The sequence below is a fragment of the Hemitrygon akajei genome, chromosome 4 (assembly GCF_048418815.1).
Source record: "Hemitrygon akajei chromosome 4, sHemAka1.3, whole genome shotgun sequence".
NCBI lineage: Eukaryota > Metazoa > Chordata > Chondrichthyes > Myliobatiformes > Dasyatidae > Hemitrygon > Hemitrygon akajei.
Genome location: NC_133127.1, coordinates 59,909,995 through 60,054,173, shown reverse-complemented (window position 1 = coordinate 60,054,173; position 144,179 = coordinate 59,909,995). Strand labels below are relative to the sequence as shown.

Below are 144,179 nucleotides of genomic sequence, written 5' to 3'. Positions count from 1 at the left end.
ACAGCCCAGCGCATCTGTAGATGTGAATTTCCCACCATTCAGGACATTTACAAAGACAGGTATGTAAATAGGACCTAAAGGATCATTGGAAACTCGAATCACCCAACCACAAACTGTTCCAGCCGCTACCATCTAAGAAACAATACTACAGCAGAAGACTCTGGGACAGCTTCTTCCACCAGCCCATCCGACTGCTCAATTGATGCTGATGCAACTGTATTTCTATGCTATATTGACTATCCTGTTGTACATAATATTTATTATAAATTACTATAGTTGCTCATTTCACATTTAGACAAAGATGTAAAGATTTTTACTCCTCATGTATATGAAGGATGTAAGTAATAAAGTCAATTTGTGTTGCTCCCTATTGTGCTCAATGCCCATGTGGATTTTGTCCATAACTGTCATTTTTTCACAGCGAAAAGGATGTCAAATCTTATCCAGCAGACTCTTGTGAGCAGACAGCAGAGATAATCATCACCTCAGTCAATGTTATTCCAGAGCCAAAAACAGTTGGATGTAGGGAAAGATCTTGACTCTAAATATTTTATTCATCCAAACTAGTTAAAGAAATAAGTTATTTCATTGCTACTATAATCATCCACAAATAAGTAAAACTTGTCCACAAAAACAAAGACATTCATTTTCTTCCAGACTAAACTAAAATGTAGTTTAATATAATTAAAAATAGTAAAAAATAGTTGCAGATATGGGCTGAGTGTTGTAGATATTGGCAGAGAATTGGCATATGGAGCTCAGCACCTTTGAAAGTGAGGTGTTGCACCTCAGAAGGGCAAATGCATGGTGAATGTTTACTGTTAAGGCAAGGTCTTGGGATTCAAATTCCTAGCTCCTTAAAAGTGGCTGCACAGGTCAATGGAGTGGTTAAAAATGCCTATGGAATGTTCTCTTTTGTTAGTCAAGGCATTGAGTTCAAATGTCAGGAGGTTATGTTGCAACTTCATAAAACTGGTTCGGCCTCATCTGGAGTGGTGTGTATAGTTCTGGTCATCCCACGATAGGAAGGATATTGAGGCTTTGTAGAGGGTGCAGAAGAGGCTCACTAGGATGCTGTCTGATTTAGAGGGCATGTGATATCACAAGAGGCTGCATACACTTGGGTTGATTTCTCTGGAGCGTCAGAAGCTGAGGAGAGATTTGATAGAGGTTTATAAGATTATGAGAGGCTGATAGTATCTGCTTCCCAGGATTGTAATGTCTAATACCAGCAGGCATGCATTGAAGGTGAGAAGAGGTATGTTCAAGGGGGATGTGAGAGGTAAGTTTTTTACTCAGAGTCATGGATGCCTGGAATGCACTGCCAATCATAGTGGTAGAGGCAAATACATTAGAGGCTTTTTAAGACATGCATTGATAGGGAGGATGAAGAGATATCAACATGGTGATGGTAGGAGGGATTAGTATTTGGTGAGTTTTGGTTTGCCTTTTAGCTGGTTCGGCACAAAATTGTGGGCCAAATGGCCTACTCCTGTGCTGTATTCTTCTGTGTTCTGTGTTCTATGTTCTATGTAATAAATCTGAAAGATTCAAGGTACAATTTTATGGTCTATTTCAGAGAGCAATATATTAACTTCTGACCAAAAAACTCACGTATTTAAGCAAGCTAAATGAAGAGGTTAACACTACTTTCTGGATAATACTTTGTTTGGGTTCCATGTTGTTTTGATTAGACAACTTACACAGAATAAAATACTAGTTAGGTTTCATTAAAAAAAGCACTGATTTAGACAGGCTTCTTTCAGAAATTATGAATAATAGATTGGTCGGGATGTATTCAAATTGATAATAATGTTGATGTCAAGATGTATGAAAATACACTGAATGCTATTATTAGTCAGATTTGAATCACAAATCCTGACTATTGATTTTTCCAGACCATTTAAATATCCTATATTGTGCTAATATTTAGTGATTATGAACAATTACCACATTAATGTGCATTCTGGAGGGATTTCACCTTCACCAATCTCCTTGATGTAAAAAAAAAGGTCAGCAATGCTCATTAAGCATTTCATTACAGCAAATAAAAGGAAATTGCATTAAAAGGTTGTTTTTAATGTAAATTCCCTGATCCCGAATAAAAGGTTAAGTACAATGTTGAAGATAAAGTACAGTGCTCAATGAATTAATTGCTCTGTACAATCACAAGGATACACGATTGAACTTAAAATTCTTTACAGCTAGATTAACTAACTAATAGAGTCACAATCTCAACTTCCAGAAGATTTGTGAATGTCTAGAATATAAAGACGGGTGGAAACTAACTGTTATGAAAAAAAAAACAATTGTTGAGTATCTGTAAGATCATCGGGGAGTGATGTGTCATTGCCATGTATGATTATTTGAATTTGCGTAGTAGGAGGAGATGGTGAGTAAGCTTGCCATTGCTGTTGAGAATCTGTTTCTGTTCCCACCTTTGTCCAGAATTGCCTCATTGCTCTCAAAATAGCTGACCAGGTATTTGACTTGGCCTATTATAATTCTCCAGATCTCTGCAGATCTATTCCTCAGAAGGTTACAAATCTCCTGGTTCATCTCGGGCTGCGTTTGGGGGCACACACGCTTCCACACAGGTCTTGAGGAAGTTAGTTTAGCTCTGTTGATGAATCCCCAAATATGGTTCAGTCCAGCGCTTCAAATCAATCCTATGAAGAGCCTTCCATTTCCCCTGACCATACCTCTGTAGCTCTCTCCACCTGGTGCCTTACTCTTCAGTCTCTACTCATATGCAGAAAGTAGAAGCATAGCTAGGTGATCACTTTTCATAAAGTGCATGCATGGTGGATGCATGGCTTTATAGATGCATTTGATAGTGACATAATAGTGGTCAAATATGTTGGTTCGGTTCTTCTTCTGGAGGTAGTTTAGTGGAGGCTTTGTCCAGCTAGCCTGACTGAAACCCCCTGTAATAATGGGGAATGCATGAGGTGGGTAGTTTCTTGCCTGTTAACCATGGTGCTCAATTCTCCCAGTGCCAGCTTGATATCTCCCTGAGGTGATGTGTATTCTGCAATCAGGATAAAGATGGAGAATTCCCTAGGCAGATACGATGGACTGCAGACAGTGCAGAATTTCACAAACCTCATGGCCTCCCAGGCAACACTGATTCCTTCTTTCTTGTATGATTCTGAGATCTGAACCTCTGAGAAAAATCTGCTGGAAGATTAAGCAAGCTATCATCAACACCATCCCCTTTGGTAGTAAAAATAAATGTGCAGACTATTTTCTGAATGGGGAGAAAACCCAAAAATCTGAGATACAAAGGGACTTGGGAGTCATTCTGCAGAACACGCTAAAGTTTAACTTGTAGGTTGAGTCAGTGGTGTGGAAGGCAAATGCCATGTTAGCATTCATTTCAAGAGGTCTAGAATACAAGAGCAAGAATGTGATGCTGAGGCTTTATAAGCCATTGGTGAAACCTCACCTTGAGTATTCTGAACAGTTTTGGGCCCCTCATCTTAGTTTTTTAGCCTGGGGAAAAGTACACACTCAGGACAACAAACACTTTTTTGGGTTTTAATTCCTTTATCTGTTTTAGTGCTGGAAGAGTGTCTTAAAACAAACAAATGAATTTACAACCAGTTTCTTCCATTACAATCTCAGTTTAACCTTCGATCCATACCCTTGTGTATCAATGAATTGCATCTAGCTCTAGATACCCAAGGTAGGGAATATCAAGACCGTTTACAGCTGTTAGCCTAAGCCAGCCAGCAGTTTAACCTTTGATCCACACCCTTCTGTATCGATGAATTGCATATGCAGTATAAAAATACATAAAGCAAACCGTACAAAACTAATACGATACTAATACGGTAGTAGCAATTCTGAAGGAACACAATACAAACAACATTAGAATCCCACGAACTCTGGATCTTACACATAGCAGTGACAATGTAAGCGAATACATCTCATCTAAGACGTCTACTCCCACATGTCCTTAACTTCCAAACAGAGACTAAACATCCACGTTATGCTGTCACATTCACAATCAGTCATGATACAGTAAAGTTAGACAAAAGGTACACTTTGGCACAACTTTTACACAATATTGCCCGGTAGTTAAATTACAGGAAGACTGACCTACTTGGCCAGTAAGGAACTTTGCACACAGCACGCTATCCAGTGCTGATGCTTCACTCGTGAAAATCTAAAGCATCCACATGTAAAACATGTCAAATTAGCGATATTTTCAATTTGCCAACAAGCATAAATGAATTCACATACATATTGTCAATTAATACTCACTTTTCTTCACCATGCCCAGTATCTCTGGGAGGAAATTAATCCCAAAGCCCCACCAGCTTCTTCTGCAGAAAACAAAATGGTTTCCCCACTATCCCGCATGTGCGTAATGACATCACCATCTCCACGTAAAGGCACAGACAACTATTCTAGCATTACCCAGATGGATGCCTAAGTACACTTTTAACAATAATGAGTAAGATTCAATGGTCACCTGGTTACATTAGAAAGTTGTGCTGGCATTGGAGAGGGTCCAGAGGAGGTATACAAGGATGATTCCAGGAATGAAAACGTTATCATAAGAGGAACGTTTGATGGCTTTGAGCCTGTACTCGCTGGAATTCAGAAGAATGGAGCGGGGAAATCTCATTGAAACCTTTCACATGTTGAAAGGCCCTGACAGTGTAGACGTGGAAAGGATGTTTCCCATGGTGGGAGAGTCTAGGACAAGAGGGTACAGTCTCATGTTAGAGGGGCACCCTTTCAAAGCAGAGATGCAGAGAAATTTCTTTAGCCAGATGGTGGTGAATTTGTGGAATTTGTTGCCACATACAGTTCTGGAGGCCATGTCGTTGGGTGTATTTAAGACGGAGATTGATAGATTCTTGATTGGATATGGCATCAAAGTTACGGGGAGAAGGTCAGGAACTGGGGTTGATGAGGATTAAAAAAAAGGATCAGCCATGATTGGATGGCAGAGCAGATTCAATGGGCCAAATGGCCTAATTCTGCTCCTATGCCTTATGGTCTTATGGTCTAACATTGCCAGTGAGATCCAAATTACATTATGTCCACATCCACACTGGCTACTTGGAATCCCTGGCACAGAAACACTCCGTGTGGAAAATGAGCATTTTGGACAGAATTGAGAGTCACAAGGCCAAGCTTTATGAACACCAGAAGGTCAGCGCACAGCAAGAAGAATGCACACTTCACAATCTGTTCACCATTCAGTCAATTAGGCACTCTATTTTTGGAGGGTTGTTCAAAACTTTTCAATCACCTACACAGCCCACAAAAGTTGAGTGGAAGTAAATCAACTTTAATCCCAAGACAAAGGAAAGAGAGAACTGTCTAATCAGGTAAAGGAATGGGCATTTTTTCCAATTTATTGTCTGAAAGAGGCACCTTGCAATTGTATGAACTGATATGAAAAACTAATGCAAGACCATTAGGAAATCTGACTGTAAAAAATAATGAATTAAATTGGTTGTGTATTGAATATGTGATAATAGCACGTAATTGGCAAAGAGCTTCACCAACATAATTCAATTGAGAGATGATGATAAAGTCATAAAACTTAGGAGAGGGACTCACAAGCTGTACAAATACCAGTAAAACCCTGATTGAATTATGACTGTGAACTCACTTACACCAGTTTGTTGCTTTATTTGATGTAATCTGAATATGGTTTCTTTTTTATCTTGCAAACCCCTCTAATGTGCAATTATTTTTCATACATAGCCTTTCATTTCAATCTCTGCCAGTGTATCAAGTGATTAGATGTTTAACTATCAAACGATCACACGTTATAAAGTCATACAGCATAGAAAAAGGCCCTTTGGCCCAACTCGTATTTAGAAATCTAGCAAGAGCCTTCTCAACGAATGGTAATCCAGTGAAGACCAAATGATTTCAAAAAGATGCATAGTTATTGAAATAACATTTTATACCTCAGGAGAGTGCCACACTGATAAGGAATTTATAGATCCAGTGGCTTCCCATTTGATTTACAGAGGTTAATCAAGAGATGGCAGTCAATTTGTGGGGATTTCACTTTATAAGCTCAATTCACCAATGTTTTCTTACATTGCCTTCAAAGGGTATTCAATGCCTTTGCTCTCTCAAAGAAACCAGACTCATTGCAAAATGATTGGATGAGTGTTCATCCGTTCCCTCATTTCTAACAAACAAAGACATTTACAAAAAAAACTACAGTATTTCTCAAAGCTCCTTGAATACTTCTTCAATTTGCCTGCAGCATGTCATTAGTTTAGAAAGTTACCGAATAGAGCCTTGAAGATTGACAAACTCATTGCTTACAGAGCATATAGATCTATCAAATCCCTAGAAGCTGCTGAGATGGTAGGCATTTTACACAACTGGGTGACAAATTTCTCTTACATTACCAGCAGATTTGGACAGCAGTCTGATGGAAAGACTTAACAGTAATTTGGGAGATGAACACGAAAGTCCTGAACAAAACTGGAACATTTTGCTGGGTCCTTGCAAATCCAGTGATCCCGAGAAGGTAGGATCTAGTAAGGATTCCACATGCTGGTAGTGTTGCCCTTTCAGTCCATCTGGGACCACTCATAAGTCTGAAATCAGTAAGTTGTTCACTAACACTCCTAATTGCTGTTGGGATTCATTAAGATTTCTAGTTTTGTCACTTTCAGACTGTGGTTTGGTCAACAAAAGTGCAGCCAGATTCACAATGAACACCTCAGTGACAGAGTGGGCAGCAGGCAATGCTGGTCTCCTATAGCACCAGATCCTCTTGAGTACAGTTGTTGTCCGTGATCAGGCTGACTTAGCCTGAATTTCCACTATGACCATAAAGGTTTAAGATAGATGCTCGACTTTCCTCCCACATCCCAAAGATGTGATGGTTGGTAGGTTAATGTATCTTGTCCCTGGTGTAGGTGATGTAGGTCCAAAGCATAAAACTAATTGAACAAAAACATGGGCCGGATATGTGTGCCTTAATATTGTTTTCAGTTTAGCAAGGTGTGCACATATGACGTGGCGGCATAATGATGCATGTTATTCATGTACTTTTATTCATAATACATATTGATTACTTAAACAGCAAAGAATGCTTAATCGGATAGTATATTTAGAATATTACTTAAACATTTTTGAAATATTGAATGCGCAACAGTTGGTTAGGGACTTGATGGGCATTTGAGAGGGAAAGGTTATAGGGAAGTAAGTAGGGAAGTGATCTAGCATAAACTTTGAGGCAAGTGGCCAATGTGATAAGAGGCATATGAAAATAACCATAAATTCAATTTTTTAACATTTAATGTGCTTAACTTTTTTAAGTTTGCTGTGTGTCTTTCTGCTGTTACTGTCATAGCAGCTAGGACACCTCCAAAACATACTAAAATTGCATCTCAATCTGTTTTTGATGTCTAAGTTCTCATGCTGTACTTGAGAAAAGGCAATATGCGAGCTATTATCTGGACAAATTTCAAACCTTTAAACACATTTCTTGTCACCATCTGGAACCTTGGTGTTTTATATTTGTTTACTCATCTCTCAACTGGAACATTAGCAACTGCTTTTCAAAATCTACTTCAATAATATAAATTTAGCTAACAGCTCAATTGACCCATCACATTTTCAAGGAAATCAAGAAAACTGGTCAGAATCTTCCTCATTTAATCCCACAATGATTGCTGTTTCCTGGGCCATTACACATATAATGTTCTTAATTGATTCCATTATTTAACACAGAGTTACCATTAAGATTAGTTAACTTACGATTGTGCCTTCTGTGTCACCCCCTTTAAATATGAGTACACCAAAAAGCTTTATGTCAACCTATTGTTTTCTTTCCAATGTCCGTTGCTTTATCAGTAAATATTAATGTTCAATGCATTAAAAAGCAACCGTACTACTGAACCTCCTCAATGACAAACTAATTTTAAAAATAGACTTTTATTTGCTGGCAAAATTCTTATTAAAAATGCAGCCACTGTGTGATTACATACTTTTTCATTACGTGTTATAAATTAGAACTATCGCTTAAATAATTAATATTGCCAATTATACTCACAAAGCAGTCTAATTAAAAAGTACTCCACTACCACAGGAGAAGAAAGTATAAATTACACTTAACTGGTTTTTGTGTATTTGCTTTATAGCTCCCCTCTAGTGACCTTTGATAGAACTGTAAGAGATCTACAATGGGGAAGCTATTATAGAAGGTTAATATCGCACATTTATACTATTTTGATGAACTTTAATAGTGCAGCAAAAGGGTTGTTGCTAAGTGAGTCACTGTGAATTTGAATGACTCATATTTAGGTATGACAGATTCCTTTTGGATAAAAATGCTTTATGTGGAAGAAAATCGAGCAAAGAAGCAAAGCCACATTTTTTATATGTAAATTAGAAATTTTGGAATTCAGATTTATGCACAATAAAAATGTGAACGGGACAAAGGTAAATTGAATGAAGTGAATCATCAACTGTATGTCAAATTTTAAATGTAAAATTAAATCATATTAAATTGTGGATGTATGTAATATCTTTAATCATGGAATCTTGAAAGGAAGACAAAGGCTTTGAGGCTCAGCATGTTGAAAAATGCTATCAGCTTAGTCTCACAATTTCAGCATGTTGCCCTTTTCCTTCAGTTATAAGAAGAATGAATGTCATAACATTACTACATACATATCAAATTCTGCTCTTACTCAATCTACAGGTTTGCAGATGATACCACCTCAGATAATATGAGTCAGAGTACAGGAAGGAGGTAGAAAGTGTAGTAACATGGCAACATGCACAAAATGCTGGGGGAACGAACAATCATTATGATCTGATGAAGGGTCTTGGCCTGAAACATTGATCATTTACTCTTTTCCAAAGATGCTGCCTGACTTTGGAGTTCTTCCAGCATTTTGTGCATATAGCTTGGATTTCCAGCATCTGCAAATTTTCTCTTCTTAGAAACATGGTGTGTTGACAACAGACTTTCCCTCAATATCTGCAAAACTTCAAGGGAGCTGGGGGGGTAGTACACATGCTGTCTTCATCACCGTGAGGAGGCTGAAAAGATTGAAAGCTTCATGTTCCTGGGAGTGAAGAACACCAATAGTCTGCCCACGTCCTACCATGTATATGCTCTTACCCCATCCTCCCACCACCCTACCAGGGATAGGGCTCCTCTTGTCCTCACCTACTTGTGAGCACATAATTCTCCAAACACTCGCCACCTTTAAAAGGATCCCATCACCAAGCATATCCCCGCCACCCTCCCTCACTTTCTGCTTTCCGCAAGCATCACTCCCTATGTGACTCCCTTGTCCATTTGTCCCTCCCCACTGATCTCACTCCTGGCACATCCTTGCAAGCTGAACAAGGCTACACCCACCTCTACACAGGTGAGTCTGACGCACCTGTGAGTCTGTTGGTGTAATCTATTGTGTTCGGTGTTCCTGGTGTGGCCTCCTGTATATGGATGAGACCCAACATAGATTGGGAGACCGCTTTGCTGAGTACCTACGTTCCATTCACCAGAAAAAGCAGGATCTCCCAGTGGTCACCCTTTTTTAATTCCACTTTCCATTCCCATTCCAGTATGTCCATCCAGGGCCTCCTCCACTGTCGTGAAGAGGCCACACTTAGGTTGGAGAAACAATACCTTATATTCTGTTTGGGTAGCCTCCAACCCGATGGCATGAACATCGATTTCTCAAACTTCTGGTAAAGCTTCCCCCCCCCCCCCCCCCATTCACTATTTCTCTCACCATTTCCCATCTCCTTTTCCCTCTCTCACCTTATCTCCTTGCCCACTCATGGTCTCCCTCTGGTGCTCCTCCCTCCTTCTCTTTCTTCCATAGTCTTCTGTCTCTTTCACCAATCAACTTCCCAGCTCTTTACTTCATCCCTTCCCCTTCAGGTTTCACTCTTCCCTCCCCCTACCTTTTAAATTTACTCCTCAGCCTTGTTTCTGCAGTCCTGCCAAAGGGTTTTGGCCCAAAACATTGACTGTACTCTTTTCCATAGATGCTGCCTGGCCTGCTGAGTTCCTTCAGCGTTTTGTGTGTGTTGCTCAGATTTCCAGCACCTGCAGATTATATCTTGCTCGTTCTCTTCCTTGATCTTATGCAATGGATTTGAGGTCGGGTGCGATGAGAGTCAATGGAATAAGGTTTAGAGAATGGCTTAAATCAAAAGAACATACAAATATTTGTTAGCCGTTTCCACTCAAGCTTACTTTTCTATGCAATTAGATTCTAGCAAATCCATGTCCTAATACTACTTACTCACCTTCTAACAAATAATGAATTAATGCAACACACACAAAGTTCCGGAGGAACTCAGCAAGCCAGGCAGCATCTAGGAAAAGAGTACAGTCGATGTTTCAGGCCGAAATGTTGACTGTACTCTTTTTCTAGATACTGCCCGGCCTGCTGAATTCCACCAGCATTTTGTGTGTGTTGCTTGGATTTCCAGAATCTGCAGATTTTTGCTACTCATTTAACTAATTCATCTTTTTATCAGTGACAGTATCAGCATTGTAACATTTGTCAAAACTCTTGTCTTTACATGAAAATAAGTAACAGCAAGCATCTATCCTGTTGTTGTAAGACAGTTGAGGAGTCTCCTAGTACGATGTTGGACTCATGATCTCACAATCTGCCTCATTATGACCTTGCATTTTATTGTTTGCCTTGTACTAACTCAATACATTGTTGTAATGATCTGTATGAACAGCATGCAAAACAAAGATTTTCACTGTACCTCAGTACACATGACATAATGAACAAATTTATCCATGAAAATAAAATTCAAACTCAAGATTTTAATTCTAGGTAGGTATATCAATTGAGTGAGCATGACACCTTTGGGATGCATCATTGATCTAACTAAATCCCTCTTCATTGACTCAAAACTTATAAATGATCCCATTGTACTACTCTGAATACAAGGAGATTTATTTCTGCTCCATGCTTATACTATACATCTCTGAATCTTTCCTTACCTCTCTAGATCAGTAACTCTTCATCTCAGAAGATAGGCATTGCCCAAATGCATATAGAATTTCTTGAATATATGATCTCCCACATTACTTTCTTTAAGATCTTTACTCTCTTCTTCCAGTTTGGCTCTCTCTAGCCATTTGCTCCAATGATGAGCCATTCTACACAGGTGCATCTTCCCTCCTTCTTCCTGAGACGCACAGGTCTGCTCCCTCACCACTTCGCATCTTCTGGCAGTTCTTCATGCAGCTGGAGACACAGCACCGTCCATGCACTCCATACCTCTCCGGAGATCTAAATGGTCATTCCAGGTGCATTTTCTTTTTGTAATCTTACGTACTGCATTCAGTGTTCACAATTTGGTCTCCTCTGAGTTGGATAAATTATAATCAGATTGGATAATCTTTCTTTTTGGAGCACTGTGTTCAATTTGCAGGAATAACCTGAAGATTCTGGTTCCCTGCAATTTTAATTTTTATCCCAATGAAAGATAAAGATTAGCTTTATTTGTCGCATGTACATCAAAACATTGAAACATCCTGTACAGTAAAATACGCCAGCTGCATCAAATCAAATATTATGATGCTTCCTGTGCCAACATGGCATGTCAATAACTCACTAACCCAAACCTGTATTTCTTTGGAATGTAGGAGGCAATGTGAACACCTGCAGGAAACCCATGTGAATATACAAATTATCATCATCAGTGGCTGGAATCTAACCCAAATCAGTGATTAGTGGCATTATACAGCGATTGCAGTAACCACTAAACTGCTATGCTGCAGACTCTGATCTTTCTGTATGTTGACTTCAGCACCATTCCAGTAAGGCCCTCTACAAGCTTAAACAACAACAATCCATCTTCATTCTACTGAACTTCAGCCTACTGAACAAAAAGTAGAATTCTTTAACTTTAAGTCAGGTCAGGCAGACAAAGGGTGTCAGTCCAAATTGGTGCCTGTGCACTTTCTTCTGTAGACACTGAATGACCATATGTGCTCCTCCGATGCATTGTGTGTTGCTCACATTATTTTGTCTCAGTTTTCCTTTCTGTGTTAATACAATCTGGTTCTGGGCATTTCTTGCTATTAATAATGTCTTGCACAGACTAAGCAACATTATCTGATCCAAGCAGGTGTGTTACTCATATCCTTTCAAAGATATTTCCTTTGTTTTACCAATCTACCTGCCCCACCACTTAATCTTCTCCATTACTGAAATCCAACTTTTTTTTCCTCTTTCCCAGTTGGTAGAACATTGGTTTTGTCACAAGGGGACATGGAGACTGGACCCAAATGCAGGACACAGGCACTGAAGTACTAGAGGCAGGACAGGAACAACTAAAGGATAGAACAAGATGGGGAGACCATGGCATGCAAAGATGATCCTGGGGTTCAGAGAGTTCATGGCAAAGGCAGGACCCTGGCTAGGCTAAAGGATGGGTCCATGGGACAAGGAATGCTGGGAAGATAGCCCCCTGGGCAGGCCACATAACTTCTGGGCAGGACCCAGCCTCCCAGGCAGGAACACAGGGGCCTGGGCAGGTCACAGGGCACAACCCATCAGAAGAGAGGGGTAGTAAAGGGTCAGAGTGCCCCTGCCAGGCAACAGAAGTCCAGCCTGCTTACCCAACAGAGGCAAGGGATCAGAAGGGAGCTCAGTCCGGGGTGACTACAAGAACAGACTTACAGAACTAGATGATTAACAGTGGGTACTCCAAGCCAGGGTCAAAACAGGATATTCAGACAAACAAGACAAACACCCAACTAGACTCAATCCCAGAGCCCCTATATATACACCTGCCAGCCGATAGGCATCAGGCGCACCTCCTTAAGCCAAGCTGATCCTAATTGGGCTTAAGAGTGAAAGGAGGGACGGCTACAAGACCCGGAGTCCAGAGTCCGCGGACCAGATCAAGACCCGGAATGCGAGCTCCGGACCGGACCATAACAGGTTTACGTTTCAGATCTTATTGTGACTGCCTCTCTTTCTACAGATTCTACCTGATCAGCTTTGTATTTCAGAATCAGTATCAGATTTAATATCACCGGCATATGTTGTGTAATTCATTAACTTTTAGAAAAATATATGATCAATAAATATAGAAAAAACTGAATTACAGTAAGTATGTGTGTCATTAAACAGTGAAGTTAAAATAAGTAGTGCAAAAAAAGGAAATAAAAGAATAGTGAGATAGTGTTCATGGGTTCAAAGTCCATTCAGAAATCAGATAACAGAGGGGAAGGAGCTGTTCCTGAATCACTGAATGTGTGCCTTTAGGCTTCAGTGCCTCCTTCCCAATGGTAACAATGAGAAAAGGGAATGTCCTGAGTGCTAGGGGTCCTAAGGCACCACTCCTTAAAGATGTCTTGGGTTCTATGGAGGCTAGTATCCAAGATGGAGCTAACTAATTTTTCAAGTTTCTGCAACTTACTTTGATCTTGTGCAGTAGCACCCCACCCCCATACCAGACAGTGGTGCAGCCACTCAGAATGCTCTCCATGATACATTTGTAGAAGTTCTCAGGTGCTTTAGTAAACAAACTAAATCTCCTCAAACTCTGAATAAAACATAACCACTTCTTTATAATTACATCAATATATTGGGTCTAGGTTAGGTCCTCAGAGATGATGAGGAATGAATTTGCTCACTCTCTTCACTTCTGATGCCTCTATGAGGATTGGTTTGCGTTGCCTCATCCTACCCTTTCATCTTAATATTTCTAGCATTTTCTGTTTTTATTTCCAATTTCCAGCATCGGTTACATATTTAAACCTCAGTGTGCATTTGAAAATCAATTTATTTCATCATGATCACAATGCTGCTTGTAGGGGCTGGCAGGGTGCAGAATGAGTTATGTGATTCCTGTATTATTACAGTGACTACACCTCAAAGATGAAGTGGCATTTACTTCAGGATAAGTGAAAAATGTCAAGTGAATACAGGACACTTAAGTTGTAGCCTCCTATCCCATCCATACCATTTATTGTGACATTTATTGTCCAAGCCACAGCACAACTCTATATGACTAAATAAAATCAGAATAAAGTTTAAAGTCACTGGCATATGTTGTGAAGTTTATTGTTTTGTGGGCAACAGTACATTACCATACACAATAGTAAAAACTATAAATTATCATAAGAATTATATATAAAAAAGGAAACTAAATATGTAATGAAATAAGAGAGGGAAAATAATTAGGTAGTGTTTGTGGGTTCATTGTCCATTCAGAAATCAGCAGAGGGAAAAAAGCTATTCCTGAAATATTGAATGTGTGTATTCAGGCACCAGTACCTCCTCCTTGATGGAAGCAATGAAAAGACAGCATGTCCTGGATGATGGGGGTCCTTAATGATGGATGCCAACTTTTTGAGGCATCACCATTTGTAAATGTCCTGGATGGTGGAGAGGCTAGTGACCATGATGGAGCTGCCAGACTTCACAGCTTTCTGCAGCTCTAAGTTCAAAGTAAATCTATTATCAAAATACATAACATATATGCCACTATATACCACCCTGAGATTCATTTTCATGTGACCATTCACAGTAAACACACATAAATAAATAAAAACAATGAAAAATTGCACACAACAAAGGTGGATTAACAACCAATGTGGAAAGACAACAAACTATGCAAATACAAAAAAGCAAAATAACAGTGATAAATCATTGTGGAATAAATATTGAGAACATGAGTGGTAAAGTCCTTGAAAATAAGTCCATAGGTTGCAGAATCAGTTCAAAGTTGGGAATGAGTGAAGTTATTCCCTCTAGTTCAAGAATGTGATGGTTGAGGGGTAATTGTTCCTGAACCTGGTGGTGTGGGACCTAAGGCTCCTGTACCTCCTTTCTGATCTAAGTCTTCCAGTAGTCTTGACGTTTATATACTTTACTATAAATGTTATTTCCCATTTTTAAAGTTTTGTAAAAAATACTTTATTTTTGTTTAATACAAAAAGAATACAACCTGGTAGACATGAAGGCATCAAGCAAAGCAATATTTCCCTCACCTCAATCAAATTTAAAAGGCTATTTATGACTATCTAAGAACTGCTGACAAAATTTGAGGAGTTATCTTTGTAAAGTGACATGGGATGTTGGTGTTCTCTTTATGTTTTATATTCAAATTCAATGAATAGAACTGTCTACAATTATTTAAGGTAACAATTAACAGAAATAGAAAGATAATGGTTAATGTTTTAATAGGTTGAACAAGCTAAGGCTTTTCTCGATGTCCTGGTATTGTTAGAGTCAGATTCATAAAGCACTAGAGCACAGAAACAGACCCTGTGGCCCATCTAGTCCATTCCAAACTGTTATTCTGCCTAGTTCCATCGACTATAGCCCTCCATGCCTCTCCCACCTACGTTCTTATCAGAATGTCTCTTAAATGTTGAAATCAAACCTGCATCCACCACTTCTACTCACAGCTTCTTGGACAATTGCACCGCCCTCTGAATGGCAAAGTTCCTCCTCAGGTTAAACATAGAAACATAGAAAACCTACAGCACAATACAGGCCCTTCGGCCCACAAAGTTGTGCCGAACTTGTCCCTACCTTAGAAATTACTAGGCTTAATTATAGCCCTCTATTCTACTAAGCTCCACGTATCTATCTAAAAGTCTCTTAAAAGACCCTATCGTGTCTGCCTCCACCACAATTGCCAGCAGCCCATTCCATGCACTCACCACTCTATGCATAACAAACTTACCCCTGACATCTCCTCTGTACCTACCTCCAAACACCTTAAAACTGTGTCCTCTTGTGGCAACCATTTCAGCCCTGGGAATAAGCCTCTGACTATCCACACAATCAATGCCTCTCATCATGTTATACACCTCTATCAGGTCACCTCTCATCCTCTGTCGCTCCAAAGAGAAAAGGCCGAGTTCACTTAAGCTATTCTCATAAGGCATGCTCCCCAATCCAGGCAACATCCTTGTAAATTTCCTCTGCACCCTTTCTATGGCTTCCACATCCTTCCTGTAGTGAGGTGACCAGAACTGAGCACAGTACTCCAAGTGGGGTCTGACCTGGGTCCTATATAGCTGCAACATTACTTCTCAGCTCCTAAATTCAATTCCATGATTGATGAAGGCCAATACACCATACACCTTCTTAACCACAGAGTCAACCTACGCAGCAGGTTTCCCTTAAATATTTCAACATTCATATTTAACCTATGGTCTTTATTTCTAGATACACTCAACCTGAGTAGAAAAAAGCCTGCTTGCATTTACTCTGTCTGTATCCCTCATAATTTTGTACACCTCTTCCAAATTTTCTATTCTACAATGCTCCATGGAATAGTCCCAACCTGTTCTACCTCCCTCTATAACTCAAATCCTCAAATCCCGGCAACATCGCTGTAAGTTCTGTTTGTACTCTTTCAATCATATTAATAACTTTGCTGCACCAAGGACATACAACTTCAACATAATATCCCAACTCCTGTACTCAGTGCACTGATTTATGAAGGCCAGTGCACCAAAAGCTTTCTTTACAACCCCATCTACCCATGATGTAACTTTCAAGGAACTATAGATCTCTATTCACAAAGCCCTGTTCTACCACCGTTCACAGTGCCCAACCATTCACTGCATATGTCCTACCCTAGTTTGTCCTCCTAAAGTGCAACACCTCACACTTGTCTATATTAAATTTGATCTTTTACTTCAGCTAAATTGTCCAGCTGGTCTGGATCCTACTGCAAGTGTTGATAAACTTCCTGTTGTCTACTACAACCTTGTGCTGGTATTATCCACCAATTTGCTGATTCATTTTACCATATTATCATCCAGATCAGTGATGTACATGAGAAACAGCAAATGAGCCAGCACTGATGTCTGAGGCACTCCATTAGTCACAAGCCTCTAGTCAGAGAAGCAACCATCCACTACCACTCTCTAGCTTTTTCCACAAAGCCAAAGTCAAAACTAATATATTTCCTTGTTTTCAATACCAAGCAACTGAACTTCCTTGACCATCCTCCCATGCAGGATTTTGTTAAAGTCCTTGCTGAAGAGTATGTGCACAACAGTCTTTCCTTCGGCAACTTTCCTGGTAAACTCCTCAAAAAACTGCATAAAATTGGTTAAGCAACTAATTTTTAGTACCAGAAGAGGCTATGCAGAGGCCTGACTGAAGCATACATAAATATGAGAAATATGAGAGAGACGTTGGGTGGCACATTAGTGTAGTAGGTTCTCGTAACAGTCAGAGTGCCAGTATTAGGATCGAGGTTCAATTCTCACAGCTGGGCTGGATTGAGTTTCTACATTCTCTCCATGACGATGTGTTTTTCTTGTAGGTTCTCATGCTTCCTCCCACATTCCAAAAGATGCATGGGTTAGGGTTCATAAATTGTGGGGACTATATGGCATCTTTCGGCTGTGTTGGTCATTGACACAAATAATGCATTTCATTCCATATTTTGATATGTTTGCAACAAATAAATCTAATCTTTAGTATTTGCCTTTCAATTTATTCATTTAGTGATGCACCATCAATAACTCACTCTGAGACGTAAGAAGCGAGATATCGGCTTTTATTGACTGGAAGAATGAACAACACTACATCCTGGAGAATGAGGCCGGGCTCAGGCCTCAATCGCCTTTATACAGGGGTCTGTGGGAGGAGCCACAGGAGCAGTCCAGACAGGTATATGTAGTTCACCACATTTAGTAAAGCTATTCATAACCAGTGAACATAAACTTAAGGGAAAGAGTAGATTTAGTAGGGATTTAAAGAAGTATGTGGTTGAAATTTGTAACACATTGCCTGTGAAAATGGTGGAGACGGGAACTCACATTTAGATGAGCACTTATAAGATAGGCTGGCCATCAAGATCCTATTTCTGTGTTAAATGATTCTATGATTCTGTAAGGGGAGTGGAAGCAAACTACCCTTATCTTGAGTTCCATTGAAGTAGAAGTTTATTCATCTTGGTTCTTAGTGGTTAAAGCCATATTATTTTCACACTATGTATATATTAAACACCCATAGTGCTGTAAATCACCTTGGATGTACAGTATAGCAATAATCCCTCTGCAATTGTCATTTAAACATACTATTTCCTACAATCAATTAAGAAACCAATTACATGGAGCAGATACTTTAAAGTATAATTCTCTAACAAATGGCTAAAATGCAATTATTTGGGATCTTTAGGCAGCTTGGTAATCTGATGTCATGGTCAGTAACACATGCACCATAGGGGCTACTTGGGGCAAAACCATGTGGTAGGTAGCAACCTGTCTCAACAAAGTTGTCAACTTGAATGAGGCTAAATTCTCTTGAGTTCAGTGGAGTTTGGTGTATTCAAGCATCTAACAAATGCTGGATTCAGCATTATTATTTAGCTTCAAACATTATTCAGTTTTAATCTTCACTGAGTTCTAAATTAATCTTCTTTCCCAGATTACAACAGGAAAACTGAATGATTGTTTGCCCAATTTTAAAATGACAAATATGTTGCCTTCCTTGTTGGATTGAATTGCTCAACATTCAGAGAGTACTTTAGAAGCAAAATTAAATCCCTGATAATGTAATTCAAGGGGCCAGCTTTGGGTTCTATTGCAACATTGGTTTGAAACTAACCAAAATAATGTCTACTAAAAGGAACTTTGGAAGCCTCCAATAAATCAAATTAAAGCTTCTTGACTGAAAGATAAAAACAAAATGATAGCTGAGTCTTATATTTATCATGTTTATGTCATGATTTCTGAATAAACCTCAATCAGTTTATCAAAGACCTAAATCTGTTTGTAAATTCATTGAAACATCATATCAGTAAATTATGCATTACCTGTCTCAGGATCTTAAAACACTGACATTTATTAAAAGTGCCTTGATACTTTGGTAAATATGTGGAAAGAGAATTTATTAATGTGAAATGAAGCTTTATGCATATCCTGACTCTCTCCTCTCTTTGCTGTTTGAAATGTTTAGAACTTATGGAGCTTACTCAGTACCAGGGTTTACAAATTCTCTGCACTATCACTACCCTCATGCCACAGAAAAGCCCCCATAGAGAAATGTGTGGATCTTCACAACCTTGCCCACCATCCAGTTTTGTTGCTGGTGGTCTTACCTACCTACATCCACCTTAGCCAGGAGAGGAAAGGCAACCTCCTGGGCTTCCGCTCTCCTGAGCTCCTAAGACTTCGTGTAACGTAATGCCAAGGCCCCATATACAGAAGTGCCTTTGGGAAGCTTTAACCAAAGACAAAGTGGGGTGAAGGAGTTGTCATAGCCATGAGGATCTCTTTGCACTCTTTTGATGTCTCTGATATGCAATACAAAATATGTTCTGTATTAGTATCTACAATGATTCATAGCAATGTGCCCCTTATACTGCTGGTTATCCATGTAATGTCTGTCTGTTGCAGAATTTTAAGGGGAAACATACAATAGTTGCTGAAGGGATGTCAGGTAAAAATAATTTATAATAATATCATTATTGCAGTTTTTGTATATCTAAAGCAAATAAGCTATAATTGTTGATATTTGTAAAAGCATAAAAAGAAGCAGTCTCTTAGATATAGCGATCTGGAACTGCAGGTCAAGCAGTCCTGTCAATGTTTTGATCTGAGGCAAAATGAGGTGAAATGCTACCAGCTCTCTGCAAAACTGTAGCAAGTCTTTCCTATTTTCAGACTCCACATTACTTCTAACAAAGGTCAATATGCAGTTAGCTATTCTAATTATTCTGTGGACCTACACAGTAACTTACTACATTTCACACACTTGGAGCTCCCAGGTTCTTCTGTCCTGTTGCATTTTGTTCCATCTAACTAACATTTCCCATCCTTCTTTAATGTAGGTGATTTCACATTTTGCATATTGTTCTCCACTATAAAGTTCTCCCTAACCTATTTAACCTATTCATTCCCTTTTTGAGTTCTCTATGATTTCCTCATACATTGTTCAACCACCAAACTCTGTAAATCAACAAACTTGACTCAAACCAATTATCCATTCAGTTAATCATCAGTATGGACTATAAAGAGTTCAGGAGCCAACACTAATCCTTGTGGCACCCTAAACTGAGGACCAATCTTAAAATAACCCATTAATTCTAACTCTTGTTCTTATTTATTAGCCACCCTTCTATCCATGCCAACATTGTACGTGCAACCCTATGTGCAATAACCTTTCACATACACTTTATTAAATGCATTCTGAAAATCCAAATATTCTACATCTTCTGGGTGCTTTTTAACCACTCTGCTTGTTACTTCCTCCAGAAAATCCAGAAAATTTATCTAGTGCAATTTCACTTTCATAAAAACATGATTAATCTCCTTGATTTTCTTTGAATTTTTGATTATTCATTTAAAAAAATTCTTTAATAATAGATACCACCTTTTCCAATAACAAATATTCTGCCTAATGGTTTAAAATTCATTATTTTGTCACCTTGTCACAGATCCTGTTCCTATGGGTTTAAAACTAAAGACGTAGATATTAAGGCATAGATACTTTAAGTCCGTGATTTTACCAGTGCAATTAAATTGTATTATCAGCAGCCCTTGTGAACATGATCAGAGAAAATAGACCAGACAATGTGGTTGTTTGCTATTTATATTCAATAAATCAGCAGTAACGACATTACAGAGATTTGTGATGCTTCCTGGGAGAAAACTGTTCTGAAGTGGTAGATTTGCCACAGGAATTAATCCAACTAACTCAATTGCCACAACCAAAAGACAAGATTAGAGAAGTTTAAAAGGAAAATGATAGCTATAAATTTGAAGAAAAAAGGTTAGAAAGTTTTGAAAATGCTCTAAGCATCTTTCAGCTTTTGTGATGAGAAAAACAGAGATAATATTTCATGTCAGACATCAGGATTCCTACAAGACAGAAATCCCTTGGTCTAACATCTTCAGATGCTACCTCAATGGCCTCCTTTCTGTTATAATATCAGAAGAGAGAAAGTTCAATTCCATTAATAAAAATAAGCTGAAATTTTAACTACCTTATTCATGGCATGCAATGACAATATTGTCACCACGTCTTCCACTATCAACATCCAGGTGACAGGAAGTGGCTAAGAGTGCCACACAGACCAGAACATTAGCAAGACCAGGAGCACAGGTACTTTGACCACCAGATCAGTTTCATTGCTGGTTATCCTTTGGCTTGTACAGGAGAGTGAGGAGGTAATCAAAGTTACAGGGAAATAGTCACCTCTAAGTTGCAGGAGGCAAGTAGCTGGGTGACTGTCAGGGGAGATGGAAATATGAATAGACAGTTAGGGCAGAACAACCCTGTGGACATTCTCCTCAAGATTAAGTTTACCATTTTGGATACTGTTGTGGGGGACGATCTCCCAGGGGAATGCCATGGAAACCAGGTTACTGGTACTAAGCATGGGCACATGGTGCAGAAGGGAAGAGGGAGAATAGGCAAGTGGTAGTGATAGAAGACTCAATAGTTAAAGAAAGAGACAGGAGATTCTGTGGCCATGAACGAGACACCCAGATGGTGTTAGGGTCAGGGGCGTCTTGGATCATGTACGCCGCATTTTAGAGGGTGGGAGTAGAGCCCAATGTCTTGATACATTTTGGTACCAATGATATAGGAAGGAAAAGCAAAGTGGTCCTGAAGAGAGAATTTAGAGTGCTAGGTAGAAAACTGAGAAGCAGAACCTCCAGGATAGTAATTTTTGGATTGCTACTTGTGTTACATGCTAGAGAGGATAGAAACAGGACGATTTGGCAGATTAATGCGTGGCTGAGAAGCTGGTGCAGGGAGCAGGGCTTCAGGTTCTTGGATCATTAGGATCTCCTCTGGGGGACGTACAACCTGAACTCAAGGGGGACTAATATTCTTGTGAGCGGGTTTGTTAGAACTGTTGGGAGGGTTTAAACTAATCTGGCAGGAGGGTGGGAACAGGAGTGAAGGGATAGATAGTAAAAAAAAAGCAAATATAGCATGCAGTCAGATTGTCAGGAAGGGTAGGCAGAAGATAGGACAAAATTGCAGCCAGCAGTGTGAGTATCAGTGTATTGGGGATGCAGAATCAAAGAGGGTAGCAAATGCAGTACACAAAGTATTATATCTCAATGCACGGAGTGTAAGAAATAAGGTGGATGATCTTGTTGCACTATTACAGATTGTCAAGCATGATGTTGTGACCATCTCTGAATCATAGCTGAAGGATGGTTGTAGTTGGGAGTTGAATATCCAAGGTTACAGGTTGTATCAAAGGGATATGAAGGTATCAGAGGGGATGGTGTGGCTCTACTGGTAAAGAATGGCATCAAATCAGTAGAAAGATGTGACTTAGGATCGGAAGATGTTGAATCCTTGTGGGTTGAGTTAAGAAACTGCAAGAGTAAAAGGACATTGATGGCAGTTATATCCAGGCCTCCCAACAGTAGCTGGGAGCTGGACCACAGATTACAACAGGAATAGAAAAGGTGTGTCAATAGGGCAATGTTATGATAATCATGGGAGATTTTAACATGCAGGTTGATTTGGAAAATTAGGTTGATAATGGATCTCAAGTGAGTGAGTTCGTCTGATGCCTATAAAATGGCTTTTTAGAGCAGTTTGTCGGCCTAGTAGGGGATCAGCTATATGGATTGGGTTTTATGTAATGAATCGGCGGTGATTAGGGAACAAAGGTTAAAGGATCCTTAGGAGAGAATGATCCCAATATGATTGAGTACAACTTGGAATGTAATAGGGAGAAAGTAAAGTCTGACATAGCAGAATTTCAGTGTAACAAAGGAAATTACAGTGGTACGAGAAAGGAGTAGGACAAAGTAAATTGGAAGGAGCTGCTGGCAGGGATGACAGCAGAGCAGCAGTGGTATGAGTTTCTGGGAAAAATGAGGAATATACAGGATGCTTGTTTTCCAAAAAGGAAGAGATACTCAGCTGGCAACATAGTGCAACCGTGGTTGACAAGAGAAATCAAAATGAATGTACAAGCAAAAGAGAGGGCATACAACAAAGCAAAAATTAACAGGAAGACAGAAGATTGGGAAGCTTTTAAAAACCTACAGAGTGCAACTGAAAGAATCATTAGGAGGCAAAGGGTTAAAATATGAAAGCAAGCAAACAATATCAAAGTGGATAGTAAAAGCTATTTCAAGTATGTATAAAATAGAAGAGTGTATATAGGACCACTAGAAAATGAGGCCAGAGAAACAATAGTGGGAGACAAAAGGATGGGAGTTGATCTAAATGTGTATTTCGTATCAGTCTTCACTGTGGAAAACACGAACAGTGTGCCAGCTGTTGAAGGGTGTGAGGCAAGATAAGTGAGTGTAGTTCCTATTATAAGGGAGAAGATGTTCAAAAAGCTACAAGTCCTAAGGGTACATAAGTCACCTGAACCAGATGAACTGCACCCTATGGTTCTGAAAGAGGTAGCAATAAAGATTGTGGAGGCATTAGTAATGATCTTTAAAAATTCATTGGACTCTGGCATGGAGCCAGAGGACTAGAAAATTACAAATGTCACCCCACTCTCTAAGAAAGAAGGAAAGGCAGCAGAAAGGAAATTGTAGACCACTTAGCCTGACCTCAGTGGTTGGAAAGATGTTGGAGCCAATTGTTATGGATGAGGTGATGGAGTACTTGGTGACACAGGTCAAGATACTGTAGTACAAAGTCAGCATGGTTTCCTTAAGGAAAGGTCCTGCCTGACGAGTCTGTTGGAATCCTTTGAGGAGATTACAAATAGGATAGATTAAGGGGATGCAATGCATATTTTATATTTTGACTTTCAGAAGGCTTTTGACAAGGTGCCACACATGAAGCTGCTTCCAAAGTTAACGGTCCATGTTATTATAGGAATATTACTGTTTCGGTTAAAAGAGCTGGCTGATTGGTAGGAGGCAGTGATTTGGGACAAAATAACCGTTTTCTGGTTGGCTGCCAGCGACTAGTGGTTTTCCACAGGGGTCAGCGTTGAGACTGCTTCTTTTTATGCTGTATATAATGATTTAGATGATGAAATAGATGGTTTTGTTGCCAAGTTTGAAGATGATATGATTGGTGGAGAGGCAGGTAGTTTTGAGGAAACAGGTAGGCAGCAGAAGGACTTAGACAGATTAGGAGAATGGGCAAGAAAGTGGCAAATGAAATACAATGTTGGAAAATGCATGGTCGTGCCCTTTGGTAGAAGAATTAAATGTGCAGACTATTTTCTAAATGGGGAGAAAATCAAAAAATCTGAGATGCAAAGGGACTTGGGAGTCCCTGTGCAGAACACCCTAAAGATTAACTTGCAGATAGATTCAGTGGTGAGGAAGCAAATGCAATGTTCACATTCATTACAAGAGGTCCAGAACTTTAGAGCAGGGATGTGATGCTGAGGCTTTGTAAGGCATTGGTGAGGCCTCACCTTGCGTGTCCTGAACAGTTTTGGGCTCTTCATCTAAGAAAAGATGTACTGGCATTGGAGAGGGTTTAGAGAAGACTCACAAGTTTGATTCTGGGAATGTAAGGGTTAGTATACAAAAACCATTTGATGGTTTTGGGTCCATGCTCACTGGCATTTAGAAAGTTGAGGAGGGATCTCATTGAAAGCATTCGAATTTTGAAAGACCTACACAGAGTAGATGTGGAAAGGATGTTTCCTGTGGGGGGTCTCTAGAACAAGAGGACACAGCTTCAGGATAGAAGGGATCCATTTAAAATAGAAATTTATTCAGCCAGAGGTTGGTGAATCTATGGAATTTGTTTCAACAGGCGACTGTAGAGGCCAGGTCATTGGGTGCATTTAAGGCAGAGATTGATAGGCTCTTGACTGGACATAGCACCAAAGGTTATGGGAAGTAAGGTGGGGAGTGGGGCTGAGAAAGGGAATAAAGGACCAGCCATGATTGAATGGTGGAGCGGACTCGATAGGCCAAATAGCCTGATTCTGCTCCTGTGTCTTATGGTCATATGGAATGGCTAACTTCTTATGTCCTCAAAGTCATTTTGCTATTTCTAATGCGCTAATCAAATAATATACATTAATGCTCACTTAGTGCAGTTCTACAAATACCCAAGCAGCTAAATATTGTCCAGGAGAAAACCATTGGATTGATTGGAATCTCATCTGTTGATCTCTCCAACATAGCTGAACAGACTCTGTTCCAATCAGATGGTGGGAAGTGAGCAAGTAAAATGTTAATGCTCTATCTTTTGCTGCCTTTGGAAGGGGTATTCATAGTGGTGGAAATGGAAGAGGGGATCAGATCGTTCTCCAGCTAAAAACTCCTTCAGAGTGCTGAAAGGGGTGGCAGGAGAAGATGGGTCTCATAGTGGCACCAAATTGAGAGTGTTGGAAATTAGAAATAATAATCTTTAGAACATAAGACCCAATGAAATGAAAGGAGACTGGGAAGAAGATAACTCAGAGAGCAGGACATGCATGGTCGAGTGCCCTGTGGATGATCGTGAATGGGAAGATTTCTAAACGGAATAGTAGCAAACATTCTATATATTTCACAGGGAGAAAAGCATAACTTGAACATGCATGGGTCTTGTAGCAGTTTTATTTGATGCAAATGAATGAAAATTCAAGAACTTCATGTGTATAGCATGATTAAAATATGAATGCTATTGAAGATATTTAGTTTATCCAGTATTTTACAGAACAAAGACTGTGTTGTGAAATGTGTAAAATGTGTCTGTGCCACATTTCAACTTCCCATTATTCAAGCATGATTAGAAGAATTCATGATAGTGATTTTCATCAGGATTCAAAATGAGATTTTTGAAGTTTTATAATCATTTTAGTGATTTACTTTTGTAATTTTTACTCTGTTAAAGGAAATATGCATTTCTAACCACAGTAGGGTACTGCAACTTGCTATGTTAAAGTTCGATGTTTGCATGCAGAACTCTTAGATACTGAAAGAGGATCATTTCATTTTCTTTACATTCACTAATTTAATGTTTTTCAGTGGCAGGCTTTAAAATACATGCTTTTATCTCTTTGTAGTTTAGAAACTTTATGGATTTAGATTATGTGTAAATAGACCAATTAATCTTAATGGACATAGAGAACGTAAGATCCTACAGCATCAGGCTTGTTAGCTCTGTACCTTGGTAGGCAAAAGGTTTGGAAATACCACAAGGCTGAACTATGATGAAAACTATTTTCACAAATCTGAGCAAGAACTTAGCAAGTAAATGGTGTCCCATGTAGTAAGTGTTGAAAAGAATGCTTAAAGGAATGCGCAAACATTTTGAAATAATATATTTCAAAGACATATGTATCAATTGGTTAATTGACCACATAGCTGTAATTGGGCGATAGAAGCTCATTGGGTTGGAAGGGCGGATTATCATGCTGTATTTCTAAATAAATAAACAAACAATATAGTTAAGTATATTCAAGCTATAGGTCCATTTTTTTTCTAGAAATGGAAGGAATTAGAGTATATGGTGGAAGAAAGTATTGCTGAAATAAGTTCAAGTTGAAGATCAACTGTCATTCAACCATTCTCAGGAATCCAACTAAACAAAATAGCATTTCTCTGGGGCTGAATTACAAAACACAATATTAACAGTCACTCACAGCACACAGTGCATATAAATATGATAGCAGAAAAACATACAGTTACAAAATATAAAAGAATAATAAAACTAAAGCTTATTATTACGATGGGATAAGCGTCCTTTACTTAAGATTAAACAGGATTGGGAAAAAGAACTCAATTTGACTTTTATATGGGAGGATTGGACGCGGATTCTGAAGTTGGTTAACTCTTCTTCGGTCTGTGCTAGTCATTCACTGATTCAATTTAAAATTGTACATCGTTACCATTGGACAAAAGAGAGACTTTCTAAAATATTTCCCACCGTTGACAAGTATTGTGATAGATGTAAAACTGAGATAGCCACACTGACACATATGTTCTGGTTATGTTGTATATTAAAACTGTTCTGGAAGTCAGTCTTTTCGACAATTTCTAAAGCACTTAGAATCAATTTACAACCTAATAAATTGACTGTGCTTTTTGGAATAATTCCTCAAAATATTCATGGTATTTCTCTGTCTGACCAACATTTTATTGCGTTTGTTATATTGATAGCTAGAAGGGCCATTTTGTTGAAATGGAAGTATATATCTGCTCCTACTTTGTCACAATGGTTCTCTCAAGTGATGCTGTGTCTCAGTTTGGAGAAAATTAGAAGTCAAACCTTTGAACCTTTATTTGATTTTGAGAAGAGATGGGGCTCATTTGCTCATTACCATCATTTGAGTTAACTGATAGATTTCCTCCACAATCTAAGTGTAAATTTTGTTTTGATATCTTTTTTTCTTGTTGGCGGTTTGATGTTTATTTTTAGAAGCTTTCTACATGACAGATGGCTCCGGGGTTGTGCCCTCAATCCGTCCTTTTTTTTTCTCACTTTTCTTGCTTAGTAGGGTTTTTTTATCCACAAAAATTTTCAATCTTTAAGATAATTTTAAAAATGTTTTTTGAGGCATTGTAAGTGTTGTTACTTTGATGTACCTGTGTATTTTTGAATAATAATAATAAAAGATTTGAAAAGAAAGAAAACTAAAGCTCAGGTTCCTGGGTGACATGGCCTGTAGATTGCCGGTGAATTGATATTGTTCTGGAGCCATAGCTGTTCCTCATCTCATGCAAGTGCAACCGTTCACTAACATAGTGCGGCTTGTTTTCGCAGAAGCGAAATCTGGATGGCACCACTGATGGGAAAGTTCAGCCCTCAACCCAGTACAGAATCCAGTGACACACAGCCATTTCCAGTGGCCACAACAAGTGACCCTGAGGCATATTGATCTTGTTCCCACAACAACCGAGGCAACGCAGCTCCTTGGCAGCTGGTCTCGTCAGTGAATCGGACTCGCTGTATACCACATTACGAACGTTCAACAGGGGCTTGTGATCACAAGTAAAACATCCAAACCTGTCATTTCCACCATTTGTTGGATCATGCACTGCTTTTGATGCCTTTTTCCCTAGGGGTCTGAAGCCATTAGCAACATGGTGTGCAACAAAACCAGCCCCATCATTATCCAACAACTCTCTAGTGGGGTAGACCTGCAGTGTACTTGATGTTCTTAGTATCCAGCCATGTCTTGCAAATGCAAAAAAGTCATAAAGGATTAACAATTGCACCTTTGTTTGGACCCAGAGAGGCTACTGCATCTGAGCATGCTTCCCATAGGATCAGCCATAAACTTATTTAATGGTAGATCAGCCATGACTAGTGGAATGGCCTCCACAGTTTTTTTGTTTCTTATGATTTTTCTTCTTATGGATATCTCTGCAGAAATTGTAGTGTTCAGTACATGTGATAGCCTAAGTCAGAAGTGACATCTACTGCTCAGTGCCCAAAGTACTTATGGTGCTTCAGTTGGCTTGTCATAGATTGTCAGCATGTTGTTAGGGCTGGGGATTTATAATTAGATAGATAGATAGATAGATAGATAGATAGATAGATAGATAGATAGATAGATAGATAGATAGATACTTTATTCATCCCCATGGGGAAATTCAACTTTTTTCCAATGTCCCATACACTTGTTGTAGCAAAACTAATTACATACAATACTTAACTCAGTAAAAAATATGATATGCATCTAAATCACTATCTCAAAAAGCATTAATAATAGCTTTTAAAAAGTTCTTAAGTCCTGGCGGTAGAATTGTAAAGCCTAATGGCATTGGGGAGTATTGACCTCTTCATCCTGTCTGAGGAGCATTGTATCGATAGTAATCTGTCGCTGAAACTGCTTCTCTGTCTCTGGATGGTGCTATGTAGAGGATGTTCAGAGTTATCCATAATTGACCGTAGCCTACTCAGCACCCTTCGCTCAGCTACCGATGTTAAACTCTCCAGTACTTTGCCCATGACAGAGCCCGCCTTCCTTACCAGCTTATTAAGACATGAGGCGTCCCTCTTCTTAATGCTTCCTCCCCAACATGCCACCACAAAGAAGAGGGCGCTCTCCACAACTGACCTATAGAACATCTTCAGCATCTCACTACAGACATTGAATGATGCCAACCTTCTAAGGAAGTACAGTCGACTCTGTCCCTTCCTGCACAAGGCATCTGTGTTGGCAGTCCAGTCTAGCTTCTCGTCTAACTGTACTCCCAGATACTTGTAGGTCTTAAACTGTGAATTATGAGATTCACTAGCCTGCATTTGTTTTCTTTAGGACAAAGGAGACTGAGGGGTAATTTAGTTCTGATTGCCCAGAAAACACCTGCAAAAGGGCATATTTCCATTAGGGAAAAGGTTACCTAATGGATAAAGTAAATCTATTAATTATTACATGATTAGATGAGAATGGGGTACTTTTTTTTACTCAAAATGTAATGGTGATCTAGAATTTAGTACCTGAAAGGTGAGTGAAGACAGAACTATTTATCACACTGAATAAATATCTGGAGGTATAACTGAACAGCCATAATTAAACTAAGAGCTGGAAAATGGCTAAATATCTTTTAATATTTGCCATCATAGATTTTTATGATTTCTGTGAAACAGTTATAAAATTAAAAGCCAGAAAACTAGGCTACATTTTTACTGTTATTCTCACTGTTACCAGTGTCAATTTGCTTCCAGTTTCCTATATGATCTCAGAGAGCAGAGCTTGTGTATGATTCACAGCAGAAAGAAAATTAGGTATTGTAGTCGTCATGCATTGGAAGCTCAGACCGGATGTATGCAGAATAGCCAATTAGTGATGTCAATCTTCATTCAATGCTGCCTGTAGCTATAAAGGCCTCCAACTGCCACTTTACTTCATAGCAATATCCCCCAGTGTGCAACCCGTCACAAAGAAGTTTCTCTCCGCTCAAGAATAGGTGAATTTATCCCCCTTCTGATGGGTGAAGAGCGGCAAGGAGCTTCAGGGTTTTTATTGTGCATATTACAAATTTCTTTTGGTATGAGTAAAAACAATTTTACTTAAAGAGTCGAATGTGCAAAACAGAACTCTCCTGGAAGTGCAAGGGTCAAGCTCACTAAACGTGCACGTTTTCTCCATCCGACTGTTGTCTGATCACTATTGTGAGTCTGAGACATTTGAGAGCATGATGATGCAATCAACTTGCAGCAGCCATGTTTTTAGAAAATGTCAGACCACCATGTCAGAGTCCTCTGTGCCTGGAGGGTGACATGTATATCTCTTGAACAAAGGGCTCCAAATTCCACAAACAAGAACATCATCATCACTGCTATGCACATACCTGGAATATGACCTGTTATGGCAATTCCAAGACAAGGGAATGCAAGAGGCTACAGAGAGTAGTAAACAAAACTTGGCTCATAAAGAACACAGCCCTATCAACCATTGAAAGCATCAACATGAGCTCTGCCTGAAAAAAGATGGCATCCATCAACATAGTTAACCACGAAGGTCATGCCCTCTTTGTCCAGCTATGATCAGGCAGGAGGTACACACCACCAGGTTCAGGAACTGATATTTTCCTGTAATAATCAGGTTCTTGAACTGACCTGCACAACTCTAACTCTACTTCAGAAGCAGAACACTGCGGACCACCTCCTGAACTATCATCTCATGTTTCTGTCGGTGTTTTGTTTCCCTTTGCACTGATGTCTTACATTTCATACTTTTTTTTGTCTTCACTGCCATATATAAAATTAAGAATAACTTATTTTCTGTGTGATGTCTGAACATACAGGCTCGTGATGCTGCTGCTACAAGTTTTTCAATGTACCTGCACCTCGCTGTTCTTGATCATGTGGTGATAAATTTGAGTTGACGTGAACTTGAATTGACAACTTGACTTGCCCATCATTGTATCAGCACTTGACCAGATTTTCATTTTCAAATCAGTCTGGAAACAAGCATGAGCACAAGCCATTGGAGATCCCATGCTTTCTGCATGCTTGCTGTTTTAACAATGTGAATGCAACCCTTTGCAAAATGTGTGCAGCAAAATGAAGAGGAAGAAAAGAAGAAGAACGACTGGTTTTCAGCATGGATATGGCAGAGTCAGAGTCTGTTTCTATTGCTATGTATATATGTGTAAAATATGAGAGGGAGCAGTTTTAGTGGAGACCTGAGGGATCAATGTTTTACATGAAGATTATCAGTATCTGGAATGAGCTGACAGAGGAGGTGGAAGAGGCAGGAGCAACATTTAAAACTCATCAAGGCAATTACTTTATTGAGAAAGGCATAGGGGGATATGGATTAGTGTGACTAGTATAGATAAGCATGATATTTGGCATAGATACTTTGGGCTAAGGGGCTTGTTTCTATTCTGTACATTTCTGTGAATTTCTAACCTATAACTTTTCTTCATTTCCCAAGCATGAATCCAAGCATCCAGTCACCTTACAGGGTAAGGTTAGTAAGTTGTGGGCATGCTATGTTGGCTGCAGAAGCACGGTTTTACTTGTGGGCTGCCCCAATGCATCCCTGGACTGTATTGATTGTTGGCGCAAACAACTCATTTCATTGTATGTTTGGATATTTTGATATACATGTGACAAATAAAACTAATGTCTCTTGCACTGTCAGAGATATACAGCCTTCTGAATGAAATATTGAATTGAGATCCAATTCGCCACATGAAAGAATTCAACTCACTTTGAATTGTTTATTTCATGGATTGGGAGGTTTGATTGGCAGCTGATTACAATTATTATGTTGGTGAAAAGGTACTCAAGCTATTTATTACAGACAAACATTTCTGTTCTGAGCTAAATGGGCAAATAACAATTACAGCAACATCATGAAACACACAGAGGTTAAAGGTGAGGTGCTATTTTTGCCAGCAACTTATGACAACACCGCAAAATGCCAGATTGCTATGTGCATCCTTCATAATTTACTTTTTTTCCCCAAAGCATTTCCATCCATAAATAATTAACAATAATAATAATGAGGAAAAGCAACTGAAATAAAGGAAGGAAATTATTAAAGGTGTACTATAAGACATTCAAATTAAATAAGGAAACCAGTATTATATTACCAGTGGGAGGGAGAAACAGGAAGTCTCCTGTTACTCCTTAAAGGAGAATTGTATTCCCTACATACTTAGACCTTTGAAATTGGATTTACACATCAGGTAATAATATCAAAATTCAATCCAAGAAATGGTAGTTTATAAATAAATCACACTTCCCTTCCCTAGTGGCCTTGAAAATAACATAAATAGAAAAAAATAACTGGGTGTAGGCATTAAATATTCAACAATCACCTCATTCTATTCTTGTGTACTTGTATCTGACATTACTGCACTCTTCACTGATAATGCTTCCCAGCTGTAATTTAATTTGTGTGTCTTTGTACACTGATGGGCTGCTCAATTCCAGCACATTTAAACAGCTTTCTTTTTCCTATCTGGGTCACTTTAGCCACAGTGCAATTGATTTGGTTTGCACAAAGGATTTTGTCAGAAATCTCAGTTGAAATTAATAGTCAGATTTACTTAACACAGTGACATAGAAACATATCTTTTACAGGCTGAAAGCACACAATCTGACATTCATGATAGATCAATTTAGTGGTTTCAACATTTTCCATAAACAGAGATAAGAAGACTATTTTCATCCTCCTCTTTACTCTCCCCCATATTAATCTTTACTTTGTACAAAATGTAGTGGTGAGGGGGAAGTTAATAGTTCACTGTATTGCTTCTTATCATCTCTAACCTGATTTTGTGTAGTCTGTTTTGATGTTAGGTGATATAACAAATGCTTAAATATGTATTTTGCCAGTACGATTTTTGGTTTCTGACATATTGTATCTGCAAAATGTATTGAATTGAAATTTAAAGTAAAATGGCTGTTTTGTACCTGCACACATCGTGCTTTCTGAGAGGGGTTTTCCACTTGTATTGAACTGCTTTATGCATATATGCAATAAAATTATCAACTGAAATATTGAATTGTCTAACCTTGTTGATGGAGTTGGATTCACTGCAATTGGTTGCTGTATATCTTATTTCTGAACATGTAGATTGCAGAATTTCTGCAGATTTGTACCATGTTGAAAAATGATGTTGATGTTGAAAAATCCATGAACTTCTTGTTTCAACTATCACCTACTCTTCACTTGCAATGTGACCCATATGTGAATGTTCCCTCCTGGATACTTATCAAGCTATTTCTTATAGTACGATTAACTATGTGCTATGAACCATAATTTATTAGAGATCTTAAGGTAAAAGAACCCTCAGGAGTAAAGGGATTATAATATGATTGAATTCACCCTGAAATTTGAGACGGAGAAGCTAAACTCAGTTGTACAAATATTACAGTGAAGTAAATGGAATTACCAAGTTAGGAGAGAGGAGCTAGCCAGAATTCATTGGAAAACAACATCGGCTGGGATGATGACAGATCAGCAATGGCTGGAAATTTTGGAAGCAATTTGGAAAGCACATAATATATATATCCCAAAGAGGAAGAAGTATTCTAGTAGAAATATGTCGCAACTGTGGCTAACAAGAGAAGTCAAAGCCAACTGAAAAGCCAAAGAGAGGGTATGTAATGGAGCAAAAATCAGTGGGAATTTAGAGGATTGGAAAGACTTTAAAAACCCAACTCAAAGAAACCAAAAAAGTCATTAGGAAGGTGATGAGACATGAAAGTAAGCTAGCCAATAATATTAAAGAGAATACCAAAAGTTTCTTCAGACATATAAACTGGAAAAGAGAGGCAAGGGTGGATATTAGACCACTGGAGAACAATGCCGGAGAGGTAGTAATAGGCGACAACAAAATAGCGGACAAGCTAAAAAAGTAGTTTGCATCAGTCTTCACTATGGAAGACACTAGTAGTGTTCATGGAAGTTCAGGGATCATGAAGTGCATGAAGTTACCATAACTAGAGAAAAAACGTTCTTGAGAAACTGAAAGTCTGAAGGTAGATAAGTCACCAGGCCAAATGTTATAAACCACAGGATTCTGAAAGAGGTGGCAGAAGAGATTGTGGGGGTATTAATAATGATCTTTCAAGTATTACTAGGTTCTTCAATTGGCTCTGGAAGAATGGAAAATTGCAAATGTCACTCCACTCTTCAAGAAGGGAGAAAGGCAGAAGAAAGGAATCTATAGGCTCATTAGTTTGACCTCAGTGGATGAGATGATGTTGGAGTAAGGTTTCAGGGTACTTGTAGGCTCATGATGAAATAGGCTGTAGTCAGCATGGGTTCCGCAAGGGAAAATCTTATCTGACGAAGCTGTTGGAATTTTTTTAAGAAATAATAAGAAGGATAGACAAAGGAGAATCAGATGATGTTGTGTAGTTGGATTTTCAGAAGGCCTTTGACAAGGTGCCACTCATGAGGCTGTTTAAAAAGCTATGAGTCCATGGTATTAAGGAAATGTTCTAGCACGGATAAACCATGGCTGATTGGCAAGAGGCAAAGTGTGGGAATAAAGGGAGCCTTTTCTGGTAGTCTATTGGTGACTAGTAGTGCTCCACAGGGATCTGTGTTGGGACTGATTCTTTTGACGTTATCGGTCAATGATTTGGATGATGGAATTCATGGCTTTGTCGCAAAGTTTGCAGATGATGTGAAGAAAAATGGAGAGGTAGGTAGTTTTGAAGAAGTAGAGACACTAAAAAAGGCTTAAACAGACTAGGAGAATGGGCAAAAACATGGCATATGGAATAAAGTGTCGGGAAGTGTATGATCATTCACTTTTGTAGAAAATATGAAAGAGTTGACTATTTTCTAAATGAAGAATAAATACAAAAACCCAAGGCACAAAGAGACCTGGGAGTCCTTGTGCATTACTCCCTAAAGATTAATTTGCAGGTTGAGTTTGCATTGAGGAAGGCAAATGTGATGTTAGTATTCATTTCAAGAAGACTAGAATATAAAAGGAAGGATGTAATATTGAGACTTTTAAAGCACTGGTGAGGCCTTGCTTGGAGTGCTGTGAGCAGATTTGGGCCCCTTATCTTAGAAAGGATGTGCTAAAACTCGAAAATGTTCAAAGGAGGTTCATGAAAATGATTCCATGATTGAGTGGGCTCTCATTGGAAGAGTGTTTGATGGCTCTGGGCCTGTATTCATTAGAATTCAAAAGAATGAGGGGTGACCTCATTGAAACCTATCTAATGGTGAGAGGCATTTATAGATTGGATGTAGAGAGGATGTTTCCTATGGTGGGAGAGTCTAAGACAAGTGAACACAGCCTGAGAATACAGAGGTGTCCTTTTAGAAAGGAAATGAGGAATGAATTTCTTTAGCCAGAGAGTTGTGATCTGTGGAATTCTTTGTCACAGGCATCAGTGAAGTACAAGTCGTTTTGTATACTTAAGGCAGAGGTTGATAGATTCTTTATTGGTCAGGGCATGAAGGCATACGAGGAAAATGTAGGAGACTGGGGCTAAGTGGACAATTGAATCAGCCATGATGAAATGGTGGAGCAGACTCTATGGGCCAGGTGGGCTAATTCTGCTCCATATCTTACTGTCTTCTGGTGTATTACTATTGCAATTTTATAATAAATAAATTATCAAAAGAACGTTTCTTCCTATCTTAATTCCTGTAAAAATTGTGCCCCTTTCTAACTTCAACATCTTTTCATTCCTTTAACCTTAATTATAAGACTTGCAATTTTGTTTTTTTTTATCTCACACAAAGATTATCCATTCTACTACTGAATAGAATTGTATTTGTCAGAGTTCCTCCATTGTTCTAATGTCCTCCTGTCATTTAATACAGAATTCTCCTTTTCCTCATTTCACGTCAGAAAGTTTTCCATCAATGTCGAGGATAATGGAGAAAGGATGCTATTTTAGATTTCAGCGGTGGTGGACACTATCTGAAAACAGCATGAGGGGTTTGGGTGTTCATCTGTTACTTTCATTATTGAAAATTGATGAACCAGCAATCATTGATACCAGCTTATTGAAATGTGTAAACTCTTGCAGTTCCCAATTAGAAATCCAGCTTTTCCATGTTTTCCTTCTTTCCATCTCTTTCTCATATTTTTTGGCCATATCATTCACATCTTTTGCTCCAAACCCCATTTTCCCTTTACTTTTCATTGCTGTGAACATTTTAATTTATTCTGGAGATGAGTGTCAAATACTCAAAAAGAAGTCGTTTGCTTTTCAAAATGGAATATTTTTACTACTGACAGTCATTGTTATTAGTATAATGTTCCCTTCTCTCTCATAATTGATGCTGGTGGTGTGTTAACAGTTTAAGGAATTGAGAATGATTTGGCATCAAAACAAGTTCTTTAGCATTCTGACCAACTATGATGAAAAATCACAAGCCAGAGGCAGAAAATTAATCTTGGTACGTCACATCCAATGAACCTAAATTTTTCATAGAAACCAGTCTTTTAAAATAATAACCTAAGAAACTTTGGCAGCAATTACCACAGGGTTACTGTCATGCAGGGGCTGGGGAAACTGGGTGGCAGGAATTCTTACACATCATGCAATGTTTTTGTGCAGGACTTGAAGGAATGTAATCTAAAACATGAATCCAGGTGAAACAAACTCCTCACTTTCATAAAACTATCAGGAACCATGAGTGACACCAAACAGCATTCAATGCATGTTTTGATATCAGCTGCAGAAAATTAATTTGTGCTTGAATGCTTATTAAAGGCATCCAGCCACTCATACAAGAAGAAGTTTTACATGGCTGATTAAGTCTTGTTTATGTATTAGGTATAGAAGACCACACTTACCTCCTGTGCAGGTAGGAAAGCAGGCTTCAATCCTCTGACAGTAGGCCCTTTGAAGCTTGTGCTCAGTTGTTTAGACACCTGGTTTCATCTCCTAGTTCCAGCAGCCCCTGTTTGTCCAAACTAACTATCGGTTTCCTCCATCTCCAATACTTACTATCCCTGTTAGACTCCAAATATCCCTTTTCTTTGTCCATAGAACATAAAATATAGAATTGTTCAGCACAGGAACAGGCATTTCAGAGCATGATGCTGTGCTGAACTAATTAAACTGGTAATTAAATGCATAACTGAACTATTCCCTTCTGCCTTCACAATATCCATATCTCCACTCTCTCCACATCCATGTGGCTCTTTATTTGATGTGATCTCTCTCAAAGTCCTTTCCTCAAATGCTAATTGTCCAAAGTCTTTTTTATCATAATCCTTTCATTTGATACCATACCTTCTTCACCTATGCTTCTGGTTAAGATGACACTACAGAACGTGTGCGACATCTCACTGGCAGTTAAAAAGTTAAGAAATCTGACTAAAGTCATCACTAACAATATGTTATCCGAGGTAAATTATGTTAAACTATCGGTGCAAACAGTGAAGGGGAAAGCAATGGTGAGGCGAGTTCGGGGAATGAGCCGAAATGGTAAATTGCAGAAACGTTACAGATGGAGTTCTGTTGCTCGTACAGATGGTCCGCGAGTGGAGTTGGATCGCTCTGGGAACCAAGAAGAGAAGTTGAGGCCCGGGCAGAGGAGATTCAATGCCTGTACATCTGGCCTGGTAGGATCACTCTGGGTGCTGAGTTTATTTCAAGAGCGTTGGGTTTTCTAGTGAAAACTGGGCCCGGACTGAATCAGTGGGTAGTGTGGCTTCGGCTAAGAGCCATTCACGGTAGCGAGCTATGATCTGCTGTTTAAGTACCGGCCCAGACTGGAGATGAGAGATGTTTAACCCTGTCTCTTGGGTGCTGGACCCTTTCACTGTTCTGTTATTTGGTAAATTTGAACATTGGCCAAGATACGTTGAAAAGACAGTGTGTCAGGATCTGAGGCAAGAGACGATTTTGCTTATTCTCCGCAATGGTCACTCCTCTCTCCGTGACACTGACGCTATAAAGATTGTTCTGGCTGCTGTGCACTGTGCCCACTAATATGATGAACTTTGGGTCTACTCCCAGCTGACCCGGGGTTCAGACAGGAGGACTCAATTTGGATCAGAACGTTGTTGTTGATTTCAATTATTTGCATGATTTGTGTTTTTTTACCTTTCTCTTGTGCATTGGGTATTGGTTGTTTGTGTTTTTTTTCTTTAATTGGGTTCTTTCGGGTTTCTTTCTTTGTGGCTACTTGTAAGCAAACAAATCTCAAGGTTGATTAATTTATACATTCTTTGATAATAAATGTATTTTGTCTGTCCATGCTATCTCTTCCCTTAACATTCCTTCTCTCCTTGTGCTCCTTTGGCCCATGCAACCTCTTTCCCTTGTTGCCCCTGATGTCAGACCTTCCGAATCTCCAGTCTCCTCTTTGCCCACCTTCTGCAATCTGCCCTATATAATGCCTCTAGCAGTTATCATATGCAGACAAATGGAGGAGACAGAAACTTTAAGGAATATGCCTCATCTGGCACCAGCTACACTTGTCAGTGTGTAGACAATGTTGGTACCTCATGAACAGTCATGTCACAGCCCAACATGAAACAGAGGTGTGGTCCTTACTAAAAGCCCGGAATGCCGCTTTCAAGTCTCGAGACAGAACAGCTGACAGAGCAGACAGGAGAACCTCATTTTAGGCATCAAGAGGGCAAAGACAGCCTACATGCAAATATTCAGAAACATCTGTCCTATAATGATTCCTGGCATATGTAGCTGGGCATCAAGAACATTACTGACTACTCAACCAATGCCAGCATTGACCGTATCAACAATGCCTCTCTCCCTGATGCTCTAGATAATTTTTATGCATGCTTCAAGGCAAGCAACACACCAACGGCAAAAGCTGCTCCCCGCCCAGGTAAACAGCCACTGCCTGTAACACGGCAGACAAGAGACGGATGTAAGTTTGCCAGGCTAGACAACATCCCAGGCTAAGTGCTCAGGGATTGTACATACCAGCTCATAAATATCTTCACAGACATCTTCAACACTTCACTCACTCAAGTTCCTAATTCCACATGCTTCAAATGAGCCACCATCATCCCTGTACAAAAGAACTTGACACCTTCAGAATTAAACAACTACTACCCAATGACAATGATGCCAATCATCATGAAGTGCTTAGAATGTCTGTTAGTGGTGCATACTAAAAACTCCATTCCTGTCACATTGGACACTCAGCAATGTTTACCGACAAAACTGTTCCACGACAGATACGATAGCGACTGTCATGCACCTGGTCCTGACACATCTAGAAAACAAGGGCACATGTCAGAATACTATTCCTGGATTCATTTCACCATTCAAAACTATTGTCCAAAAGAACTTGCTAAACAAACTCATACTCTGCCAGCTAGATACATCTGTGTGCAACTGGGTGTTGGACTTCCAAAACAACAGACTTCGGATAGTCAGGATGCCCAACCGCTCCTCCGTCACCATCATCCTAAACATGGATGCCCCCCCCCCCCCCGGGGTGTGTGCTGAGCCCTTTGCTGTACACTCAGCTCACACATGGCTGCATGGCCCAACATCCGAGTAATGACATTGTCAAGGTCACCGATGACACAATGATGGTGGGGTTCATCATCAACATCAATGAGACGGCCTACAGAGAGGAGGTGGTAGAGTTCAAGGTCTGTTGCCAAGCCAATAATCTCTTCCTCAATGTTACCATCTTCAGGAGAACTTGCACCTCATGTATACCTCTTTACATCAGCAACACAGTACTAGAAACCGCAAGCAATATCAAGCTCCTGGGAGTGCACATCTTGAACCATCTCCCACGATTCCAGAACGCAGTCCACATAATCAGGAAAGCTCACAAATGCCTCTAATTTCTGAGCAGTCTGAAGAGAGCTGGACTATGCACTGCTATACTCACGACCTTCTACAGGTATAAAGTAGAGAGCATCCTAACATGTTGCATCTCAGCATGGTACAGAAAATGCACTGCGGAAGACAAGAAGGCTCTACGATGAGTAGTCAAAATTGCCCAGGGCATCACTGGCACCAGTCTATGGACTATCAAGGACATATATACAGAAAGATGCCAGTAAAGGGCTGTAACATCATAAAGCGTCCCACCCACCCTGCTCATGGTCTGTTTGTCCCACTTCCCTTAGGGAGAAGACTACATAGCATTCACACCAGGACCACCAGACTCATAAACAGTTGCTTTGTAGAAAGGTTTGTAGGATGGTTAAATGATTTTATAACAAAGCATAATAGACTCTATGAACAGCAATATGGTTTCAGAAAAAAGCAGAACCAATACAATAGCATTAATAGATTTTGTAGAAGAAATACCAAACGCTATAGAAAGAAATGAATACACGGTGAGAATATTCCTTGATCTAAAAAAAGCATTTGACACCATTGACCATAAGCTATTATTAACAAAATTAGAAAGCTATGGTATTAGAAGAGTGGCACATGACTGGTTAAGTAGTTATTTGGAAGACAGGTATCAGTAGTACATATTGTTACGTACCCCGTAACTGGGTCACTTACCAGCAAAGATAGAGAGGTCCGTTGAAGTCTGATGGTACTATTTTTAAAAGTCTTTATTTATAAAGGGGCACAAAAATAAGGTTAATACAAACATTCAGATAATATACGTCGTCAATACTCAATCTAAAAGCGCGGGTATAGTAATAATCATCAATAAGAAATAGCTCTGTCGTTTGTCTAGGGGATAATATATTGTCCGATGGAAATATAAAAGTCACTCAGTTCCTGCAGGCTTTAGCCTTTGGGGACCGTTGGGTTTTCACTTGTTGGAGAGAGAGAGATTTGTGAGAAAAGAAACTTGCCTGGGTCTTTTGATGAGGCCAATCCGTTGAGTCGGGGGAGTTGGTTCCCCGTTGTTAGTTCAAGGAAATCGTTTCTGTGGTACCCGCCACTGGCCCCCAGGCAAGGGAACCGAACGCACGTGGCTTCCTTCAAATGGCTGCCCACTATTACGGGATCGCTAGCGTGTCTTCTGGTGCGTCTGAGGGGCCGTCTCTACAGCCCCTCTTTTATCTTGACTCGCAGGGTAGTAGATGTCAATCAGGTTGGGGGTGATGCAATCTCTCTCTCAACCAGCCCACTTTGCCCGAGGGCTTGCACGTATCCTAGTCCCCAATCCACAAATGTGTCTCCAATGCCCAATGTCGCGTTATTTTGCATCGCCGGGGAACGAGGCATCCGGCACGTCTCTCTCCCATTTCCTGGGTCCACTGACCCACCCCCCCCCCCCCCAGTGCTCTTGCGATTCTCACAAAGGAAGGGGCTGCGGGCATAACAATATAAACAGCTTGAATTCAAAACTTCTGAAGGTAACTTGTGGTGTTCCACAAGGTTCAGTGCTTGGTCTATTGCAGTTCATTTTGTATATAAACGATATATGGATGGTCTCTCAGACATTAAAATGTATATTATTTGCTGATGATACAACTATATTTTGTAGTGGGGAACATCTGAAACAACTTTTGGATACAGTGGAGAAAGAACTAAAAATTATAAAGAAATGGTTTGATACTAACAAATTATCACTGAATGTAAGTAAAACTAAATTTATAATATTTGAAAACCGTGTACCAAACTCATATAGTAAACTTAGAATAAATGATATTGAAATTGATAGGGTATCTGAAACAAAATTTTTAGGGGTGGTAATAGATAGTAAATTAAGCTGGAAACCATGAATAAATTATGTCAAAGCAAAAATGTCAATATCTATTGCAATATTGTACAAAGCGCAAGATTTCTTAAATCAGGTATCTTTGTATACATTATACTTATAGTCCCATACATGACTTACTGTGTAGAGGTATGGGGAAATACATACAAAACAAATACAAATTCAATGTTGCTATTCCAAAAGAAAGTTATACAAATTGTAAATGAGACAAGTTATTATGAGCCAACCAATCCACTATTTATTTAACTAAATACTTTAAAATTCAGAGATTTTGTAGATTTTAAAATAATACAACTTATGTATAAAGTAAAAAATGGACAGCTACAACAAAGTATCCAAAGGTTGTTTAAAATGAGAGAAAGTCAGCATGATTTGAGAGGAACATGTATATTCCAAAAACAAAGGATAAGAACAAATATAAAAAATCATTGTATTTTAGTCAGAGGGGTGAATCTATGGAACAGTTGTAGTAAGAATTTAAAAACATGCACTACACTTAACAAGTTTAAGAAAGTATTTAATAATTATTTAATGAACAAATATAAAATACATGATTTAAAATAAATGAGAGTAATGTAAATCAATGATATTTGGAATTAGATTTTGTTAAAAGACTATGAATTTTTTTTGTTTTTGATTTGATGATTAACACCAAATATGTTGTGTATAAGTAAGAGGGGTAGGCGTAATAAGCTGTAGCTTCAGCCTACACTCTTTCTGTCTGTTTTAAAGAATATCCATGTTTTTAGTTGTAATTTTGTCCTATGAAATCATCGTTGTATATGATGCTTTTTGTTATGTTTGTGCTGACTGAAATAAATTAATTTCATTCATTCATTCATTCTTTCCCCATGCAGTAAGTCTAATCAACACCTTCACCCATTAACCCACCTATCTGCAACTCCCACCCCACTACTTTATTATTTCCTGTCAGTCAACCTTTGTACAGACACTCGTATATGTCTTTTTATGGACATACAATCAATCTATATATATATAAGCTATCTTTTGTATTCATATTGATTGCATTCTTTTGCTTTCAGTGTTCTTTACTTTATACTGTTTCATTTGTGCTGCATCAGATCTGGAGTAAAAATAATTTTGTTCTCCTTTACACTTGTGAGCCTCAAATGACATTGAACAACCTTGAATCAAAAGTATTATCATCTGATAACTGGAGCCATTAAATTTTAAAGGTGGTCTCCAAGAAACCTTTCAGTTGCAGGCAGCAGAAAATTAACATCTTTTCATATGCTGAAAAGTTATAAGGCTTTACTACATTAAATATGTCTGTTACCAGAGTTAAATACCAAATCACTTATATTCTTTAATTGGTTCTATGGTATAGAATTATATGGAACCTTGCAGGAAAAGAGGACATTCTGCTAGTCATACTTGTGCCAATTCTTTGAAATGGAACCAGCCAATTAATGTCTGTCCCTGTCCTTTCGCCATGGCCCTGCATTTTTTTGTCCTTTAACTTTATATACAATTCCCTTTCTGATTGAATCTACTTCACATGCAGGCAATGGTTTCAATAGCATAACAATTTATTATAAATGAAAGAGAATTCATGAATCCCTTAAATTGTAGTTCATAATACACAAGCATAACTCTGCAGACTTTATGAAATATTACCAGAAGTATACCACTCATCACCACTAGCCCATACTATTTCTAAGACAAGGGTTTGGCAAAGAAGCTGAAGCCGTGCCACTGGTAATAGCAATAGCACCATCCACAGGTGGCAAATATTTCACATAGAATGATGACTTCAGCAGGCTACTCTCCCCCCCACCTTTATAGGGCCCCTGCCCCCTCCCTCTTCAGTCCTGACGAAGGGTCTCGGCCCAAGACGTTGACTGCTCATTTCCACGGATGCTGCCTGACCGGCTGTGTTCCTCCAGTGTGTTGAGCATATGAACTGTCCCCTTTTCCAGGAACTTTGATATATACACAGTGGCCTCTTTATTAGATACCTCCTGTACCTAATAAAGTAGTGACTGAGTGTACAGTATGTTTGTGGATTTCTGCTACTGTAGCCCATCTACTACAAGTTTCAATGTGTTGTGTGTTCAGAGATTCTCTTCTGAACACGTGTGGTTATTTGAGTTACTATCAGCCTCTTGTCAGCTTCAACCAGTCTGCCTATTCTACTCTGGCCTCTCTCATTAACAAGGTGTTTTCACCAACAGAACTGTTGTTCACTGGATGTTTTTTCTTTCTCCTTCTACTCTTTCTTTCTACTATTCTATTCTTTCAGTCCAGAGACTGTTGGGTGTAACAATCCTAGGAGATCAGCAGTTTCTAAGGTACTCAAACCACCCTGTCTTCCATAGTCAAAATCACTTAGAACACATTTTTTCTACATTCTAATGTTTCATCATAACAACATGTCTGCATACTCTAACGCTTTAAGTTACTGCCACATAATGTATGATTAGATATTTGCATTATCAGGCAGGCATACTTAAAGTGGTTACTGACTGGAAAAAGCTTTCAAAATGTTTCTGTTTATTTCTATTCATTGTATTTTTAACTAAAGTCAACAGTAATTAAATTTTGTATTTCTATGATATTGTCTGGTGGCATTTGCAAATTCGCTGATCCAGTTTACATTATCATAAAGATCATTGATACAGATGAATGACAACCAACAACAGACCCAGCACCAATACCTGCAGTAAACTATGAGTCACAGGACTCCAGTCAGAAAGGCAACCATCTATTACCACTCTCTGGCTTCTCCCACAAATCCAATGTATAATCCAATTTATTACCTCATCTTGAATCCAAGTGACTGAACCTTCTTGACCAAACTTCCATGAGGGACCCTGTAAATGAACTTGCTAACATCCATGTAGACAACATCCACAGCTTTTCCTTCATAAACTTTCCTGGTAACTTCCTTGAAAAAGCTCAATCAGATTGGTTAGATAAGGCTCTTTTTACGTTATATGTCAATGATTTGGCACAAGTTTTCAGAGCCCCAGCAGGTACACCATTAGACCTAGATGCCTTTCCAGGATTTGCCCTCTTGAAAGATGTTCTGAAGTTGGCCTCCAAGACAGAGATCTCAGGATCACCAGACCCTGTGGGGATTTTCACAGGTGTAGTTTTATTCTCCCTTTCAAAATGTGTAGCAAAGACATTGAGCTCATCATCATGTTAAGTTTCACTTTGTAGGAAATAATGCCCTGCCAACCCTGCCAGAGAGGCAGTGCATCCGATTCCGTCTCTAACCTCAACTGAAATTGTTTTATTGTCCTTAAAATAGCCTTCCATTGGTCGTACCTGGATTTGTATATTTTTGGATTACTGGTCTTGAATGCCACATATCTAACCCGCAGCAGACTACAAATCTCCTGGTTCATCCACGGCTTTTGGTTTGGGTATTTTTGGTATGTTCTCAAACGTACATACTTATCCACGCAGTTCTTCATGACGTTATTAACAACTGTGGTGCATTCACTTGGACTCAAAGATGAATCCCTGAATATTGTTCAGTCCACTGACTCAAAGCAGTCCAGTAGGAGCTCCTCCATCTCCATTGATCATAACTTGTTGGTGCTCACCACCTATGCTGTGGTCTTTAGTCTCTGTCTATATGCTGGGAGTATACACTGGAAGTACAGCCAGATTATTGAACTTTCCAACACGTGAGTGTGAAAAAGCACAATAAATGTTCTTGTTGGCGGTACAACAGTGGTCAAATGTGTTGGCTCCACTGGTTCCACAGGTGGTATGTTTGTGGTGGCTCAGTGACTTTTTCAAGCTGGCCTGATTGAAATCTCCCACAATGATAGGGAAGGCATCGGAGTGCACAGTTCAAGCCTGCTGAATATGTTGCTCAGTTCCTTCAGTGCCTGGCTGACATTGGCTTGAGGGAAAAAGTACACTGCTACCAGGATGATGGCAGTAAACTCCTTCTGCAGATAAAATGGGCCACATTTCACCACTCAATGTTCTCGGTCAGGTGAGCAAAAGTGTTTGTGTACCACAATGATTTAATCATAAACCATTCTCCATCTCCTCTGTCTCTGTCTCCACTGTCCAAGACTTTGTGGAGAATCATGAAGCCATCAAGCTGCAGTGCTGCTTCCGAAATGGTAGCGACTATTTGTGTTCCCATGAAGAAAAGTACACAGCAGTCCCTGATATCCCCCGGCACAGTAATTTTGTTCAGAAATCTTCAATTTTATATTCCAGAAACTGTACTTTCACCAGCACTATAGTCATAAGTGGGAGAGTAAAGCCTCTGCATTCTAATTGTACATGCAGACCAGCACACCATTCCCACATCCGTTTTCTTAAAGAGCAACTGCACTCACAGACTCAAGGCTGCCTTGTCTATTTTGAGCTTTGATAGATTTTTTAAACATCTCAGAACAATGCTGCTTACTTATACACCCATGGCTGTGACTGTGGATTTCAGCTGTAGTAGTCCTAATCAGGAAAAATTGATGATTTCCGTTGGAACTCCATGCAAACTGTTGCCCCTTAGTAGTGCCATTTTAACCATCTTATTCTTAATATTATTGAAATGGATTCATAGCGACATAATTTACAAACATTTGGAGAAGTATAGTCGGATTAGAGATAGTCAGCATGGCTTTGTGATAGGCAGATCATACCTCATGAGGTACAAAAAAGCTGGATGAACTCAGCAGGTTGGGCCGCATTCATCGAAAGGAGCAGTCAACGTTTCAGCCCGAGACCTTTCGTCTGGACTTACGAAGGGTCTCGGCCCGAAACGTTGACTGCTCCTTTCAACGGATGCTGCCCGACCTGCTGAGTTCATCCAGCTTTTTTGTACGTCTTGATTTGACCACAGCATCTGCAGTGTACTTTGTGTCATACCTCATGAACCTGAATTTGTTGAGGAAATGACAAAACAAATTGATGAAGGTAGAGCAGTGATGTATTTTATTAGTTTTCTTAAGGCATTCCACAAGGATCATAGGCTCATTCAGAACGTCAGGAGGCAGGGGATCCAGGGAAACATGATTTGCCCACAAAAAGCAAGGGGTGGTAGTCGATGGAACATATTCGAGGTTAGTGATCATGGTGCTCCACAAGTGTCTGTCTGGGACACCTACTCTTTGTATTTTTACAAATTACTTGGATAAGGGAGTGGAAGGGTGAGTTAGTAAATTTGCAGTTAACACAGAGGTCAGTGGAATGGTGGATATTGATGCACCATCAATAACTCTTGGAGACGTGAGGCGAGATATGGGCTTTTATTGGCTGGAAGAAAGAACAAGCAGCAATTGACCACCACACTGCATCCTGGAGACTGAGGCCGGAGCGGTGACTCCAATCGCCTTTATACCGGGGTCCGTGGGAGGAGCCACAGGAGCAGTCAGCGGGGGTGGAGGGGGGGCATGTCCAGACAGGTATATGTAGTTCACCACAGATATTGATATTGTACTAGGTTGCAATGAGACATTGATAGGATGAAGATATGCACTGAAAAGTTGGAAATGGAGCTTAATACAGAAATACGTGAAGTGATACACTTTAGATTGTAAAACCTGAAGGCAGAGTACAAGATTAACAGTAGGATTCTTAGAAGGTGGAGGAGCAGCATCATCTTGGGGTCTAGATCTACAGATCTTTTTTCAGTTGCTGGGTTGGCTAAGAAGGAGTATGCTGTGTTGGCTTTTATTAGTCAGTGGATTTCTTTCAACAGCCATGGTGTAATGTTGTATCTTTATAAGACTCTGGTTAGACCACACTTGGAAAATTGTGTTCCGTTCAGGCTTCTTCATTATAGAAAGAATGAGAAAAATTTAGAGAAGCGCAAAGGAGATTTAGCAGGATGCTGTCTGAGTTAGAAAGCATGTCTGATGGTGAAAGGTTGAGGGAGCTAGGGGTTTCTCTTTGGAGCAAAGGAGGATAACTTGGTAGAGGTGACAAGAGTCATAGGAAGAGTGGACAGTTAGTGCCTTTTTCCCAGTATGGCAATGTCTAATATAAGAGTGTATTATTCTAAGGTGATTGGCGGAATGTATAGAGGGGATGTCAGAAGTAGTTTTTTTTTACACAGAAAGTGCTAAGTGCATGGAATCCACTGCTGAGTGCTGGAAGAGTCCAATACATTAGGGAGATTTAAGAAACTCTTAAATAGGCACATGAATGAGAGAAAAACCCAGGGCTAAATGTGGGAGGTTAGCATTAGATTGATCTTGGAAGAGGTTAAAGGGCAGCATATCATAAGCCAAAGAGCCTGTACTGTTCTCTACTCTTTTATGTTGTTACGAATGAGGAGCAACTCTGATGGGCAGAAGGGTGCAAAGTCGCCCCCCCCCCCTTTTTGAGAATCGCAAAATCGCTATTATTTCGGGTCTGATACCCAGGAAATGAGAGAGATAAACAGCTCATGTCAGTAATGAGAGAGAGACAACGCAGGGATACACAAAGGTGGAATGTCTCCTATTGACAAAGAGAGAGATTACTGCTATTGTCTCTTGAAGAAGGAATTGTGTATTGAGTACTGTTCTATTCATTGAAACCCCTCAGGGGGCAACCAGAGTGGTCTAGTTGAGGGATTGCATCATCCCAACCTGATTGACACCTGAGACCCCGTGAGTGGGGATAAAAGTAGGGTCTGGGGAACATCCCTCAGACGCACCAGGAGAGACACTACGAGACCGGTGGGGGCTTGTGTGTGTGTCCATCCTTGCCTGGGTGACGAGTCCTCCATGGAACGGTCTAGCTAAAGGACGGAGAGGTCATATGTGAATGGCCACAATAACAACGCATCGACGGATCAAGATCGTAAAAGGAAAGTCGGCAAGTTACTCTCTCTCTCTCTCCAACAATTGCAACACAGTGATCAACAACTACCGCAGCCTGCATGAACTGAACTGAACTGAACTTTATATTTCCATCGGACAATTCATTATCCCCTAGACAACGATAGAGCTTATTTCATATTGATTATTATTATACCCGCACTTTTAGGTTTAGTATTGATGACGTATGTTATCTGTATATTTACATTGATATTATTTTTGTGTATTTTTACTAATAAATACTGTTAAAAATAGTATCATCAGACTTCAACGGATACTCCTATCTTTGCTGGTAAGATACCCAGTTACGGGGTTCATAACAACATTCAGTAACATAACTTGAACAGAAATGTACACAGCCCATTTTCTCAAAGGGTGATATTTCATTCTGAAATAATCTTTGCATATATTAACACAATTTATGCATGTTTTCCACACAAAAGTACAAGCACCTTGCAATACAATTTTGAGGTTCAGATCTTTTCAGGATCATTTATTAGATATATGCACCACATAACCTATAGATAAATGACCAATGAAAAGAAAAATGGTTTGTCACTTTGCCTTAATAGTGTCCTGCAAAATTAATCTATTTCCAATTCTTATCAGCCTCAAGTTTCAAACAGATCTTCTCTTTTAATTTTGTTCTTTTCCAAAGCTCAAATGAGAAAAAGGTAAGCATCTGAAATTGCCTTGAACAAATACGTTCTCCAATTTAAGGAAAGGTATGTGGAAAGATCCTGGTGTGGTTGAATAGAAGGGAGATGGATGATTAAAATGAGGTACAGTAAGTGCTGCAGGGATTTATGATGTATATTTAGCTCCACAGACACTGCAGTAAATCAATGACACAGCATGTTTGAAAGATGCATTAGTTGTCTCTTACATCTTGCAAAATCCTACACAATGTACTTCACAGGGGACAGTTTGCAGAATGCTTGTAATCTCATGTTTGAATAATATACCCAGAGTTTACAAAAACAGAGTGAACCATGATAGATTATTGGTTTAACAAAAATCATCAAGGTAGTTTTAGTTCATTTTGTAGCATTCCCCCAGTCTTTGAAGCCACTTCTTTTAACTTCATTTGGTCTTCTGGGCTGAGGATCTAACTACTGAAGAGACTTTGAGGATCTGTAAATCATATGCAATTAGCTGAAATAACTGAACACAACTGTGTGCCTAATAAATGATCATAATGAATTGGAGGGTATTATAACTGCTTTCATATGAATTTGTGTTTGCTGAATAAATTGTCCAAACTAAGGCAAAAAATTTAAATAGTCAACTTCAAACACAAACCCGCCTGTTTAATGTTATTGGCAGAATAGGCTTAAGGCACTGTCAGCTGTCTGGCGCAGAAGATAAAGCGGAGCAGCTGATGTTACTTGAAGATACAGAGTACAATTTACCCAAATCAGAATCTTTGCTTAGAGTGTTTTGAATCTATATAGATGTGTTCTATTAATTTCTGTCAACAGATGGTACATGCCAATGGGTCACTTGTCCATGATTGCATTTGCCAATGCTTTTTTTGTGTATGATCTGATGAATCATGAATCTTGACTGAAAAACTTTGATGTTTTTAATGTATTTGTCAGACAGGCAGCACCTACCACCCTCCACCACAACTACATACACATCACTTGGCATCACTTTTAATATAATCAGTCTATGTATATAATAGTTACTGATACATTGGGTTTTATAGGATTATCTTATATTTATATCTATTGGGTTTTTATTGTGTTCTTTGTGCTTGCTTTATGTTTTTATGCTGCATCGGATCTAGATTAGCTCTCCTTCCTATTTGTGTACTGAAAAATGAGAATAAATAATCGTGAGTAAAATTGACTAATGACTCTGCCTCATTTCTACAATTTTGTGTTCTAATTACAAATTCCAGTCAATATTAGTTCAAAATTTGTGGCTAATGGCTGACTATGAACAAAATGTACATTAAAAAATGATTCCTCGACAAGAATGTACTGTATATCACTCACCACAACACAAAGCTGTCTGGTGATGAGGCATTTTTCAACAATAAAATAATTATGAGGTGGTGATAGGGGTGGTAGGGTGAAATGATCAACTCAATTTCAGGACATCTTCACTGAAAAGTTATTGCTGTGGTGAAATCTATTTTGCATTATTAACAGGGAAAAATCCAGGTACACATATCTTTTTTTTTTAACTCAATAATATGTTTCTTAATAGTCTGAATCTTTTAAAATACATTGTGTCTGTACATGTTTCTGAATATCAGAAAGATTTAGAAACACTGAAAGCATCATTATTACCATGTTTTACTATGTACTCTATGAGTTTCATGCATGAAAGGAGTTTCGTTTCACCTAGGGTGGGTGTATCTTACAATCAGCTAATCCAAGCTTTGATTTTTAAACTATTTAAAAATATAAATGCATAAAATACTTAAAGATTTAAAAAACCTGAGCAATTTAAATACAACTAATAATAGTAATATTTAGACTTTCACCTGTTTCTTTCCATTGAAATTAATTGAAAAGATGTCTCGCAGAGCTAGAACCATTCTCTGCAGTTGTTTAACTAGGTTTCCTTCTCTAAGTGATGGAGAATTTCAGTGAGTTTGTATTTCCTGAACTTCATAATTTTAGCACAGTTCAGATAATAGCTGAAAAATAATGGACCACAACTTTAAGATTTTATTTGCATAGATCCAATCTTTGCAGATCATTAATAAGCTTCTTTAGTTTCCTTCCCAGCTCTGGTAAAAGATCTTTGACCTGAACTGTTAACTCTTTCTCTTCCTTCCAACCTGTTGAATATTTTCTGCTTTGTTTTCCAGTTCTTGTTTTAAAGATTTCTAGCATCTGCAATTTCCTATTTTAATTTCATCAATATACAGCATTGGCCTCATCTCAAAGTCAAGTTATTCAGAAGCAACTTTGAAAAAGGAACAATGAAAATGTTTGAAGAGCAAATAAATCCTGTGAACTGGCAGATGGAGTTTAATCTAAGCAAGTGTGAGGTATTGTACTCTAGGAAGTCAAATGAAAGTAGAAAGTATACAGTTAAGGTGGACCTCTTAACAACATTGGGGTACAGGGGGATCTTTTGCATCTTGCCTGGGACATAGTGCATATGAGGGGAAGACTGATGGTAATTAAAAAACAACAAGATCTGACACAGCACGAGGTGTAGCATAGATCTGAGAGAAGGAACTAAGTCCCGGGATAGTATTTGTAGTTTAAACAATATATAATTTAAAAATCAGATCTGCTCCAGCAAACTGGGTGCAATCCTGACCCTCAGTATTATCTGTGTGGAGTTCACACATTCTACCTGGGACAGTGTGGGTTTGATATGGATGCTACAGTTTCCTCCCACCTCGAATGAAAACCGAATAAAAACAGGATTAATGTAGGATTTGTGTACATATATGTTTAATGTTCACTTTGGACCTGACAAGTTAAAGAGACATTTTAATTGCTGAAAGACTGAAGTTATCCTTGAAGTAATGTGGAGATGTGCTTAATGGCCACTTTATTAGGTACCTCCTATGTGTTCATATTCTTCTGCTACTGTAGCCCATTCACTTCATTCAGTGAAACTCTCTTGCACGCCACAGTTGTAATGTGAGGTTATTTGAGTTATAGTCACCTTCCTGACAGCTAAACCAGTCTGACCATTCTCCTATGACCTCCCTCATTAACAAGGTGTTTTTGCCCACAGAACTTCCATTCACTGGATGTTTTTGTTTTTCTTTTTTGCACCATTCTTTGTAAACTCAAGAGACTGTTGTGCATGAAAATGCCAGATCACCAGTTTTTGAGATGTTCAAGTCAGTCCATCTGCCACCAACAGTCATATCATGGTCAAAGTCACTTAGAGCACATTTCTTCTCCATTTTCATGTTTGGTCTTAACAACAACCGAACCTCTTGACCATGTCTGCATGCTTTCATGCATTGAGTTGCTGCCACATGATTGGCTTTTTAAATAATTGCATTAGTGAGATGTACAGGTGCACCTAATAAAGTGTAAGTTTCATGCAATGCATTCTGGGTAGCTTTCTAGATAGGATTATGGGACCATCTTGGAAACTGGATGAATTGAATTTCAGAAGCAAAGTAAAATGCACTATTTAACACTTATCATATTATCAGCCAAGAATAAATTTTCATGAAGTCTAGATTCGAGCTAAGGAAATTCATTAATATGCTTGTTTTCAAATAATTGATTAGATTTTTGAATGGTCCCATATATGGGTGATAATCTTTTAAGAATGAAAATGAAGGCTTTTGATTGCTGTGTTCATGAAAATGTGGAAAGCTAAACATGTAGACAGAGTAACTGTTATCTGTAAAGTATAATTGGGAAGAACCAGCTTGGAGTTATGAAAGGGTAAGCAGGTTATAGACATAAACTATTCTTTTGAACCTGTAATAGACTGGTTAAGAATGTATCAATGTATCTATATTCAGATTTTCAAAGAGTATTCAGTTACATGACACACAGAAGATAGTTCCTCAATTAGAATTAATGGATTTGGTGGCAATACAGTAGCATGGAATGAGGATTAGTTAGCAGAAGGAAGACAGTGAATCGGATTAACATGTCATTTTCAGATTAATGCAATGCTGCAAGGAACACTATTTAGGACTCAGTTACCTGCAATCTCTATCACTGGATTAAAGGGCAGAGAAAACTATCTAAGCCAGATGATGATATGAAGTCAGGTAGGAAAGTAAACTGGGAGAAGGATATGAGCAGTTTGCAAACATTCATGGACAGGTCAAGTGAGGAGCCTTGAATGTAATAGATGGAATATAATGTGGAGAAATAAGGAAACAACCATATGTTCACCAAAATCTGTACATTTTCTAAAAGATTAAGAAATGTGGTGTTCAAATAAGTCTTGATATTCTTCTAAATAAAGCATAAAATATCAACGATCAATAAGAAAATACTATTTGCTTGTTGCAAAGGGATTGTTTTATAAAGGGGATTTACAGCAGGTAACTAGGATATTAGTGAGATGCAACCCAGAATACTACATACTTTAGTTTGATTAACTAAAGGATTAACTAGTTCAGTGTGTTGCAGAAATTCAGGAGAATGACCAAAGGGGTGAGAGCATTATTCTACATAGATCTATATTCACAAAAGATTAAAAATTAAGTCATTTCACAGAAACATAATTACATTTCTCAATAGGCAACAGGATAAATAATTAAGAAAATATTTTAAGGAAATCAAGAACTAGTGACTAGAGTGTAACATGGGTTTTATTCCAAATGAGGGAAAAAAGGCGATGGTAGATGAAAGTGAGGTAGCCAAGATCTTATTGAATGTCAGAACAGACTCATAATGTCAAATTCTATCCTCATGTTATACTTTAGAATTACAAAGATTTGTAACCCTTGTTCAAATTGAATTGCTTTTCTCTAAAGTAATAAATGTTCATTCTTTTACTGAGACTACTTTATAGTTCTAGACTCTTCTAGCACAGAAACAAACATGTTACATTCACCCTGTAGAGCTACTTTAGTCTGTTATAAGTTTCAGTGAGCTCACCTTGATTCTTCTTAGCTCGATTCCACACAAACATGCCTCAGTGGATATTACTCCCATCTTCAATGCACTGCATCCAAGGCATAACATTTGAGTAGCTTCTCTTGCCATTAAGGCTCTGATGAGCACACACTTTGGTCTTTATGGTTAAACACTGGTAACTATCTTGGATTGTTCTAATATCTAATCTGAGATTCTGAACAGTACAATGGAATCTTTCAAGTTATGGTAAACCACAAACTTAATACATATTTATGTAACTCCTGCTTTGGCTATCGACTTAATATAAGGGGCCAAACTTAAGAAATCTCTTTTGTGTGGATGTTGTACAATGTCTCTCCTGTTACAAATCAGTACCACGAAATAACAAACAGGACACAATATGTGATTAAACAATTGAGCTTTATAATTCTTAATTTGACTATATGGTTAGTAAAGGAAACCAAAAAAAAAGAAAAGGGGCCCATTCTCATGAAACAGCCTAATGCGCATTGTTCAGGCTCACTGATAAGCTGGTCATCCACCACTCCAAGTTCACTCCATCCGACGGTCTACCAACTCTTTCCATTTGCGTCTTCTCTGCTCATCTCTCCCCGGCAAAAGACTGCAACAATCTCTCTTCCAGACTTACAAGAAAGAACATTTCTCTCATTGGATAGCTCCCTCATTCCAAAATCACGTTATCTCTAGTCATAACCCAAACATTGCTGCTGTAGAGAAACCATTACATTAGCAATGAAACATTACAGAGAGGCCATTATATTAGCAGTGAAACCCTACAGCATGTTACATTTACATGGTCAGTAATGCGCCAATGACAGCCATTCAATCCCAAGTGATGTAAAGCAGGAATTTATGCTCAGCCAAAGATTCCTCCCTTCTACCAGATCAGGTTTATCTTTCTGTCTCTGTTATGTATATTTCAGCACTCTTCTTAATTATAACATTTGCATTTGTTTCACCCACATCATTTAACCATATTAAAGGACAACTGAGAAATATATTTTCTGAGAGTAACTGTTTCATTTTTTTTTGTAATTTATCTTTTATTGAAGTTCATTATTAGACAAACATTTCCATAAGATGTATTTCAGATGTTGTACATATATATCATATAATCATATATATCACAAATCTCCACAAAGTATTTATCTGTGGTATACACTTATAGAAAAGAGTGGAAAGAAAAAACAAGCAAAAGGAAGAAACTATGTACAAGTAGGGAGTGATCTTTTTTTTACAACATATTCATTGATTTGTGAGAATAAAATGTTTTTAAAAAGAAACTACATGCCTGAAAGAAAGTAGACTTGGATTTAGCCATCAGAAAGCAAGGGGTAACATTCCTGAGGTATGTATGGATGCACAATTAAATGGCAAGTGAGCATGACATTTAAAATTGGGTCCAAATGAACTCACTGCAGCAAATTTATTGCTTTATGGTATTTTTCCACACTATAGAAAGGGCAAGTGATAAATTGTTTCAAGCACACCTAAAAGATTGGTGTTGAATAGTAAAACAAATGTCTGACCTATGAATGGCCAATGAACTGATCTCAACTGAGCAGAAAAATTGGCTGTTTTTCTCTGAGTGATTGAAGTCAGTTTTAAATGTCCTCACTTAGTGCAAATAAGCACATTAACTAGCTTGCACTTTGAATTTCTTCAGTCAGATATAGCTGAAATCATATTGGATCAACCGTAAATTTTTATTGCAGCCTCATACTTCACAACTGCTTAATGCTTTATGGAATCGGATTAAGCACACAAACCATCCTTTATTTACCTTTGAAATGCATTCCCCAAACACTCCCCCTTGTTATTGCTGAAGTCAGAGTTGTAACATGCAGCAATCAATTAGAATTTGCTAAGTGAATATACAATTTATGCAAGTGACAAAGTAATGAATGGCCAAAACATATACTCTTCCACTGAAGAGTGAACATCTGAGCAATGGGGTGAAGAGCTCAGGGTTATCGAACTTTTATTCCTTCATTTCCAACCTGAAGAGGTGTTTTGTTTCACCTCTTCCAACCTGTTAACAAGGAAACATTAGGAATAAATATTATTCTCCAATTGCAAATGAGAGAAAATCTGCAGGTGCTGGAAATTCAAACAACACACAAATAATGCTGGAGGAAATAAGGCAGGTCAGGTAGCATCGGTGGAAAAAAAGTACAGTCAACGTTATGGGCCGAGTCCCTTCATCAGGACTGGAGTGAAAAAGATAAGATGTCAGATTAAGAAGGTGGGGGAGGGGAGGAATAAACACAAGGTGATGGTGAAATCCAGAGAAGTGAATTAAAGAACTGGGAAGTCGAATGGTGCAAGAGATAAAGGGGGAAGAAGGGGTAATCTGATAGGAGCGGACAGAAAGCCATGGAAGAACGAAAGCGGGAGGAGCATGTGAGAGGTAACGTGAGAGAGGGAAAATGGGATGGGGAATGGTGAGTTGGAGGGGATTGGAAGTTTGTGAAATCAATGTTCATGCCATCAGGTTGGAGGTGATCCAGATGGAATATGAGGTGTTTCTCCTCGGGCCTCAGTGTGGCCTTATTGGAACAGTAGAGGAGGCCATGGACTGACATGTCGAAATAGGAATGGGAAGTGGGATTAAAATGGGTGGCCATTAGGAGATCCTGCATTTTCTGGCAGTATGGTGGTTCAGTCCGAAGTCCGTGGTCCAGTCCGGGTTTTCTGGCGGTCCCTTGCTGCGGTTGGACTTAACTAGAAACACCTGAGACTCATATTGGAACTGGGAATATAAGTAGCTCTGGTATTGAGTGTGGTTGGGGGTCTTTTTTGTCAGGATACTTATGGTATAGAAGGCTAGAATGGATGCTTGCTGTGTTGGAGAAGCATAGTTTCTGGCAGCCTTGCTGGTAGTAGTTGGAGTGATCATTGTGGTATGGATTTAGCTGTTTCCTGGGTCAGCTGGGTGGCTGTCAGCCACTCTGAGCTAGCTGGGATCTGGTTGCTTCTGTAGCCAGCCAAGGCTGCTGGCTGTAATGGCTACTTGAAGCTACCCTGATGCAGAGGTAGAACTGTCTGTTGTTCCTTGGTGTTTGTCTCTTCCTGTCCTTGCCCCTGTGGGGTAAGTCCAGCTGTTCTGCCATTGCCCTTTGGGGGATCTGTCTTGCCTTGTCATTGCCTCTGTGGGGTAAGTCAGGCTGTTCTGCTGTTACTTGATGGATGGTCCTGCCCCACCTTGGTGTGGAGTTATAGATAGGTCTTGGCTTGTTGGTGGATAAGTCCTGGCTCTATGTTGATGTACAGCTCCTAGTCTGTCTCTAGCTCCAGCCTCTGAGTTCCCCAAGCCTCAACCTAAGCCTACAGCCTCCAGAGTCAAGCCTCAAGACCCCAAGTCCCTAGCCAAACCTTGTCATGTCCTCACCTGGGTTTGGGGGTCTGAGTCTGAGGCAAGACCAAGGTTCTGGGTCCTTGTCTAGTCTTGGGCTTGGAGTCCACCCCAGGCTCCTTGTTCCCAGTCCCTCATCCTGGTCCTGCTTCCCCTGCCTAGACTGCATCCTGTTCTGTCCTTGGGTTCTGTCTTGTCCTGTTTCTGGGACTCCAGTGTCTGTGTCCTGCAGTTGGGTCCTGATTCAACACATGACCTATGACACGCAGATGGATTATAGGGACTCAGCAAAGTGGTCTCCCAATCTATGTTGGGTCTCACCAATGTACAAGAGGGCACACTGGAAGCACCAGTTGCAGTATATCACCCCAACAGACTCACTGATGAAGTGTTGCCTCACCTGGAGGGACTGTTCAGAGCCCTGAATGGTAGTGAGGGAGGAGGTGTAGGGGCAGGTGTAGCACTTGTTCTGCATACAAGGAAAAGTGCCAGGAGGTAGATTAGTGGGGAAGGATGAATGGACAAGAGAGTCACTTGGGGAGCGATCCCTGCAGAAGTTATGTGCTGGATGCAAAGGCTGCTGGGGTAATAGGTGAGGACAAGAGGAACCCTACCCCTGGTGGGGTGGTAGGAGGATGGGGTGAGGACAGGTGTGCATGCAATGGAAGAGATGGGGTTGAGGACAGTATTGATGGTGGAGAAAAGGAGACTTTGAAGAATTAGAATGTTTTATTCTGGATTGAAAAGCCTCATCTTCAGAGCAGATGTGGTGGAGATGGAGGAATTGAGCCATCCTTCTGCCACCCCACTGGGGATAGGTTTCCTCTTGTTGTCACCTAACCACACCACCAGCCTGCATCCAGCACACAACTGTCTGCTCCTTCTGCCATCCCTCCACCTCGCACATCTTTCTCTCCCCTCCCCTTGCTGCTTTCCACAGGGATCGCTCCCTTCTCTATTTGTCCCTCCACACTAATCTCCCTCCTGGCACTTATCCTTGTAAATAGAATAAATGCTACATCTGCCCCTACATCTCCTCCCTCACTACCAGACAAGGCCCCGAATAGTCCTTTCAGGAGAGGCAAGACTTCATCTTTGTGTCTGTAAGGGTTGTCTACTGTATTGGTGCTCCCTGTGTGGCCTCCTGTTAATCAGTGAGACCGAATGTAGATTGGGAGACTGTTTCTCTGAGCACCTACGCTCCGTCTGCCAGAAAAAGTGGGATCTCCTAGTGGCCACCCATTTAATTCTACTTATCATTCCTATTCCGACATTTCAGTCTGTGGCCCCCTCTACTGACACCGAGACCACGCTCAGGTTTGAGGAGCAACACCTTGTATTCCAGTTGGATAGCCTCCAACCTGAACATCGATTTCTTGAATTTCTGGTAATGACATCTCCCTTTCCTTCACCATTCCCCATTCCCATTTCCCTCTCATGCTCTCTCCTTCTAGTGCTTCTCCCCATTTTTCTTTCATCCATGGCTTTCTCTCCTGTCAGATGCCTCCTTCTCCATACCTTTATCTCTTTCACTAATTGACTTCCCAGGTCTTTATGTCACCCCTCCTCCCACTCTTGGTTTCACCTATCACCTTGTATTTCTCCCTCCCCCACCTTCTAAATCTGACTCCTCATTGTTCTTTCTTCAGCCGTGAGGAAGGGTCTCAGCCTGAAATATTGACTACACTATTTTCCATAGATGCTGCCTGCCCGACTGAGTTGCTCCAGCATTGTGTGTTTGCTCTCCCACTGTTTCAGCACAGAAAAAAATTCAGTGCATTCGATTTAAAAATGGTTCTGATACCTGTGATGAAATGGAAGTTTGTTATTGTGTTAAACATGTGAAAATAGGTGCTAAGTGGTTGCTGTGGTAATAATCATACCTTTAAAGTATTGCAGACATTTTTGGACCTAATTGCTCATTATTATCATTGGAACTGCTAAAGCAGTATTGCAGGCATAGTTCAGGTGCTGAGTAGCGATGATTTTTGAGTCAAGTGCCTGGGACTTTGCAACTTCTTCCACCAAGGATTCAGTGGTTACTGCCTGATGCACAATAACATTTTGCAAAAAGATCTGGGAACTATGAGGAGGCTAGAAAGGATCTAAGGTATGAATAAATTTAGCTGAAGTGATGGTGAAGTCTGGATGAACAAAACATATGCCACACTGATTCAAAAGTCATGTTTAAGACACCAATGTTGCCTGGTCTAACCATGTGATTTTAGTAATATCTACTTTTTTAAATTCTGAAATTTGGTTCCATTACCTTTAAAGGAAGGGAGGCTCCAAATACTTATGAAGGAGATCCAGCAGAGAAGGGAATATTTGCACTTTTGCAGTAGTGACAGTCTATCTGACTCTCCTTCTCTATCCTGTGGTCAATCAGTAGTTAATGTTGCTCTGCTGCGCTTATGTTTTTCTTTCTTCTGCAGGAGAATAGGCAACCTAGTAAACTGATCATGAACAAAATCTATCTATCCATTGCTATTTTGATGAAATATCCAACCAAATGGACCCACACAAAGTATTCCACTTTCAAGTGGGAAAAAAATGCAACATTTATGGAATAAATTTAGCTGAAGTGATGAAGTCTGGATGAACAACTGAACAGTAAAAGGGTATTGCAGAGAGTTTTTTTTGTTGTTGCTTGGTCTTTGATGCACCATCAATAACTCTCTGAGACGTGAGGCGAGATATCGGCTTTTATTGACTGGAAGAAAGAACAAGCAGCAATTGACCACCATGCTCCATCCTGGAGACTGAGAGGCAGGGCTCAGGCCCCAATCAACTTTATACTGGGGTCTGTGGGAGGAGCCACAGGAGCAGTCAGCGGGGGGGGGGGGGGGGGGGTGTCCAGACAGGTATATGTAGTTCACCACAGTCTTACCATGTGACTTTAGTAATGTCTACTTTCTTAAATTCTAAAATTTGGTTCCATTACCTTCAAAGGAAGGCAGGCTCCAAATACAGCCTTTTTTCAGGCTTGGGGTTTTTAAACCTAGAACCTCTGTAGAAATAGGTCAAAGGACAATGACTAACAGGTGCTGATTGTAGTTCCAATGGGTCAGTTGGGCTCCCTCTGTGTCCTAAGTTTCAGTGAATTAATTATACTCTTCCTGATAGTTGTGTTTTCAGAGAATGACTTCAAGAAAAGAATCATAGAAGCATATAAATTTATGCCGCAGTGAGAGATCATGTGGCCAATTGTGTTCATGTCACAAAAGGAAGCATTTAGGTTAAACACATTTCCTAGCTCTTGGTCTGTACTCTCCAGGTCGCAGAGCTTGAAGAGCTCACCCCTCAGTTTTCCTATTTGCATTACTCATTTGTATAATAAGTTCCAGAATCCTGCACTAACTATTCCCCGCTCCATCATTTACTCACCAGAAAAAAAAATCACCTGAACCTTCCTCCAATTATTTTACTAATTACCTTATGCTATGTCCTCATGATAATGTGCTTTCTGTGAAGGAAAATATGTTGTTCTTTTTCATTGAGGCAAATCAAAATATTATACATACCAATTAAATCTCTCCATTGTCTTCATTGCTCCAAGAAGAAAAACCGTTAGCCACATTTTAAGCATTTTAATTTGGCATGACAAAAGATTTATCAGCAACATTTTGCATCATAAATCATCTCTTGCTCCCTTCACTTCATGGGATAGAAAGCAATGAGTTCTGGAGCTAGAGAAACCATGGCATTCATTTTTATCAAGATACACAAAATGCTGCATGAAGTCAGGAAGTATCTGACTGCTGCGAACAGTACAACAAAGGTTCTTTGGCCTAAATGTTGTGCCAATTCAATTAAATTACTAATCAAATTGCTACCTAAACTAGTCCATTCTGTCTACCCAGCTTCCATATCCTTTAATTTTCTTCACGTTATTGTCCATATCTAAATGACTCCTAGAAGTCCCAAATGTATCAGTCCCTACGACCACCCCAGACAGAGCTTTCCAGACATGCACCATTATCTGGGTAAAAAAAGTTGACCCACATATGTCCTCAGAAAATATCCCTTCTCACCTTGAATGGATGTCCTATAGTCTTGGACATTTCAACCTTGGGAAAAGAACCTGTTTGTCTATTCTGTCTGTGCATCTCATAATCTTATAAACCACTATCAGATGTCCCTTCAGCCTCCAACACTCCAGAGAAAACAACCCGAGTTTGTCTGATCTCACATTGTGCCTGATAATCCAGTCAGGAATCTGGTAAACCTTCCCAAAGACTTAATATCCTTCATATAATGGTGTAACCAGAACTGTATGCAATACTCCAGATATAGCCTAACTGGAGTTTCATAAAGCTACACCATAACTTCCTGACTTTTGAACTCGATATCCTGACTAATAGAGACAAGCATGCCATATGTTTTCTTAACCATCCTATAAACATATTTAACCACTTTCTGGGAGCTATGAATATGGACCCAAGAGCTAACAGTATGCTATCTCTTTTCATTTGACCTCCCAAGGTGCAACACTTCACATTTAGCTAGCTCAAGCTCCATCTAACAATTGTTCAGCACATCTGCAACTGAACTCTATCCCACTGTACTGTTTGCCAGTGTTTTACGTTATCAATCAATTTTACCACCTATCTTCCTATCTTCTGCAAACTTACTAACAAACACATCTACATTTTCATCCAGATCATTTATATACATCACAAACAACAAATCCCTGTGGAACACTATTAATTACAGATCTCCAGCTTCAATATGTCCCTTTGACCCTGTCTTCCACAGCCAAGCTAGTATTAAATCCAAATGGTCAATTCACCATGAATCCATGCATCTTATGAGCCTACAATGAAGAACCTTGTCAAACACCTTAGACAACATCCACAGCTCTACCTTCATGAATCACCCTTGTTCTGTCTTTAAAAATTCAGTCAAGTTAGAAAAACACAATTTACCCCACACAAAGCCATGCTGGGCCTCCCAAATTATGCCATGTTTTTACGAATGCTCATAAATTCTCCTGTAACTTCCCTGGCGTTGATATGAGACTTAATGGTTTATAGTTTCCATGATTACGCCTGGTTTCCTTCTTGAATATTTAAACAATATTAGTTACTTGCTAGTCCTCTGGGACCTCAAGTGTGGCTAGAGAGGTCATGAAGGTATTGGTCAGGAAGCCCACAATATCTTCCCTTATCTCACTCAATAATATGGGGTATATCCCATCAGTCCCTGGGGATTTATCCACCTTAATGCTCTTTAGAAACCCAGCACGACGTCCTCCTTTTCCTCAAAATTCCCTAGCAAATCAATGCTGTCAGCACTAAACTCCCTATACTTCATATCCTTCTCCTTGTTAAATACTGATGTAAAGTATTCATCAAATATCTCACCCACATCCATTGCATCAAAGCAAATGTTTCTATCACCCCCCCCCCAATTCTTGAGTGGTCTCACCTTCTTCCTAGTTATCCTATTGCTCTTGATGTATGTACAGAATGCCTTGGGATTCTCTTTAATCCTTCTTCCAAAGAACTTGTCATTGCCCCTCCTGGCTTTCCTAATTTCCTTCATGGATTTTTTCCTGGCTTCTTTATAATCCTCAAGGGCTTTGTTTGATTCCTGCTTCCTAAGCTTCACATAATTTCTCTTTTGATTCTTGGTTAAATTCATCACCTCTGTTGACCTCCAAGGTTCTCTTACCTTCTTATTGAAACATACTTGTCCTGTACTCTCTGCAATTGGTTTTTAAACACCCTCCACCTGCCAGATGTGGACTTGACCAAAAGCAGAGGTTCCCAATTACCTCTGTCTAGTTTGTGCCTAATGCTCTATTAATTTGCTCTGCTGTAATTTAATAATTTTCTGCAAGGTCCAAACTTACCCCTATCTACAGCTAACTTAAATGTTAGGGAGTTGTAGTCTCTAACTATTCATCTACTGAAACGTTGGTCACCTAGTCAGACTCATTACCCAACACCATGTCCAGTACAGTTGGACTATCTACAGATTTATTTAAGAAACCCTTCCAGGTGCACCTAACAAATTCTGGCCCATCTGTCTTAAGTTCACATTTGGAACTTTGAAGTCCCCCATGTCAACTACCCTATTGTTTTTCTACATTTCTGTAATCTGCCTGCATATCTGTCCTGGTGGCTATTGGCGGGTGAAGGGTTCTGTAGTACAATTCCATCAGATTTTACTACAGGCAACCGCACCCCCCCCCCACCCCTGTCCATCCACCAATAGCCACCAGGACACTTAGGAACATATATATATGCAGATTACAGAAATTGTGATTGTATCCTTCCTATTTTTGTGTTCTCTCCATGTAGACTCAGAGGACGAGTTCACCATTATGTCCTCTTTGAGTGCCTTGTGATATTGTCCTTGATTAGTAATGCAATTCTCATGTCCCTTCATACCTCACCAGCTGATACAAATAGCAGTATTAAAATTGGAGATCAGTGTGCTGCTCAAGATTTTCAGAATCTGTGCTATCTCTTAGATTTACACTCATTTTTAGGTTCTGATGAATAATAATGCTTCCTTTAGCCATTCAATAGGAGATTTTCAGACTCCCGAGGCTGTTTTGCCCACTCTGTCAGCATCTGTTCTGCTTTTGCTCTGAAAAGACAAATTACTTGGCCCATAATCAAAAAAACATAGAGGTCTTGCTGAAGGTAATTAGGATGTGTGCACCAGCATTCTGCTAGAATCCCTTCATACTTTATCTACTGACACAACTGAGAGTATTCAGATTGAAGATCAGAAAGAAATTAGCAAAGACCAAACTTACTGCATATCTAGTGCTCAGCTGCTCTACTGCTATGGAGTAGATGATAAATTATCAGTTGGAAGCTCTATTGTGCATTTAATAGATATGTGAAGACCAGTGGAAGTCACAAACCCAAAATAAATAAATAAATTCCACTGAAAGTAAGTGTTAATACTGCTTTTGTTTCTGCAGAGATGCCTCACAGATGCTCTGTGACATGCTGGATAGTTCCAGCTATTTTGCTTATGTAGGATGATGAATATGGTTATTTAGTGCCTATTGCTGCCAGAAGCAAACCTCTTCTTCCCCTGCTTTCACTTCCACCTGATCTGCTCCAAGAGATTTCCATGAAGAAATCCCAGTTCACAGTGTCTGGCCAACCAGAGAGATTTGGTCTCTTCAGTGACTCGTCACTTAATGGGTGTCAACCCATTATTCCAATGGTATACCTCTACCTGACTGGTGTGTTCGAGTAGTGTGGAGAGGGGTTGGGGGTGTGGTTCTGCATGATATAAAAGACAAGATATTCCTCAAGTGTTTCCAACAAAGAGTCAACAGGAAGACAATAAGTGAAATTGCTGATGAGAATAATAAAGTGACAATATCACTGAGTGCAGATTTGGAAAAATCTACATAAAAATCTGTGGAATCTTTAAGCTCATTGTTGATGTCACCAACAATATTAATTTCAGGTGACTTCACCACTGTCTGTAAGGAAACATGAGAAATTCTGCAGATGCTGGAAATTAAAATGAACACACACAAAATGCTGGAGGAACTCAGATGGCCAGATAGCATTTATAGAAAAGAGTAAACAGTTGATGTCGCAGGCCAAGACACTTCATCAGGATTAATGAAGAGTCTTGGCCAGAAATATCAATTATTTAGCTCAGAAAATAAATCAATAAAGATATAAATACACTACAGTATATGGTGTTGATCATACACAATAATTATTGCTCTGAAGTTGTTAATTTTTTAAGGTTTTGCATCCTGCGAATATTTGAACTCCAGACTAGAATAATAATTACAGGAGGCAATGAATAAGGAGTAAGTAGAACACACCTTGCTATGAGTTCTGTGGTTGTCCAGTCAGTGAATGGAATTTGTTGCATGTTAGGGGATTTCACATAAAACATATTCTACAAGTGGGATTTCTGCTATTAAGCCTGAGATTTCTGAATGATTTTGCCTCAAAAGGTAATACTAGATGGAAAAGGGACAATACCTCTCACAATTACCATAACGTGGAAAGAATAAGTTCATCTTGCCTTTGTGTATAAGACTAGATCTCATATTGCAAGTCAAAATGATATCAGTCAAGTAGGTTCTCAAAGCAAGGACCATATTGATAACATAAAGCCCCAAAGAAAAGTTTTGTACAGTATTGAAGATGATATGAAGGCCAAAGTTAAAACAGTTATACATACTGCGTCAATATGTTTAATGTAGCAAACTTAAAATCAAAATGAAAGTTGGTGAACTCAGTATCAAATTAAGCATTAATGTAGCTGTCATCTGTTCAATTATGAGTAGAGATATGTACTTCAGCGAAGTATCATTAACAAAACGTATGTTGAATCTGAGGAATTATTGAATACCCAAGGTCAGATTGAATGTGCAGCTTTACTTAATGCTTTGTTGAATGTTAGAGAAAATTAACTATTTTATACTGTTGCGATACAATACTCCATGTCATTATTTAGCACATGCATGTTCTTGAACCCTCTCTCTGCTGCACTCACTTAATCTCAAACCAGACGTGGTCAATTGTTCCACTTTATCCATCAATGCATCCAGTGTTCCAGCACAAGATCCTTTTCCGTCTTTTAAACCATCAAGATGGCAAAATCAATTACCTCCTAAGTTGCATATATTCACATGTTCAGCACTTCACTTTTCTTTTTGCTTTTCTTTTTAAGAAAAGATTGGCTAAAAGAATAAAAGATAGATTGGAAGAATGAGTTTAATGTGACCACTTGACAACAAGGTTTAGATAAGTTTCTAGAACAATGTGCTGATTTATTCATGAATATATAGTACAGCATACAACATCATAATGTTCAGGTCTGCATTAATCCAAATGCTAAACTAATTTACTTCATTTCTAGAAATGCAGACTGAAGGATTAAGTTGACCTAAACATATTTGAATGACAGCATATGTTGTTCAAAACACCAGGTATTCATTGCTGTTCTGCCTAAAGTAGATATGGCTGCTCTGTAGGTTCAAGAAATTGCCCATTAAAAAGCCATGGAATATGAACAACGTGCTTTGCCAATGTTGTAGGATCTGTATGACTTTGTACTAATTGGGTTGTTATGGATATTCACTGTCCAAGGTCAGGGGGGACTTTTTGCCAAGCTCAGCTTTCTAAACACAGCATTTGTGAGGATCTAAAGATAAAAGAATTGCTTTTGACTAAGTTACACTTTCAACCAATATTCTTCATTTATCTGCTTGCTGTAAATGGGAGCCATTTTTTTCTTAATGTATATGGAAAGCAGTAATCAGTTTGATATTAAAAAGGGCAGATTTACATACAAGCACTGTCTATAGAACAGATTTGCTGTCTCAAAAACACATAGACTTATTGTTCATAAGAGGTGCTATGTTAGACAATGGATTATAATTTGACTTGGTTCAAGTTAAGTTATTTGGTTCAAGGTAACTTGCAGACCAGTTTGAATCACCAGATCACTGAGCATATTAGATAGTTAATTTGTGTGCTTTGGGAGTTAGCTTCACATGATTAATTGTGGGCACCTGGGGATTCACTCTCCAGAAGCTTTTAGATCACCTAAGTGGAAAAGTACCTGAAAAAAATATTACATTTGTATGAAGTCAGACAATTGGCAGAAAAACAGTATAGATGTAGAGAACAGTCCAGACTTTTCAGGAATGGTTCAGGAACATCAAGAAGAATAACAGAAACACAAGGTGTGCAAGAATCCATTCATCTGTCTTTGATTTCTACAATGGGTAAGTGGTTCATCTGCAACATGGGGGTATTACTTTGTAGCTTATGACAATTGTCCCTGTGTTTTGGGAATGCTTTGTTTCTTTTAAATGGATTGTAATTTGGAAATCTTTTATAAGATAACAATCCTCTGTGAGTTTTAAAATAGTTTTAAGAATGTTGTTAAGATTTCATTATGTATCACTGAAAAATAAATTAACTGTGTTTAAACTACTTTATTAGCTGGAAGTATATCCTCCTTGGTCGGGCGAGGCAACCCAGAACTCAAATGGTGGGTACTGGCAGCTAAATTCACTGTGGAAAATAAACAGGGAAGTGAGCTAGTTTTTGGAGATTGGGTGGTTACAGTATAACTTTAGTGAGGGTACCCGTAGATACAGAATTGATACTGGATAGGGCTTAAGAAGTCCATTTGAGTTTAGAATTTTTCAGTCAGCAAACCCAATATCATCACAAGATCCACCACAAGCATATTTACAACCAAAAGTGAGAAAGAAAACCAACATCCTCCAATAGTCAACACCCATATGGGGCTTTATTCGTATACTAAGCTGTTTTATGGCATGAATTTATCACCAACTGTATTTTAGATCATGGGCAAGAAATTAATACGAGTCCAACACAGTGTATGAAAACTATTTCGGAAGAATACGTCAGTCATTTTCTCCAGCATAGAATATTTTAAAGAAAAAATTGCCCAAGATAGAAAGCTGTGAGTGAACTTCATTCTTTCTTAGGCATGTCTGAAATTATGCTTGAATTTTTTCTGAGCTCACAGTGTTATTGAGACTATTGCATCAAATGTTGCAGGAAGATGAACCATTGTGTCAGAGTAAAGAACAACAGAAAGTTTATGAGCTACATAAAGGAAGTTTGATTATTGAATTTCTCTTTGTATACCATTGCATCCCTTGCACTCTAAAACTGACATGTAATGTTTTCTTTGATAGGGTTATTCTAAGTCCATTTATAGACAATAACCAAATATAGCCTATTTAATGCACATAAACAAAGGACTATGCCAGAATGGAAATGATCTTCATTGCAATAGAAAGTTGACGATTAAAGGACTGAGTCACTGTGAATACAACTTTCAGGCAGTAAAGATGAGTTCCTACGAATCCATCCCAATGTGAAAACAATTAAAAGAACAATTAAAACTATTCTCAAATTACCACAAATCATTTGATTTTTTAAAATAAATTTATTAGATGACAACTAATTGTTCCAGTACTTCTGCAAAAATGGCTTGAATAATTTTAAATTAAGTTATCTTATAATTATATTAACATGATAGATTCCTCTTTGAATCCATCCTGCAGTTGCAATAATTTTCCTTCGGGCTACTTTTCATCCAATGCCTCCAACTGCCATCCTTCTTGAATGGCTATTAAAATAAAAATGAAAAATGTTGTAACTTAAGAGTGACAAAAATGTATTATTTCACATGTATTTGTTCTGACTAGCAAACATTTGTTCTGACCACCATATCAAGAAAATATAAAGTAATATAACAGTAATTTAACACTAATTTCTTGGAGAAAACTGGCTTACCTAAGTGTTTCCAAGATATTATAACAGAAGCACAAAATTGTAAATATTCCCATTCAAGTCTCAAATATAATCATCTTATTATTGAAAGTGCATGTTCTGTTATATCAGGGCTACTGCAATGGTCTGGATGATCTCTGATCAATACAGTTTCTGGGGAATCCACTTCACCTCTCAGCCCAGGGGCTTGCTACATGTCCATTCATTCTCAGACATCAGGCACATCTGTATCTGCAGCAAACCCATAAGTCAAACCAATCATATCTCCTAATTTACACAATGTACAGGGGGCATGCATTAAAAGAGAACTTGCTGAGCTAAGTCACTATTTTACAGAATAATTGAAATGTTAAGAAGTGTAATATGTATGTAGTTCAAGCTTTTTTCCCTTTTGAAACTACCATGTTTACAAACTTTTGTAAATTATGACTATTAGTAAATATGACAACAATTTTTCCAAAATTTAAATTGTCTTATCAGCAACCCAACTGCAATAATTTCAGTTTTTTTCTTCAATTTAGCTAAGGCCATAACCCAAAGGAAATATTAGAAGAGTTCTATTCTATTAAATCAATAGCACCATTATTTATATTGCTGAAAATAGACAAATGTCTGTTGTGAGAAATTGTTCATCATTCCCAACACAGAGTATATTACAAAGGGCCCTTCACTTGTTCTATACAATACTGTGATCTTGTTTAATTTTACTTGTACCCACTGTTTAAAACCCAGTTTTTTTCATTAGTTGTATCTATCCAAATATTACAAGTAGGGATATAACTGGGATCAATTCATTGTCACTGGATTACAGGACGTAATTAGATTGGAATAGTTTCAATGAACTGTTATGCTTAATGCAAGTTCAGATCAACCTCTACTTCAGTTTCTCGGGTCATTAAAATGGAATTACTATTCAACACATAGAGCAATCAAATTGCATCAGTCTATGTGATAACAACCAAGAATAACAATTATCAGAACACTATTCATGTGAAGAGAGTTGAGGGAATATAGATTTAACTCGACTCATAAAAACTGGGTGGGTGATTAGAGTCAAGGTGTTGTAGAGTTATACAGCATGAAAGCAGGACCTTCAGCCCAACTCATCCATGACAACAAAATTGTCTATCAGAGTCCGTTTATGGGAAAGTTTAGGTTTCCCCAGCTACATGCTTAGCAAACTATAGGGCCTGAATGAACTAGTTTATGTAGAACACCGTTTGAAGCATAGTAAGAGGATTATTGAAAAAAATTGAAAATGAAGGCATAAGTTTTCAACTAGTATTCAGAGAAAAGACAAATGTTGAAATGGTTAATGATGCACACAAAAATACTGGAAGGCCTCAGCAGGTTAGGCAGCCTCTGTGGAAAGGAATAAACATTTGTTGGTTCAGGCCGAGACCACCCTTCAGGACTGGAAAGGAACAGAGAAGATGTCAGAATAAAAAGGTGGAGGGAAGGGAAGGAGGATAGCTGGAAGGTGATGGGTGAAGCCTAGTGGATAGGAAAGGTAAGAGCTGGAGAGGAAGGAATCTGACAGGAGAGAACAAAGGGATGGAGGAAGGGACAGGGGGAAATGATAGGCAGGTGAGAAGAGGTAAGAGGCCAGATTTGGGAACAGAAGAAGAGGGGAGGGGAAGGGAATTTTTTTTTTACTGGAAGGAAAAATCGATATTCATTCGATCAGGTTGGAGGCTACTCAGACAGAATAAGAGTGTGGCCTCATCGTAGCACAAGAGGACACCATGGATTGATATGTCTGAATGGGATTGGGAATTAGAATTAAAATATTTGACTACCAGGAAGTTCCGTTTTTAGCAACTAGATCCAAGGTGCTCGACAAAGTGGTCCCTCAATTTATGACAGGTCCACTAATGTAGAGGAGGGCACACTGGGAGCACCAGACAAAATAGATGATCTCAGCAGATTTGCAGGTGAGGTGTTGCCTCACCTAGAAGGACTACTTGGGGCCCTGAATAGAGGTGAGGGAGGAGGCAACCTGGTAGGTATAGTACTTTGGCCACAAGCAGCAAAAAATACTGGGACAGAGGTTAGTGGGGAGGGAAGAATAGACAGGGGAATCATGGAGCGTGCAATCTGCACGGAAAGTAGAGGTGGGAGGTAAAGATATCTTTATTTATAGGATCCTTTTGGAGATGACGCAAGGTGCAGAGAATGATATGTTGGATACAGAGGCTGACAGGGTGGTAGTTAAAGACAGGAAGAACTCTCTTGCTGTTAATGTGGTGAGAAAAGGGGGTGAGTGTGGTTGCTCAGGAAATGGAGGAGATGTAGGTGAGGGCAGCACCAATGATGGAAGAAGGGCAACCCTATTCTTTGAATGAAGGAGGGCATCTCAAATATCCTGGATAGGAAAGCTGCATCCTGGAAACAGGTGTGGTGGAGATGAAGGAACTGAGAAAGGAGAATAGAATTTTTGCAGGAGACAGGGTAGGAAGAAGTACAATCGAGATAACTATGGGAATTGGTAAGTTTATAAAATATGTTGGCCAACAATTTGTCTCAAGATGGAGAAAGAGAGATCAAGAAAGAGGAGGTGTGTCTGAAATGGATCAGGTGAATTTAAGGGCCGGGTGAAATTGGAGGCAAAGTTGTTAAAATTGATGAGCTAAGCGTGGGTGAATGAAGCACCAGCAATGCCATTGTTAATGTAGTGAAGAAAGAGCTGAAGAGTGTCCCAAGGAAGGTTTAGACAGTAGAATGTTCTACATAGCCAATGAACAGGAAGGCATAGCTTAGGCCCATATGGGTGCCCATGGCCACTCCTTGAGACTGGAGAAAGGAAGAGGAGCTGAAAGAAAATTGCCGAGGGTGAGGATCAGTTCTGCAAGATCGAGGAGGGTGGTAGTGGAGGGGAACTGATTAATAGTGAATGGGTTGTGGGAGCTGAAGATTACCTTGGGGTAAATCAATATGATTAACACAATGTAAAAGTTGCTTTCATTGACAGGAGGTTAACATCCCCAGTAAAGTCAGTATTTATTGCCCATCCAAATAGCCTTCAAGAAAGTGATGGTAAGCTGGATTCCTGAACACAGGAACACTTCTGGTGAATGTTTATCTGTCCTGGTATTATAAGCTTAATTCCAAGATATGCTTAAAGCCAGCTATGATGAAGGAGCAACTATAAAATTTATCAGGAAAGAGACTCAATACTCGCTCTTTATGTTTCAGGCATAAACTACAGCTTGCTGATCTGCAGGAAAATCTGCCCTATTATATCAAGCAAGCAATCAGAGAATAGGGTATTGATCATAGGGAAGGTGTTGTAGGTGAAAATGAACTTGGAGTCATAACCCATAAAAGGAAGTTAAAGTTATTTACATTGGATTTCACCAAAGGCCAATGCAACGGTCAGAAACTGAGGATGGCTAAAGATCAAACCAGACACAAGGTGGTCATGAGTCTTCAAAAGAAGAATTCATCTGAGACATGAGAAAAATATAAGATAGATAGAAAATGAACTTGGGAGGGTGGTGCTCTGGAGCTGAGGCACAGAGGAAGAAATAAATTGCATGATTCTATTGGAAAATTCAAGAGAAATTGCATATGTTGATTTTAATCACCTTCAACAACCATAGTGGAGTCACTAAAACAAAGTGAAGGTCTCATCAGGACATGTTTCAGAAGGTTAGAGCAGAAGCAAAGATTGGAAGGAAATTTGAAGATATAATACATTAATGTTTATTGCTGAATAATGTGAAGCTGTAATGACAGGGCATCCTTGAGAAGTGAAATGGATTCAACATGAAGAGAAGAAAATAAAAGAAAGCAGTACAATTTTACAGCATAGGTTATTTTTAACAATCAGACAGATGAAGATCAGTAACAATAATGGTGAGGTATTCAAAAGTATTGAAAATTTGGTATTGTGTAATGCTATAATCTATTAATATCATGTGTTTTTGTAGGTTCGCTTTTGCAGAATGTGATCGTCCAAAAGCTAACTGGTTTGTAGATTCAAAAAATCAGATATTTGTCTTCTGTTAATTTCCTTCTGTAGCTATTTCTTGAAATGAGGAGCAGTTTCCACTTGGAAACATTTAAGGATGTATAACATATTTATAACCAAAGAGAAACATGTTAGTAACCAGCTTAGTGCATAAATTGGTAAAACAAAAGGAAAGTTCTTGAAGCTTCCAAGTCATCAGGAAGATGGTACTAAAAATATAATTTTTGTGTGGAAGTATTATGTCCCTCGTTGATATTGGCTTCCTAGTGATCTCTGGAGGGCTTACAGGGCAACACGTTAACTTGAATTTTAAAGGACTTAATTGGCAGAGGTGAACAATCATTTATATATTTGACCCCAAAATACTGAATCCTAAAGCAGCTGGCAAGAGATATTTGACAAGATAAGGACTAGTGAACTTTAAAAAATATTTGAGTATAAGAATCAAGCTTGTTATCTGCCTGTTTAAATAGTTGCATTTGCCATTTCAGTTTGCCTTCAGTGTTACACGCTTTGGATAAATTTCAGCATGAAGTTAACAATTTAAGTTTAAAGGCATTTAACATGGAAACTAAATTAACGTGATGTAATTAGATGGTAAGGCAATATGCTTTTAATTTTATACTTTCTGGAATGTGGCCCAGGAGAATGATACAAAGTCTTTTTAAGGCAGATACAGCCAAAGAAGATGTGTTGTAAATCAATTATTAGCTGGAATTGTTTAAAGTTGCTTTTGTGCTAAGTGTACATTATCTCAGGCTACAAGCAATCAAAATCCTTGGTACACCAGATGCCATCTACTCTAATCAATGAAATACTCCATTGTTATAACCGCTGCAGGAACCTGTTAATTTTATAAACAGATTTACAGCCTACATTAGAAACATGCATGAATGTTACTGCCCTGTTTTATAATGTATTTAAAGCTGACGAATGCTAAAAGTGAAGATCAGCAAATAAAGTCTCTATTTAATTTGGACAAAAAGAAAAAGAAAACGAGAGTGTAGGAAGGAAGGAAAGATAGAATAAAGAAAGAATGAAAGGAGGAAGGAAGCAAGGAAACAAGCAAAGAAATTACTAGAAATCACAGGAGATAAAGACGTACTGGAATTTGCATAAGTGTGAATGTGTTGAGGGAAATTATACTGTGGTGCTCTGTCTATGGTTTAAACATATGCACAGAAGTACTGGGCGTTCATAAATGACTGTTGCATTAGTATCACACATTTGGCATCATGACATTAATTACATATACAGCATGATAATGTGATCAAGAGACAATATAAACTGTCATGGGAATAAGAAAACTGGCTTGAACTAGACTCATCCTAACCTCAGCACATGCAAGTGAGTTTGCCATTAAAAGCAACCAAGGAATCTCCTGAGATTTCCCCTGATGTCGTCAAAGCTGTAGGTTATAACTTCTTTCACCCTCATGGAAGGACCAAATAAATTCTCTAATAGTATGATGTCACTTCTTCCATCAGAAATGTGTGACACATTTCTCTATCTCCAGTTAGTTTCTCAAAATCCCAAATAGGCCCCACATCTTTGGGACAAGGGTTGCAATTGACAATGGATACATTAATAAATTTTGCTGTAGTGGAAATGGCACTATTATTGTTGTGATTTGTGGTAATGGCAGACTGTAGAGCAGATTATTGTCTGTCATTTATGATACCTATAAGCCCAACACATTGCACTTTATGCAGGTAATGTAACTGGACCCTCTGATAGTGATACATTCAAGTAAAACCATCTCCTGAATAGCACATCTTTGTCAATTATTTTGAGACTCTAATATTATGTGCTTTTGGCTGGTTAAAATACTTGGGAGAATTTTCCCCTTTCTTCATTAAGCAACATCATTGCCTCAAGAAGGATTTTGTTTTAAGATGTAATGCCACCATGAATTGTCTATTTTGCACCAAATACAAAAGATCATCATGGCAAATGAAAGTAGATCTGCATTTTGACAATATCACCAAGTTGATAGATGTAAGAATCTGCAAAAACAGATTGCAAGCCAAATTTGAAGTTTCCAGAAATCATCTGGCATAGAAAGAGAACTGCTTGCTATAAGAAGGCAGAAGTGATCTCAGGATTGCTGCCTTGTGTCACGTGCTAATGAGCGCAAGAATAGCATGATCAGACATATTAATGAGAGATTGAGGTAGGGGGAAAGGCTTTAGGTTCCTGGATCATTGGGGTCTCTTCTGGGGGTGGTATGACCTATACAAAAAGGATGGGTTACACCTGAATCCAAAGGGGTCTAATATCCTAGCAGACAGGTTTAATAGAGCCGTTAGGCAGAGTTTAAACTAATTTGGCAGGGGGATGGGAACTGCAGTGATAGGGCTGAGGAAGGGGAAAACAGAAATAAATCAAAGATAACATGCAACAGATGTGATAGAAAGGACATGCAGGTGATGAGGCATAATCACAGCCAGTGGGATGAGTTAAAGGGCAATAGAGGTGTGGTGCAGTTAAAACAGAAAGCAACAAATTCTGGACTGAAAGTGTTATATTTGAATGCACGCAGCATAAAAATAAAATGGACAATCTTGAAATTCAGCTACAGATTGGCAAGTATGACATTGTGGCCATCCCTGAAATTTAGCTAAAGGATGGTGTGGCCCAGTGTTTAAGAAATAATGTTAAATCATTAGGAAGGGATAATATAGGATTGGAAGGTGTATAGTCTTTATGGGTTGAGTTAAGAAGTGGCACGGGTAAAAGGACCCCAATGGCAGTTGCATACAGGCCTCTAAACAGCATCCGGGATGTGGATTACAAATTACAGCAGGAGATAGAAAAGGTGTGTCAGAAGGGCAATGTCATGATAATTGTTGGGAATTTTAACATGAAATTGAATTGGGAAAACCAGGCTAGTACTGGATCTCTAGAGATAGAATTTATGGAATGTCTAAGGGATGGCTTTTTAGAACAGCTTGGTGTTGAGCCCACTAGGGGATTGGCTGAGCTGGATTAGGTGTTGTGATTCAAGATTCAAAAACTTTATTGTCATTCCAACCATACATCAGCTCAGCAGGGCAGAATGAGACAGCGTATCCCAGGAGCAAGTGCAATCATAACAAACGCAACAATAAATAGTAAAACACAAACAGACACATGTCGGTTGGAATGATCTGGAGGTGATAAGAGAGCTTAACATTAAGGAATCCTTAGGAAAGTGTGATCACAATATGATCAGGTTCTCTTTGAAATCTGAGGAGAAACTAAATTCCAATATGTTGTATTTCAGTGGAATAAAGGAAATTACAATGGCATAAGAGGGGACCTGGCCGAAGTTGACTGGAAAGGGACACTAGCAGGAAGGACAGCAGAACAGTAATGGCTGGAGTTTCTGCGAAAGGTGACGGGAATGCAAGACAGATATATTCCAAATAAGAAGACATTTTCAAATGGAAGAAGGACACTTATGTGGCTGACAAGTGAAGTCAGAACCAAAGTAAAATCAAAAGATGGGGCACACAAGGAAGCCAAAGCTAGTGGGAAGATAGAGGATTGGTAAGTTTTTAAAAACTTGCAGAAGGAAACTAAGAAAGTCATTAGGAAGGGAAAGATGAATTATGAAAGGAAGCTGGTGATCAATGTCAAAGAATATACTAAAAATGTTTTTAAACATTTTAAACAGGGTAAAAGAGAGTTGAGGGTAGATACAGGACCAATAGAAAATGACACTGGAGATATTGTAATGAGAGACACAGAGATGGCAGAGGAACTGAATGTGTATTTTGCATCAGTCTTCACAGTGGAAGACATCTGCAGTATACCGGACATTCAAGAATCATTCAGGGAAGTGAAGTATGTGCAGTGAAAATTACAACTGAGAAGATGCTCAGGAAGCTTAATGGTCTGAAGGTGGATAAATCTCCTGGACCTGATGGAATTTACCAGCAGGTTCTAAAGGAAGTAGCTGGAGAGATTGCAGAGGCATTAGCAATGATCTTTCAAGAATCGATAGATTCTGGCAATTTACTGGATAACTGGAAAATTGCAAATGTTACTCTGCTATTTAAGAAAGGTGGGAGGCAGCAGAAAGGAAACTATAGACCTGTTAGCCTGACATCAGTGGTTGGAAAGTTGTTGGAATCAATTGTTAGAGGTGAGCTTACGGAGTACCGTGAGGCACATGACAAGATAGGCCAAAGCCATCATGGTTGCCTGAAAGGAAATTCCTGCCTGACAAACCTACTGCAATTTTTTGAGGAAATTACAAGCAGGGTAGACAAAAGAGATGTAGTAGATGTAGTGTACTGGGATTTTCAGAAGGCCTTTCACAAGGTGAGGCACATAAGGCTGGTTTGCAAGATAAGAGCCCATGGAATTACAAGAAAGTTGCTAGCATGAGTGGGTCATTGGCTGATCAGCAGAAAACAGAGTGGGACTAAAGGGATCCTACTCGGCTGGTGTGGTATACTGCGTCCGGTGCTCCCAGTGCGGCCTTTTATATATTGGTGAGTCTCGACGCAGACTGGGAAACCATTTCGCTAAACACCTATACTCTGTCCGCCAGAGAAAGCAGGATCTCCTAGTGGCCACACATTTTAATTCCACGTCCTATTCCCATACTGATATGGCAATCCATGGCCTTCTCTACTGTCAAGGTGAAGCCACACCTGATGGCATGAACATTGATTTCTCTAACTTCTGTTAATGCCCCTCCTCCCCTTCTTTCCCCATCCCTTATTTATTTTATATTTCCCCCCTTTCTTTCTCTCTCTGTCCTTCTCACAATCACTCCTTGCCTGCTCTCCATCTTCCTCTGATGCACCCCTCCCCCTTTCTTTCTCCCTAGGCCTCCCGTCCTATGATCCTTCCCCTTCTCCAGCTCTGGTCCCTTTTGCCAATCAACTTTCCAGCTCTTAGCTTCATCCCTCCCCCTCCTGTCTTCTCCTATCATTTCGGAGCCTCCCTCCCCTCCCACTTTCAAATCTCTTGCTATCTCTTCTTTGAGTTAGTCCTGACGAAGGGTCTCAGCCCGAAATGTCGACTGTACTTCTTCCTATAGATGCTGCCTGGCCTGCTGCGTTCTACTGGCATTTTGTGTGTGTTCTGCTTGAATTTCCAGCATCTGCAGATTTTCTCGTATCTACAAAGAATTTTCTTTAGTCAGAGGGTGGTAAATCTATGGAATTTGTTGCCATGAGTGACTGTGGAGGCCAAGTCATTGGGTGCATTAAAGGCAGAGTTAGATAGGTTCTTGATCAGTCAAGGCATCAAAGGGTATGGGGAGAAGGCAGGGGAGTGGGGATGACTAGAAGAATTGGATCAGCCCATGATTAAATGGCAGAGCAGACTTGATGGGCTGAATAGCCTACTTCTACTCCTATATCTAATGGTCTTATAAGATGCTGTATAATGGTACACATAAAAACCTAGAAAGCAAAATAAGAACTTAAGCAAATGGACCAAATCATTTTAAGTAAGATTAATATAAGGTGTGAAGATCTCTTCAACAAAGTGGTACGAAATTGTACTAAAGCACAATCTCTACTGTTGTATTTAAATTGGTTCTGATTTGTAATCAGCTATGCATTTTCAGATTGCAATAAGATTGATCATAAACTATAAATACCAGAACTTTAGCCACCTATTGGTCAGATATATTACCTATAAATTGTGCCTTATCAGTTTAGGTTTTAAAATCAAAGACACAATGTATAACTGTTAAGATGGCCCCAAATTGATGTGGTGGGCAACAATGAGGAAAAGTTTAACACATTTTAAAATAGATTAAAGAATTTGCAAAATAAGCAAATAGATTTCAACATAGATATAAAAGAATAGAGGTGATTCACCAGGATGTTGTTTCAGATGGAATATTTCAGTTATGAGGAGAAGGTGGAAAGGTGGCTGAGGGGAACAAAATTATACAAGGCATAGATAAGCAGATAGTGTGAAACTTTTACCCATATTGGAAATATCTAAAACCAAAGAGCAGTTTAGACTGAGGAATTAGAAAGAAGTGATCCAAGAATTTATTTTTCACCCAAAAGAGAAATACAATCTGGGAAAAACTGTCTGAGAAGAATTATTGGTTCCAGTTCCTCTCTCAACCTGGCCAGAATTTGCTACTTCCTGTGATGCTGAAAATTTTAAGCTCACTTAAGACAACTAAGTTCAATTGTTTAAAAAAAACTTGCAAATGATCTAAAACTCACTTTCCTGTGTCATACTAATATTTCTTCATTCAGTTGAATGGAGTTTCTGTTACTGTGTGTTTGCAGGGAACTGTCATGGGTTCACAAGGAGCACAATAAAAAATCTACTTTAATAGGCAATCAGTGAGCTCAGCATTTTCATATTTCAAATTTTTAGCACCACCTGTGAGAAATAATTAAGTATTTTGTAAAATCAGACCCATTATTTCAAATATTAAGGGCAAAACATTAAATTTATGGCTACCATTGTTCTGAGGTGTGGACAAGTGGAATTTAAATGAATTTTCATCTGCACAAGTGTGCCTTAAGTAATCTACTATATTTAGTCTGCAATCCATTCATTTCCTTAGTGTGCCAATCGACATACTTCATAAAAATAAATGAGCCAATAAAGAAAGTTGACTGTTTTCAGGAAATATTGAGAGGCACATTGTCACATCTGGTAGTGCTGCTACCTTACAGCTCTAGTGAACCTTGATTCAGTATTGAACCCCAGTGTTGTCTGTCTAGAGTTTGCATATTCTCCTTAAGACTGTGTACGTTTTATCCATGTACTTCAATTTATCAATTTATCCTATGTTCCAAAAGCATGCAGGATAATAGGTTAATTGATAACTGCAAAAGCCCCCTAGCTCAGGTGAATGATGGATCTGAAAGAGAAAAAAAAATGGGATGAGTCCTTAATCATCAGCGTGAACAGAGGGGTGAAGAGATTGATTCCAGGTAGCATGGTTCTCTGAAAATCATCATCCAAATTCATCTCAGTTTTGGGTGTGTTGCTATTATAAATAAGAACTTGGAAAAGCTGTATTTCAATAAATGATCTGGGGTTGCAGAAAATTGGCAATTGAATAAATCTGGCTTTTCTGCACATATTAAACTGAAAGGGAAATTTGACAGAATTACTTACCACAATAAATAGTGTTCATAGGGTAGTTAACCAACTAGTCATGTGGGGAGATCCAATCTACAATATTGAATTTGGTTCAGCTAGTAAAAGGCAAATTTATGCAGATTTTTTTTCCTAAAAAAAGTGTTGAGAAAATGAAAACTGTGTTTTGACCTCACCATTGCAGTGCTTAAAAATAAGTACATATTTACTTTAAATAATAATACATAATAGCAACAAGGAACAGGGAAGCTGAAGAACATCAACACAGCTAACAAAATGACAGAGTGGGTTCAATTACCAGAATGTCTGAAGTCTATGCTGCTGACCTATCAGAATTTAAAAAAATATAAGGTTAAAAATCAGCAAAAAAAAAGTACTGAATTTGAAAGTGATGGAAAATTGGGGCCATACTTCATGTGGCATTGACCTAAATTATAGAAACATATATCTTTGAGAACATAGAAATAAAATAAGTTGTCTCACAGATTGAAGTATTATAAGTAATAGGCTAGTAATTCAAACCCAGCTATATGGAATGGAACAAAAAAACAACAAAATAAATATTAAAAGCAAGGTCAAGGAAAAAATAAAAGTTAAAGCACAGCATAAATCAATGCATCTAAATCATTTGTACACAGGGTTCATAACATACACATGCTTTAATGTAATTTACATGATTCAAAATGTGTTGTATGACAGTAACATAATTTATATTTAATTTTATTATTTCAACTGTAATTTTCTGATGCTTGATCTTGGAGATGATTCTATCTTAGCTATTTATATAATTGAAATTTTGAAATGTTTGCTTTGAAACTGGTGATTAATTAATTTTTCATTCATTTCTGAGATCTCATCAGCGGTCCCTTTTTGGATGAAGATAAATTTCACCCAGTCAGCATAATGTGCTTATGAGATTGAGCTTTCTTACTGTTGGTTCATTTATCATTTTTTGAAGTAATTCAGGGTATCTAGTTAGAACGTATAGAACATAGAACAGTACAGCACAGAAACAGGTCCTTCAGCTCACAATGTTATGCCAGACCAATTAAGTTAGTAATCCAATGGCTAAATAAACTAATCTCTTCAGCTTGCACAATGTCCATATCCTTCCATTTTCTTCACATCCATGTATCTGTTTAAATGACTCTTTAAACATTTTCTCCTTTACCGCCACCCCAGGCAGCGCATTCCAGACAACCACCACTCGCTGTGTAAAATACTTGCCCCTCTCATTTACTTTACAGTTATCCCCTCTCACCCTAAGTGTCTGCCCTCTGGTATTTCAACTTTGGAAAAAATATTTTGCCTGACTAGAATATCTGTGCCTCTCATAACCTTATAAACCACTGTCAGATCTTCCATCAACCTCTGCTGCTCCAGAGAAAACAACCAAAGTTTGTCCAAGTTCTCATTTAACACATGCCCTCCAATCCAGGCAGCATCCTGGTAAGGATCTGCAACATCCACTCCAGATGCAGCATCCTGGTAAGGATCTGCAGCATTCACTCCAGATGCAGCCTACCTAGTGTCTTATGGATCTGTAACATAACTTCCTGACTTTTGAACTCAATGTTCGACTAATAAAGGCCTTCTTAACCACCTTATCAATCTGTGTAGCCACTTACAGGGAGCTATGAACTTGACCCCAAGATCCCTATGCTAGTCAACACTGCTAAGGATCTTGACCTCAACTGTGTACTATCTCTTTGCATTTGACCTTCCGACTGGCAACACTTCTTATCTGGCTGGATTAAACTCCATCTGCTGTTTCTCTACCCATATCTGCAACTGATCTATATCCTGTTTTATTCTTTGCTAGTCTCCTACACTGTCCAAAACACCAGTAATCTTTGTATCATTTGCAAACTTACTAAACCACACATCTACATTTTCATTCAGGTCATTTACATACATCACAAACAGAAGGGGTTCCAGTACAGTCCCCTGAAGAACACCACTAATCACATACCTCCAGCTAAATAAGTCCCTTCAACCTCTGTCTTCAATGGACAACATAGCTCTGAATCCAAATGACCAATTCAACATGAATCCTACGCATCTTAATCTTTTGGATGAGACTCCCATGAGGGTCCTTGTCAAAAGCCTTATTAAGTTCTATGTACTGTATCCAACATCCACAGTAATACAACAATCACTTGTATTACCTCTTCAAAAAACTTGCCCCATACAAAGTCGTAGTAGCTCTCCCTAATTAGATTTTCAAAATGCTCATAAAACTTCTCCTAGGAATTCTCTTCAGTAACTTCCCTATCACTGATGTGAGGCTCACTAGTCTAAAGTTTCCAGGAGTGTCCCAGGGATTTACCAAGGAGAAGAACATGGAGAACAGGGAATTAGCTACTCGCCAGTCCTCCAGGACCTCACATGTTGCTAGAGAGGACATGAAGGTATTGGTCAAAGTCCCAGCAATCGCTTCAGTTTCTTTCCTCAATAACCGAGGGCATATCCTATCAAGCCCTGAGGATGTATCCACCTTAATGTTCTTAGAAGACTCGACACTATCTCCTCCTCTACCTCGAAGTGCCCTAGCGTGTCAAGACTCTCAGAAATGATCTCCTTATCCTCCACATCCTTCCCCTTTGTAATTTCTAATGTAAAGTACTCATTAAGGACCTCACCCATATCCTCTGGTAAGATGACAGTATGTACGAATGCAGCAGCCTCTTGGGGACCAATCAAATGAGTTTTTTTTCTGTGTAAAGTTTGTTTTTTTTAATGTTTGCAAGAAAATTCTACTCCAAGAATTTTGGGTACTGCAGAGCTACTCCATCAGTGAGCTGCTTATTGACCGGAGAAGCTGGGATGGTGTCAGAAGCAGAAGCTGGAATGGTATCAAAGGTGCTACCATGATGCTGGATAAGGAGCCAGCCGAGATGTTGAAGGGGCTGGCTGTGATGTTGGAGAAGGAGCCGGCCGAGGTGCTGAAGTCGGGATATCGGAAGTGCCAGTTCCGATTCAGAGGAGCCGACCTGGCTGCAGACCATATTATCTGCTAGTCCGAAGCATCAGAGTTGGTCCAGTATAGCCATAGGAGATTGTCTCGGATATTTCACTTGTGATTGCTAGACTCTGTTCGATAGTGATAATGTAAATTACTGCAGAACTGTTAACCTTGTCTATTGGAGGAACATGGGAGCTGTGTAGGGTCAGTTGTAGCGAGGACCAGGTCTAAAGCCTTGGGCTTGCCAGCTGCTGCAGACCAGGTGAGAGACGTGGAAGTGGTACAGTATAGTATCTACGGTCTCCTGGGGCCTGCTGCTCTCCCATGTTCAGGGTGTCGAATAACAGGCTGGATTGTGTGTGTCTGTGCACTGCCGGGAGACTGTACCATCGATGGCCGGACATTGAAGTCTGCTTGATATTTTGAATGTTTTGCACCTTGGCCCCAGAGGAATGCTTTCTCATTCAGCTGAATCTATGTATGGTTTAAATGATAATTAAACAATTTGATTTTGGTTTTGATTTGATTGGTTCTTTGCATCAAACAAATTCTCCCCCCTTGATTCTTGAATGGTCTTACCCTCTCTGTATAATGATTTATGCCTTTGGATTCTCCTTAATCCTACTTGCCAGAGACTTTTCACGGGCCCTCCTAGCTTTCCTGATTCCATTCTTGAGATATTTTCTGGCTTCTTTATAATCCTCAAGGGCTCTGTTTGATTCCTTCTTCCTAAGCTTTGCATACTTTTCCTTTTTCATCCATAGTAAATTCATCACCTCAGTCAACATCCACATTGCCAACCTTACTTCTGACTGGACCATACCTGTCCTTTACTCTGTGCAGTTGGTCTTTAAACAACCTCCACATGTCAGGTGTGGACTTGGCCAAAAACAGCTGTTCTCAATTAACTCTCCCTAGTTCCTGCCTAATGCTCTTGTAATTTGCCCTGCTCCACTTAATACTGTCCCACACGGTCCAAACTTACCCTTCTCTATGGATATCTTAAATCTTAAAGAGTTTTAGTCACTGTTCCCTAACTGCTCACTCATGGAAATGTCGGTCACCTAGCCAGGCTCATTGCCCAACTCTAGGTCCAGTACTACCCTCCTCTTGTTGGACTAACCACATATTAATTTAAGAAACTCTCCTAGATACCCTTAACAAATTCTGTCCCATCAGAACATCCCAGTTTAGCTTAGGGAAGTTGAAGTGCCCCATGACAAGAACCATATTTTTTTTGCACCTTTGCTTAATCTGCCTGCATGTCTGTTCATCAATGTCCCATTGGTCATTGGAGGTTCAGTAGTGAAATGCCATCAGAGTGATTGCATTCCATTATATCCCCTCTGAGTGCATTTCTATGACTGAATCATTTGTTGTAGAAGTCAAAAACTAAGGGCAAAATATATACTATGCAAAAAATACCAACATATGTACAAAGTTTGTAGTTTAAACAAAATACTGCATGTAAGTGGAGACATAGAGACTGTAGTTGCTGTAATCTGAAACATCACACAAGATTATTGAGGAACTCAGTAGATTCAGCAGCATCAAAAGGTAAATGGACAATTGACATCTCAGACTGAGGCCATGAGGACTTTCAATCTGAAATATCTACTGTTTGTTTGCCTCAATAGTTGCTGCCTGTTTTGTTGAGTTAATCCAGTATCTCATGCATTACTATACCTAAATGTTGTCTTTCCACATTTTGGTCTATTTCTTCTGTATATAAAAAAAAGACACTGTTTTAGGATTGTCTTGACAAATAAATTTGAGAACCAGCATTACTCTGGATTCATTCCTTGAATGAGTTCAGCCTGGTTTATAGGAATGTAACAGTCACCAAGTTTCTCTTCATGTTATATTCCTATGGTTGTTTGGGCTTGCATGTGATCCTCCGGTGTGTGAATAGTTATAAAAACTCAATAATAAGACGTACGCATAAATTTCATGCAGTTAAGTATCTGAGGGCAATCAACATTCCAAGACTGGAATCAGAAACAGAGGGTTATTCTATCCCTGGGAAGGAAGAGAAGGAAAAAGAATATGAGTTGCCTGCCTTTGTATCATTCTTGTACAGCCAATGTTGTCTCAATCCAAATTAAATTATTGGTACTCCCCTGCATTAAGTACATTATCGGTGAAGCGAAACACAACTATGCCTGTGATTTTCTGCAGTGAAATGAGTTGTAAATACACATCAGTCTTGGTTCTGATATTTTTATTCTTCTGAATTTTCATTGTGTTCTCCTCCTTCACTATAAGCTTTTTGAAACAACAACCACAGAATCAACTTTCTTGAGACTTTGCAATTGACTGCGAGTTTTATATTTCTGGTTATTTGCAATAATGTTAGTCTTTAGAGGACTAATTTTCAACCCAGATTATTATCAATTATTGTGTTTTTCACTTCCATGTGTATTATTGTATACTGTAAAAGAGGTTTACTTAAATGCTTATAGCAATATATAAGCATGGTCAACTTCTAACCAAAGCTTTCAATTTCTCCCTTATTCCCTGGGATATATACCATCTTGAGATCACCATTTTAAGTGGAAGGTTGGTGTATATTGAGAATTAAGTAAACAATATGTCTCAGAATTTTTGTAACAGGACTATAAGAGGAAACCTGTGTGATTGCTGTGTGCATTTTTATTTGATATATTTTTCAAAAAGTATGCATTATTCATGAGACTGTAAGACATAGGAGTAGACTTAGGTCATTTGGCCTATTGAATCTGTTCTGCAAATTTCATGGCTAATTAATTTTCTTTCTCAGCCCCACACTCCTTCTTCTCCCTATAACCTATGACACCCTCGCTAATCAAGAAACTATCAACCTCAGCTTTAAATATACACAATCATATGTGACAATGAATTCCTTGGGCTCACCACTACCTGCCTAAAGAAATTCCTCCTCATCTCTGTTCTGAAGGAATGTTTTTATATTCTAATGTTGTGTTCTCTGGCCCTAGACTCCCCAACAATTGAAAACATCTATTGATGTCTTTCAATATTTGACAAGTTTCAATGAGACCTCCCTTATTCTTCTACACTCCAACAAGTACAGGCCTGGAGCTATTAAATGCCCCACATACATTAACCCTTGTATTTCTGGATCATGTTTGTAAACCACCTCCAGACCCACTCCAATCAAACACATACAGTATTTTCTTAAACATGGAGCTCAAATTTGTTAATAATAGTCCAAATGTAGTATGACCAATGCTTTCTAAAGTTCCAGCATTGCATTCTATCTTTTATATACTATTCCTCTCAAAATGAATGCTAATATTGCATTTGCTCTTTTTATGACTGAGCCAACCTGCAAGATAGTCTTAGAGAACCCTGCATGAGGATTCTCAAGTTCCTTTGCACCTCAGACTTCTCATTTTACTCCTCATTTAGAAAATAGTCAACATTTTTATTCCTTCTACCAAAGTAGAGGAGCATACAAATCCTTACACTGTATTCTATTGGCCACTTCTTTGTCCATTCTCCTAACTTGTCCAAGTCCCTCTGCAAACTCCTGCTTCCTCAACACAACCTGCTCTTCCATCTATATTAGCATATTTCATAAAATTGGCCACAAAGCAATTAATTCTGTTATCCAGATCATCAAAATAAAATGTGAAATTTAGCAGACCCAAAGCCAACCCTTGCAAAACACCACTAGTCACCGGCAGCCAACCTGAAGAGCCCCTCTTTATTCTCACTCTTTGCATTCTACCAGTCAGCCAATCTTCTGTCCACGGCAGTATCTTTCCTGTACCATGGATTTTTATCTTGTTTAGCAGCCACATATGCAGCACCTTGTCAAATGCCTTCTGAAAACCTGGGTAAAAACAATCACTAGCTCTCCTTTGTCTATCCTGCCTATTATTTCATCAAATAATTCCAACAGACTTACCAGCCAAGATTTTCCCTTAAGAATATTATGCCGACTTTGGCCTAATTTATCATCCGCCTCCAAGTACCCTGAAGCCTCATCCTTAATAATGGACTCCAACATTTTTTCAACCATGGAACTAGGCTAACTGGCCTATAATATCCTGTCTTTTCACTCCCTCCCTTCTCACAGAGTGGAGTGACATTTGCAATTTTCAGATCCTTTGAAATTATTCCTTCTGAGATGTCGGCCTACATCCTTGATTCTTCTCAATGGATTTGCTTGATCCCAGCTGCCTATACCACGTATAAGATCCTTAATTTTCCTTTCCAGAACCTCAATATCTCTCATGAACCAGAGTTCCCTAATCCAACGAGCCTTCCTCTTCACTCCAACAGGATATGTTAGCAGTATAATTTCCTTGTCTCACTTTCAAAATTCTCCCACTTACCGGATGTACCCTTACCTGCTGAATCAACCTTTGCAAGTTCCTTCTTATGCCATCAGATTTAGTTGTGTCCCAATTTAGAACTTTAACTTATGGACTGGTCCTGTCCTATTACATAACTTTTAACTACAGTTGTCTCTGTATGGCAGGAATTGATTGTTCATGCACTATTTATCTGTCAGTATAAAGTGGTTTGGATAACCACTGGTGTATTGCAGCATGTTATAAAAAGTTGAATATATTGTTTCCTATTACAGATAAAAAAAAAGCTGGATAGAGCATGATATTTGGCTATGAGCAGGAGAGGAGTAAAAAAATCATCCTGCAGTAATGATAAAATATACATTTTCTCTTAATTAAAATTAATTCTGATCATTTAAATAGCTATTACATATAGGAACAAGTAAAATTAGTGCTCTCAATGAAGGAGATATCCCAATACTATGAGTGTATGAAAGGCACTGTATAAAAGGCTTGAGAGTTTTATTTTAACATCAATGGCTACACATTATCAAGATGATATTTTCACTCCCATCACATTTTTCATTATTATAAACATTGTGAATTAAAGTGATAAATTGGTTCAATCATAAACTTACCGTAAATTAAATAGCCAAGATGCTTATGAAATATGTCGAGATCAGGAATTCTTGAAATCAGCAAACAAAATAGCTTCTTTGCAAATTTTACATGGCAGTCCATTTAATCATTAAATTGAGTGATCTAAATAAAACAAAAGTACAGGTAAAAACAGTTAATTGAAAGGAAGGTGTGGAAAATTTGAAAACGCATTGGAAAAGGTTTTGCGCTTCAGTATAATACAGTCGGGCCTCCTTATCCGCGGAGGATTAGTTCTGGGACCCCCTGCGGATACCAAAAAATGCGGATGCTCAAGTCCCTTATTTAACCTGTCTCAGCGGCGGTGGTCTTTAGGACCCAGTGGAACCCAGACCTTATTTAAACTGTCTCAGTGCGGTGGACTTTAGGAGCAGGCGCAGTTCTGAATCCGCAGTGTTCTGTTCACGAAAATAATCACAATCACGATTGAAAATAAAGTGGAAGTAATAAAGCGTTCGGAAAGAGGTGAAATGCCATCAGTCATTGGAAAACCAATAGGCTACAGTCAGTCAACGATCGGAACAATTCAAATCTGATTTAAAGACAGACTCAGGAACAGAACTCCTTCATAACCCGGGGACTATCTATACTTTTAAATCATCTCTAGATTACTTATAATACCTAATACAATGTAAATGCTATGTAAATAGTTGTTATTCTGTATTGTTTAGGGAATAATGACAAGAAAAAAATAGGCTGTACATGCTCAAACAAGTGTTGCAGAGCAAACTTCTGGGTTTTCCCGATCTGCTGTTGGTTGAATCCGCACATGCGGAAGCCGCGGATAAGGAGGGCTGACTGTACTTTTATTTCAAACTAAGTGAGGGCTAGTAAACTTTTTGTTCTCTGGTTAAGTCATCTATGAAATAGATGAGTATATATATCAAAGAGCAGTTGTTTCAAAGAATAGCTTCACTTTCAGATTCAAATACTTCTTATGTCTCCAAATCCTCATTACAGCTCCTGATACAAAACCCAGTGCAGTTCCTCTGTCTCAACTGTCAAATATTGGATTTAATTTCAAAATGGAAAATTGGCACAATTATTAACACCATAATAAGGAGATCTTCATTAAGAAGAGTGGCTTGCATTGGATATAAAAGATTTTAGAAGGCTTAATACTGTTCCATTAGTCAATTAATATAATTTTATTCACTCTAAATGTTGCAAAAATAAATAGTGATAATACACATACAGTATTGTGATCCGTCAGTTGCTTGCATTGAACACAGAAATCAAAACTGCACTTAAAATGAGAACACTAATTATTATTTAAAGTAGCCGTAGCCAATGAGATATAGCTGCCATAAAAAATGGTTGATTTCTTAGCAAATTATTCATTTAAATACATCTTGAAATAATGCAAGCTTTCAACCGAGATCCGAGATAATAAAATCAGTTGTTAGACAAAGTGCATTCCCAATCTGCCATATTTGGTAGAAATTTGGAAAACAATTAGTGCCCTTTTCATAAGATGAAACGTAGCAAAACCATGAATACATTAATGAAGAAAAAATTAATAATGCCGGTGACAGCGCAAAAAGGAGTCTTGAGTTTCCTGAATTTTCACTGTTTGGGAAAAGAATATCTAGCTCAGGTTCTCAATGTCAAGAAAATATGAAGTTCTCAGATGATAACTTTGAATCATTTAAAGAATTATTTAGTGCCAATTAAATATCAGCAAAACTATCAATACACATTACCACATGCTCCACAAAATTTGGTTTAACAAAGTAAATGCAGAAGTCTAAGGGCACAGCATAACTTTCAGAAGCTTTTCCCCAATAGCCCTTTATTAAATGAGTTTGCTACAGTGAATCCATTAACTTGAATGGAGAGGGGAGACTGTAAGGGATCTGGATGAGTATAAGCATACTCATATAATTGTTTACATCATTTCATAGTTCATGGATATTCCTGAGCAATTAAACTCTGTTATTTGGCCTTATCTATAATCAAAGAATATATTTAGCATGAGTGGGGATTTTATTTTCTGACCACTTTATTCATAAATACTGCCCTAATCAACTTTGCTTTATATTCTATAAAGCAAAGTGTTTTTCACTAACACTTGTGATTTTGATTTATATTTACTCTGGGAAGGAAGTTGACACTAGTTGGTTTGTGTAATGGGCTTAGCTGATGAGACCCAGCATTTAGAGTCTTGAGGAGATGTTGTAATAAGTCTACAAGCACAACAATGTAGCTTAAACCTAGTTTATTATCACAAAATAGAAAGCATGATTAAACCACACAAAATACTATGTAGCAAGTCACAAAGATTTAAGGGCTCACAATTCTTAGTCACCATTTGATTGTCACTGTTGTCAGGGGAACTCAGAATTCTGACTTGCTCATGGCATCCTAGACACCAGTCACAATTACTGCCAATTGATTAAAATCCAACAAATCCAGGTAAGGCACTCTGATAAGTATGAGTTTCACAAGCTCAGAGAAACACATTGAGTCAAAAAAAAACTCAATTCTTTTATTCTCATGTCATTAACTCAGCTTGGTTTCTTTTCATTCAAACAACACATGTCCATCAACAGAGTGTTCAGAATAAATTCATAAATCAATTAGACACTTTAATGGTCCATCTTCATCCATTAGTCCACCAATGATTTAGACTCAACATTCCTTTAGACTTATAATTAATGTTACATATCAGTAATGAGCCCAAATCAAGAAAAAAGAATCCATCAAGCCAACTTGACAGACATTAACATCTTAATAGTGCCTGAGATTAAGAAAGAATTCAGCTGCTATCAACAAATGTTAGACATTAACAGACATACAAAGCCCACATGCTAAGGATTCAGAAATAATTAAATTGTTATTTTGAACTCTTCAGACATTCATCCTATATTTTAAAAAGTTAATATAGCACAGCCACCCCTTGAAGTCCGGCAAGTGAAGGATACATAGAACTATTCCTTCTGCTTAAGATGAGAATTACACGCAGTATTAATATTCCTTGGATTATTGTGCGTGCCCTTCCTTATGCGTGAGTGTGTCAGAGAATATCCATCCCTTAACGGGAAGGTCAGGGCAGTGAGAGACAAGAGAATTAACCATTTGTGTTTCAGCCTCTATCATAGATCAGACAAGTTTCTTTTCTCAAAAACAGTGTACCTGGCGGCAACATTGGAACCAGAAACACAGATGCATATTCTATACTCCATACATCTGCCACAAACTCCAAACAGCTATAATTGTCTTTAACAGAAACTTGCATTTCAATGTGGATACCCTCTTGATGAGGAGACAGTGGGAAGCCCACAGTGATGATCTCCTTTGAAGCCTCAAAAGCTGGTTGTTGGGGCCACATACAAAACTATATTTATTTGTGGTCACAGGGTACAAGGGCCGGGGGAGCATAGTCAAGTGGGGTATGTGGTGCTGTCGGTATCCCAAAGGATAACAAAGCATTGGGCTTCTTGTTTTGTCATAGAATCTTAGTTTTACTATGTCTAGGGTCTTATTTCTGACCTATCACCTTTGGTCCATTATATTCTCAGAAAACTGAACAGTCATGGCTGGGACCTATACTTTATTAGGGTTAATTTCCCATCCCATCAATCGCATGGGAACAATCAAAGTATTAAGTGCTTTGGAAACCTCCTCTTCAGAGGATCTCTGCAATACCACTTCATCTGTATAGTGAACTACTTTAATGCTAGGGGACAGGACATATTCACGTAAGTCCCATGCCACCACACCATGGCAAATAGTAAGACTATGAGCATATCCTTGTGGAAGCTGTGTAAAGATGTACTGAAGGCCGTTCCACGTAAAAACAAACTGATCTTGGGACTGCTCAGCAAAAGGAATGGAGAAGAAAGCATTAGCAAAATCATTACCAGCATAACACTGTCAGTCCCATAGAAAGGTCCTCAATCAGGGTCACAACGTCTGGAACAACTGTGGCCAGTGGAGAGGCAATCTGATTTAACTGGAGATAATCAATGATCATACACCATGAACTATCAGGTTTCTGAACTGAACAGGTTTCTGAACAGGGCTGGGCCAATAAGTTGCCAGTCACTGATACAGTCTGATCCTCAGCTGTCCATAACAGAGACAGCAAGACACTCCTCCACTGTAAGAATGCTCATTCTATCAATCAGATGCTCATCTCCTGAGGAAAGGAGACAGCCTCAGGGTTGTTAAAGGCATTATTACTATAAATGTCAGACTGTGTTGACATATCATGCAGGCATGAAATAGTCTCCAAGGGATTTTCCAGGCGCGAGGCCGTTCATTCCAATCCAAAGGGGCAGGAAACTGAGCATGGACAGTTTGCATGACCGCTGCCCACAGGATGAATTCAGCTCCGTCAGCCTGACCAGCCAGCAATTCAGCCAGGACCAATGGCTCTGTCGTTAATGACCCTAACTGAATCAATTCACGCAGATTAAAAATATGTTTGAGGCTCCTAAATCCCATAGGCTGGTGAGCCAGCTAGGCAAAGATCCCCTTAATGGCTAATGCAACCTGTGGACTAAATACTATAACTGGGTGGTAGTGTAGGTACTGATTGTGGTCACAGTGACAGTAGGGACAGCCATTTGCAGATTGATTTTGATTTTGTTCATCAGCATAACAGCGTACCTCTTGAATTTATACAGGCCTAAGGGGGCATGCCTCGATTACATTATTTCCAACCTCATCTGAATCATCATCATATCAGATATCGCTGTCAGCCACTGCAGTTCGTTTAGGCTTGGAGCATTTCACATGTCACTGCCCCGACCGTGCTCACTTAAAATAGTGTTTTGACATAGGAAAAAAATGGGAGGAGGTCCTGAAAAAAAAGAGTACAGGAAGTTAGGAAGGAAGCTGAAAAACAGGGCCTCAAAGGTAGTAATCTCAGGATGTGAGGATACACACAGCACGCAACAGTAAGAATAGGAATAGAATAAGGTGGAAGATAAATGCTTGGCTGAAGAATTGGAGCAGGGCATAGGGATTCAGATTTCTGCATAATTGGGACCTTGTCTGGAACAGGTGGGGCCTGTTTAAAAGTGATGTGTTGCACTTGAATCTGAGGGGAACCAATATACTTGCTGGCAGATTTACTGGGGCTGTTGGCAGTGGATTAAACTAATATGGCAGGGGCATGGGAACCAGTATGATAGAGCTGAGAGCCAGCAGGTTTTCAAGTAGATGATGTATATAACAAGAATGTAAGGAAGGCAAGCAATTATTGGGTACAAATGCAGACAGTGCAAAGAGTTACATTGTACCACAGAGATTCAAAAGGACAAAGAATGCAGGACTGAAGGTGCTGTTTTTAAATGTGCGTAGCTTTCAGAATAAGGTGGATGAACTCTGGAGCAGTGAGAGATTGGTCAGTATGACGTTGTGGGTATCACTGAGTTGTGGCTGAAAGAAGGCCAAATCTGGGAGCTTCAAATCAAAGGATATACTTGGTATCGAAAGGACAGGCAGGAAGGCATAGGCAGTCGTGTGGCTCTATTAGTAAGCAATAGAATTACATCTTTAGAAAGAGGTGTCATAAGGTCAGAGAATATTGAATCTTTGTGGGTGGTGTTAAGAAAATGTAAGAGTAAAAAAAAATATGGGAATCATATATAGGCCTCTAAATAGTAGCCAAGATGTGGGGTTGAAATTGAAAAGGGAGCTGGAAAAGGCATGTAATAAGGGTCATGACACATTTGTAATGGGGGAATTCAGTATACAAGGAGATAGGAAAATCAGGGTAGTGTTGGATCGCAAGAGAGGGAATTTGTTGAATGTGCCTTTTTAGAGCAGCTTGTGCTTGAGCCTACTCGGAGAAAGGCTTTCTTAGATTGGGTGTTGTGTATTAACCCAAATCTTATTAGTCAGCTTAACATAAAGGAACTCTTAGGAGGCAGTAATCACAATAAGAATGAATTTATACTGCAATTTGAGAGGGAGAAGCATAACTCACATGTATCAGTATCACAATGGAATGAAGGGAGTTACAGAGGAATGAGAGAGGAGCTTGCCCAGGTGGATTGGAGGATGATACGGGTGGGGATGATGGCAAAGCAGAGATGGCTGAAGTTTCTGGGTAGTTCACAAGGCACAGGATAGATTTGTTCCACAAAGGAAGAAGTTCTCAAATGGCAGGGGTAAGCAATGGTGGCAGAGAAATGAAGTTAAGGCCTGGATAAAGCCCAAGGAAAGGGCATAAAAGGTAGCAAAAGTGAGTGGGAAGTTGGACGATTGGGAAGCTTTTTAAATCCAGCAAAAGCCAACTAAAAAAGCTATAAGAAGAGTACAAAATAGTCAATAATATAAGGCAGGATACCAAAAGTATGTCAGTTATATAAAGAGTAAATGAGAGGTGAGAGTTGATATTGAACCACTGGAAAATGATTCTGGTGAGGTAGTAATGGGGGACAAAGAATTGGCAGATGAACTTAATGGGTACTTTGCATATATCTTCATTGTGGAAGAGACTAGCAGCATGCCAGAGGTCCATGAGTGTCAGGGAGCAGGAGTGAGTGCCATTGCTATTCCAAAGGAAAAAGTGCTTGGCCAACTCAGAGGTCTTAAGGTGGATAAGTCATCTGAACCAGATGGACTACATCCCAGCATCCTAAGAGAGATTGCTGAAAAGATCACGGATACATTGATCATGATTTTTCAAGAATCACTTGATTCTAGCGTGCTTCTGTGGGACTGGAAGATTGCAAGTATCACTCCACTCTTTAAGAAAGGAGGTAGGCAAAAGAATGGATACTATAGACTAGTTAGCTTAACCTCATGGGTTAGGAAAGTTTTAGATTCCATTATTAAGGATGAAGTTCTGGGGTACTTGGAGATTAATGATAAAATAAGTCAAAGTCAGTATGGTTTCTGTAAAGGGAATGCTTGCCTGAAAAATCTGTTAAGAATTCTTTGAGGAAATAACAAGCAGGGTGGACAAAGGAGAGGCAGTGGATGACATTTAATTGAATTTTCAGAAGGCATTTGATAAGGTGCCACACATGAGGCTGCTTAACAAGGTAAAATCCCATGGCTTTACAGGAAAGATACTGGCATGGATAGAGGAATGGCTGACAGGCAGGAAGCAGTGAGTGGGAATAAACAGGGCCTTTTCTGGTTGGCTGCCAGTGACCAGTGGTGTTCCTCAGGGGTCAGTATTTGGACTGCTACTTTTCACATTCTTTGTCAATAACTTAGATAAAGGAATTGAAGGCTTTGTGGCAAAGTTTGCGGATGATATAAAATAAGGTGGAGGGGTAGGTAGTGCTGAGGAAGCATTGCGATTGCAGCAGGACTTAGACAAATTGGAAGAATAGACAAAAAAGTGGCAGATGGAATACAGTGCTGGGAAATGTATGGTAATACGTTTTGGTAAAAGGAACAATAGAGCAGAGATGGGGAGAAGGTTCAAACATCAGAAATGGCAGATGAACTTAATGGGTACTTTCTATCTGTCTTTAATGTGAAAGATACTAGCAGCATGCCAGAGATCCATGAGTGTCAGGGAGCAGGAGTGAGTGTCATTGCTATTACAAAGGAAAAAGTGCTAGGCAAACTCAAAGGTCTTAAGGTGGATAAGTCAAATGGGCCAGATGGACTACATCCCAGAATCCTGGGAGTGTTGCTGAAGAGACAATAGATGCATTAGTCATGATCTTTCAAGAACTATTTGATTCTGTCATGGTCCCAGAGGACTGGAAGATTGCAAATGTCACTCCGCTCTTTAAGAAGGGGGGAAAGCAAAGGAAAGGAAATTATAGGCCAGTTAATCTAAACTTAGTGGTTGGGAAAGTGTTGGAGTCTATTATTAAGGATGAGGTTTCATGGTACTTGGAGATTAATGATAAAATAAATCAAAGTCAGTATGGTTTCTGTAATGGGAAATCATGCCTGAAAAATCTGTTAGAGTTCTTCGAGGAAGTAGCTCAATGGGTGGACAAAGAAGAGGCAGTGGATGTCATTTACTTGGTCTTTCAGAAGGTGTTTGATAAGGTGCTGCCCATGAGGCTGCTTAACAAGATAAAATTCTAAGGCGTTACAGCAAAGATGTTGCAGTGGGCAACTGGAAGCAGACCCAAGTGCAGGACACAGGCACGGAGAGCAGTTTAGGATTCATACGCGGACTTGGACGTTCATTGACTTGGACTCCGAGCCTGGACTCAGACTTGACTTGGACACTGAGCCTGGACTTGGACTTGGACTTGGCCCCAGAGAGCAAAAACAAATGACGACAGACAATTCGTATCGCAGCTTGGAGTAGTGACAAATGGCCAGCAATACTCAGCCGGACACAAGACGACTAAAACCAACAATGACAGTGCATTCGTATCTTGACTCCGGGTAGCACATGAAGCAGCAGACGGCTGGCAAAACTCAGCTGGATGGCAGGCTCTTGACTCGATCCAGGAACTGCGAATGGCAGGCTCTTGTCTTGACTAATTTTTGGCGGCTTGGAATGAGCATAGCCGAACTGCTGAGGTGACAAACCCGCAGTGAGTAGATGTTAGCCAGAGTTTTTATGCTGCCGGTTCGAATGAGGATCAGGTGCCCTCATCAAAGAGCCTAGTAGAACACGGGGAAAAGGAAATTAACTGAAATGAGGAGTCAATGGACCGGACCCTGGCATAGTTAGAGGAATGGCTGACAGGCAGGAGGCAGCAAGTGGTAAGCAAAGGGTCCTTTTCTGGTTGGTTGCCAATGACTAGCAGTGTTCCTCAGGGGACAGTGTTGGGACCGCTACTTTTCATATTGTTTGTCTATGATTTAGATAATTGAATTGATGGTTTTGTGGCAAAGTTTGCAGATGATACGAAGATAGGTGGAGGGGTAGGAAAAAGCAAAGCATTATCTAAATGGAGAGCAAGTTCAAACATCAGAGGTGCAGAGGCAATTTAGGAGCCCTCATATAACACTCCCAGAATGTTAACTTACAAGTTGACTCTGTGGTAAAGAAGGCAAATGCCATGTTGCCATTTGTTTCAAGAAAAATAGAATATCAAAGCAAAGAGTTAATGCTAAGCCTTTATGAGATACTACTCAGGCTGCACTTTCAGTATTGTCAATAGTTTTGGGCCCCATATCTCAGAAAGGATGTATTGTCATTGGAGAGAATCCAGAGGAGGTTCACAAGGATGATTTTGGGAATGAAGGGGTTAACATATGAGGAGTGTCTTGCGGCTTTGGGTCTGTACTCACTGGAATTTGGAAGAATGTGGGGGGATCTCATTGAAACCCTACCAAATTTTGAAAAGTCTAGACAGGGTGGATGTGGAGAAGATATTTCCTATGGTGAGGGTTTTCAGAATGAGAGGGCACAGCATCAGAATTGAGGGGTGACCCTCTAGAACAGAGATAAGGAGGAATTTTTTTTAGGCAGAGAGCAGTGAATCCGTGGAAGGCTGTGCCACAGACTATGGCAGAGGACCGGTCCATGTGTATATTTAAGGTAAATGTTGATAGTTGCCTGATTGGTCAGGGCATCAAAGCACATGGCGAGAAGGCAGGTGTATGAGTTTGAGTGGAATCAGCTATGAAGGAATGGCGGAGCAGACTTGATGGACTGAATGGCCTAATTCTGCTCCTATATCTTGTGGCATTATAGTCTTTTTCTCAGAAAATTCAGCTGTTTTGGTCCTCAATGGCTCCAATACAGTCATAGAAATCCACCTTGCTGGGGGCAGAGAATCCATCTTAGAGGGAAAGCTATATGCTTATGACATTCTGTTTCTACACATGGACCCTTGACATTAGATAATTCAGCAAATACTTTCTCTCAACATAGGGAAGGACCCCATTTATTCAGAACACTATCCAGTAATCCAAAACCTTCAGTCATCTGTCCATCTGTGGACCTGATATGTCTCAGCTATGATATTGCTATCTTAGAGTTCAAAAGTAAAATTTATTATCAGAGTACATATATGTTACCACATACAACCCTGAGATTCTTTTTCTGATGGCATACTTAACAAATCTATAGAACAGTAAATGTAAACTTGATCTGTAAATTGTAAGCATCAGGAACCATAAACTATCAAAAAATTGTGCAATTACAGATAATAAATAAATAGCAATAAATAATGAGGTGCAATAGTAAGATGAAAGTGGACTTAAATTAGTGTAGTTATCCACTTTTCTTCAAGATACTGATGGTTGAGGGGTAGTAACTGTTTTTGAACCTGGTGGTGTGAGTCCTGAGGCACCTGTACCTTCTACCTGATGGCAGCAGTGAGAAAGGAGCACAGCCTGAGTGGTGAGGATCTTTGATAATGGATGCTGATTTTCTATGGCAATTTTTTAATGTATATATGCTCAATAGTTGGGAAGGTTTTACAAATGATGAACTGAGTTGAATTCATTAACTTTTGTCGGATTTTCCACTCAAAGGAATTGGTGTGGCCTTACCAGGCCATAATGCAAGCACACTTTCCACCACACATCTACAAAAGTTTGCCAAAGTTTTTGATGACATACTGAATCTCTACAGACTCCTGAGGAAGTAGAGGCATTGTTATGCTTTCTTCACAATTATATTTATATGATGGGTCCAGGATAGGTCTTCTGAGATAGTGATGCCTAGGGATTGAACGTTACTGACCCTGTTCACCTCTAATCCTCTGGTGATTACTGGCTCATGGACCTCTAGTTTCTCGCTCCTGAAGTCTACAAGCAGTGCCCTGGTGTTATTGACATTGAGTGAGAAATTCAGATTCAGTTTATTGTCATTTAGAAACCACAAGTGCAATGCGGTTAAAAAATGAGACAATGTTCCTCCAGAATGATATCACAAAAGCACATGACAAAACAGACTACACCAGAAAATCCACATAACGTTTGGCAATCCCCAATCCGGAGTCCAGAGAGGCTGCTCCGTATTAATATCATTCTACCATCCTAGTGCGTTCCCCGGAAAGGAGCTGCAAATCCACCAGACAAAACAAGACCAAAAACTAAAGCTACAAGACCTGCACAAAACCACATAGTTACAACAGTGCAAACAATAGCATAATTGATTAAAAAAACAGACCATGGGCACAGTAAAAATAGTCCAAAGATGTTAAAAGACTATGTTCAAAAGAAACCACCACAAAGTTTCCAATTGTTGTTGTTGTTGCTGTTGTTGTTGTTGTTATTACACCACTCAGCCAACTTCTCAGTTTCCTTCCTGTATGCTGATTCATCACCACCTTTGATACAGCCCAAAACTATTGTGGGATCAATAAACTTGTATATGATGTTGGAGTTGTACTTAGCCATATTGTCATAGGTGCAAAGTGAGTAGAGAAGAGGACTAAGTATACATCTCTGTAGTGCTCCTGGGCTGATGGAGATTATGAAGGAGAAGCTTTTTGCCAATCTGAACAAAATGGGGTCTACAAGTGAGAAAATCCAGGATCCAATTGCACAAGTGAGTATTGAGGCCCATGTCTTGGAGTTTACTGATTGGTTTAGAGGGGATGATAGTTTTCAATGCCAAGCTGTAAACGATAGAAAGCATCCTGATGTACGCATCTTTGCTGTCCAGATGTTTCAGGGTTGCGTGAAGAGCCAACGAGATAGCATCTGCTGTAAACCTATTGCTTCCATAAGCGAACTGGAGCGGATCCAAGTTGCCACTCAGGCAGTGGCTGAGAAGCTTCCAAACCAGCCTCTCAAAACACTTCATACAAGTGGGCGATAGTCATGTAGACAAGTTACCACATTTTTCATGGGCACCGGTAAAATTGAAGCCTGTTTGAAGCAGGTGGGTTCCATACAATGCTGGAGGAAGGGATTGAAGATATCTGTGAATACACCAGTCAGCCCAGGTCTTCAGTTCTCGGCCAGGTACTCCATCTGGACGATGTGCTTTCCTTGGATTCACTCTCTTGAAGGCAGCCCACACATCAACTTTGTAGGAGGTTATGGCATTCAAACCTTGCCACAGCAGTTGAGCATCCCTTGTTGATTCTAGTCTGGAATCTCCACTTTGCCTGAGAGATGGTTTTCCAGAAATCATACCTGCACTTCTTGTAGCACTCTTGATCTTCAAACTAGAATGCCTCTGATCTGGATCCCAGTAGATTTCGGATTTCATTGTTCATCCAGGACTTCTGACTGGGTAAAATGCTGCATGATATTGTGGGGACACACTCATCCACAGCTGTTTTAATAAAGTCTGTTATTACCGTGGTCTAGTAATTCAGGTCCTCAGATGAGCTCTTGAACGTGGCCCAGTCCACTAATTCAAAGCAATCCTGTAATTTTTCTTCTGCCCCCTGCGACCACCTTTTAGATGTCTTGATCTTTGGAGCCTTGCTCTTTCGGCTCTGTCTGTATACAGGTCATAGGAGTACAGCCAAATGATCTGATTTGCCAAAATGTGGTCTCAGAAAGGAACGATAGGCATTCCATATCGTCGTGTAGCAGTGTTCTAGTGTGTTGGGACCTCTGGTGCAACAAGTTATGCACTGGAGATAACTGGGCAGGGATTTATTCAGGCAAGTCTGGTTAAAGTCACAAGATATAATTTGAAATGTGTTGGGATGAGGTGTTTCTTGTTTACAGCAAACATTGTGCAGTTTTGTGAGTGCTTGCTTATAATTGGCCACTGATTGTATGTAAATTGTGGTCAGGATCACAGATGAAAACTAGCAAAGCAAATAGAATGGTTTACTTTTAATTGTCAGTTATTCTAAGTCAGGGGAACAAGAAGGTGACATAATCCCAATGTCCATGCAGCAACAAGAATTGACAAAAAAGCGTACACCGCGCCCTCTTTCCTTGCCAGAGTTCACAGTTCGGTCCATTCTGAAAATTGTAAAACTTTCTGGTCGTATCACTGCATCCACATTTAACCAAGTTTCAGTGCAACAAACAATTGGGATCTGCTCACCTGCCACTGATACAGCAGCCTTGCACTGAGATTGTCAATCTTATTTTCCAGTGACTGCACATTCGGCAACAAGATACTAGGTAGGGGAGGCCTCGTCCCTCTACGTTTTAGCCTGGTTTGAATTCCACCTCTGCTGACATGATTTTGGCCATGGCATTGACGCTTAAAGATGTCGCACTTAACTGCTCCACAATTAACCAACAAACATGAGATTTGAAGAACATTGATGTAATTTCCTAGTCCGTTGTTTAGAAAAAATTTGTGTTGCAGATTGCAGTCAAAGTGGTTCAAATGGAATATATTTAAGAAGAAAACTGGTACGATTTCCAGCAGACTACAGAGAGTCGCTGAAGTAAGCCGGCGACGTCTTGGAAGGGTAGACTTGCTTGTCTCCTTCCACATTTTTCTGGATCCTGCTCACTGCACCAAAGTGTAATGGGCTGGGTTTACCAGACCCAACATTTTGTGTGTTCTAGAGACATGGTAATATTGTATAAACACAACAAAGTAATAAAGCCTAATTGATTATCATAAAATGGAAAGCACAAATAAACCACACAAAACAATACATAGCAAGACACAAAGATTTTGGGGCTCGCGATTCTTAGTCACCACTTGCTTGTCACTGTTGTTGGACAAACACGAAATTCTGACTCACTCGTAAAACCTTCCCTGGGTCCTAGACACCAATCGCAATTTCGGCCCCTTGGTTAAAGTCCAAATAAACCAGGAAAGGCACCCCGATAAATATGAACCAACAAGTGCAGAGAGTCACACAGATACAGACTCTTTGTTCTTTTGCTCTTGTGCCTGGTTTCTTTCACGCAAACAGCTTTTGTCCATTAATGCCATGTTCAGCATATTGTCATTAAATAATTAGACACTTTAATGGTCACCATTCATCCATTAGTTCACCAATGTTTTAGACACAACATTCCTTTAGAAAATTCCTTACAAAAGAACATTAGTATTACATATAAGCAATAAGCTCAAATACAAAAAAGAATCCATCAAGCCTTTTTAATGGTGCCTGAGATTACAGAAGAATCCAACTGCTATCAATATTGGACATTAATCGACACATAAAAATCATAAATATTAAGGGTTCAGAAAGAGTTAAATGGTCATTTTTAACTTCAGAATTTCATCCAGTGTTTTACAATATTTAATTTAACACAGTTTGCAAGAGCTAAGAGGTGTCTGTTAATTATAATTAATGTCAGTGATGACCTCCAATAGTGAGTTCTGATCCATTTTACTAAGTCGTCATTTTAGTGTGGTAAGAAATATTACAGTCCATCTTGACACAAATTAAGTGCACTAAAATTGTACACAATTTGTTGTGGGCTAAAGCTTCTCTGGAACTGAAAACAGATGAGTTGGCAGATGCTGGAAACTTCAACAACAATGTGCTAGATGAACAGCATCTGCGAGGAGAAAGAAATTGGTAATTTTTTGGAGTTTAAACCCTACATCAGGGCCTTGACTCAAAATACTGACAATTCCTTTCCCACCATTGATTCTGCCCAACCTACTGAGTTCCTCCAGCAGATTGTTTGTTATGCCTAGAACAACCCTAAGCTTCTTTGGATCTTCTAAGTCTACCTAAGAGAAAACATTTCATCTGAAAGTTCATGTCTCTGGCCGTGTGGTTCCCCCTCCGTACTGCATTAGTTATTAGCTTAAACTTCATGCTTGAACATTCAACCAAAATTTCTTTAACTCAGAAGTGAGATAAAGTATAACCTGAAATGCAAGTATAATAATAAGCATACTAAGAAAAATAATAATATTGATTTATGGAGCTATTCTACACCATATCAGGGGAGAAGAATTTGGGGAGGAGCTTTAAGAGTTTGTAATAATTTCAGCATATTGGTATTACAGGTGAATATACATGTTATTTAAAATTATATTGCCAAAAAACAGCAGAGAACTTGGAACTAATCATACATTGTGTTCATAGCTGCATTCAGAGTTATTGTTCAGTATCTGTACTGTAGCTCAATTCTGAAAGTGGAATTGCTCTGTGTCAGAAAATCAGTGAGTTGCACTAGATTGGAATACATTTCCATCATGACTAAGATGTCTTCAAGGAACTTTAAGATTGTAATCTGTTTCTTCCATTTTACTAATGTGTGAGCTTTACATGGTCAGATTCGAACTTTAGGCAGTCTCTGGGACCAGTTCAAATTAAATTAAAACCACAGCCAACTACTTCACCACATCAGGAATTAATATTAAAGCTGATTTGCCTGAAATTTGAGATTAAAAAAGAAAATCTTGGAAATAATCAATGTTGGTACATAGAGAAAAATAATTAGTATGAAATGCATCAGCATATCTAAATTAAGAAACTTTAATAAAACAAAGATTTTTTTGGTGCAGAAATGGGATGAGGTGAAGAGAAGGGAGCATCTAAGACAGGGTGTGGAACAATGAGAAAGAATAACAGGTGATCGTGGTGCTGGCTGAAAAGATTGTAAAGGCATATAAATATCAAATGATTTTTGGGAGGAGATGCACTGTACATATAAAGAAATGGTTGTAACACTAGAGGAGAAAGATAAAGAAAAATAAGAATCATATTTCTGAAATGCTGAGATGTTGAACACTGTAGATGCCAAAGAATTTTGAAAAAAAAAACAGAAGTATTGGAATCACTCAGCAGAGAGCATCTATGAAGAGAAAACAGCCAAAGTTGACATGGAACATTCATTAGTCTTCTGAAACAAACTGGAAAGGTTGGCATTCTGAAACAATTAAAGCAGCAGCAGCATAGCACATTACAATTATGTCAAGTCAAACAAAAATAAATATAACAAACATGTGATAGCATCAGAGAAAGGTGACATTTTCCAGTCAGCTTACAATGGAACAATGAAGTATTTTTGTTCTTACTTTTTAAAGCTGAAATGCAATAAGTTGTGAGGCTACTAATACACAAAAGCAGAAGATGAGGTTCCCTTTCTTGAGCTTATATTGGACATCATTGGAACAATGTAACAGGGCACCAAATGTGGTAGAGCAATTGATGAGGTATTAATATTGCTTTGATATTTTGGTCCCTGGATAAGAAGAATTAAAAGGGCAGATGTTGCATAGGAAGGAGCTATGAGAGGTGAAGAAGGTATTAGTACAGAAGAAAGAATGAATTAAAGTGTCATGGAAGGAATAGACCCTTTGAAAACTGGAAAGGAAAAGAAGAGAGTATCTGGTGGTGACATTTCATTGAAAGTGGCAGTAATTGTAAAGAATGGTCTGTTAAACTAGTGCATTAGAAGGTGAGAATAAAAGGAACCCTGTCTTTGATTTGGCTGGGAGAAGGATGAGAACAGATATGTTAGATATTGAGTAGATGTGGTTGAAAGAAAGGACCAATGTGACAGTTCTCTCTGCAACATTCTTGTTGACTTTTGCAGTGACACAATCCACTGCCCTTCTCACAGCACTTAACCATGCATCTACAGAATAATCAACATGTATCATGGAGTCATAGAACACTATTGTACAGAAATAGGCCCTTCAGCCCATCTAGTCCATGCTGAACTACCTAGTTCCATCAACCTGGACCCAGACCATAACCATCCCATCCACGTATCTATCCAAATTCCCCTTAAGTGTTAAATTTGAACCCACAACCACCACATCCACTAACATCTCGTTCCACAACCTCACCACCTTCTGAGTACAGACGATACCCCTCATGCCACCTACTACCACTTTGGCCTTTCCTTTATCATCTATCCTTTCTCTTCCTGACATCTCAGGATCAAAACTCTTTTTCCAGATGAAAAAATAATTCATTTACCACTTTCCAATTTAGTGCATCGTATTTGATGCTTATGACGAGTTCTTCTCCACAACAGTAAAGCCAAACTCAGATTGGCAACCATTTTGCAGACATCTATTCAGTCTGGAGAGGTAACCTTACATTTCTAGTTGCTTGATATTTTAATATAACATCCACTCCTACTCGTAACTTCCTATCTTTGCCCTACTAAAGTGTTCTGTTGTAGCTCCACATTAGCTCAAAGAACCAATTTTCCATCTTCCATCTGGGTGCATTGCAGCAGTAAAAAAAAATGAATTTGAAATGAATTTGATCATTTCAAATAACCAGTCTTTCTAGATTGTTGAACAGAAATTTTCTGATGTAAGATAATCCACTTATGTCACTTATGTTTTGTTCTGCAACTCACAGTTCAAGAATACATATTGTTCTCATTAGTGCTTGCTTACTTGGCAAAGACATGACTCATGACAAATATTATGATTTATCAGACCAATTGGAATTACAGTTGTAGCTGATTGACAATAGTCAATGTTTCTTTCTTCTTATTTCTGCTCCTTGATCTATTTTACTAATTACACTAAGGATTACACAGTTCCACATTGGAGAATTATTACTTTCTGTTTGTTTGAAAGTGATTCAAAAAATAATTTTCATACTTCTTTTGGCCACATTCTGCATGTTCTATTTATTGAACATTTCTCTCACTACATCATAGCTGTTCAGTTTATTTCTTGTTTTTGTGACTGTTTAGTGTTCAACCATTCACTGCAGTTTACAGAACATCTGAAAAATGTGTACCATTGTTCCCCATTACTACAGTTAGCTCGTTGACCTAACTGCAGAGCTATCTGCCTGGGTTAATAACTACCATTCTGCTCCTTCTCATTGATCCATGTCAAATTTTCCAGTACTTGCTGAATATATGGAAAAAAGTCACTTGCCCATATACTTTATGCAGAAGTGAACCTCCTTGTTACTATCTTCTTGCTGCAGTTTATTGAAAAAAAATCTTTAAATCATACAGTTGCCTTAAACACATCAAATAATATCACCCGCTGGTTGCAAATGCTTAACTAATTAGTAGCCCGAAGCAAATATGTAGCAGATTGTATTGATATTTATTTTCTAAGTCTAGCTTTTAACCCTCTGTGCTACTAAATCATTTCTTATTTCCCCTCTCACGCCAGTAAAATTGATAATGATGACCTTATTTAGTTCCATATTCTAAGTTCTCTGAAATGTGCATTCACATTTTTAAGAACTGGGAAAGGGACTAAATTCTTCTATTAAATAATGAGCAGGAAATAAATGACGAGCAGTCTAAGATCATTCACCTCATCTGCTCAGGAAGCCTCATGTTTTCTTGTGAAACCCCAGCTGTCTTCAACTATTTGTCATAGGTGAGAGGATATATTCTCCTCAGTATATTAAAATAATTTCATGAAGAAAAAGCCATGCTACCACCTTTCTTGAACTGAAGTAATTAGTTTCCCAATAAAGGATTTCATATTATTCGCTGTTGAGGTGTCATAAAATTATAAAGTCATATAGCACAGAAGCAAGCCCCTCAGCCTGCAATATATCCATATCCTTTTATGCCTTTCCCTTTCAAGAGTCTGACTAGAAGCTCCTTAATTGTATAATTGTACCTGATTCCCTCAGTTCCACTCACCTTAAATATATGCCCTTTTGTTTTTCATACCCTTGGAAAATTTTGATATTCTACCCTATAATTATAATTTTTGTATCTTTCTATCATTTTGCCCTTCAGCTTCATTCGTTCAATGGAAAACACACCCATCTTATTCGATCTCTCACCTTAATTAAAGGTTTCTATTTCTTAGGCAACCAGTCGTAATTATGAAGTGACTCCCTTCATCTTGTCAAATTGATTGATTGGTGTTCTTGTTGCATTTCCAACACATTGCAGCTAAGTCAAGACATAGAGACACAAGAGACTGCAGATGCTGAAAACTGGAGCAAGATGCTACAGATGTTCATTTTGCCATGAAGCATCTGTGGAGGGAGTAGACAGTCAACATTTAGAGTGCAGAAATGTCATCAGGGCTGAAAGATAGAGGGAAGACAATGACAACTATCCATTTACCTACAGTACATAGACAAGACCTGGCCCCCTGAGTTCCTCTAGCATTTCATTTGTTTAAGTCAAGTCCTGTCTGGTTAGTATATGGGGGTTAAGAGACCAAATAATACCAAGCATAGTGGGTTTGCTATCCTGAGGAAATAAATGATCTAACCAGTGATCTGAATTCATTACAGAACTCAATCACATTTCACTACAAATTTTTAACACACAGCTGGATTTGTGGAATTAGACTTGTCTGACCAAACTGAACACAAACAGAATACTAAACCAAAATAGGTAACCTGATATGTTACTTGTCTTTTAGTATTCTACTTCAGTATCACAATATGAGTAACAGTCCCCAATCTCAGAGCTATACAGTATATGAAGCTATAATAATAACTTGTACCATATATTTTATTTTAGGCTAGTGTATTGAATTTTGAAGTAACCTCCTTCTGAGTACAGTCCTCACTGCAATTTGCTGTATTAAGAATCCCACCGGCAAAATTATAGAGTCTACTATGGATCAAAAGATGTTGCTGCTTAGGTTTCAGATGCTGTACTTTCTGTAGCAAGGAAATAAACACAATGACTAATTTCATGTTTTATTTCCACCTCTAGATCAGTTCAGAATATGTGAGCAATGTCAACATGTAACAATACTGATGGTTTTACTCTAACAACTGCAGCTGTAATGGAGAAATTGGAACAAGTTGCATATAAATGTGTTCAGCAGCAGAAGGTTCAGTAGCTGGATATTGGATATTCCTTGAATAAAAATAGATCTGATGTAGTAAAGAGGGCACAGGCTGTTCATCATTTTTTTAATGAAGATTTACAGTACACTATAGGAACTTGGCCAGATGCTCTGATTTAACAAGGACTGATTTAATTCTTTGTCCCCTTTGCTTCTCTTCACATCTTTGCTTCCCGTTTATCTTCCATTTTATCCATCTCACATGACTGATACTGGAATTATCACATCACTGGTTCCTCATGACTGATAGTTGCCAGGTAACAATTTCTACCAGCAATTTTCATCTATATTTTACATCCCAAAGTTTTAAAAGCACAATGGAACATGTATTTCTCTGCAATGGAGATTGCTTAGTTCAACAGGTCCTGTGCAGAAAAAATAACAAAGGGAAAAAGCTACTTTATACTATTCTTCATAATTCATGCTTCAAAAACAAATGCAATGAAAGGGCCACTATTTTATATATATACACACAAGGATTGTAGGCTTTGCAAGCTGAACCAGCGTTTAATTGCCAGTTGTTAGCTGCACTTGAAAAGGTGTGCTTGAGCCATTGCAGTTCTTTGAGATACAAGAATTCCAGTTGTTTAACTCAGCCACAATGAAGGAAGTACAATATATTTCCATGTCTGCTTATTGCTTGGCTTCAAGGTCAACTTCCATTTGATGGTATTCCCCTGCTTTTACTGCCCATATCTTTCCAGCGGGTGAAGAATTTGCAAAATGGGGTCTGACATTCCTGGCCCTTGTGCATCATTCCACAAACTCCAAAGCAAGGAGATCATACTGAAAGAGTGGATTTCAATCTCCAAAGTGGAGGTAGGAAGAGATAGATAGTTAACAGCAGAGGAGATGAGGTAAAGCTCATTTTACTTAATGGACATGAATCTGTTTTCCAGCTACGGATCAAAATGAGAAGTCTCACTGGCAGTGAAACTCCCAGTTCTAGGATCAAAGACCTGTTCTAAGAGGTCTTTGAAGTTATGATGGCAAACCAAAATTACAGGTCATTTCAAGGAGTTTCTAGGATAATAAGAAATGAAATCAGAGTTGGGATTCTATCTTTCTTTCATCCATTTGTTATTCTATAAGTCCATGACTAAATTTTTTTATCTCTATCACTTTCCTGCTCTAACCCTATAATGCTTAATATCCCTGATACCTCAACATCGATCAATATAAAGATCAGGATATAGGACAGAGGAAGATTAGACCCAATGCTCATAACAAATTATTAGCCATGGTGTTGTCAAAGGTGGTAAACCAGCAATCATTCCAGACATGGGCAGGCCAATGAAAAGATGGAACAGTTAAACTCCTGGCTGCTAATGGTGTTTGCTAAACATTGAAAGCAAATGCATTGAAAAGACTCACATTATATTATTGAATTTCCAGGAGTCTAACTAAAGCCAAAAGACATAAAACTTGGGGCTAACAGTTCAGTGTATAAGAAACAAACAGATAGCATTGTGCCCCTTCAAAATCATGAGAAGATTGGTTTACTCAATACCATGCAATGCTTATCTCACACCATAGACAAGTAACTTGAAAATGACAGGGCAGCCCTGCCATCTAAAACAGACGCAAGACTGCATTAATGTGAACATTGATCTCTGTGTTCTGAAATTGTGAAAATCAAAAATCTACTGGTGCTGAAAACTTGAATTAAAAACAGGAAATGTGGGAAACACTCAACAGGTCAGGTAGCATCTGTGGAAGAAGAAGCAGGATGACGACTTAAACTAATATTTCTACTTTTCTCTCAATTCTGGTTAGAGGTGTTTAGCCAGAAATGCTAAATTTCTGTAAGTCTGTACCTATTATTAAGGCACCTAATGTGTGGTAAGGGATGGCTTAGCCCAGAACTCTCAATTGTCCATTGAGATGGGAAGATAGACATTCATCCCTTTGAGACAGATGACCATTCAATTATAACATTGCTTGTTACTTGAATGTTGGTCAGCCTCAAAGATATATCTTTACATGCAATCTATCTTGGCTTTTCAATATTCAATAGATTTCAATTACCTCCGCCATCATTCTTCTAAACTCCAGCAAGTACAAGCCCAGAGCCATCAAATGCTCCACAAATGTCAACCCTTTCTTACCCAGATCATTCCAGTGAACCTCCCCTGGATACTCTCCAATGCCAGCACATCTTTTTTTTTTGATTAGTGGCCAAACACTGCTCACAATACTCCAAGTGTGATCTGATCATTGCCTTAAAAAGCCTCAGTATCACATCTTTGCTGTTATATTAGAGTCCTCTTGAGATGGATGTTAACATTGCATTTGCCATCCTTACCACTGACTCAACCTTAAAATTAACCTTCAGGAAATCCTACACAATGATTTCCAAGTCCTTTTGCATCTCTGATTTTTGAATTTTCTCCCCATTTAGAAAATAGTCTATGCCTTTATTGCTTGTACCAAAGTGAAAGACCATACATTTCCCGACACTATATTCCATCTGCCACTTCTTTGCCCATTCTCCCAATCTGTCTGCATCCTTCTGCTAGTGTCTTCCAATGTGAAGACTGACATAAAATACTTATTAAGTTTGTCCACCATTTCTTTCTCCCCCATTACTACATCTCCAGCATCTTTTTCCAACAGCCCATTATCCATTCTCTCTAATTCTCTCTAATGTTTTTCCACTTCATAGATCTGAAAAAACTTTTCATATCCACTTGTATATTATTGGCTCAGTTACCTTCATATTTCATCTTTCCTTTCCTCACCTCTTCTTTAGTTGACTTCAGTTGTTTTTTATTTAAACTTCCCAATCCTCTAACTTCCCACAATGTTTTGCTATATTGTTTGCCCTCCCTTTTGCATTTATGCTGTGTTTGACTTCCCTTGTCTGTAATGGTTGCTTCATTCTCCCTTTAGAATACTTCTTCATCTTTGGGATGTATGAATATTGTACTTTCTAAATTTCCCACTTGAGCAGCAGCCATTGCTGTTCGGCTGTCATTCCTGCTAGTGTCCCCTTGAAATCAACATTGGCCAGCTCCTCTCTCATGCCTCTATAATTCTCTTTACTCCACCATAGTACTGATACATCTGACTTCAGCCACTTGGTCTCAATTCCAGGGCAAAGACTATCTTATTTTGATTACTGGCTCCTATGGGTTCTTCTTCCTTAAGCTCCCTAATCAAATCTGGTTCATTACAAAACACCCAATCCAGACTTGCCTTTCCTCTAGTAGGCTCAACCATAAGCTTTTATAAGAAACCATCTTATAGGCATTCTACAAATTCTCTCTCTTGGGATCCAGCACCAGCCTAATTTTCCCAATCAACCTGTATATTGAACTTCTCCATGACTATTGTAACATTGCCCTAGCTGCATGCCTTTTCTATCTCCCATTGTAATTTATATCCCATATCCAGGCTCCTGTTTGGAAACCTGCAGATAACTCCCATCAGGGTCTGTGTACCCTTACAGTTTCTCAACTCTACTTGCATGGATTCTGTGAAGAGTATGAATTTCAGGCTGTATACTGTGTACATTCTCGGATATTAAATTGAACTATTTGAACAGCTTTGAACCACTTGACCATCTTTCGATCCTGTGTGATTTCTTCCTAAGGATTACAATTAATTTTTTACCAGTAGAGTTATCTCATTGTCTCTGCCTACCTGCCCTTCCTTTCAAGACAATATGTATCCTTGGATGTTAAGTACCCAACTCTGGTCTTCTTTCAGCCATGACTCAGTGACACCAAAAATAAACATACCTGCAAAACTCTAAATGCTCTACAACATTGTCTGCTTTATTCTATATACTGTGTGTGCATTCAAATATAACACCTTCAGCTCTGTATTCGTCTCCTTTTTGATTCTGTCCCCATATTACACTTCTACTCTTCCTACTGACTGCAATTATGCCCCATCATCTGCCTGTATTATCTCACAGTCTCACTACACAATCCACTGACTTGTAAATCCTCAGCCATAACAATCCACTTTCCATCCCTTTGTTAAATTAGTTTAAACTCTCCTGAACAGCTCTAACATATACATATATTCTCTTGGAGTCTTTTTCGCAACCACAAAGTTTCCAGAGTGTCCCCTTAACTATTGAGTTTCCTATCACTACTTGTGCTGCCTTTATGGCAGTTATTTAGTTTATAATATTTTTGCTTAGTAATTTGTTTGTTAGCATGTTTTAGTTAAAGTTAGGATTGTTTAAGTAAATTCATTTGTCTGTAATATATCGCGGCTGCGATGACGTCACATCCGGTTTTGCCGCGTCTTGTGGGAAAATACCGGTTTGGGATAAACGCAAGGGTGGGGGGCGCTCACATGTGGCAGCTCAGCGCAAGTAAGGTTATTCTCGACGCACCAGAAACACAGTGCAAGCAACGCTGTAAGTCATGAGATAATCGATATGTTGAATTAAAATGTTAACGCTGATTCTGTTAAAAGTAACGACGGTCGATAAGGTTTATGTTTTCGTTAGTTAAAGAGTCGGGATAGTTTGTGTTGAAGTGTATTTAAAGCAGTCAATGCAGTAGGTAGATTCTGACTGTATGCTGCACTTTAATGTAATGTAGTTATTGTAGTTTTACCTTTGCAAGTATTCACGATGTAAATGTGATATTTAGAAGGAAACAAACACTGTACCAATCTTGTATTGTTTTATCAACAGTTTTCACCATACGTTAACGTGAAGAGTGAACAGTAAATGGTTAATCTTACTGCGACCTTGTTTTCATTGACTACGGTTTAACTCGACATTTAATTCAGGTTCCGTCACACCCAAGCGAGAACGTTACACTACTGCTCTGCCTGACTTCACCCTTCCCTGCTAAGCCTCAGAGCCAGCCATTGTGCAAGTAGCCAGGCTGCTGCTGCTCTGCCCTGATAGGTCATCCACTCAGCAGTATCTAAAGGGGTAGACTTGTAGCTGAAGGGAATGGCCACTGGGGAACCCTGTACTGACTGCTAACTCCCCTTAGCTCTCCTGGTGGTCACCCATCTACTGTCTGAAGCCTGCAATCTGAGTGTGACCACTTCAGTAAAAGTCTCACCTGTGATGTTTTCAGCTTCCCTGTTGGAATTCCTGTGAGCTTTTATTAACACAAACATGGGAATTATGGGAAATTTTACCATGGTTTCTGGTTGGGATAGGGATAGAATGGTGACAAAATTCAGGCAGAAGTGCAAGTAATTTCTTCACAATACATGTGTATACTTTGCACATTGATACATGACACAGGTTGAGGTTGAGACCTCCATTGGTCAGGGTTGACCATGGATGTTACGTCCTAGTTGTCTAGATATGCAAGCCTCAGCTGCATAATACGGATTGCAAAGTCTTTCCTGTGTAAGAAGCTCCCCCTCTCCACCAATCTGATGAGCTCAAAGGAATAGCAGAGTCTGATACAATTTGGTACCAGCAGCATCACAGGAGTGGCTCGTCAGCATTGAATTCAACATAGGACTGCCTTAAGGACTCCATCTCCAGATTTTTCCCTCGGGGTTTACTTCTGAAGCCTTCCCCATGAGTGGGTATAGCCACAAGCCAGCGTAGGTTTGAGATCAGAGTTTTCATTCTCCTAAATGAGTTGCCAAACATGGCTGCATCATGCGTGAAATCCAGGAGCTGGACTTGGTTTTCAGAGGCTATTTGAGGTGCACTACTCTGGGAACATTTAATAGCTAGTGTCCCCGTTAAAACCCTTGGTATAACAACCATAAGGAACCAAAAACATGGAACAACAATTGCTATATATGCTGCTCAATACCTTCTATTAATTCCCCTATTCTACCGCCAGTCAAGCAGACATTGTTTGTTCAAGGATTCCACTGCTCAGAGGTTCCCAACCTGGGGTCCATGGACTCCTTGAATAATGGCAATGCTCCATGGCATATAAAAGGTTGGGAACCACTGATAATTTTATTTAAGTAAGTAAACCTTGCCCTGACTTCTATAAACCACATCCACCAACAGCACAAATTGAAAGATCATCCATACATTGCACTCAATTTTTCAATCATTAACTCAAATCACTGGAGCAACATTTGATGCACCATCAATAACTCACGCCGAGACTTAGGAAGTGAGATATCGGCTTTTATTGACTGAAGAACAACACTACATCCTGGGGAAAATGAGGGAGAGCAGCAGGCCACAGTCGCCTTTATACAGGGGTCTGTGGGAGGAGCCACAGGGGCAGTCAGCAGGGTCTTGGGAGGAGCCACAGGAGCAGTCAGACAGGTATATCTAGTTCACCACAACATTGCCACTCTTTACCAGTTTCTGATGCTGTTAATTGGGTGCCAAGGCTGGTAATGCAGAGTCAGAAAATTAGTCCCTTCTTTCTACTTTTAACTATAGAAACATCAGGTCCTAATTTTAGCAGACCAAGAACTATGTTTAAAAGCTGCCTTCTCAGCTAATTTATTGGTTATGTATGATCGAAGAGCAACTTCAAGTGTGTTTTGTGTGTCAAATGAAATTATTCCCATCAGTGTCCCCTAAAGTCTGAGAAATCCACACTCACTTTGGCTTGGATGATTAATAGCTAACCTATTTATGCCTGCCATTACATTAACTTTCTCTGTAACTTAATCTTTTCACCGCACATAATACTCCTTCTCCCACAGGACAGATAAGGTGCTGCCACTTTCTGTACTGCTTTATAATTGTTTTTGTTTCAGGTTTATGTGCTTGTCACTTTTCTTTTTCATCCACTTAGGACTTAGCTTTGAAATAAGGTCAGCAAATTCCTAAACAGTACTAAATAAATGCAACTACTTCAAGTCTTTTATTCTGGAAATGTTAAAAGACACCTGGCTACCTGAGGGGAAACTTAAAGCAAAATGGAAACATGGATCTCAAGGGATAATGAATTACTGTCACTCAGTACATGCTCGACTTCTGTCATGACCATGTTCTTCACTTCAAAGTTCAAAACTTCAAAGTACATTTATTATTAAAGTACATATACATCACCATTAACAGTACTACCGTGAAATTCATTATATGGCGGTCATTCACAGGTAAACAAAAAGAAACACAATAGAATCAATGAAGAAATGCACACAGAAGACCAATTAACAACTAACAGCTAAAACCGAAGACTGTGCAAATATAAAAAGAAAAAAAGAACAAGGAAAATATTAATAAATATCAAGAACAGGAGATGAAGAATCCTTGAAAGAGAGTCCACAGGTTGTAGGAACAGTCCGGAGCTGGGGTTAGTGTAGTTGAGTGGTTATCCCCTCAGGTTCAAGAGCCTGATGGTTGAGGGGTCCTGATGCTCCTGTACCTACGTCATGATGGCAGCAGTGAGAAGAGAGTATGGCCTGGATGGAGGGGCTCTTTAATGATGGATGCTGTTTTCCTGTGGTAATATTCCTTGTAGATGTGCTCAGTGGTGAGGCAGGGCGTTACCTGTGATGGACTGTACTGTGACACCTACTTTTGTAGGCTTATCCACTCAAGGGTGTTGGTGTTTCCATTCCTGGTCGTGATGTAATCACTCTGCTGTACATCTATGGAAGCTTGTCAAAGTTGTAGAATGCATGTTGAATCTTCACAAACTCCAAAGAAGTTTGCTGTTGTGCTGCTGTGCTTTCTTTGTAAAGGCACTTACATGTTGGACTCAGGACAAATCCTTTGAAATGATCATGCTGAGGAATTTAAAGTTGCTGACCCTCTCCACCTCTGATGCCATGAAGAGGACTGGCTCAAGGAACTCTTGTTTCCTTCTCCTATAGCGAATAATCAGCTCTTTGATATGTGATGCACCTGTGCTGATAGTGATTGTGGTGGAGATGTGGTTGCCAATCTGAACTGACTGTGATCTATAAGTGAGGAAATCGAGGATCCAGTTGCAGAAGGAGGTATTGATGCCTAGTTCTTGTAACTTATTGATTAGTTTTGAGGGGATGATAGTATTGAATATCAAGCTGTGGTCAATGAAGGGCATCCTGATGTATGCACTTTAATCATTCCAGTAAAATAAACACTTGCTTTGCTTGTTTGTGTTCACAGTTTGTGCAATATGCCTAATTTTCCTTTACATAGTTAGCACTTTAGCTACCTTTTACTGGATGTAGCTTATAATCAACAAGTCATGTATCTTATTTTCCACAGAATAACAACCCTTGTTAAATACCCGGATATCCAATTTTTAATATTTATTAGTGTCATAATATTGGTAATGTGGTTTTCACTGATGCTAAGAATACATTTTTGAAAAAAAACACACTGTGAATGGTCACTTTTTTTGATTTTTGATTTTACTGACTTCATTGTTTCATAGGAATTCTAATTCTAATTCTAATTCTAATGACCCCAGAAACCTTTATTTGTATCTAGAACTTTATTTATCTACCTGCAATTTTCCTATCTTCTCTATCACCTGCCCACTGTCACAACTGACCTTTATTCCATTTTTCATCACATAATATCTCACAGAGAAATAAATAATCTGTTAGAGGAGCTCAGCAGGTCCAGCAAAATCTGTAGGATGAAAAGAATAATTGATGGCATATCCTTAGAAATTCCATAGAACCATAGAACATTACAGCACAGAAACAGGCCTTTTGGCCCTTCTTGGCTGTGCCGAACCATTTTTCTGCCTAGTCCCACTGACCTGCACCTGGGCCATAACCCTCCAAACCCCTCTCATCCATTCCCTAGAGTCTTTGGTGACATACCAAATTTCTTAAGGAAATATAGCCACTGTTGTGCCATCTTTTTTTAAATTACATCAATATGTTGGGCTCAGAATAGATCTTCGAACATGTTGGAACTTGAAGCTGCTCGCCCTTTCCACTGCTGATCCCCTGATGAAAACTGCTGTGTGTTCTTCCAAATTGCCCTCCCAAGTTCCACTATCAACTCCTTGGACTTACTGGCATTGAGTGCACGGTTGGTGTTGTGACACCACTCAACCAGTCGATCTATCTCACTACTGTACACCTCCTAGTCATAGTATCATAGACTTGTTACCAATTGCAAGGCAATTCAGCCCATCAACTTCTCTGGCTTCTTGAATTTCTTGATTGTTTTCCTCAGATTTTGCTATTTTTAAGTTGAGATCTGACTCTGACCTTAACATTTTACAATTTGAACTTGTGGGTCTACCACATTAGTCAGTTGGGGTCTTGATCAGGACAGCATAGATGTGCAACAGTTAGCATAACACTACTACAGTGTCACCAACTAGGGTTCCGTTCCTGCTGCTGCATGTAAGGAGCTTGTATACTTTCCTATGACCATGTGGGTTTCCTTTAGACAATCTGTTCTCCTTCCACATTCCAAAGACGTATGGATTTGTAGACCAATTGGTTACATGAGTGTAGTTGGGTGACCTGGGCTTATTGGGCTGGAAGGGCCTGTTACTATACACTATCTCTAGATAAAAGATGAAATAAAAAAACATGTATCATTAAAACAAAGCAAAAGGGTGAAGGGAGGGTGGTCAGAATGTATGGTGCTGGAGAAATGTATTGAGATTGCATTATATTTGATCTCTAGTCTCATTAATCGCCCAAGATGCTTGGTGGCTCCTTCAGAAAGTGTCACTGCATTTATCTGCACAGGTGTTGGACTCCAGGCCAAGCAAGTCTGTTTTATCAAAGAACCTTTCCTCCAGCAATGCAAATCTAGTCTGCTGATGGAGTCCGCTGGAAAGGAGTGGGTTTCAGATGTTTGCACCTGCATTGATTTGTCAACACAATGCTGCTTGGTTACTTATTTGTACATGTGTGTGCAATTATTTGTTAATGTGTGTGTATACTTACATATATGCAGATACGTCTGTGCGCATGTGCATCTGTGTGTGTGCTAGAGTCCATTTGAGTAACTGTGTGAGCATTGTTTGTATGTTCATATGTGTGCATTCATATGACTCACAGCCAAAACCCTCTTCCTCCTGCCACTACCACAGCTCATCAACCTGGATGATTTCACAACTGAAAAACTGTAACATCCTAGCTGATAACCAGAACCTTTACAACTATACCTACAACAACGTAGTGCCTTCAATAGTATTTGGAGAAAGCTGATTGTGAAGTAGAAACATAAATGTACATATAATTGTTATCATGAATGAATTTGAAATTTCATATTACTATTAATCATTGTACATTGACATATTGAAATAGTCATGAATTTGAATACTTAAGCAATAAGAGAAGCCACAATACAATGGATAAGAATTAATATTCCTGTGGTGCTATCCACTATAATCTCTTAAAGAGCAGATTCCATAACACAATTCAAAGTTGTCAGGTTTTACACTTTCTTATGCGCCACCAAAAAAATCAGTTCCAATCAAAGGTGTGTTTTTCCATTGTTCATTTTCACCCTGAGTGTGGCAGCAACATCTGTTGTAAACTGAAGGACATTTCAGTCTAAAAATTCTTATATTTATATTCAGTTTAGAACCCTTATGGCATCTGTTTTCTGCCTTGCTGGAAGTATGAAACAGACATCAATTATTTTTCTCTCAGCAAGAAAGCAGACAGCTAGTAAGCATGAAGGAATGTATGATCTTCACTCTTTCAGGAACAGCATATTCCATTTATTTTAAACAAATCTAAACACTCAAAAAATTCTGAAATAAACATTGAGTCAGGGTGTTGCATGATATTTGCAAAAAAAAAAGTAGCGCTGGATGAAAGCCTGTCTATCAATGCTTCTTAAACTAATATTTCAGAAGTTCGGTAGCTAGGATCGGCTGCTTATTTCTAAGGTTTTTCACTGAGCCTGGAGATGAGGTCACAAATGTTTTGTCACCAGTTGAGGTGACATCATCAGTGTGCATTGTTTCTGTGAAGTGCTCACACTTATATTGGTCTGACTCATTGTTCTGATTGGTTGGCTGTCATGCCAGCTGCTAGTCTCTGCTGGGTCCTGGCCAACCGGATAGCTGAGTGATCTCCACTGGCCATGTCCCGGGCTATCAGCCATTGTGGGCGTTGGTTCCTTGGGTTTCTGCAGCTCACCCCTCACAGACACATAGGTTCTGCAGAAACAACACTCAGTTGCCCTCTGATGATGTCAACTCAATGTGCGATTAAACACTTGCGACCTAACTTCCAGGCTCAGCGAACAAGTTTGGAAGCAATCACCAGCATGTTTGGAGAACTTAAGTTGTGGGAGAGATAGGATAGATTGAGAATATCAAGCAGTGGTAAATCAAGGCAACTGAACTTGCTGTGTTGCCTAGAAGTCATTTCACCACTCATCCAAGAGGCTTCTTCAATTCTGATCCACTGTGGGTATTTTTCCACCTTATACACTCTGTGAGTTGATTAAAGTTATAGTAATCACATGAGTGTTGTTAGGAGTCAACGAGTTAATGAGACAGTCATTAGTCTTATCATTGCATGAATGGAGGTGTGAACTGTTGTGGAGACAGCAGGGTAGAGACGTTAGGACTACACTGAAAGCAGCTGATAGTAGATGATAGTGTGGTGCCCCACCCCCTCTGTTCAGGGATGTGTTTTCCAGTTTGACAAAGATGGCTTCTTTAATCCCTCTTTTAAAAGACTTCCAGACAACCCAGCAAGACCAATGGCCTTGATTTACTTCTGCTTGATATACAATGACCTGGATGACTGAGAACCTTCATAGAGAGATAGATTGGTTGCATTTCCCCTGGGGTGAACAACATTAAAAGTTGATTTGATGGAGGTATATGAAATCATAACAGGCATAGATCGGTAGACAGTCAAAATTATTTTCCCGTTGCAGGTGTATCAAAAACAAGAGGGTATAGGTTTAGAGCGAGAGAAAGGAGTGTTAAAGAGGATTTGAGGGGAAAGTTTAGTACAGTACACAAAGTGGATGAAATCTGGAACTTGATACCAGAGGAGGTGCTGGAGTAAGGTACAGTTACCATTTCTAAGAGACCTTTAAATAGGCATTGAATAGGCAAGGCATTGAAGGAGACAGAATTAATGTAAATAGATAGGATCAGTATGGATGAGCAAAAAGATTAGCCTGGACTCAATAGGCTGAAGGGTTATTTCTATACTAGAAATCTCAATGAATCTAAATTTAATTGAATATAATAAAAACAAATAGATGCTCAAAATCTGAAATTAAAAAAAGAATATATAGCAAACACTCATCAGGGCAGGCAGCATGTATATAAGGAGAAATCAAATTGCTCACTGACCTGCATGTTATTCTGGTATTTTCGATTTTTTTCTATTGCATTTTAAATGATGTAACAGCTATGTCTGATTAATATTAATAATCTCCAATACTAGAGAGTGAGACAGTTTAGTGAAGACACTTAACCCATGTTTATTTATATCAGAAGCACATTTACTGCTTTATACTAAGTACAAGGATGCCATTTGACCCATCATATCCAAGGTGCCTCTCTCCTTGAAAAACTTTGTAGTTTCATTCACCAGCACTTTCTCCACAGCCATTCATTTTTTCTCCAATTTCTTCTCAAAGGCCAAAAAGCAATTTTCCCCCACCATACCTGCGAGCAATACATTCCAAATTTCAAGCATAATTTGCATAGAAGAGTTTTCACTTCTGCCACTCTTAGTTCCCATGCTCCTAACTTTATTCTTGTGCTCTCTAGTCCTTGATCCTTCCAACAAAGTCTTTCTACCCACGCTTTTCAAATAATTCAATATTTTGCATTTCTTGAGAAACCTCTACAGCCTTTGCTTCTCCAGAAATAGCAATCCCTTAGTCTGTTACTATTGTTACGTTCCCAGTAACCGGGTGACTTACCAGCAAAGATAGAGAGGTCTGCTGAAGTCTGATGGTACTATTTTCAAACGTTTTTTTATTTATAAAGGGGCACAAACGTATGGTTAATACAAAACATTCAGATCATATACGTCGTTAATACTCAATCTAAAGCACAGGTATAGTAATAATCAATCAGAAATAAGCTCTATTGTTGTCTAGGGGATAATACTGAGTCCAATGGAATATAAAAGTCACTCAGAAATCTGCAGGGCTTTTCCATTTGGGAACCACTGGCATTTCACGGGTTGGAGAGAGAGGATTGGTGAGAAAAAGGAACACTTGCCTGTTGTCTTTGCGAAGCAAATCCCGGTTGTTAGTTAAAACGGTTTTCCTTTGGTTTCAGCCACAGACTCCCGATCCGGAGTCTAACGCACGTGGCTTCCTTCAAAATGGCTTCCCGCTCTGACGGGAAGCGCTATCGTGTCTTCTTCGTGTGTCTCCTTGGTGCGTCTGAGGGGCCGCCTCGGCAGCCCACCTTTTTATCGGGACTTGCAGGGTTGTAGCTGTCAATCAGGGTGGGGTGTGGCAATCTTTCCCCATCACCCAGCCCACGTTGCCCTGAGGGTTTGCACGTAGTCCAGTCCCCATTTCACAAAGGTGTCTCCAAGAGACAATGGCTATGTCCATGGCTTTTGTCTGGCTGAGAGGCCAGACCACATTCCAAACCGTAAGGCTTCTCTCTCTCTCTTGCGATTCTCACAAAGGAGGGGGCTGGGGTCATAACACTATATACCCTAAAAATCATCCCCAACCCCTTCTAATGGCTCACTATCCTTGCTATAATTGTGGCAGCCAGAAATGAATACCTATCTCCATTTCAAACTGCAATAGTGTTCAATCAAATTTTATTTTTACGTAAAATTTCATTAAACACTATTGCACTTTGAAATGGAGATAGGTATTCATTTCTGGCTGCCACAATTACTGAAAAAGACTGGAATTTTATAGGTCTGTTTAAAAATTTTCTCAATTTGTGTTGCTTCTTTCAATGTCACCATATTCACAGATCCCTTTGCTCCAGTTGCTCTATTTGATCAATATATTTTATTTTATATCACTCCTACCCCGACTTTACATGGACCCGGCCCTCATGTTGTGGCTTTGCTTGTGACAGTCACCCAGGAGAGGAGGTGCTGGAGACAGTGTGAGAGAGAACAGAGACATGGTGGGTGTGCTGGTTCTTGCAGCCTGACTCTCCCATTGGTACTGCTCTCTAGTGTTCACCTTCAGGAAGACAAGCTGGATTGCCTTCACCTTCGCATGAAATGAGAAAAATCTGCTGGTACTTGTTCTTGAAGAAACGTAGCTCCAGGACGACATCACATGCACCATCAATCTTTAGGCCATGCCACCTAATGACTTGTGCTAGTATTATTTTTGTCACTGTATGTGCTATAATAACTATATGTGATGTGACTGTATGCATTGTGTTTTGCTCCTTGGTCCCGAAGGAGCGATGCTTCATTTTTTGCTGTATGCATGTGTATGGCTGAATGACAATTATACCTGATCTTGAGCTATCTACATGTATCACCTTTCATTAAACTTCACCTGCTATGTATCTGCCTATTTACTATTGTTCTTATCCTGCTGTAATGCATCACCACTCTCTGCACACATCTCAGTACTACCAGGTTTTGTGGTGATCCACAGGTTTAGGAATTGTGACTTTCATACTCCCTCCCATCTAAAAATCTAAGTTATAATGTAAATAAAAGAATGCAATGGACTCAACACTGGTCTTTTGAGAATGCTATTATTTCATCCATCTTCAATCTAAACAATATTCTGCTGTCTGTTACTTAGCTAATTTCATGTCTATGCTATCATTATATATTTTGTCCCATGCACTCCCATTTACTTACTAATTTTGTTATATAGCACTTTATTTCATGTCTTCTGGGAGCCCATGTAATTGCATTACCCACACCAATTCTATCCATTACATCATCAAACTAAACCAGTGAAATATATTAAACATTTTTTTCCCTCTCTGCAAATCTGCGGAGCCTTGCTTTAACTAATCAATTCCATTCTGATCACCATTAATCAAGTCAAGTCAAGTCACTTTTTATTGTCATTTTGATCATAACTGCTGGTACAGTACACGGTAAAAACAAGACAATGTTTTTCAGGACCATGGTGCTACATGAAACAGTACAAAAACTATACTGAAGTATGTAAAAACAACACAGAAAAGAAACTACACTAGACTACAGACCTGTCCAGGACTGCATAAAGGGCACAAAACAGTGCAGGCATTACAATAAATAATAAACAAGACAAAAGGCACAGTAGAGGGCAGTAAGTTGGTGTCAGTCCAGGCTCTGGGTATTGAGGAGTCTGATGGCTTGAGGGAAGAAACTGTTACATAGTCTGGTTGTGAGAGCCCGAATACTTTGGTGCCTTTTGCCAGATGGCAGGAGGGAGAAGAGTTTGTATGAGGGGTGCATGGGGTCCTTCATAATGCTGTTTGCTTTGTGGATACAGCGTGTAGCTCTTCATAGCTCTTCAAGATGGCGGCTCGACGCAGGTTGCAGTGGCCTCTCCGGAGTTGATATCTGTTATTTGTCAAGCGGGGTGCCGTGCACAATCCTAATCTGATGAAAAATGGACGTGGGAGCACGGAGGAACATCTGGAAATCTCCAGGAAGGCCTTCTTCATTGCTGCTGCTGCTGTGAGATCCGGGTCTCTGCTGGGAAGAACAGGCTCCCAGTCCTTGGAGTTCCATGGCCGGTGGCTACACTTGTAACACACAGACATGTCTAGTTTAGCTTCTTCTGTATCTATTTCGTCACCCATGAAGCTCTGAATTTGTTTAGTGTTAATTTACAGCTTGAACTATGCCTTAGGCCATTGTCTGTTAGTGTTTTGCTTGTCAGCTTTTGATTCCAATTTACTTGGACAAGATCCACTTTCCTCCCTTTGAAGCTAACCTTCTTACAAAAAAGTATTTGTTATTTTGTTTTGCTTCTTTTCCTTTACCCAGCTGAACTAAATCTTATATGAGCATTACTGTCTACAAAATGTTTCACTGCTAAAACTTTAGTGCACCTGATGCACATGATCCCAGAACCATATTTAATATCCTGTCTTCCCTTAACATAATTTCTTCCTGATTACCACTGGCAATAAGAACTTGTTGTCAAGCTCCAAGACCTTGGCATTTGTACCTCCATATGTACTTGGGGAGATCATCTCCTTCTCACTGACCATCAAGTCAGGGCTGCATGCTTAGACCCTGCTTTATTCTTTCTATACTCACAAATGTGCAGCTACACCAAGACCTGTCAATTTACTGATGACACCACTGTTGATGGCAGAATCAGGGATGGTAATGAAGATGCACACAAGAATGAGATCTGTCAGTTGGTTGGGTTGTGTTCTAGCAGCAACCTTGCACTCATTGTCAGCAAAACCAAGGAACTGATTGTAGAGTGTAGAAAGGTGAAGTCAGGCAAGCTAGCAGTCCTCATTGAAGGTGCTGTGGTGGAAAGGATGAACAGCTTCGAAGTTCTGGGTGTCAGCCTACCAGAGGAAATATCCCAGGTATAGAATATATAAATATAGATGCACCCCAGAAAAAGATATGCAGTGTCACTGTTTACTGAGATGTTTGTGTGGAGATTTGGCATGTCATTGGATACTTAACAAATATGAACAGTGGAAAACATTCTGACATTCAGCAAAATATGAAAACTCTCATGTACAGAGGTTCAAGCAAGAGACTACAGAGAGTGCTGGTCTCAGCCAGTCCCTTCACTGAGGGCACCTGCAGGAGCTGAAGTCTTAGGAAGGCAACATTGATCAATAAGGAGGTCCTGCATCTGGGCCATGCTTCTCTCTCGTTGCTGCCATCACGCAAGAAGTACAGGAGTGTGAAGGTTCAATAACTGCTACTTTCCCACTGCTATCAGATTCTTCAAAACTCTAATTCCACCTTGGACTATATTTTCCTCAACTTGCATTCAGACCGTTCTGCTTAATTTTTTAAATCTTGTTTTATAAATGATGCATAATTTATATTAATTTAAGTTTATGTAATTTATGTGTGTCATATTGGAAATGTACTGTCTGGTACTGCAAAAAGACAACATACATGGCATTTATACCCAGGATATGTGTGCCCATAAACTTGAACTTGTACTATACTAGCTGGTATTAGCAGAAATGAAGCCCTTCATTATTCTGGTGACACGCAAAAAATGTTGGTGGAACGCAGCAGGCCAGGCAGCATCTATAGGAAGAACTACAGTCGATGTTTTGGGCCGAGACCAAGGGTCTCCAGCATCTGCAGAATTTCTTGTGTTTATGAAGGTAACTTTGAAAGTCGTCTGAGAAAGAATCTTCCTATGAAAACTATCAAAGTGTATAGTAAAATCATAAAAATGCTGAAAATTCTCAGCGGATTAGGCCACAACTATGGAATATAAACAGAGTTAATGCTTTGGATTGAAGGCCTTTCATAAGAGAGTGGGGGAAGAAATGTCCGCGAAGGGTCTCTCTGACACAAAAATTAACTGTTTTTATTCTAAAAGATGCAGCCTGACTTGAGAATTTACAGTAATTTTGGTTCTTAGATGCCTTGCATCTACAGCTTTTTTTCTTGTGGTTTTCAGTGCCAAATTCTATATACAGTATGATCAAAAGCATTAAAAATGTTAAAATATTTCAAATCATGAATGCATTCTAAGAATTAAAAATTCTGACATCTCTTCATTCTTCCCAGTCCTGAAGAAGGGTCTTAGCTGGAAACATCAATTGCTTATTCATTTCTATGGATGCTGACTGATCTGCTGAGTTCCTCCAGCATATTGTATATGCTGCTTTGGACTTCTAGTATCTGCAGAATTCCTTGTGTTTATGTCCCAAACTAATGTTGTTTCCTTTATTTTGCCTTTTTAAGTACCCCTCATCAGAATGTCAACGTTTTGTTTCCATTTTAGCTTTTTCCCATTGTGATTCTCACTCTCTGGCAAATTAATTTAATCCCCTCCCAACAGAACTAGCCAACTTCCCCAGGAGGCTATCAATTCAATTCCTACAGATGTACTAATGTACAGAGATCACATTGGTAGTTTCAATTCCCTGGAAGTCCAAGGACCTCCCTCCTACATCAAATCTGCAGCCATTTGCCTTGTTGTCCTATTTGCTGTGGCATCAGCAGAAATCAAGAGATTACCATCCTTGAGCTCCTGCTTTACAGTCTCTTTTCAAGCTCCTTAAATTCTGCCTTTAAGATCTTACCTTAATTCTGCTTTTGTTGATAATACAGGACATTCGCTTTTGGCTATTCAGTGGAACCCTTCAAGATGATGAACTTTCATTTTTATCCATTACTCCAGGATCCAGCCAATCTCCTGATTATAATTCTGATTCTGATCTCCTGTGAGCTAATCCTTGTGCAAGCTCTGCTTAACTGTTTTAGCAATAGAAATGCATCCCTGGTGTGCATTTTCGGCTGCCAATACAACTGCTAGGTTTACCTGTGTAGAATTGTAGCTTTACACACAGAAGCTTTGAAACTCCAATGGGCTCTGCCAACCTCCTGCTGGAAATGTGACAGGAGATACGCAGAAGTCTTCTTCAAGAAGCAGCTTAAATAACCACTTTCAGCTATTTACACCTTTTCTGTGGAGGATTCTGACAATCTCCTGCTGAAGTGACAGTGGGAGATTTCAAGGAAAGACAAACATAAAGAGCTCAATCAAAATTTCGAACAACCCAGTTTTTCAACCTAAAATATTTGGAAACAAAACCAAAATAGTTCATTCATTTTACTATACATTATCTTTAAGACTACAATATGATTATTTATCTCCTACATTAAACAGGGAATTTAGATTCCAATATGCCAAATGAAATCAGATATTTCCTGGTAATTATGCAAATAGATTATGTCTTCTTGGCAATCCAGTTTGAGTTAAAATGATCCAAATGTATTCAGTTATGATTCTTAACATAGTTTTTCAATTCAGTATATTTAGTCATTAATTCTAATTTGTTTCGCAACATTGTTTCAGTTGGTATTTTCTAAAGAAGCCATGGGCAAAGCATTAATAATTGAGCTGGTATTTTAATCAAATTATAGAAGTACCAGAAAATATTTCTGATCTTGTAATCTTTTTTGGTGCTGGGTGGAACTATTTTGGATAGCTCCATCAAAAAGAAGATTTAGTTATGGGAAGGATAACTAAGTTGGAAGGAAGTATCGGGACGCATTTTGCTCTGCACACAACTACTGTTATTTCCTTACCTCCTGCCTCCGTGTTATTCCCAAAAATGTACACTGTTGCCTATCACTTGCATTGAGAATTCTGCCTTTAAAAAGTGAGCCAGAAGCGACTCCTCCAATTTGAATGGAGATGAATGGCTTTGAAGTAAAATAGTTAAATATTGGGTAAATTACTAATTGGGTTGTGTCAAATGTTTTAAATGATTTTTTAAAATTATTTATAAAGCAGCATTAAACATTTTGTTTCTTGAGTTTTGTACTTATAATGTAATTTATTTGCAAAACACTTTATTTGTTTGAGTATCGTTAGCCTTTTGTGGTTAGTATTTGTTCTGCAATATACACCATCACCTACACCCTCCAGATATACATTCCTCCTGCTTCTACACAACATCTTCCTGTTACCAGCAAGATGGCATCAGGTTTAAATTCAACCTATCAAATTGACCAGATGCAGCAGGAAAATTGGAGCCATAGCTTTCTGATAAATAGATTGAGTGAGGGGAAAAAAGCAGACCAGATTCAAATTAGGAGAAAAGAAATGAAAAGAAAACTTCTTCCCAAAACTTCCTCTTCACTCCTGAGTATTTGATTGTGAGACATTAGTAACAGCCATGATGACAGTTGTGGAGACATTGAAAGAACCACTGGATGCTGACATTTAGAGACATTTTGTCTGATATTAGAATTACCTAGCAACCTGCTCCTTTCATCCAATGTCACACCCAATCTTCTTAAATCATAACTTACATCACCAATTAACTAAATCAGACATATATTTTACTCTTAGCCTTTGACTCTGTACCAGTTTCTCTTCCAGATACAATCAGAAATTTTGTTTTAAAGGCACCATATGAATACTTTGTTTATTTCTGCCCAATTCAAAAGCATGTCAGAAAGTTTACAATGGAGAGTTTTACATGATGTGCAATGAGTATTTTTTACAGGATTGAAAAGCCTCCTTCTACTCTTATACTGGGATGCATTTGTATTAAAATATAAACACCTCATCATCTATGTAAAGGGAGCCACTGAGAAAAATCTATATTGCAACAAAAAAGTCTTACATTTTACATGCATGTAATGTGCCAAGTTGCCACTGGAGGCTGGGGACCCAGAAGTGGCCTGCCTTGGATGTGTGTGTGTGTGTGTGTGTGTGTGTGTGTGTGTGTGTGTGTGTGTGTGTGTGTGTGTGTGTGTGTGTGTGTGTGTGTGTGTGTGTGTGTGTGTGTGTGTGTGTGTGTGTGTGTGTGTGAGAGAGAGAGAGCGAGAGAGAGATGGGAGAGTTTGTTTTGCTTTTGTTGTTCTGTTGCTGTTATTCTGTTGTTGTTGCTTATGTTTTGGACATACTGTTGTCTAAGTAACTGTTGTCGTTGACAACAAAATAAAAAAAATAACTAAAATAACTGGGCGCAGAGCACACATGTTATGACTCAAGCATTTATTTTTTATAATTTACTTGTGCACAAAGAAAACAGTATGGCCCTGTCACCCACACTGTTCTGAAGTCTGAACAGGAAACTGCTGTTTTTAGACAGAATTGACTTATCATTTATGAATATTGATCATTGTAAACTGGATATGTTTGCTGCAAGATCAATCACCCTTCACAATAGAGTGTTAAACTCTTCAAGTGGACGGCTGATGATATTTTGAAGTTAGTACAGATAATAGAGCCTTAGCTAGCTATTGGGTATATTTTGCATCCTTCTGTTATCTCGTCTGTCTCTGGCATCCCCAATTCTGTAAAAAGGTCTTTGTTTTCGAAAGACCTTTCTGTAAAAACCTCACTACAGAGGTCTCATTCGCCTGGCTTGAGGACACACTACTGCAATCTCCCAGCCTACTTTGTCTGTAGTAAACACAGGTATCTCCAGCAAACTCACTTCAAAGGGCTCAATTGACTACAAGTGCCCCAGACTATCATTGTCTTGCTGCAATTTCCACATTCCCTCTTCTTTGTCCAATAGAGAATAGCTAAATAAATGTCATTAATTTCAATAATGCCAAATCTCTGAAGCTGCATGATAATTTCACCATGGACAGTTGGCTATGAATATCAGAGATGTATGTGCAACATTCCTGGTTAATAATGGTACAACTACCACCTCTCTTAGAGAACAGAAGGTCTAGTGCTGGTTGATTTTGGGGGCCACAGTGTTGGTTATCAGCATTTTGGCAGAAATGTCATTGAATTGAATTGACTTTACTTCTTACATCCTTCACATACATGAGGAGTAAAAATCTTTACGTTACATCTCCAGCTAAATGTGCAATGTGCAATCATAGTAATTTATAATAAATAGCACAGTCAACGTAACATACAAATGCACTCAGATTAGCATGAGTTAATCAGGCTGATGGCCTAGTGGAAGATGCTGTCCTGGAGTTTCTTGGTCCTGGCTTTTACGCCAGATGGTAGCAGCTGGAATAGGTTGTGGTTGGGGAGACTCGGGTCTCCAATAATACTACGGGCTCCTTTTTCACACCTGTCTTTGTAAATGTGCTGAATCATGGGAAGTTCACAGCTGCAGATGCACTGGGCTGTCCACACCACTCTCTGCAGAATCCTATGATTAAAGGGGGGTACAGTTCCCATACCAGACAGTGAGGCAGCCAGTCAGGATGCTCTCAATTGTGCCCCTGTAGAAAGTTCTTAGGATTTGGGGTCCCATACCAACCGTGTGAGGTGAAAGAGGTGCTGTTGTGCCTCTTTCACCACACAGCTGGCGTGTACAAACCACATAAGGTCCTCAGTGATGTAAATGCCGAGCAACTTAAAGCTGATTACCGTCTCAACCCCAGATCCATTGATGTCAATAGGGTTAGCCTGTCTCCATTCCTCCTGTAATCCAGAACAAGCTCCTTTGTTTTTATGACATTGAGGGAGAGGTTGTTTTCTTGACACCACTGTGTCAGAGAGATGACTTCTTCCCTGTGGGCTACCTTGTTATTGTTTGTGATTAGGCCAATTACTGTAGTGTTGTCAGCAAATTTAATGAGCAGATTAGAGCTGTGGGTGGTGACACAGTCATGGGTATACAGGGAGTAAAGGAGAGGATTCAGTACACAACCCTGAGGTGCTCCTGTGTTGAGAGTCAGAGGTGTGGAGGTGAGGGAACCCACTCTTATCACTTGCTGATGATTTGACAGGAAATCCAGGATCCAGTTGCACAAGGCAGGGTCAAGGCTGAGGTCTCTGAGCTTCTTGACAATCTGGTTTATGTAATGTACCTTTAAGGTTGTATTAGTTGCGAATTTCTCCAGCAGTGCTGAGGCCATGTAAGTGCTTTCATGAGCCATTCTGGCAGCTTCCCAGAATGAGGTTGCCATTATCCAGAAAAGCTTAGGTTTTGTAATGCTCCTTTGATGGCAGCCCCACACAGTGGGATGTAAAAAGAGAGAGTGTGGACAGGCAGTACATTTATGGTACTATGTAGGCTGGATAAACTCAAGCCCTCCATGAATTTAGTTCTGGCCAAGATCCCATTTTAGAATGGGTGTCCCTGGCAGGTAGTGACAGGCCTATTGGCCACATATCCAGAATGTAGATTAACAGGATTCAGAGGGTCATCAGTAGTTTCAGCATTGCATGTTCTGTTACCCAAGTCTACGAGGCCATAAGACCATAAGACATAGGAGCAGAATTAGGCCATTCAACCCATCAAGTCTGCTCTACCATTCCATCATAGCTGATCTCAAATTCCACTCAACCCATACACCAGCCTTATCGCCATGTTCTTTAATGCCTTGTCTGATATGGAAATGATCAACTTCTGCTTTAAATATATGCACAGACTTGGCTTCCACTGCAGTCTGTGGCAGAAGTCTAGTCACGCAGCTTTGGAGCAGGGGGTGGGGGTGGGGTTATGCAGTCATTGTAAGGAGATGGATACTATCCTTCAAAACAGTTGTTTTAGCAAGAGTCATTCCTTCAAGCAGTACAGTCCTGTGCCAGGCTTCTAATTTTGTTCTAATTTTGTTTTCGAAGTAAAACACAGAATCAGATTCACTATAATCCAAGGATATAAATGCACTGGCAGTCACCTACCAAATATATAGATGCTCTCTATAGCACACCCAATAACCTGACTGGTTAGGATGTAGCACATATTTATAACTGAGAAAAAGAAAAGTGTTAGCTATATTACTGCCTGGGAATCTTCTACATGTAGGCAGAAAGTATATGTACATTACCCAAAGTGCATAATGAATTGGTTACTGAGGGTGGAAAATAGCAAAGGTCAAGAGTTCAATCCATCAGATCTTATCATCAAGATTCTTCAGGCCCTCTGTTCCCTGGTCCGGTGGCACCTCTGGTTTAACATGTGAGGTGTGTATCCTCAATGGCTTTCCTTGAACCTTTAAAGCAGTATATGTAGTCAGCAACACTTGGAATGGACCACCCTAGTGGGACTCCAGATAGTTTTTTCACCACTACCCAAACTCCCAGTTGGTAGGTCTGATGACCTTCAGTCAGCATAATCTGCTGGACTACAAGTACCTTTTTGACGGAAATGTTGAAGACCTTGTGTTAATGCTTTACAATACTATGATATGCTTTCATTCATAATATGTTTGTGTATTTGTTTAGCTAAAAAGGGAGGGATGTCCTCATGCGAATATAGGTCTGTTACATATTTTTGAGCACAACTGATTGTGATGAGGGCCAGTGTGAATGCCTCTAGTCACTTCACTTGATCCTGTCACACAGTTTAGCTAACCTGTTTTTCAGGGCCCTGTTCTGTCTTTCAGCTACCCTGATTTGTTCTTCTGATGCCCTGTAAGATTACCAATGGTAATGGTGGGAGCAATTATGCTTACACTAAAAGGCTTGTTAGTTCCTATATAACTTTACCCGTAACCATGATTATGAGATCTTTCTCAGGGATTCCAGAATTATTAAATTCTGATAATAATTTAGCAACAGTTACAACATTATTTCTCTGATGTGGATAAGATTCTACCCATGGACATAACAAACAGAACAACCAGTGCATAATCACAACCCATACAGTCAGGTAACAGCAAAATGTCCATTTAGAGATGCAGAAATAATCTCCTGAGGGAGGGCCCAGAGGCGGCAGATACTGGCAGTGTCTCCTGGGATTTTGTCTCTTGGAAAACATACAGTTGCTGCTACTTTTCCTGCTGTGGTCAAGAATCTCTCATTTTCGATTACTCCCTGTTGTTATTGATGTGGATGTGGTGAGGACCTACAAGTACCTGGGGGTGCACCTGGATGACAGTCTTGAACACCAACACAGAGCCTGTATAGAAGAAGGGCCAGATTCATCTCTACTTGCTGAAGAGACTGAGGTCCTTTGGAGTATGTAGGCCTCTCCTTCACATGTTCTACCAATCTGTAGTCACCAGTCTAATTTTCTATGTGGTGCTGTACTAATGCAATGGCATTGCCACAGGTGATACCCACAGGTTCAAAAAATTATTCGAAAGGTTGGCTCAGTTATAGGAATCAAACTGGTCACACTGGAGGCTGTGGTAGAACAAAAGACCTGATGGAAAATCCTGGCAATTCTAGATAATATTTCTCACCCTCTGCATGCCACCTTGGCTGAACAAAGTCAACTGTATTGCCCCAAATATTGCCATATGAGGTTATTCTTACCCTTGGCCATTAGGCTCTATAATGAGTCAACCTATAGCCGGGGAAGTGATGACCCCTCCTGTTAGACTGTGTTAGGTGAATTAATTCTTCATTCTTTCTTACTTCTCTTCTAATAATTTGTATATTTTGTTAGAGTAATTTTTGGGTTTAGCTCATTCACACTTAGCAAATGACTTTGGCCACCGGTCTTCTGTTCCTTGACAATTTTTAGTTTGTAACAATGCATTTCCTAAAAGTTGTGAATCTCAGTCCATTTGTAACAATGCATTTCCTAAAAGTTGTGAATCCCAGTCTATTTGTAACAATGCATTTCCTAAAAGTTGTGAATCCCAGTCTATTTGTAACAATGCATTTCCTAAAAGTTGTGAATACCTGAATACCAGTCCAGATGCTGTTGGTGTCTGTGGGATGGATGTAAACCAGAAGGTGTGAGTTTTGCATGTTGTTTCAAAGATGGCACTATCTATATTTTGTAAATATGGATTGTCCTTCATGTTAAGCACGTAAAATACCAAATAAATGTATTGCGGATTCAATTTGGAATAATGGATTCCTGAATACCAGTCCAGACACTGCTGGTGCCGGTCGGATGGATGTAATTGGGAGGGGTGAAGTTTGTATGCAGCTTCAAAAGAAAGCATTGTCTATACTTTGTAAATATGGAAGTGTCCTTTGTGTGTGTAGCAAATAAATATCAAGCCCCATGGTGGACAGCAGACTTTTCCACCAAAACCGTCTCGGTATGATGATGTACCTTGTATATCTGTGAATTTTAATGCCACTGTGACACTGTAATTTCTTTTGGGATCAGTAAAGTATCTATATATTGACCCATCATCCTTTATAGCTTTGCACATAGTGTATTTTAGTGCATAATATCTTTTCAGCCTCTGACACATTATACTGCGATTGTATTAGCTGATCAAAAGAATTTGTAAAGTATAGCAGTGCTACACGGTCATAAAGATCTATTGTTGCTGTCTTAGCATAGGACTCAACTTGTTTGTTCTCTTCAGTTATTTCATCCTTCCTGTTAGTATGAGCCATATAGTTTATAACAGAAATAGCAATAAGTAATTTAAAAGCAGGAAAAGGTTCATAATTAGATTACCATGTTTTATCAGTGTTTCAAAGAGTTAAGATATGCACACAGTTTCCATAATTGTCAATTGTCATGTGCTACTCCTAAGGAATTACAAAATTCAGTGCACTGACTGCAAGGATGCAGGGCTCCGTTGAAGCAGAAAGGTTCTGCTTCTTGAGCAGGACAGGAGGAAAGGTAGCTGTGCCACCACAGCTGTTACATAAGGCGCCTACACCACATAGACACTAAAATATTCCACTATTTCTTTCAGTATCAGATCAGGAGGAAAAAACATCAAAGAAAAATCACATGTGGTTTTACATCAGGTAGCATTTTACAATGGATAGAATTAAATCATACAAATGCTTAAGTGCAGTTCAGAAATGGATTACTTAAAGTAAACTGCGTAGTCTATGGTGCTGGCGGTGGAGGCAGAAACAATTATCAAAGTTGACTTGGCCCAATTGCATCTTCAAGCCCAGTGGTCAGAATGTCAACAAATAGAAATATACCCTTTAAAGATATCCCCATGTTTACCCCCACCATGTCCAACGTCCCATTTCCATGTTACATGTCTGTAAAACCCATTTAGATTTTATTTCATATTTGTAGTAGTTTTATCGAAACAGCTAAACTTTTCAAAACAAAAATTACCAGTCACAAATGGGTCACGTGTATAACGTGGGTAATGTTAAAAAAACAAACTTCACGGTGAAATTTCAAGCAGAAATGAATCCGGTTATGTTCAGCCAAAATTTGATCACTGTCAATTTGGTTAAATATATAAAAAAGCTATAATTTAAAAACACATTCAAATTGTATGAGGTAGCTTTCACAATACTTTTAAAGAAACATAGAAGATTGCCCAGAGGCTATAGACGAGCAGCCTGTGAAGTCTCACACAAGTATTGTCCCCATTCCCCTTAATAGCTTTAATCCTTTGATGTTGCAATTGCTTTTAGCAATTTTGTAAAACACTTGCTATTTTACTAAACTCCCACATCTCACAGAAGCAACAGGATGTTTTCCTTTAACCTAGGTTAGAAATTATTTATACTATATTTATTAAGATGGGCATCCTTCCTGTAGAGTTAATTCAGATACTTTTGAGAACATTTACTCACACATTCTACATGTTCGTTAACATCATTGTCTCCTGCCCAATATTGTTTATTTATGCCAACCTACAGAGTGAGGAAACATTTTCTGAGAGAGGTTCAAGGTATATTCAAATCAACATTTTGTTTATTCCCTCCACTCCTTTCTGTTTCTCATAGTGCTACTGGGAATCGCCCTCTGTGGCAGGGCACAGACTGATGCTGGCCTCACTGAATACTCAAAAGGCGTCACTTGCTGTGAGCATTGTTGAAATTGGGCCTGGGGAAGGCAGGGGTACAGCATCTAGATCATCCTCAGAATCTGGTGCTAATAAGTTTCTTTTCAAACACTGTGGTAGTTTTATACTTTGCCTGTTCTTTCTGTGCTTTTTCTTTTAACTTTTGCTCACTTTCTTTGCTTTTTACAGGATTCTTCTAACCATTTTTGCATTTCACATCTACATTAAACATCTCAGACTACCCTTTCTCTAACACATATCTGCAGACACTCATTTTGTCCATTCCACACACTTTAACATACTTGTCAATATACTTAATACTTCCTGGTATAAACATGCTTTCTACCGGAGTCCTTTAGAGGTTTGGGACAGGGGAATTTCACTACCATTCATACATACACACACACACACACACACACACACACACACACACACACACACACACACACACACACACACACACACACACACACACACACACACACACACACACACACACACACACACACACACACACTTTTACTGGAGTTTTTCTGTGCTTTGTGTGGAAACCAACCCAGGCCTTGGCAACACCTTGTGCGGCCTCCAATCTGACCATGAAATCACTTTAGGGGGTCTTGAACCCCGACAGCAAAACCTCATACGAACTCCAATCCATTCATGGCAACCCCTTGAGTGGGCTCCAAACCAACCACGGAAATGCCCCTTGTGTGTTCCAGTCTAGATACCAACACTTTGTAGAGGCTCCAACCCAACCATGACAACACCTCATGTGGACTCCAACCCAGACAGTGAAACCTCATGCGGACTCTAATCCATTCATGGTAACCCCTTGTGCGGGCTCCAACCCGACCACAGCAACACCTCTTGTGGATGGCAACCCCTCATAAGACTCCAACCCAACTACGGCAAACCTGTTTTACTTTTTACACAGCAGTTTTCCTATATCAGCGACTAAGGTGGCATACTTTGACAATACTGCGCAAGAGGAAATTTGCATTATGGCAGCCGACTCAGTCCCTTGCTCAAGTACAAACAGCCGAAGATTTAGGACTAATTGGCTACTGGGACTAATTCCTTTCTCCCGTATAATGAAGCCAAGGATAGGCCATCTCAGTGGAGCCTCCAAGTTATTGACATTGCAATAATAAAATAACTAAAATACCAGGCCCCAGAACACACACACTTTCAGAACTCAAGTATTCTGTTTTTATTTTACTTGTGCACATCCGCACAGGACCCTGTCATCTACACTTCTGAAATCTGAACAGAAAACTGCTGTTTTTATACAGAATTGTCTTCTCACTTACGAATATTGATCATTGTAAATTGGATATGTTTGAACTCCTTACTCAAGTGGACAGCCGATGATACTTTATAGTAAAGACAATAGAGACTTGGTTGTTGGGTATGTTTCAAATCCTTCTGTAATCTCATCTGTGCACCCCCTGTTGTGTTTTAGGAAGATATTTCTGAAAAGGTCTCACTACAGAGATCTCACTCTTCTGGCTTGAGTACACGCTGCTGCAGTCACCCCAGCCTATTTTATCTGTAGTAAGCAGAAGGGTCTCTGGCGGTCTCACTTGGTTATAATTGCCCTTGTCTATCATCGTCTGACTGCAACTACCACACTATGTTGGTACCGGATTGTGCGGCAACACATGCGGGCTGCCCTCAGCAGATTGTTAGGTTGTGTTGGTTGTTAACGCAAGAGAGTTAAGGCTCAAGATTGTTGAATTTCCAGTGCACAAGTATAAAGGAGAACAAAATAGTTGTTACTCTAGATCCAATGTAGTACAATGACACACAGTATGATAAAGAAGACAATAATAAAACAAACTTTTTTAATTATGGCTATAAATTTAAAATGGCTATAAATTCATGGGGTAACATAGATATAGATTGATTATATATACATAAAATGATGGTAGATACAGGAAGGTCTGTACATAAGGTGACTCTGACAGGAAATGATGAAGTAGTGGTAGTGGGCTGGGTTAGTGGGTGGAGGTGTTGATCAGACTTAATGCTTGGGTAAAGTAACTGTTTTTGAGTCTGGTGCTTAGGATGTGGATGCTACATCGCCTCCTTCCTGATGGGGATGGGACAAAGTAGGGTGGATGGCATCCTTCATGATATTGAAGGCCTTTTTTCAGCACCTTTCTGTATGTATGTTCTTGATGATGGGTAGCCTGGTGCCGGTGATGCACTGGACAGTTTTGACGACCCATTGTTGAGCCTTCCTGTCTGCCACAATGCAGTTTCCGTACCATGCAGAGATGTTAGGATGCTCTCTATTGCACATCTATAGAATGCCTTGAGTATTGATGTATATTGACCAGCTCTCTTCAGAAATTAGAGGCATTCATAAGCTTTCTTGATTGCGTAGGATTGTCCTGGGACAATGAGAGGTGGTTTAAGATGTGCACCCCCACGAGATTTTATATGCTCACAGTTTCCACAAGGGAAAGGGTGGTGTGAGTGCTGCAAGTTCTGAATTTAATGACCATCTCCTTTGTCTTGATATTGAGGAAGAGGTTATTTGCCTGACAGCCTGCCTTTAGTAGGGAGCATGCCTCTCCATAAAGCCTGCCTTGAGCTCTTCTACCTCCACTTTGTGGGCTGTCTCATCATTATTGGTGATGAGTCCCACCATTGTTATGTCACTGACAAGCTTAACAATGTGATTATTCAGCTGTTCAGCCATGAAGTCGTATGAGCAGAGTGGACAGCAGTGCACTCATCACACAGCCCTCAACACAGTCATGTCGAGGATAATGGCATATTAGAAATTGGCTAAAGAATGTGACATTTATCAATTTGTTTCCTCGTACTGAGGTTCTTAGTAAAATAAGCTAATCAACAATCAGGAATGTTTTGCTGAGAAATATGTTAACATTTGCCAGTTATCCACCTTGGTATTTTTATGCTTTTCTATTGGAAAATGACTGTTAATGGTTCCCTATCTTATGATCATCAGAGAGAAAAAAACAGAAAATACTAGTTAGCCAGGGCAGAAAAAATAATACTATAGCCGACAAATTGCCCTTATAGTTAATTCCTGGAAGGAAAGCCAAGGGCTCTGTGCATCCTCATACTTTGAGGTTTCAGACAACGTTATTCAGTTCTGAGCACCAGCCAGAACTCAAGCTGGGGTAAATTCAAATATTGAAAAGTCAGTTTGTAACCTTTGTTTGAATTGGAATTCATGCTAATGGATCACAGCGGGCTTTCCACACTTTCACTTAACAGAGCAATTTAAGATTTCTTCCAGCTAATGTTCAAATGAATAGAAGTGTATTTTCTTGTGTTGCTCATGACGATGGAGACTCTTGGCTTCAGTAGTAGTCTCCATGAGGCAAAGACTGCCTCTGGGCATTCTAAGTTCAACACTGGAGAAATTGCTTGTATTGCCATCTCTTGAGCCGACAGCAAAATAAATGCTCTCTTTTGAGCTGCAGCCTGTTTGCCAGTGACTCAGTCCATCTGTATGATTTGCTTTCACTGGCCTGTGCACATCTTTGCCAGTTATTGAAAGGAAAGATGCTAGTCAAGAAATAAAACTATGTCTTTGAAGCATTTGCAAGCAAACAATTGTTGTTTAAAAGTTATTTATTGGCACAACACCTATAACCTATAATACCTATACATCTAACCTATAATATGAACATAGTTTCAAGAATGCTGGCACTATTGGCTGTAGTATGAAAGAGCTTCTTCAACAGTTCTATAAAATAAACAGCATTAAAATAGTTTTACAGACCTAAACAGATATACTGTTTTATAGAATAATTCCATATGCCTTGAGGTGAAAAATATCAAAATGACAAAGCATTAACATTACATCCAGATCACTGAGTAACAGAATGTGCAATTTTATTCACAGTTGTGTAGAATGCACCATTAAAACTTCCTCTTGCATGTTTTACTGTTCATGATTGTAAAATATCCCAAATTTATTCCTTGACATTGAAGTATATCTGAAGTGTAGTCACAGTTGTAATGTATAGAAACACAGCTGTTTGTATGACTCAGGCAAAAATGAAGTACCACAGATGGTGGTAACCTAAAGTAAAAGTTTAAAAAAAATGGGGATAACCAGCAACTCAGGCAGCACCTGCAGATGGAGAATTAAGATTTTGTGTGGTCAAGCTTTTCCTCTTTGTAGATACTCCTTGAACTGATGAGAATTTCCAAAATTTTCTCTTTTGTTATTGAAGACAATATTGTCTTACAAGCAGCGATGAGTTAAAGACTAATATAATCTTGTTCTCTGATGTTGATTCAGGTATAAATCTTGACCTGGAAAGGAGGGGAACACCATTTTTCATACTGGAATAGTAACTTGAGGTCATTTAGATCTACCTGAGAGGAGAGATGGTCTCAATTCAATGTTGCATTGCCAGTAGTTCCACTGGTACTACTCAGCATAATACTTTTAGCCGGGTTCAAAATATGAAACATAAAGTTAAAAAGCCATACCAAATCAGTGCAATAAAATTCAGCAGACTTTCCTGTCTCTGACCTTGCTGGGCTCTATCCAAGCATTCCTTCAGTACTTTCCTCAAAATTGTTGGAGAATAGGACTCAGAGATTCTTTACCTCACTCTCACAAGTTGATTTATTTTTATTTATTTTGATTTATAGATACAGAATAGTAACAGGCTTTTCCAGCCCAATGAGCCTGCACTGCTGAATTTACATTCATGTGACCAATTAACCTACTTACCCATATGTCACTGGAATGAGGGAACCAGAGCAGCCTGAGGAAACCCGTTTGGTCGCAGACCGTAGCGCAATTGAATCTTGGTCGTTGGCACTGTAATAGCATTATGCTAACTGCTACACAACTGTACCACCCACTGTCTACCAGTTCTGCACTTTCTCTGTATTCTAATACTTTATTCTGTACTCAATGTGCCTACCTTCATGCAGTGGATAACTCATTCAGCTTGAGCAGGTCTTCTCTGTACTCACTATGGTGTCAATGCTACACTGACCTTGTGACTCCTGTGTTATTTCTCTAGCCATGCATTAATGTGTTGGCATTGCACTTTTTATGACTTCAAGACATGCTTAAAGATATTTCAACTAGTTGCAGAGAATGACAGAGCTCTAGAAACACATTCCTCAACCAACCAAATCAGCACAAAATATTAGCCTCCCATTCACACTGATCCCATGTTTTATTCTCCCCACATTCTCATAAATCACCCCCCCCCACCCCATGGATGCTACCTCTTAATTAAAGTACATGCTAGTGGCAGTTTGTAATGGAAATTAACCTATCAAGCTCAAGTCATTCAAGTGAGGGAGAAAACCAGAGCACCCAAAGGTAATAGAGAATGTGCAGATTTCACACCAGACATCGTGGTGCTGCAAGGGAACTGCGTTCCAACCAGTTTTGTGTTTTAAAGAGTCAGTACTCAAATACTCAAAACCTTATGGTTGTTCTAGCTGAGGCTGGTAATGGGGACAAGCTTCCACTGCCTATTAAATATTCCCATTGGCGTGCGCTGCAAATAGCCTCTGACAATAAAGTCCAGTTCCTGCACTTTCTATGTGGCTTAGCTGTTAAGCCCAGTGGAACTGTTTCTACTGACAGAAGAAAGGGCAAAGCTGGATTACTGGTGCCTTAAAACCAATCGCTTCAATCAGATGGGACTTGTCAGCTGTATTTGGCAGCTCATCTAGTAGAAGGTAAACTCTGATCTCAAATCTCCGCTGCCTTGCAGCTATACCTACTCATGGGGAAGGTTTAGGGAATAAACCCCAAGAGAAGAATCCTGAACTGGAGTCCCTAAGCAGTCCTACATAGAGCAAAACGCAGACTGGCAACACCTGCAACAATGCTGGTACAAAACTGTATTGGTCTCTGTAGTTCCTTTGGGTTCATCAGATGCATGGAGTGGAGGAACCTGCTACACAGGCAACAGCTTGCTCACCATATCATACTGCCCAGGCTTGCATATCTAGACTGCTAGGACACACCATCCATAGTCGACCCTGACCAAGTCCTCACTCAATCAAGATATGCAACATATCTTGAGTTCAATTTGCACACAGAAGGCTCCCAGGAACACCAATATGAGAATTTACTTTTAGCAATGTTGATTGATTGAGTGGTAAATATTACACGGGACACTAATGATCATGCCTTTGTGCCATGGGACCTTTCAAATTCTATTGAGAGAAGAGATGTGAGCACAATTTATAATCCAAACAGAGAGACAGTGATTCTGATAGTAGAGCATCAAAGTAGAGCTACTTTGTTCAAACATTTGTATGGGAACCAAACCAGCTTCTTTCTGTCACTGGGATAATAAAATATCACACAAATCACAGTCCTTAAGTATCTATTCTATAACAACCTCCATAGCAACTCAAAGACAGCTCATTTCTCTACCAAATCATTGATTCCTACTTCAGCTCTGTTTGGCTAATCTTCTGTTATCCTAATCCACCAACCTTAATCACTTTATTAATATATCGTTATCTCAACCTTGCTCCACTTCCCAATATTTCTCTATCCTTCACATAATCATCTGTGAGAAATCTTTCCACACAATTGAATCTTCATTCTATCCTACCAGCATCCTACCCTCACCCTGAGGTCATCTGCACTGGCTCCCAAGCTTAAACCTTTGACTGCTTCTCTATTCACATTCTCAATGAGTTCCTCTCCCTTTGGTGAGGTAGGACAGGCCTTTAAAAATGCAGGGTCTTTTTTACTGTACATAATGTCTTGGGTTTCTTGTGCAGTAAGATGTCCTATCCTGCGAGCTATGCACAAAATTGGTCATTCCCACCCATTGCTTTCCTCTAAACCCCAGTCTCTCCACTCCATGTACTTGTCCTTTATGCAAAATAATTCCTAATCCTATCTAATTTTTTTTGTTATTTGTAGATGTATTTATTTTCCTTTACCGTTACATCATTCATTTTAACATATTGCTCTGATAGTATATTTGTGTAACACACTTAGTTTAAAGCATTTATCACCTCCTGCCCCCTTAGAGCCAACTTTGATTCACACCATTTCCCTACTTGTTTTGCAAACTGCTTCATTTAGCAGCTTCCCCAGCTTTGTGCTTACAGCTCAACACTTCAGCAGATATGCTGTTTCTGAAAGATATATTAAAACTAGACAATCAAATACTAGCCACAATGCCTAGCATGCCCTGGGAGCTTAGTTACAGCTGATCGCTTGCTAGCTTCTACAGATTTACAGCTTTAAAGTAGTGTTAAAGCAATAGTTGAATGAAGACACTTGGATAGTGTTGCACAGCAGGTGCTGGGATACTAATGAGTGTCTGCTTGACCTAGTGAAGACCAAAAGAAAACTAAGTACCTGATGCCTTGTGAACTGGATCCACTTTCAGCAGGTCAAGTCTTGTCACAGAATTAAACACAGAGAACAGCCCGTCACATAAACCCCCATTTGACTTGGTAATTGGTTCACTATTGTCACATGTGCCAAGATAAAGAGAAAAGCTTTGATTGCATGCCATCCACACATAAGTGCATTGAGGTCATACAGATGGAAACAATAACAGAATGTTATTCAGCTACAGAGAAAGTGCACTGTGGGTAGACAAATAAAGTACAAGGACCATAATGAAGTTGATTAAGAGATCAAACATTCACTTTTATAATACAATAGCTCAGTTCTGACCTGGGAGAGAAAAGAGAATGAAAATGGTGAGAGCGGTCTTTAATTATATTGGCTGTTCCTTAATGCAGCAGGGAGCGTAAACAGAATCAGTGGAGATAAGACTGGATTTCATGTTGGACTGCACTGCAATCACAATTCTGCAATTTATTGTGCTCTTAGGGAGAGAGGTTGCCACACCAAGCTGTGATGCATGTGGAGAGGATGCTTTCTATGGTGCATCAGTAAAAATTAGTGAGAACTACTAGAGACAGACTGTATTTTCTTCCTATTGCTTATACCACATTTCCTCCTTTCACACTGCACACATGATAAATTTGGACATGCTGAGCTGCAAATGGCTGATAGCTGATGCTTCCATTCAGAACTTCTTGCTCTTTCTTAATCATTCAGGGATAAGTAGTACTCAGTGATCTGAGATAACTTCAAAGGACGTTGTGGGCTCTGCACACTCTTCCACAGATGGAGCATAAGGTGCCAAATGGAAAAGCAGGTGAAGTTTGTAATGAGACATGCTCTTTCCAGCAGTTAATTAGAGCTTCTGTGTTTTCCAATGCATAGATGAAGACGGTTTGACCTGAAACTCTCTTTGTTCTACTGCTGTGTAGCCTGCTCAGCATTTCCAGCACTTTGCTGCATTTATTTCAGTACATCAACATCTACATTTTTCTTGCATAGATTCAGAATGCTCCTCTTCACTTTTCACCAGGAATTCTTGGGAATCATTGGGAATGTTGTGCCTTCACAACCCTGTGACCTGTTTGGAGATCTACGGCCATCTCTGTCAAAACTAAGCTCCGTGTATTCAGCTCCAATGTGAAAGCCATCCTGCTATATGGATCCGAAACATGGAGAATCACTAACACCAGCTGTAACAAGATCCAGACCTTTCTCAACAAATGCCTCCGGCAGATCCTCCGCCTCAAGTGGTACGACAGAGTGTCAAACCTAGACCTATGGAAGAGAGCAAACCAAGAGCCCATTGTATTCCAGATAAGGAGGAGGAAGTGGAGATGGGTCGGCCACACCTTGAGGAACAGCCAGTCGAAGGTCACTCGACAATCGCTCGAAAGGAATCCACAAGGGAAGAGAAGAAGAGGTCGCCCAAAGCAAACCTGGAGGCGTAGGCTTTTGGATGAACTGAAAGCCGCCGGCCAAACTTTGGAGACTGCAAAAACATCTGCTAGAGATGCAGAAAGTGGAGGACTTTTGTTGAGGCCCTATGCTCCATAAGGAGTGAAAAGGATTAAAGAAATTGGGAATGTTGCACCTTTTCAAGAAGGCTTTATAAACATCTTTGAAGCTTTCTCTTTATCTATTTCTTGCAATGATTTAGCTCAAGATATAGTGTCTATTTCAGAAACAAAAATTATGGAAACATGCCGCAAATCAGACTGCATCTGTGAAAAGAGAAACAGAATTTATGTTTCATGTTCAGGACCTTTTGCATGTTTTATTTTTATTTCAGACTTCCTCTATATCCAGTATGATTCAGCCAATGTTTTCATATGGACACTGTGGTCATCAGCAACAGATCAAATATTAAATGTTTAGGGTTTGGAAAATGGTCAAATTAAATTGTCAAGTTCAGATGAGCAGATTTTCATTAACCAAAATTATCAGATGAAGTACTGACTGTCAGGTAAAAAAACTATTTTCAGCTGCTATTCAGTCAATACATTTCCAATGCAGTGTTTTATATCTTTCTATTTCACTTTTTCTAATTGCATATTGCTGTTAATGTGTAAGCTCTAACCTAGAAATTTGTTGTTGGTTTCAGTGAATGAATAATTAGCACATTTGTATGACAATACTCTGCTGGATTAATACATCTGCTACAACAGTAGACTGGGAACAGTTACAGGAACCCATCTATCATTTGTTTGTTGATAATCTTACGGCATTTGTTTGATTTTATATGTAATTAATTGGAAAGAAAGACCTTATAAAGATGACTCTGCAAGAAATCCCTAAGAATTTTAGAGCTATTTTTGTAGTATACTTTGTTTCACTGTCACAATATAGCAAATGTTGCTGTAAAACTATACACAGCAGGATCCCATAATATGATAAGGACTAAGAAATAGAGTTATTTAATTCTGTGCCTCACCTTTCTCTCCCAGCAGATTCCTCATCTGCATCCTTTTGTCTGCTCCATTTATCATTTTCCAGCCTCTGTTAATTCCATTCTGTCTCCTCTACCTGCCTGTCAACCCTCCTCAGCTGGATTCACCTATCTCTTGGTAGCACTTGCTCCACCCCTACCCTTCATCTGTTTACACCGGCTACGTCCCCTCTAATTCAGAATCCAGATGAAAGGTCTCTATCCAAGATGTTGACTGCCCATTTCCCTTCATAGATGCTGCCTGACACACTTAGTTTCTCCAGCATCTTGTACATTGCTCCAGATTCCAAAATCTGCAATCTCTTGTGTCTCCAATTTAATAAGGATAGTCAGTAATTCAGTTCACTTTGAACCCTTGTAGAAGGGTAGTGCAAGTTGTTGCTCAAATAGCACCTCAAACTATAACTCTTTAGAAAAAAATATTAAAAC

The 144,179-nt window shown here is 39.2% G+C and overlaps 1 long non-coding RNA gene across 1 annotated transcript; it reads right to left on the bottom strand.

The window, feature by feature from the left end:
* Nucleotides 1-68,206: 68,206 nt before the first annotated feature.
* Nucleotides 68,207-141,367, bottom strand: LOC140725916 (uncharacterized). Its single transcript, XR_012098514.1, has 3 exons — nucleotides 141,305-141,367; nucleotides 87,401-87,524; nucleotides 68,207-68,282 (listed from the first exon to the last, which is right to left on the bottom strand). It is a non-coding gene; the product is annotated as an uncharacterized lncRNA (long non-coding RNA).
* Nucleotides 141,368-144,179: the final 2,812 nt, after the last annotated feature.